We start from the raw sequence: 129,634 nt of genomic DNA on the forward strand, positions 1-129,634 counted from the left end.
CTATTAACTCTGGTAGATGGCAGCCAACTCTGGGATCTTTGTCCAACTTATTCCTTCCTTTATACCCGTGATGACATATCAATACTTCTTACAACAGGATTGGTCCTATATTGTCAAAACCATCAGACTTAAATTGAACAGATTTTTGGTAACTAAGTACCTTGTTTGAATCGATTGCCTAAATTCAAAAGCCTGCTGTCTTGGTAAAAACTACTGCTTGGCCTTTTGATATAAATGTTTCAGTTCAGGCTCTTTGTGTACTTGCAAACTTTAAACTACTGCTCATATACATCCATTTTAAATCTCTAAGCATAGAGAAAGCACATGATCTTTTAAAAGGACCATGCAATGCTTTCCCCCTTTTAAAAACACCAAATTCTAACTTCCTGCCTCCCAATCTTCAAGTACTCTACTCAACTTTGCAACATTTCTGCCACTTCCTGTCTAGAATACAACTGCAGCCTCTTCAGTGTTTGTTTAGAATCATAGTGATGTACAGCAGGGAAACAGACCCTTCAGTCCAACCCATCCAGGTCGACCAGATATCCTAAACTAATCTAGTCCCATTTTCCAGCACTTGGCCCAAATCCCTCTAAACGCTTCCCATTCATTTACTCATCCACATGTTTTTTTAAATGTTGTAATTGTACTAACCTCCACCACTTCCCCAGGCAGCTCATTCCACACACGTACCACCCTCTGCACGAAAAAGTTGCTCCTTAGGTCTTTTTTATATCTTTCTCCTCTTAACCCTAAACCTATGCCCTCCAGTTCTGCCCTGACCCCAGGGAAAAGACTTTGTCTATTTATCCTATCCCATGCCCCTTGTGATATTATAAACCTCAGCCTCTGAAACTCCAGGGGAAACAGCCCCAGCCTATTCAACCTCCTATAGCTCAAGCTCTCCAAACCTGGCAACATCCTTGTAATTCTTTTCTGAACCCTTTCAAATTTCACAACATCCTTCCAAGAGGAGGGGAATCAGAATTGCACACAATGTTCTAAAGGTGTCCTGTACAGCCGCAACATGACCTCCCAACTCCTATACTCAATGCTCTGACCAAAGAAAAGCACGCCAAATGTCTTCTTCACTATCCTATCTACCCAGCACTCCACTTTCAAGGAGCTATGAACCTACACTCCAAGATCTCTTTGTTCAGCGACACTCCCCCGTCTACAATATAAAAACTGAAAGTTACTTCCTTCCATCGTCGCTTGCTTCTTAAGTTTTCAGTTAATGGTCCATTTGAGGGAGAACACAGCTTTGATACAAAACTAGAACATATCCCTCAGGACGACTCTGAACTGTTCGTTTGGCCTCAAGGAATTTTACCAAAGGATTGAGCCAACTTGACAAAATGACTGGGACATGAACTCAATGGACAATTTGTCTCTCATGCAACAGAGTTAAAGTTGTAACGTGAAGGAGAGTAGCACTAAGCTGTCCAGATTAATTTGTGCTAATATATCAGAGACAAATAGGTTGCATTTAAGTCCAGACCTTGTGTAGCAACTAGAGGTAAACACTCTTTCATGGGATTTGGGCATCACTAGCAGGGCCAGCGCCTTGCCCCAGTTATCCTCAAACTGAATAGCTTGCTCTGCCCTTTCAGAGGGCAGTAAGAGTCCTATTGCAGCGGGTCTGGATCATATGTAGGCCAGACCAGGTAAAGACAACAGATTTCCTTCCCTAACAGAGATCAGAGAACCAGATGGCTTTTCCTGGACAATCAAAACCATAAGAAACAAGAACAGGAATTTGGCCTCTCGAGCCTGCGTCGACATTCAATGAGATCACGGCTAATCCGGTATTCCTCACATCACGTTCCTGCCTTTTCCCCACAACTGACCAAGAACTTACCTCAGCCTTAAGTATACACAACGGCTCAGCCCCCACAGTTTTCAAGGAGTTCCAAAGACTCTCAAACCTCTCAGAGAAGAAAATATCCTTCATCTCAGTCTTAAATTGGCATCTCTTCATTATGAGACTATGCCTTCTGGTCGTAGACTCTTCCATGAGTGGAAACATCCTCTCAGCATTTACCCTGTCAAGTCCCTTCAGAATCTGAAATGTTTCAATGAGATCGCCTCGCGTTCTTCCAAACTCCAGTGAGCAGAGTTCCAACCTGTTTAATTTTTGCTCATAAGATCATTTAGTGCACAGTCGCTTCATGGTCTTGAGACTAGCTTTCAGTTCCAGTATTTTTATTCATTTCAACATAAATCCAATGTCAGTCACGGCAGGATTCGAACCCATGTTCCGAGAGCACTCATGGTGACCACTATCACAGTGATATTGCCACCATCAGGCTTCAGGTCAGAAGACATCCCTTCGTTTATGCAACCCACTGGCTGATTAATATTAATAATTATTTAAAAACATGAATAACCATATGATGGGTTCAGATGACACACCTTCAGCAAAACCTGGATCATTAGATACAATGTTTTGTCACAAATCTTTACAATTGAAAAATTAACTTGCCAGAAAATCAAATCAGATTTACAGATTACGCAACAAGGTTAGACACAAAGATAAATAACAGGTATCATTATATGTGCATCTAATGTGAGAGAAAGAGTCAAACATTTTCATCATTCAAAAAAAATATTCCTTCATTCCAAGTAAGTTGAACAAAACTGATCGGTTTGAATTGCGGGGAGGTTGCTCCCTGATTGACAGCGAGGTTAGAAGTTTTCGTAGTGGTGGTTAAATTGGATCTTATGTCGCTTGTTCATGGCCTTGCAAGCTTTTTCTACGTTTGTGGTCATACCAGGAGGTCCACAACTGAAGACCCCAATCTTCATAACCTGGTCAAATGAACAAGAGATTGTTTGAGTCAACAAGTGTGGTGCTGGAAAAGCACAGCCGGTCAGGCAGCATCTGAGGAGCAGGAGAGTCGACGTTTCCTCAGGAATGTGGGGGATCCCCAAGGAGCCTGCAGTCCTCACTTTCTCCAAAGAGATTATTTAACTCCAGTTCAGATTTCATACCTCTTTCACTAAACCTGAACAATTACAGAAAGATTGACATTCTTTGTCTCAATGGATTTTTTTTTGTGACATTTTGTCCCTGTTTTATGCACAGGATCGAGTATTCGTCTGAACCTTCCCTGTTTTGATTCCACAAGCTCCAAAATATACTATGCCAGAGCATTTCTGAGGAACCAAGCTTTTCATCTTGTACTCATCAGGACAGATGCAAGAATACCAAACTTCAAAGGCAGCAACAATTTATACTGCATGAGAAAAAGGTGCTGAGTTGTTGGCAAGTGAGCTCTGATTGGCCCAGGTGTTGCTTTGGAGAATGCAATAAGAAATATTGTTTTCATTCTAAATAACTGTGCAACATAAATTGTAGTCGAGAGTGTGATGCTGGAAAAGTACAGCAAGTCAGGCAGCATCCGAGGAGCAGGAGCTTATGCCCAAAACATCGATTCTCCTGCTCCTCAGTTGCTGCCTGACCTGCTGTGCTTTTCCAGCACCACACTCTTGACTCAGATCTCCAGCATCTGCTGTCCTCACTTTCTCCCAACATAAATTGTTACTTCCTTTGAAACTTGGTATTCTTGCATTGGTCCTGGTGTGTGCAAGACCAAAAGCTTTGATGGGTTTACTTCCTTATGGTCAGGTAACTATTTATATACCTCACAAATTTCTGCTTCCTGCTGCATTTTCATTTCCATAGGGAGGCAAACATAGAAATGCTCAGGGAGAATAACTCATGTTGCTAGTGTGTTGGGTTCTTAGTATTATCCTGGCCCCTGAAGCTGGGATGGAGAAAGCAGACACATAATTTTATTGTTTCCTGATGCTAATTGAGAGATAAATGTTGGCCAGGATATATGTATTGGAAAAAATGCACCTGGATGTTTAACATCCACCTGGGCAGACCCACGGTGCCTCAGTTAATACCTCGTTAGAAAGATACCACCAATAGTGCAGTACTCCCTCAGTAAAACACAGGAGTCAGATATTACGAGGGGGCATAGCTTTAAATTAAGGGGTGGTAGATATAGGACAGACGTTAGGGGTAGATTCTTTAGTCAGCTGGTCGTGAGTTCATGGAATGCCCTGCCAGTAGCAGTGGTGGACTCTCCCTCTTTATGGGCATTTAAACGGGCATTGGATAGGCACATGGAGGATAGTGGGCTAGTGTAGGTTAGGTAGGCTTCGGTTGGCACAACATCGAGGGCTGAAGGGCCTGTACTGCGCTGTATTTTTCTATGTTCTATGTTCTATGAATAGCAGCCTTGACTTTGATGCTCCAGTCTTGAAATGAGATTCAACCCTCAGCGTCCTGACCCAGACACAAGAGTTTGACCTCTTGAGTCACAGCTGACACTCTCAATGACGTGCAAGGCCACAAAAAAAGAGGTGTCAATTCCTGAGGCATATCTTCTCAATTTGTGAGCGTATCTAAGACTGGGACAAACTGATAAGGCCAGATAAGAACGTCCTTCTCAAGACTGTCACCGTCGCCCCAGCCATCAATTGTCAAAGGCATAAAGTTCCTCACAGTGAAGATCTAATGGTGTGAAATACAGTGGGTTCTGATATATCGTGTGGTCTCAAATTAGAAGAAAGTCATGCCATTTAAGCATTAGGTAGTAAAATGTGCATTTTGTAAAAAGCAGTCTAAAGTCTTCAATCACATTAAAGCCAATTTGCCTTGCAGAAACACGTGTGACAACAGAACCGACTGTACAATGTCAAACCCTTACACCAGTACTCACGTCTGGGTACACCTGCATCAGCGAATGGAAGAAAGGGACAAATTGGGGACGTCCAAAATGGGTGATGGAGCGAAGTCCAGTGAACAAGCTGCGGTTTGACACCTTCTGGAAGTGACGTTCACAGATGTACTAAAGCAAGAAACACAGGACAGTTCATTTGCTGAGGTCAGGAAGACAGCCCAATGGCCTCGATATTCCAATCAGTCGGGTGCCACTGTTCATGAACGTCTGATCCAATAATAACAACATTACACATCTCTCCAGGGATCCTCTGATCCCAACTGATGCAACATCTCCTGAGCAAGTCCAGTGAGTGGAGTCGAGTCAGGGGAAGGAGTCGACATTTCTCCCACTGCCTTTATGACAGTAGCTGCTTTATTCAGGAATGTTTTAAAAGGTCCCAGACATTGAATGAATGAGTGTGGCTGAGTAGGTTATCTCAGACGACAAAGGCATCTTGATCAATTGGGCCAATGGTGTGGCAGATGGACATAAATTCCGATAAATGTGAGGTGTTGCATTTTGGTAAGGACAGAGCTTACACACTTAATGGTAGGGTCCTGGGGAGTGTTGTCGAACAGAGACCTAGGGGTACACAGGTATCATAGGTAGACAGGGTGGTAAAGAAGGTGTTTAGCATGCTTTTCTTCATGAGTCAGACCATTAAGTATAGGAGTTGGGATGTCATGTTGCAGTTGTACAGGAGATTGGTGAGGCCACTTCTGGAGTACTATGTACAGTTCTAGTTGCCCTCCTACAGAGTGCAGGAAAGATTTAACAGGATGTTACTGGGACTGGAGGCCTTGAGCCTTGAGGCTGAATAGGCTGGGACCTTTCTCATTGGAGTGTGGGAGGCTTAAGGGTGACCAAATAGAAGTTTACAAAATCATGTGGGGTATGATAAGGTGACTATCAAAGGTCTTTACCCTAGGGTTGACAAGTTCAAAACTGGAGGGCATAATTTTAACCTTTTTCACAGAGAAGGTGTGGAATGAATTACCAGAGGAAGTGGTAGATGCAGGTACAGTTACAACATTGAAAAGATATTTGGACAGGTACATGAATAAGAAAGGTTTAGAGGGAGATGGGCCAAACGGAAGCAAATGGGACTAGTTTAGTTTGGGAAATTTGGTTGGCATGGACTGATTGGACTGAAGGATCTGTTTCCATGCTGGATGACTCAGTGAATCTATGTGTGAATGTGTGAGTGGATGAGTGGGTGGATCAGTGAACAGGTAGATGCTGGTTTGGCTGCTCAATAGGTGAGTGGGTAGTCAGGTAACTGGGTGGGAGGGAAGTGACAATGGCTTTAGTTGGGGGTTAGCTGGAGGGGTGGGAAGTCAGAATGGCTCGGGTGTAATCAGGTAGAAGGTGAATGGGTTGGAAGGATACTCGGGTCTGGTTGGAGGTGGTCAGGGAGGGGTGTTGTTAGGTGAACGGGTGAGGGGCTGTGTCAGTTCTGGGGTTACCATAAACCTATGAACATTTCCAGGATAAATCACATGTCTCTGGTCTGTCCCTCCGCCCTGAGTTCAAGGTCAGTGTCACTTTTGCAGGGTAACAATCCAGCCTGTCAGAAGTTTAAATATCCCATGGCGTTCCCTGGTATGTCAAAGCACCAGGACAACCAGAGAGTTCTGATCGGGGCCAGGGATAGAGATGACAGACGCCTGTGCTGTTCCTGGAACAGACCTCCAAAGACCACAGACCTGCACGCCAACCCAGCAGCCCCCACCCTGGACCAGGTCCTAGGTGACCTACTTCTTAGGCCCAGAATTGTCCCACACCCTGGTCTCATCCCTCACGGTTTGGAGATAGGAGAACAAGAGCCAGTAAGTCACTGGTTAACTCAGTGCTGACTAGGCCTTGTACAAACCAGGGCTCCAGTTTATGCTCACCAGCATGGTGGTCCTCAGGTCGAATTTCTCCGCCAGCTGAGTGATGTAGATGTGGACGGTCACCAGGGAATTTTTATCAGCCTCTTCAACTTCACGGATGATATCCTCCAGCCACTCGAACTGTTTCTGTGTCCGAGTCACCCAGATGAAGTAAATCTGTCAACGTGGAGTTTTAGAGAGGAATTAGAGCAAAGCAAAACATGGAAACGTGGGAAATAGGCCCCTCAGCCCCTTGAGCCTTCGCCGTGCAACATGATCATGGCTGATCATCTAACCCGGTCCCCTGTTCCCATTTTCTCCCCACACCCTTTGACCCCTTTAGCGCTAAGAACTACATCTAAATCCTATACCTAATTGTCCCCATTAGTAGCAATTCATTCTTCCAGGCTGATCATTATCCACTCCTTTGTCTGTCGAACTGTTCTAGGAGTCATTGAGTCATAGAGAGGTACAGCACGGAAACAGATCCTTCAGTCCAACTCGTCCATGCCGACCAGATATCCCAACCCAATCTAGTCCCACCTGCCAGCACCCGGCCCACATCCCTCCAAACCCTTCCTATTCATATACTCATCCAGATACCTTTTAAATGTTGTAATTGTACCAGCCTCCACCACTTCCTCTGGAGGCCCATTCCATACACGCACCATCCTCTGTATAAAAAGTTGCCCCTCAGGTCTCTTTTACACCTTTCCCCTCTCACCCTAAACCTATGCCCTCAAGTTCTGGACTCCCTGGTCCAGGGAAAAGACCTTGTCTATTTATCCTATCCATGCCCCTCATGATGTTATAAACCTTGATGAGGTCACCCCTCAGCCTCCGACGCTCCAGGGAAAACAGCCCCAGCCTATTCAGCCTCTCCCTATTGCTCAAATCCTCCACCCCTGGCAACATCCTTGTAAATCTTTTCTGAACACTTTCAGATTTCACAACACTTTTCCGATAGGAAGGAGACCAGAATTGCACACAATATTCCAACTCCTTTGTATGTCTGACTGGTCTTCTCTCTCTTTAGACTCTTTCCCCACCTATTGTTTGCCTCTTACCTCTCCACCCACCAAACCTTCTGCATAAAAAAGAGGTTTCCTAGCTACCATCAGTTCTGACAAAGGGTCACTGGACCCGAAATGTGATTTCTCTCCACAGATGCTGCCAGACCTGCTGAGCTTTTCCAGCAGTTTCTGCTTGTGGTTCCGATTTCCAACAACACAGTTCTTTAGGGTTTTTGCATCTAATTCCTTCTTGAAAACATTCAAAGCTTTGGCCTCGATCACTTTCTGTGGCAGGGAATACCCCAGGCTCACCACTCTCTGGGTGAAGAAACACTTCGTAATTTCTCCTGACGGGGATCCATGCAATGTATAAATGTGGAAAACACGGTATTAGCAAGTGAAGGGAAGCTTATTCAGGATCTTAAAGTCCTGGATATTTAATATTTAATGCAATTATATGCTCCATACCAGGTTCTGAGCTTCTGGTAGCTACCAGGACGTCTCTCCTGCTAACAGGAAATTACATGGAGTTATTCACGGGCAGTGATCGAGCTTTCTCTGGGGGAGACGGATATATATTTGAAAAGAAGGAATTATAAGGCTGTGAGAAAGAGGTAGCTGGGATTCAGACAGAGGGGAGTTTCAACCCTTTGCTTTGCAGAAGTGGAATCTTTGGCCACCCCGTGGGACACAAGATGAAGAAAGATAAATGTCCTGGTATGTGCAGGTTAGGTGGGTTAGGCAGGCTAAGTTGCCCCATAGTATCCCAGTTATGTAATTTGGTCAGGCTAAATTGTCCCATAGTGTCCCGGGATTTGCTGGTTAGTTGGATTGGACAGACTGAATTGTCCTGAAGTGTCCCTGGATTTGCAGGTTATGTAGATTGGACATGCTAAATGCGCTGTAGTGTCTAGGGATGTGCAAATTATGTAGATTGGACAGGCTAAATTGCCCCATAGTGTTCTGGGATTTGCAGGTTATGTAGATTGGGCAGGTTAACTTGCCCTTAATGTCATGAGATGGTGTAGGTTAGGTGGATTGGCCATTGTAAATGTGTGATTACGGGGATAGTGTAGTGGGCTGGATCTGAGTGAGATGCTCTTCAGAGGATCAGTGCAGACTCAATGGGCTGAACGGCTTCTTTCTGCCTTGTAGAATTCTATGATCCTAAGCGCAGAAATCAAAACCAATAATAGATCTTGTATAAAGCCTCCTCAGGTTATTAAATGAGAAAGCAGTGTAAAGATCGCAGTTTTGTACCATGTTCCAGGAAAGGAGTTCCCTTTTATTATCACCATGTGATTACAGCCTGGCAGATTGGAATGCACTGTAAATTTTTAGATTAAGAAAAGTGACATTGAATGGTGGGTAAGATTAATGCTGTGCAGATATCATACCATCAAGTGCCTGAGGAACTATTTGCATGAATCTTTTAATTAAAACTAAAATTAGTCACTGCTCTTCAAAAAACTTTCCAGATAAATAATGGGATAGAACATTCAGTCATATATCACGGAAGTAGTGAAATATTGCAAACAATATGAAGAAATTATAAAATGTATTCCTTCCTTGTTTTCTGAAAGCACACATAAAATGATACATGCATGAGGAATAAGTGAACCAAATCAGATTAACTCTGGGTTTCAAAAAAAAACAAAGACAGCATTGTGATTTGGTGTCCCTCACGATTATAAAAACACTATCCTTGTCTTTTGTTCTTTGGCTGAGTGTACTGTTGGTGTGGGACTGAGACAAAGGTCAGAACACCAATTCATGACCTGTGATAATGTTAGCTGATCTCTTCATTTCGTTTCCTCTTTCTCCAGCCAACCACTAATTGTCCCAAGTTTGCTGATGACACCACCATTGTCGGTTGAATCTTAGATGGCGATGAAACAGATTACAGACAGGAGGTGGAAGACCTGGAAAAATGGTGCACTGAGAACAATCTAGCTCCAATGCCGGCAAAACCAAGGAATTCATTCTTGACTTCCGGCGGGATGTTACTCACGCCCCCTTACACATTAACAGCACAGACGTAGAATGAATGGAGAGCGTCAAGCTCCCGGGAATGGTTATCCACAACAAGCATTCTTGGACTCTTCATGTGGATGCACTGGTTACAAATAATGTCTCTTCTTCCTCAGGCAGCTGAGGAAATTGGGCATGACAGCGAATAGCCTTGCTAACCTTTATAGGTGCGTCATCGCGAGCATTCCGTGTGGATGTATCATTACCTGGTATGGCAACTGTGCCATTCAAAATCGGGGACAGTTACAGAGAGTGGTGAACTCTGCCTGGAAAATCACAAAGGCTATCCTCCTATCTATAGAATCCATCTACCAGGCCCACTGTCAAAGAAAGGCCGCCAGCATTCTCAAAGATCTATCCCACCCTGGCAATGTTTTTCTACAACCTCTACCATCGGGGAGAAGGTACAGAAGCCTGAACCCGCACCAGCTGACTTTGAAACAGTTTCTACCCTACTGTTGTTAGAATACTGAATGGACTCTCAAACTCTCAACATTCACCTGTACCTGTGTTTTTGTTTTTGCCGCTGTTTACCTATTATTTACATACCCATGCTACTTAACTCTGTGATCTGCCTGTATTGCTCGCAAGACAAAACTTTTCACTGTGCCTCGGTAAACGTGACAATAAATTCAATTCAATTCAGTAATAAGCCACATTCTTAAACACAACTGCATGGGCTTCTGAGTGGTTGGCTGTATTAGTATGGGCCTGGAGTCACATGTAGGTCAGCTAAGGCACAGATGGCAGAGTTCCCTCCCTAAAGGGCATTGGTGAATTTGGCGTTATGTCACAACAGTTCAGAAGTTTCCTGATCGCCATTCCTCCCTTTATATAACTGAGAATTTAAATTTCCATGGTAGGGTAGTTTGTGCCTCTGGATTGCTATTCTGGCAACATAACTACAATGTCATTCGACTACAAAAACTGACCTCAACGCATTCGGAATGAAGGAAGGCAAAGGAGCAAGCATTTCACCATTTAACCTGCTCCTGAGAGCTGTCCGTGTTTCTAACCTTGGGTGTCTTGTATAAATGTGCAATAGGCTGTGATTGTTATGGCCTTTCTGGTCACTTAGTGGTTGGCACACTCTCTCTGATCAGGCACACACATGATTACTAATTGCCAGTCGAATGGCTCAGTGGATCAATACGAGGTAGTGAAGGAGAGGAATCTGGTATAGGGATGCCCACTGCTCTTATTCAAAGGCTGCGTCATGTTTAAAAATGGATCAGGACACATTTAGGCCAGTTTACCTTCTTACATAATATTTTGCTGTTGGTTGTTGACTTGAAGACAAGGTCTTTGAGGATAGATGCAAACGGAGTTACACCAATCCCTCCTCCTACCAGAACAGACACCTCGAACCTGTTCCATTCTTGGTGACCCTCACCAAAAGGCCCATCCAGATAAATCTAAGGGGAGTAAAAGTCTTTGTCAGGTTGGGTCTTAGATACAACGTTATAGTTAAACACACACTATGAATGCCCTTGGTATGACCAAAAATTTGGATGTTTGTATTAATGTCTGTTTATGTGGCTCAATTCAAATTTTGCTCTTTACTGTGTCTGTGAAATATTTAATTTTGCCACATTAAAGGTGCCATATAAATGTGCTGCAGAAAATAATTTGCAATGAATTGGAATTTGTGTTTTCCTTCTTTACATCAAGGGCAAAACTCTTGCCATTTTCCAGAAGAAATACAATCATAATAGCTGCAGTGAGATAACCAGTTACATCATGATACATCTCTCTTTGCTGATATTCCCCACTTACCCTTGGTATAGAATTGTGAACTGCTGGGTTTTCAGGAATGCATTTGTAACGCCGCAATGTATAGCGAACACGAGAACTCTTTCCCCATCCCTCTCCTGCACCATGGCAAAGCCAAGCACTCCTGAAACCATCCAGAGCTGCTGTCACTTAAATCCCATTGTTAATACAAATGATTAAATTGTCTGCCCTATATTCAGGTTATCACACCCTTTCCATTACACATGGCAACTTAATTCACACGGTGCTAGCACAGAACCTTCTTTTAGGTATTTCTAAGGCAACCCACTCAGAGTTAGGGGAACGGGGGGAGCAGGTGTCACTTGAACCTGGGCCTCTTAGTCCAGAGGTAGGGACACTACCACTGCACCACAAGAGCCCCCAGAACTTTCTATTAGATATTTTCTAATCAGAGATGTTATTAGACATCTCTGGAGCAGGTGGGACTTGAACACAGGCCTCTTAGCCTCGAGGTAGGAATGCTACCACAAAAGGCCCCAGAACTTTCTTTTGTTCCTCCACAGAAATGGGTGTTACCTGCAAGGTCCCCATTCATTGCCTACTCATAACAGCCCTGGAGAAGGTAAAGGTGAGTGATCTTCTTGATCGTTTGCGGTTTATTTGGGAGAGGTATTTGCAGAGTACCATCACAGATCACGGAGGGATTTCTGGGATTTTGACCCAGTGATAATAAAGGAATGGCGATATTGTTCCAAGGCAGAACAGAGTGTGGTTTCAAAGGAAACTTCCAGGGGGATGATGTTTCCTTGTTTCTGCTTCCCTTGCCCCTCTACGTGGTCGAGATCGTGGGTTTGGAGGGTGCTGCTGAAGCAGACTTGCTGAGTTCCTGCAATACACCTGGTAGATTGTACACCCTGCTGTGACATCATGCAGACAATGAATGTTTGAGGAGGTGGATGGGGTGCTGTTCCAATTTGCTATTTTGTCCTAGATGATGTCAAAGTCCTTGAGTGATGTTGATGTTTTAGACAAGCAAGTGAATAATATTCCATCACATTCTTTTGTGATTTTGATTGAGGTATCGATATTGGTGATGACAATTGGAGAGATCACTCCTGCTATTCTTTGAAAAGATGCCATGAGATCCTCCACATTTATCTAAGAAGGTAGATGGAGTCTCTGCTCAACAGACCTTCTGAGAAACAGCATCTCTGACTCTGCAGCACCCCCTCAGAGTAACAGCCTTGATTTTTACATCAAGCCCTGAGCTTGAATGGAACATAGAATCTTGTCACTCAGAGGTTACTAACTGAGATACAGCTGATAGCTGAGAGCACCAACAATGACAAGACCACAACTGTGTTATTAGCTGGATCATAATGAATAGCTTCCACACTACTTTTAGATATAACCTGTTTGATTTAATAAAGATGAGAAACAAAACATTTTTTTATTTTGTCTTGGAAGGTCTCTATCCCATTGAAAATATCTCATTCATGACACCATGGGTAACTGCGGATGACCCATCAGCTTATTCACATTTAAGAGTTGTCTGTAAACATATGGTGAAACTTCCATCACTCGTTAATCGTGGGTGATTAATGTGCCAAGTTGGAGGACAAAAGGTTGTACTAGGATTTCGTGACTGCTGGAGCTGAAAATAAACTTAGTTATGCGTGAAATGACTGATGTTCCACAAAGTTGTCAGAGAGATGCTGAATGAGATTTTTTAAATATTCACTCATGACTTGGTGATACTGGTTGGAGCAGTATTTATGGCCTACCCCTAGTTGCCCTTGAGAAGATGCTTGAACTGCTGCAGTCCATATGCTGTAGGTATACCCACAATGCCTCAAGGGAGGGAATTCCAGGATCTTGACCCAGTGATAATCAAGGAATACATACCTTTCCAAGTCAGGCTGGTGAGTGACTTAGAAGGGAACTTGCAGGTGGTGGCGCTCTGAATTTATCCTTCTCGGTGGGAACGGTAGTGGGTTTGGAAGGTAATATCAGAGGGTCTTTGGTGAGTTTCTGCAGTAGGTAGTACTCACTGCTGTTACTGTGCGTCGGTGGTGGAGGGAGTGAATGTTTGTGGATGCAATGCCAATAAAGCCAGCTGCTTTGTCCTGGATGATATCAAACCTCTAAGTGTTGCTGGTACTGAACCCAGCCAGGCAAATGGGGGAGTATTCCGTCTTACTCCTGACCTGAGTCTTGTAAATCATGGGCAGGCTTTGGAACATCAGGAGTTGAGTTGCTCTGACCTGCTTTTGTAGCCCTTATGGTGTTGTAAATGGATCAAATCTACTTGTAAGTGGAACCAGTTTAGATTAGATTCCCTACAGTGTGGAAACAGGCCAATAGGTCTACACCGACCCTTCGAAAAGTAACCCAACCAAATCCATTTCCCTACCCTATATTTACCACTGACTAATGCACTTAGCACTATGGGTAATTTAGCATAGCCAATTCACCTGACCTACACAGCTTTGGATCGTGGGAGGAAACGCACGCAGACATGGGGAGAGGGTGCAAACTCCACACAGACAGTCGCCCATGGATGGAATTGAACCCAGGTCCCTGGTGCTGAGAGGCAGCAGTGCTAACCTCTGAGTCACCGTGCTGCCCCTAGAGCCACTGCTTATATATGACTGCTGCTTCAAGTTATGTCACTAGACTTGATAATCCACTAAGTAATAATTGTATCATTATATAATTACAAGATAAAACAATATTGGATGGAGTATAGAGAAAAAAGTAAGGAAGTGAGAGTCAAAGAGCCAGTACGTGCATCTTGGGTCGAGTAACCTCCTCCTGTGCTGTATAGGAGGGAAGGAGCATCTAACAAACATGGGTGGCTCAGTGGCTAGCACTGCTGCCTCGCAGTGCTAGGGACATGGGTCCAATTCCAACATTGGGCACCTGTCTGTGTGGAGTTCGCACATTGTCCCCATGTCTGTGTTGGTTTCCTCCGGGTGCTCTGATTTCCTCCCACAGTCCTAAGATGTGCAGGTCAGGTGGATTGGCCATGCTAAATTGATCATAGTCTCCAGGGATTGTGTCACTTCATTATGAGCCAATGGCTAACAGGCAGCCAGTGTAGAGAGGGTACTTTCAAAGTGGCAACAACTCTTTATAGAGAGAGAGATAATGTGATTCTCAGAGTGGTGTTGCCTGGCAGTCTAGGTAGCAAGATTTGTAGTGGAGATACTCAGGGCCTAGTCCTGCTATAAATGTACTAAGACGGACAAAGGACGGTCAAAGAACGAACTTGTTTTGGACATTGCCTGCTTTTGTAGCCCCTATGGTGTTGTAAATGGATCAAATCTACTTGTAAGTGGAACCAGTTTAGATTAGATTCCCTACAGTGTGGAGACAGGCCATTTGGCCCAATAGGTCTACACCGACCCTCCGAAGAGTAACCCAACCAAATCCATTTCCCTACCCTATATTTACCACTGACTAATGCACCTAGCACTATGTACCCTCTCTACACTGGCTGCCTGTTAGCCATTGGCTCATAATGAAGTGACACAATCCCTGGAGACTATGATCAATTTAGCATGGCCAATCCACCTGACCTGCACATCTTAGGACTGTGGGAGGAAATCAGAGCACCCGGAGGAAACCCACGCAGACATGGGGACAATGTGCGAACTCCACACAGACAGGTGCCCAATGTTGGAATTGGACCCATGTCCCTAGCACTGTGAGGCAGCAGTGCTAGCCACTGAGCCACTGAGTCACCCATGTTTGTTAGATGCTCCTTCCCTCCTATACATGACATGACAGCACAGGAGGAGGTTACTTGGCCCAAGATGCGTGGACATTGGACATTGCCCATCATGTCCTCAGGATGTTGTAAAGCATTTGGCAGCAGATTAATTAGCAACATTCTGGGGACACTTGGAACATGGAGAAAGTGAAAGCAAATGGCTTCAGTTTCAGAATGAGATCCACAAGAAGAAGCCTGAGGGTAAGCTGGATGAAGAAAGGCTGAACAAAGTTCTGAAATAATATTGAAAGGTGACAGTGCAGGAGGGTTGGATTAAAAGAGATAGAGTGAAGGAATACATGAATGGGGGTAGACCTTTCACCATCTCAAACCTGTTCCTTCATTCAGTGAGATCATGACTGATCTGTGACCTAATTCCATATACCTGCCATATCCCTGAATAACTTTGCTTAACAAAAATCTACCTATCTCAGATTTATCTTCTAATCCAATACGTGCTGCAGTTTGTGGAATAGAGTTGCAAGCATTTATCATCCTTTGTGTGTAGAAGTGTTTCCCTAAGGAAGTGACATCAAAGACAACAAGAAGTCATCCATTGTTGCAGTGATGCCACTCAACTTGGCACACAGAAACAATGACAATTACATGCCAAATAAAATTACATTTATTGCTGATAGAAATCTCTACACTCTCCCTACCTTGGGATATCTACCGAGAAGCGATGTATTTTCTGGAGAGTAGGTTTCCCGTAATCGGATTGTCCACGGTCCTACTGCCCTGATGTGAAGGCTGAGAGTGTCTTCGTGCGGAGCTGAAGTCAGTGTGAAAGGATGGTACTCATTCGTTCCCAAAGCAAGGCTCGCTATACGTACCCACTGACCGGATTTATATTCAAAATCTCTCGGGCGTTTAAATTCAAGATTAGTAACCCCTACAAAGAAAAATGCAACAGGTTATTTGCCAGAGTCGTTTGGTAGGGCAAACCACAGCAGGACTGACACAGTTAATGGTAGGATCCTGCAGAGTGCTGTTGAACAGACCAACCTTGGGATACAAGTACATATTCCTTGAAAGTGATGTCACGTAGATAGGGTGATGCAGAAGGCATTTGGCATACTTGCTTCATCGGTCAGAGGATTGCGTACAGGATTTGGGGCATCATGTTATAGCTGTATTGATAAAGTCACATTTAGAGTACTGTACAATTCTGGTCACCCAGCTACATATTATTAAACTGGAAAAGATGTAAAAAAGATGTATAAGGATGTTACCAGACTGGACGGATTGAATTATAAGAAGAGGCTGGATAGGCTGGGACTTCTCTCTGTACAGTGTACAAGGCTGAGAGGTGATCTTATAGAGGTTTATAAAGTCATGAGGGACATAGATAAAGTGGATAAAGTCTTTTCCCCAGGGTAGGGGAGTCCAAACCTAGAGGGTACGGGTTGAGGTGAGAGGTAAAAGATTTAAAAGGGACCGGGGGCAACTTTTTCACACAGAAGGTGGTGCATATATGGAACGAGCTAGTAGAGGCAGGTAAATTTACAACATTTAAAAGACATTTGGACGTGTATATGGATAGGAAAGGTTCAGATGGATATGGACCAAATGCAGACTCATGGCACTAGTTCGGTGTAGGAAACCTGGTCAGCACAGATGAGTTGGGCTGAAGGGCCTTCTTCTCTGCTGTTTGACTCCATGAAAGGCCACATCGTTTTGGTATTGAGAGCAACAGGCTTTTGTGGTCAATGAAACACTTGGTGTAAATGGAATTCCGATGTCCCAGACCAGTGCCCGAACTGGCAAACCCACACTCACAGACTTCACAAGCTGGTGGGAATGGCTTACATGGGAAGTGCTGCTGTTTGGGGAATAGGAAGCATTATTGTTTGGGGAATGGGAAGCGTTGTTGTTTGGGGAATGGGAAGCGGTGATGTTTGGGGAATGGGAAGTGATGATGTTTTGGGAATGGGAAGTCCTCCTGTTTGGGGAATTTCTTTGAAGGTTGCTACAGGTCACAGGGAGTTTCAGTCCAGGTCCAACAGTGGCTCTGGCCCGAAACGTCGAATTTCCTGTTCCTTGGATGCTGCCTAACCTGCTGTGCCTTAACCAGCAACACATTTTCAGCCCCAACAGTGTCTCTGCTGGACCACATTGCCTTTGAGTCATTAGGGCTGGGTTTCGGCCAGCCCCATTTGTGGTCTTGTGCTCAAACTCGCTGAGAGTGAGAACACTTGGCAATAATCCGAGAACTGGCTGCCTCAAGTTTGCTGAACAATGACGGGCCGGTCTCAACCCTAACGCCTCCTCTAGCTCTGACCCTCCAGCTGCCTCAAATACATGTAAATATGGTCTGGTTCAAGTAAGAGATGACTTTTGGATAGAGTCAAACTCCAATGTTTGCTTGTTTCCTTGATATGCCTCTGTAAGGAACCAAGTAGCATTTGTTACTATCTATGTCTGTAATGGATGTGAATTAAGTGTACTTTGACATTAATAAAAATGCTTCCTCTAGCTCTGAAACCTTGGCAGCCCCACCAGACAGCATGGGGGTCTCAAAATGGAGGTTGACTCAGAGAAAACTAGTTACTGGTTCACATCTTGGCAGAACTAAACAGTCATCGGCCTGAAGTGCCAAGTCTGTTTCTTTTTCCACAGATGCTGCAGTTCCTGTTCTTTTTTCCTCTTTAGAATTCATTCACAGGCGAGGGTATTGCTGGTCAGTGCCAGCATTTATTACCCATCCCTAAAGGCCCAGAGGGCAGTCAAGAGTCAACTAAAAGCAACCCCAAAGAATTGAAGATCAGCAACAAGAACAGAAAATGCTGGGAAAACTCAGACGGTCTGGCAGCATCTGTGGAAGCAAATCAGAGCTAACATTTCGGGTCCAGTGACCGGTCCTCAGAACTGATTATAGATAGGTCTGAGAGTCAAGCACATTGCAGTGAGGCTGAAGTCACATGTAGGCCAGACCAGGTAAGGTGGGCCTATTCATGGAGTTTTTTCCATAGATTTCCTACAGTGTGGAAACAGGCCCCATGACCCAATACATCCACATCTGAAGAGGACTCCACCCAGTTCCATTCCCCTACATTACGCACCTAACCAACACATCCTCAAACATTATGGACAATTTAGCATGACCAATCCATCTAACCTGCACATCCTTGGAATCAAACCTAGGTCCCTGGCGCTGGGAGGCAGCAATGCTAACCACCGGGCCACCATTTCCCTCCCTGAAGGACCCGATTGTGGCATTCCCGAAGTCACTACCCCGCATGGATCTCTGAGGGTTGTACAACTGGAAAGAAAATCAAAGGGGACGCTACTTATAAGCCGCCGGCAACTTGGGATTACCTGGCACGCTGCCTGCAGGACTTAGCATTGCCAGGTACAAAAGAGGAAATACTGGGCCTAGGGTTTGAACCCGCAGTCTTCCGACTCAAGCTGAGCTGTGATGACACGTGCAATCGATTCCTCTAACTCTGAGGTCTTGGCAGCACCACCAGACAGCGTGGGGCCTCAGAGACTGGAGGCATCACACGGAGGTAAAGAAAGCCTGTAATATGTGACAGGTGGGATTGCTTCATAATATCGCATTCAAACGGAAGCCCTACCTGACGGCAGAAGCTCGGCTTTGACGACTGGAATCTCGATCTTCTTCCTGCTGTAGCTTATGAACTTGTCTCCAACAAAGAAGAGGGTGGGGATGATAAAATACACGTGGAACCTTTGCGGCTGAAGGAGAGCAGCACTGCCGTGTAAAAGGATCTGTTTCAAAAAAAGATGCAGATGTGTCTGTTTCTAGAGTTAATTTTACTCCGTTGATCCTACATATGTTTTCACATTTCTGGCCAGCACTCTATTTCATCTCTTCCCTCCAATGTCACTTTCTCTTTCACTCATTGTCTTCACACAATCACATACTTTCTATCCTGAGATTGGTGGAGCAATGAAGATCTGAGTTTTGACGTATCGTTTATCGTAAGCTTTATGTACTTCATCTTCCCCCTTCTCGCACTGTGGTTGAGAAATATTAAACATTCTTTCCCCCAACCTCGAACCTTTGAAATGCCTTATTGTGTTCCTCTTGCAACCAACAGACTGTAAAGAGCCCAAGCTCAGTATCACCAATGCATTACTTCTTGATTTACCACTCATTGCTCCTAATCTTTCCAAACTTGACTATGTGAAGTAGCAGAAGGTATAATTTATGAAGACTAAAAGACTTCTGCAACAATATGGCTGCCAATTTGATTGGAGTCAATTATGGCTGATGACATATTTTAACAGGAGATTACTATCCAATCTAGATAAATTCCCCCAACAATGTCTTTGCTGCATTCTCTGGTTAGATCATCAAACAAATTCTAATGTCCTTCTTGAAGCCGGCTCCATAAACATTCAGGTAAAACCTCAGTAAAATCAACTAAGATGAACTTGACACTGTGACGGACGGATAGAAAGTGTCTACCCCACTATGTTCTGCTTTCCCAACTCTCAAATGGTCAGGGTTTCAGGGCAGGTCAAGGAATTTGTTGCAAAGTCACTCTGAAGATCTCCTTGAAGTCTGGCAACATTTATATTATTGACTGAGGGTTCCAATTGCCTGTAGGACAACAATTGTCTTTGAGGCTACTGGTGCGATGGGTAGGGGCCCTGCTTCTGTGTCCTGGGTTTGAGTTCCACACGAGAATTTGATGGCTAGGAAAACCAGATTCATAACAAAGCCAAAAGGTGTTGAATGTCAATTCCTGCACAACCTTTTGCTGGAAAGGAAGTTGAAGCCTCTACTGTCATTATCCACAGCTCCAGACCACGTAAAATTGTACATTACCACAGCAACTCTGGCTCCATGGATGAACTCCAACACTTTAACCGTGCTTCTGTGACGTGCGAATATGCTCTGGGGTGTCTCAACCACATTATGGACAGAAAAATTATCTCTGTAAATGTTACGGGCAGCCAACTCTTAAAATACCTGCTCGCCATTCTGTGAAAAATACTACACACACTTTCCACTGTGTAATATATTTCTCATGCTCACATTCATTTTCATTTGGCACTGTTAATGTCCTACACACCTGTTGTTTAGATTATTCTGCAATTATGGACTGATTCCTTAGATATTGCAAACAAGATGATGTAATTAAATGTCAGAGGGGTCCTGTTCTTAGTGATCCTCAGTGCCAGGGCAGCTATAAATAAACCATTAGACCATGAACTTTTGACTGCAGCTTCACTAAGTACTTGGACTGTTGCCTGCAATTCTGGTCGACTGAGTTACCCCTTTTGTTTGTTTCCAGCTCACAAACCATGGCTTGAAAATGAATACCAGTCACAATGAAATATGAGTAATTTAATTGCCACTAATTAATACCAATACAATAGATGACACCTATTAGTAGGAGCTGAGAAGGTGAACGGGAAGCAAATTTCCAAACTCTATGGATTTTTGTCACATGCATGCACATTAACTATTGTCTGGTAAAGAACAAACTTAGCCACATGACTGGAAGAGGACGGGCAGATGATACTGGTTGGTAAATTCTTAGAAGGGGAGTTAGCTTCCTGTTACAAGAAGGGTCTCAGGGCAATTTCTACAGAATGGTAAAACAAGGCTCCTCAAGAGACCTGGGAGGTGTTTAAAGACATATTTTATTGATTCTAAAAATATAGGAAAGTTGTAGGTTTAATCAGAAGTCTACATTAATTATTCATGTTTGAAGCAATGCAGTGGGTGTCAATAGCCATGGGTCTGGAGAACATTGCTCAGAGTTCCTCTCCTTGCAAAAAGAATCACTGCTTACAGTCATAGAGTCATAGAGATGTACAGCATGGAAACAGACCCTTCAGTCCAACCCGTCCATGCCGACCAGATATCGCAACCGATCTAGTCCCACCTGCCAGCACCCGGCCCATATCCCTTCAAACCCTTCCTATTCAAGTACCCATCCAAATGCCTTTTAAATGTACCAGCCTCCACCACTTCCTCTGGCAGCTCATTCCATCCTCTGTGTGAAAAAGCTGCCCCGTAGGTCTCTTTTATATCTTTCCCCTCTCACCCTAAAACTACGTCCTCTAGTCCTAGACTCCCCCAACCCCAGGGAAAAGACTTTGTCTATTTATCCTATCCATGCCCCTCATAATTTTGTCAACCTCTATAAGGTCACCCCTCAGCCTCCGACGCTCCAGGGAAAACAGCCCCAGCCTGTTCAGCCTCTCCCCCTAGCTCAAATCCTCCAACCCTGGTAACATCCTTGTAAATTTTTTCTGAACACTTTCAGTTTCACAACATCTTTCCGATAGTAAGGAGACCAGAATTGCATGCAATATTCCAACAATGGTCTAACCAATGTCCTGTACAGCCGCAACATGACCTCCCAACTCCTGTACTCAATACTCTGACCAATAAAGGAAAGCATACCAAACACTTTCTTCACTATCCTATCTACCTGCGACTTCACTTTCAAGGAGCTATGAACCTGCACTCCAAGGCCTCTTTGTTCAGTAACACTCCCTAGGACCTTACCATTAAGTGTATAAGTACTGCTAAGATTTGCTTTCCCAACATGCAGCACCTCACATTTACCTGAGTTAAACTCCATCGTCACTTCTCAGCCCATTGGCCCATCTCGTCAAGATCCTGTTGTAATCTGAGGTAACCCTGTTCGCTGTCCACTGCACCTCCAATTTTGGTGTCATCTGCAAACTTACTAACTGTACCTCTTATGCTCGCATCCAAATCATTTGTGTAAATGACAAAAGTAGAGGACCCAGTACCAATCCTTGTGGCACTCCACTGGTCACAGGCCTCCAGTCTGAAAAACAACCCTCCACCACCACCCTCTCTTCTACCTTTGAGCCAGTTCTGTATCCAAATGGTTGTTCTTCCTTTATTCCATGAAATCTAACCTTGCTAATCAGTCTCCCATGGGGAACCTTGTTGAACACCTTACTGAAGTCTATATAGTTCACATCTGCCGCTTTGCCCTCATCAATCCTCTTTGTTACTTCTTCAAAAAACTCAAATTTATGAGATATGATTTCCCACGCACAGAGCCATGTTGACTATTCCTAATCAGTCCTTGCCTTTCCAAGTACATATACATCCTGTCCCTCAGGATTCCCTCCAATAACTTGCCCAAGACAAACTTGTAAGGTGATCTCAGCTATCTGTAAGAAAAATAGGGTGGTAATGGTAGGGGATTTTAAATTTCCAAACATAGACTGGGACTGCTATCGTGTTAAGGGTTTAGATGGAGAGGAATTTGTTAAGTGTGTACAAGACAATTTTCTGATTCAGTTTGTGGATGTACCTACTAGAGAAGGTGCAAAACTTAACCTACTCTTGGGAAATAAGGCAGGGCAGGTGACTGAGGTGTCATTGGGGAAGCACTTTGGGGCCAACGACCATAATTCAATTCATTTTAAAATAGTGATGGACAAGGATAGACCAGATTAAAAAAATTAAAGCTCTAAGTTGGAGAAAGGCCAATTTTGACGGTATCAGGCAAGAACTTTCAAAAGTTGATTGGAGGCAGATATTCGCAGGTTAAGGGACAGCTGGAAAATGGGAAGCCTTCAGAAATGAGATAACAAGAATCCAGAGAAAGTATATTCCTGTCAGGGTGAAAGGGAAGGCTGGTAGGTATAGGGAATGTTGGATGACTAAAGAAATTGAGGGTTTGGTTAAGAAAAAGAAGGAAGCATATCTAAGGTATAGATAGAATAGATCGAGTGAATCCTTAGAAGAGTATAAAGGCAGTAGGAGTATACCTAAGAGGGAAATCAGGAGAGCAAAAAGGGAATATGAGATAGCTTTGGCAAATAGAATTAAGGAGAATCCAAAGGGTTTTTACAAATACATTCAGGACAAAAGGGTAACTGGGGAGAGAATAGGGCCCCTCAAAGATCAGCAAGGCCGCCTTTGTGTGGAGCCACAGAAAATGGGGAAGATACTAAATGAGTATTTTACATCAGTATTTACTGTGGAAAAGGATATGGAAGATATAGAAAGTAACGAAACAGATGGTGAAACCTTGCAAAATGTCCACATTACAGAGGAGGAAGTGCTGGATGTCTTGAAATGCATAAAGGTGAATAAATCCCCAGGACCTGATCAGATGTACCCTAGAACTCTGTGGGAAGCTAGAGGAGTGATTGCTGGGCCTCTTGCTGAGATATTTGTATCATCGATAGTTACAGGTGAGGTGCCAGAAGACTGGAGGATGGTTAACATGATGCCACTGTTTAAGAAGGGTGGTAAAGACAAGCCAGGGAACTATAGACCAGTGAGCCTTGTTGGCATGGGTTCTTTAAAGCCTAAAATAGTGGATTAGGACGTCTATCTCTCTGCCCTCGAAGAGCTTTGTCGAGCAAACAATATGCAGTTTATTGTATAACTGCAACCATTTACAGTTGGCATGAATATGACCTTCATTATTTCAGAGATTGTTCGCAGCACACTAGCTCTGGTCTGTTTCCTACAAACTCCTTCTTTACTCTGACTGAGTCCCTCAGGGAGTGCTGCTTACTGTACTCAATCAAGTAGAGTGATTTACGAACATCTGACTTGGGGGGGGGCAATTTATGAACATCTGACTTACAAATGCCTGTACTTGTGAATGTGATCCCATAAAAAGGGTATAATTTCAAAGAAAGATGTGCAGGTCAGGTGAATTGGCCATGCTAAATTGCCCGTAGTCTTAGGTAAAAGGGGTAAATGTAGGGGTATGGGTGGGTTGTGCTTCGGCGGGTCAGTGTGGACTTGTTGGGCTGAAGGGCCTGTTTCCACACTGTAAGTAATCTAATCTAACTTGTCATATGAACATTTCTTTTACTTACATAATCCTGCACTGTGTTCCAACTTGCATACAAATGAACTAGCAATCAAACTCCGCAATGGAACCCAGGGACTACCTGTATTAAGCCTTTTTGACCCATACACAATGCTGCTTGGGCAGATGTCAGTTAAGAATAAAAGGTTGAATGCTTCCCATCCATCATCACTGCAAATAGCTGACTATTATTTGCCTGAAGGGCCCACACATCAAAACTAGCCACTGTGCTGAGGAACAAGGTAACGTCCATAGGTGGAACCATATCTGAGAAGGGAAAGGAGAATAGAAAGTAGGCAGGAAAAGAAAAAAAACATAAAGTTGCAGAGGAGAGCTGCTTAAAATAAATAGATATTGAATCAAATTCAATGACAGTACATTTTAAAGATTGGAAAATAGGGATAGGCTTTCCCACTGACGGTGGGCAAATTTATACACTCATGATGTGAATCAAAAATGTAAGCATTGTTCCTATAATTTTGAAATTGTTTTGGTTAGCCATTATCAAAATGCAGAAGACACAATTAAGGTCATATTTTTATTGATCCTTAAAAGCCCTGAGGCAGTGGGTGCTTGGCAGCCTTTCTTGCGATTGTTTTGTTAACCAATTGGCGTGCCAGACCACTTTAGAGGAAATTCAAGGTTCATAGTGTTGTATGGCTCGAGAATGAACCACAGGCTAGTTTGAGCAGAGGTAGCAGATCTGCTTCCCTGAGGATATGAATGAATCAGTTGGTTTCTATTACTCACACTTTGGATGCTTGCATGATCTACTTTTGATACCAAGTTGCAAACGAAAAATATTTATGAACTTGCCCCAGCCTCAGGGTGGCTCACTCAGTACCACAGTCATTCCATTACCAAGCCACATTCGTAAATGGGCATTCAACAAATCTCACGTTCAAACTAACCTAACCTTTTTCACCAGGACCTGTAGACACCCTTGTGAAGTTGTAAAGATGTCTCCTTACCAAGATATATATCGCTATGTAGAGATGGTGGGACACCCAGAACGCTCTGAAGCTAATGCGCCGAAAATGATGCAGGGCAAAGACGTGCAGAATTGAAAAGAAAAAGAGGAGAAGCACTCCAGTCATCCCTGAAAAACAATATAAATATCATGACCGCCTATTAGGGTTCTGACTGATGGATTACTCCTCAATAATGCATGACTCAGCACTTCTGACAGAGATTATTAATTTCTTGTACGTCTACCCTATTCCAGGAGAAACATTGGCAAACATTAGGTTGAGCAAAGGGCTGGGAGCTGAATATTAACCCAACCTAACAGCTCAGATTTCCTTTCCTTTTCCCATGGTCACAAATTCAATGACTTTCAGGCAGTTACAACTTAAATTTCCAGATGGTGGAGTCTGCAGTTCCAGGCAACCCATTACAATGCTTGTCGTTGTTAAGTTAGCAGCTGCTCTCAGAGGAGATATGGGGTTGACGGTAATGAGGATTGGAGTTGTTACCGCCATGCAGGAGGTTCTGTGGCGCAGCAGGTGAGAATCAGTGTCGCTGAGTCAGATGCTTTGTATTTGAGTCCCACTCAAGGGCTTGGGGATCAAGGAAGGTGGATTCATAATGCAGCCAAACAGGCTGCAAATCCTTCCAACACACGCCAATGGCAAGACATTCTGGTCAGCCATATAATTAAAATAAGATTGGAATTGCTGCCATCATTATCCATAATTCCCAACTATTAATGAGCAAGGAACCATAGCAACTCAGACACCTTGAGAGATCAACAGCATACTATAAATCTAAGTGCTGTGCTGAGCTTTAGCTGATTTCTTTTTTATTCTTTCATGGGATGTGGGCATTACTGATTGGGCTAGCATTTATTGTCCATTCTTAATTGCCATTGAATGAGTTAAATCAGCCATAGTTGCACTGAATGACAGAGCAAGCTCGTAGCACAGAATGGTCTATCCTTAGTTCATTCTTCATACAAGTGGCCTTTTCAGAGGGGATTTAAGAACCAACCACATTGGCTTGGACCTGGAGCCTGATGTAGGCCAGACCATGTAAGGAGGTGCCAGTGTTGGATTGGGAAGGACAAAGTTAAAAATCACATCACAGCAGGTTATATTCCAACAGGTTTATTTGGAAGCACTAGCATTAGCACCTGATGAAGGAGCAGCGCTCTGAAAGATTATGCTTTCAAATAAACCTGTTGGACCATAACCTGGCATGGTGTGATTTTTAACTTTACCTGAGGTAATTAAAGTCCACATAGCACCCTGGAAAAGGAGTGGAGGTGCCAGTGTTGGACTGGGGTGGACAAGGTCAGAAATCACATGGCGCCAGATTATAGTCCAATAGGTTTATTTGAAATCACAAGCTTTCATAGTGCTGCTCCTTCATCAGGTTCAGCTGATGGAGTAATAGTGCTCTGAGAGTTTTTAATTTCAAATAAACCTGTTGGATCAAAACCTAGTGACGTGTGACCCCTGAACTTGGGAGAGGAAGAAAATCACCCTGGGTTTGCAGATCAGATTAAGTCTATATTTGTGGACAAGGAATGGCACACTTGATTCTAATGATCTCACAGTCAACACTTTTTATCTAAGGAAGATCACTTGGATGATAACCAGTTAACACAACAGTAGACATCACATGGTATGTTTGTGCACAAATTTTCCTTTAGAGAAGTAATTCACCCCCCGTGGTGAAGGGGTGCAAGTACCTGTAATATTTTGAAAGAACCACCAGTAAAACTTCAAGGGAACTTCAGACCTGCAGGAGAAAAGAGACATCATCAGTTAGGAATGCAGTAAGGTGTTGGAGGGGGTGCAGAGGAGGCTCTCTAGAGTGACTCCGGAGTTGAAAGGGTTGGCTTATGAGGAGAAATTGAGTAGATTGGGACTGTACTCCTTGGAATTTAGAAGAATGGGAGGGAGCATCTTATAGAAACATATACAATTATGAAGGGAAAAGATAAGACAGAAGCAGGGAGGTTGTTTCCACTGGCAGGGGGCATAGCCTCAAAATAAGGGGGGGAGCAGATTAAGGACTGAGTTGAGGAGGCACTTCTTCACCCAAAGGGTTGTGAATTCCCCGCCCAGTGAAGCAGTTGAGGTTACCTCATTGATGTTTTTAAAGCAAAGATAGATGGATTTTTGAAGTGAAGGAATTAAGGGTTATAGTGAGCGGGCGGGTAAGTGGAGCTGAGTCCGGGGAAAGATTGGCCAAGATATTATTGAATGGCGGAGCATGCTCAAGAGGCCAGATGGCCTACTCCTGCTCCCAGCTCTTAAACACCTGGCCTTTTAGGCATTCAGGTTTTTAACTACAGGTTTCACTTTGTTTCTCTGACAGCTATGGACCGGGACTTTACCAGATGAAACAATTTGATGGATCCAGAAAGATCGAGTATATTCAATGCTCATCTACTTCAAAAGTAGAGATCTCACCTTGACTTGAATCAATCAATCACATGAATGACTGATTTTTTTGATTGGATACCAAAAACAGAATTTAAATGGCAACAAAAGGGTAATATGAATAAGGATCAATGTCGAGCTACTATAGGGAAACCTGGTAGTGTTGTGGGTGTTGGAATATAGAGCACTTTGGGATAGAGAACACTTCGGGATATAGAGAACTTCGAGATATAGAGAACTTCAAATACTATTGATCTTGTTAATGTTGATCTTGCTTCTTGCCCCCTCTAGTGTAGCCATAACCTTGTATACCTTGCTCTGTCTAAGCACCTCATGATCTATAAGCCCTTGTTCGCTATGATCTGCTTGCGCTGCTCACAAAACAAAGCTTTTCTCTGTACTTAGGTACATGTGCTTACAATAAATCAAATCAAATTAGCATGCATCAGGGAATTAAAGGTGATGAGCGAGTAAGCAGGGAAGTGAGGTTGAAACCGAAATCTGATTGGCCATGCTCTTGATGAGTGGTGCAACAGGCTTGATTTCCAATGTTCGAAATTCTTTCTTATGAAGAATTTAGCTTACCCATCATCGTAGAGTGCCTCAGGAAACAGGCAGGCGAGTACGCTGAGTGGGTTGGCTGAGAAAGTGTAGATGTTGACTGCGTGAGCTGCACTGTGGAGCACTACAAATAAAAAAAAAGCCAACTAAATATGTTGTGTAATTAACTGCGAGCAATATCCCAGTTCTACAATGGGTAATCAATACTGCAGAGTGTGCAGTGGGTTAGAGATCTACCTCTTGTTATATTCAAATATAACACAAGTGGATGGGACTGAAGCTATTGTTGAGCATGGAACTCATCAATTTACCAGGACTGCATATATTACAGAAACTATTATTGACTCCTGATTGTAACTCACTCAAAATATAATTACGAGGTCAATGCTAAAATTGGCCCTGCCACAGCTCAAAGTTATAAAACAATTCGACATCACAGTCAATGATGTGCTTTTTGACATGTGATGTAGAAAACATGGCAGCAACTTTGTGCAGAGCTCACAGAAATAGCTCATCTGTTTCCTCTTAGGGTATTATCCAAAACACCAGGGATAAATTCACCTGTGCCAATGGATCATTTACATGGGAGGTCCAGAGAGCCTCAGTTTAATTTTTGTTTGGAAAGAGAGCATCTCCCTCCAATCATGCAGTACTGCAGAGGAGGGGCTTTTTGAGATCTGGAGGATTTGATCCCAGAACCTTGTGACTCAGAGGTGAGAGCACTGCCCTCCTCTCCACCCCCACACTGAGCCATGATTGACGTGGTTCCTTGAAAGCTCAAGGTCAGAGTCAGTGGAATCTCCGTTCACCACTACGCACGCGTATTGTCATACTCAGTACCTGAGAAAAAGGCAGCAGCCATCGCAACCCAACGATGGAAATCCACGGCTGAGTCAAAGGGAATGTAGTGATTCAGGAAGGTTTCACGTAGGACGGTGATGAGGTTCCGGCACATGGTGAGAAGGATGTACGAGTACATGAAGGAGACTGCGGCTGCCGACCCACGGGCAATTATGAGACCAACTCTTGTGGTCTGGGGCACTCCCGAATGTTCTCTCAGCACCGCATAGTCTGAAGAGAAAGGGAGTATTCGTCAACATGTCACAAACATATCTTCTTGAACCATTGCCACTCTGGGGTAAGGTAGTATACCCGCAGTGCTGTTAGGAAGAGAGTTTCAGGATTGGAGCCTGGCAGCATTGCAGGAGTGGAGACATAGTTACAAGTCAGGATGGATATGACTTTGAAGTACAACTTTTCACACCTATCTTATCAACAGTTCAATACATTGAAAATATTCTGCCTGTTCACACAACTGTGAATGTGACTACTCGATTTAAGTGATATCCTTAGCAACTTGGTAAAGTCTGACCAGACTGTGGGGCTGCTCTGTCATCTGAGAGGCAACTGGTAATGGTTTAACTTAAGACCGCCACGTCTCAGGCGAGGGGAGAGTTTGAAAAGGTGAAAGCCTCACGTTAACTGAAGCTGGCGTGGGAATTGAACCTGCACTGATGGTATCACTGTTCATTAACAAACCAGCTGTCCAGCTCCGAGCAACCACTCCATTTGTGAATCACTATCTCATTTAAATTTGCAACGAGGAGAGGCAACCTTATTGAAACATATAAGATTCTTAAGGGATTTGACAGGGTCGATGTTTCCCCATGTCACTGAGTCTAGGACCAGAGTTTCACAATAAGGGGTTGCAGAGTTGAGTCGAAATTTCTTCTGTCAGAGAAGAAGTGAATTTGTGGAGCTCTTTGCCACAGAGGTTTGGTCAATAATTATATTCATGGTTGAGATAGGTTTTTAATCAATAAGGGAATTAATGGCTATGGGGAAATGGCAGAAAACTGGAGCTGGTGATTACCAGATCAGTCATGATCTCCTTGAGTGACAGAGCAGATTTGATGGGCTAAATGAGCCATTTCTGCTCTTGTGTCTTACAGTCATTGAGCACAGAAACAGACCCTTCGGTCCAACTCATCCATGCCGACCAGGTCTGAAATTAATCTGGTCCCATTTGCCAGCACTTGGCCCATATCCCTCTAAACCCTTCCTATTCATATACCCATCCAGATGCCTTTTAAATGTTGCAATTGTACCAGCCTCCACCACTTCCTCTGGCAGCTCATTCCATACACACACCCCCTCTGCGTGCAAAAGTTGCCCCTTAGGTCCCTTTTAAATCTTTCCTCTCTCACCTTAAACCTATGCCCTCTAGTTCTGGACTCCCCCAACCCCAGGGAAAAGACTTTGTCTATTCAGATCAGAGTGGAGCTGGAAAAGCACAGCAGGTCAGGCAGCAACCGAGGAGCAGGAAAATCAACGTTTCAGGCAAAAGCCCTTCATCAGGCTTCTGCCCGAAACGTCGATTTTCCTGCTCCTCGGATGCTGCCTGACCTGCTGTGCTTTTCCAGCACCATTCTGATCTAAACTCTGGTTTCCAGCATCTGCAGTCCTCACTTTTGCCACTTTGCCTAAGCACCCTATCCATGCTTCTGACAATTTTATAAACCTCTATAAGGTCACCCCTCAGCCTCCGATGCTCCAGGGAACAGAGCCCCAGCCTATTTAGCCTCTCCCTATACACAAACCCTCCAAATGTGGTGACAAAGTGTCTATGAACCCTTTAAAGTTTCACAACGTCCTTCCTATAGGAGGGAGACCAGAATTACGGTATTCAAAAGTAGCCTAACCAATGTCCTGTACAAAGTTGTACCTCAAAGTCATATCCATCCTGACTTGTAACTATATCTCCACTCCTGCAATGCTGCCAGGCTCCAATCCTGAAACTCTCTTCCTAACAGCACTGCGGGTATACTACCTTACCCCGGAGTGGCAATGGTTCAAGAAGGCAGCTCTTCACCAACTTTGAGGGCAGTTAAGGAAGGGCAGAAATAGCAATCAACACCCACATCTCAGGAACGAATATACAAACACAGTTAAAAGCTGAATTGTGTGTTAGATTTCCTCCTGAGGCTATAGCAAACTTTGATCAGGTCATGTGGGGAATACCACATTCAGTTCCAGCTATCACAACTCAGAAAATAAGTATTTGTCTTGGAGAAGATGTAGCATTGATACATCAGAGTGATACCCAAGATTTTGCCTCTCAGGCAATAGAATATTAGAGAGTGATTTTTGTTTCTTCATTCAAGGGATGTGAGCATCACTGGCAATGCCAGCATTCATTGTCCAATCTAATTGTGCAGATGACAGTTAGGAATGAACCACATTGCTATCTGGAGTCACATGTAGGCCAGACCAAGTAAGGATGGGAAATTTCCTTCCCTAAAGGACATTAGTGAGCCAGATTGTTTTTCCAATGGTTTTGTGGTCATCATTAGAGCCTTATTTTCAGATTATTGAATTCAAAGGTCTACCATCTGCAATGACAGGATTCAAACCCAGGTCCCCAGATCATTAACTGGCTTGCTGGATTAACAGTGGAGCAGTAACACCACTTGGAGATCACCACCCCAATTTAACTGAGGATTTAAAACTATCAAATCATTTGATAAGCATAGTTACTCCTCATTTGGTAGTTAACCACTTCATCTCACAGAAGTATACAAAACAAAAGGGATGTAAGTTTAAAATTAGAATTGGGTCATTCAGGGTTAAAACAAGGAATCATTTATTCACCTAAGGGGTGTGGAAGTCTTAAATTTTCTACTGGAAAAGGTTAATGAGGCTGCAGTCAGGGTGAGAGGGTCAAGTAGAAATCGCAAAATTGAGATTTTGTCTGTAACCCAGGTGGCAAATATATGAAGCTACGTCACAGATAAGTCATAATCTAACAAAGCAGTTAAAAAAGGCCCAAAAAAAGCCTCCCCTTGCTCCCATGGTAACATGGTCTGTTAATTGTAAATGGTTGGTTATGCAAATATAACATGGTACTTACAATAGGCACGTTCAACGAAGACACCCGCAGTAATTCCAAAGAAGATGATTACACAAAAAATTTGACGTTGATGATTTTGAATATATTGTCTATATTCATGGTATTTCTGGTAAAATTTATTTTTGGTATACTTTTCCCGTTTTGGTTCGGTAAAGACTTTACTCATGGCTTGAGAAGATCTTGAAACACAAACAGAATAGAATAGAAAGAATTACATTTATAAAGCACCTTTCATGCTGTTGGTATGCCTCAGGGACTTTAAAGACAATGATGCACATTTGGAATGTCTTCGCTATCCAATGCAGGAAAAGCAGTTGCCAATTTGTGCACAGCAAGTTCCCATAAACAGGAGTGAGATCATGGCAAAATAATCCGAGTTTTAGCAATTTTTGTGAAGGAATAAATATTGGCCAGGGCAGAGATGAACAATGCTAATCTTTTTCAAAATTGCACCAAAAGCCAGGAGGCCTTAGTTTAACGTCCTCTGAAAAGCAGCATTTATTGTATCTTATCCCAGTGCAAGACAACGTCTTCCATCAAGAAAAAAACAACCTCTAAAATCAACATCTCTAAAGGAAGTTTTCTTTTCTAAAGCTGTGTTGACAACAAATGAAAACAATTCCTTGATTTTTTATGTGCTATCCCTACTGATAGCTCAAATATATGATTTTATTTGTTACTGAGGTAAATCAAAAGATGCTCCAAATTTCACAGAGAAATAGTCAAAAAGAGAATTGTATTTCCATTTTGTTAGAAAAGCAGGAAGGTTATCCAATAGCGTTTGGAGCGCTGAATGTTTCTTTGACTTTAAAGTGAGATGCAACGGGACCTGGATGTCATGGTGGAACAGTCACCGAAGGTTGGCATGCAGATGCAGCAGGCAATGAGGAAAGCTAATGGTGTGCTCTCCTTTGTACGGTGTGGACTCGAGCATCGGAGTAAAGGCTGTCCTGCTGCAGTTATACAGGGCCTTGGTGAGGCCACACCTTGAGTATTGTGTGCAGTTTTGGTCACCTTTTCTGAGGAAGGATATCCTTGTTATTGATGGAGTCCAGTGAAAAATCACCTGACTGACTCCCAGAATGGCAGGACTGATATATGAGGAAAGATTGGATTGACAGGGCTTGTATAGACTGGAATATAGAAGAATGGGGGTGGAGATCTCATAGAAACATATAAAATCCTGATGGGACCGGACAGGCTAGATGTGGGAAGAATGTTCCTGATGTTGGGGAAATCCAGAACTAGGGGTTGCAGTGTAAGAATAAGGGGTAGGCCATTCAGATGAGATGAGGAAGAATTTCTTCATTCAGACAGTTTGTAATATACTCTCCCACAGGAAGCTGTTGGGGCCAGTTTGTTCGATATATTCAAGAGGGGAGCTGGACACGGCCCTAAAGAGATCAAGGGGTATGGGGAGAGGGCAGGAGTGAGATACTGAGATCTACCATGATCTTATTGAATGCAAGCTCGAAGGGCCGAATGGCCTGTACTTATCTTCTATGTTTCTATGTTTGTTCTTCACCCCCACCCCAATTGAAATTTAGCAAAGATTTGCTGCTGATATAAAAGCAACTTGTGACTTAAACTGATTGAATAATCCTGCGGCTGTGATACTTAGCTAATATCGTATTTCATTTCTTACTTCTTGCCAAATCGTTTCCGTAAATCCAGGACAAAATTATCCGGGCTCAAGGTTTCAGCTGGACTGGTTTCTTGTTGGTTTTCTGTGCCCTTTGACCCTCTGAAAAATGTCAAAATGTATAGCTTGTGAGGCTTGAAAGAAAATTTACTTAAGTCCCGTGTGAAAGCAACTTCCCCAGCTGTTGTCTCATTGAGGTTTACCAGGTTTACACAAGGAAATACTGACATGAATCACAAACACCTTTAAGAAACAGGAACAACAACTGCCGGTTTATTATAGCAACAACCACCTTTGCAAAACATCCCAAAACACTTCCTATCTAATCAATTAAGTATAATTGCTGTGACACAGGAATACAGGCATGCTGAATTGTGCTAAGCAAGATCCCATAAAATGCATTAGTTGTGTCAAACAATTAGCTCATGTCGTGTGCTGTGTTTGTTGAAATCAGTGGTGGGCAGTACACACGCAGACTCCCTTCTGTGCTTTGAATAGTATTATTGGATCTTTTACCCCTGCTTGAATTGCCAAATGAGGCTGCACCGATGTGTTATCTCTAACCCAGCACCTCTAACAGTGCAGCACTCCCTCAGTATTGCACTGATGGGTCAGCCTGTTCAACTCACAACCTATTGCTTCCAAAGCGAGGAGGCTACTAATTCTTGATGAGACATGTTCTGATTTACTAAAGTACTGTTGTCTCGTGAACGCCTCTCTGACACAGGAATCATATGACACCTTCCTACCATATGTAACACATTTTGGAAAATAACATAACAATATTATAAATAACAACAAATTTGGGGTCAGCACAGTGGTTAGCACTGCTGCCTCATAGCTCCAGCAACCTGGCTTCGATTCCGGCCTCGGGCAACTCTTTGTGTGGAGTTTGCACGTTCTCCCTGTGTCTGCGTGGGTTTCCTCCTCCAGTCCAAAGCTATGCAGATCAGGTGGATTGGCTGTGCAAAATTGCCCCATAGAGTTAGGTGCATTAGTCAGGAGGAAATGGGTCTGGTTGGGTAACTCTTTGGAGAGTTGGTGTGGACTTGTTGGGCTGAAGGGCCTGTTTCCACACTGTAGGGAATCTAATTAAAACATTGTGGAGACAATCAATGATATTTAAATAATTATCTTTTAATCCTGAGGCTCAGCTAGATGAGGAACACCTGCGGCTTTATTTTACTGATATTCCTCTCTTTCACAAACTCATGCTCACAAGTAGATTGGATACCCAACACATTTGATGTGAACTGATTTATTATTGTCACATGTATTGAAAAGTTCTGTTTCGTGTGCAGTACAGGCAGACCAGACCATACAAAGTGCATAGGGTAACAGAACAGAGTGAAGAACACAATGTCTGGCTGCAGAGGAGGTGCACAAACAGCAAGATCAACACTAAATTTAAAATCTGAGATACGGCATGCTCAGAGTGAAATATAGAACACATCAAATCACAGAGCCTCATGGCAAGGATTAAACCTGGAACATCTGAATCTGACAAATACCTGTATATATTTTAGCAATTTAACCAACATAGTTAAACTGATAAACTTAGTTGGATGCCATGATGAAGTTAAAAGAATGTTTAGCTTGGCAAAGCTTCATGACATTCTTTTAAAGTCTAGGTGTGGGAGTACAAACAAAACATTTTTTTTGTTGAAGATTTCTGTCCTCCTATTCTGAAAGGCTTCTTAATTCTGCATGACTTCCTTCAGCAAGGAAGATGGATGTATCCTGGGAGAAACCAGTTTTCTGATAGTGTCTACTGACAGTGAACAGGAGGTGTGGCAATAGTTAAGCGGAATGAATGCCAAGTGAGATGAAGCACATTGCCCGTCTCTTGACACATTGAGGTACGGCACGGTGGCGCAGTGGTTAGCACTGCTACCTCACAAACGCCAGAGACCCGGGTACAATTCCCGACTCAGGCGACTGACTGTGTGGAGTTTGCACATTCTCCCCGTGTCTGAGTGGGTTTCCTCCGGGTGCTCCGGTTTCCTCCCACAGTCCAAAGATGTGCAGGTCAGGTGAATTGACCATGCTAAATTGCCCGTAGTGTTAGGCTAAGGGGTAAAAGTAGGGGGATGGGTGGGTTGCGGGTCGGTGTGGACTTGTTGGGCCAAAGGGCCTGTTTCCACACTGTAAGTAATCTAATCTACGCCATATAATGTTAATGGTTGAAGAATTAAGCAACAAGCCTTACAAATCCTGAAGTCGCACAGAGAAGAGATCACAAATTTAAAAAAAGTTCTTTTTCTTTAAACTGATCAGTTATGATGAATAAAATCCACGTATCTAACCAAATGTTCAGGTCTTTGCAGTTCAAAACTTTCCTCTGATCAGAGGCAGATTGCCAGATAACGCGAAGTGGAAAATGGGCTCTGGACATGTTTTGTCACGAGTTCTTTTGTTTACATGAGTGATAGCTTTTCCATCGGGCTCGGGAAAACTCAATTAAGCTGTCTCCTCCCTCAGCCATGAGAAGGTAACAAATGTGCTGGGCACATCTCAGGTTAACTTAAGAAATGTGAGACGATACTCGTTTCAGCAGGGACTCAGTGGAAGGCTGAGCTATGGCGTGAGTCCTCCTGTGATCATAAGGCCTGTACCACTTGAGATAAACAGTCTGTGGGAAATAATTACTTTAGGGAAGTGGAGGCTGTTCCATTGGGAAAACATGGAAAGGGAAGCTTCATATTGGTTGGGATTTGGGGCGGCATGGTGGCTCAGTGGTTAGTACTGCTGCCTCATAGTCCCAGGTTCGATTCCAGTCTTGGGTGACCGTCTGTGTGGAGTCTGCACATTCTCCCCGTGTCTGCTTAGGTTTCCTCCCACAGTCCAAAGATGTGCAGGTCAGGTAAATTGCCCATAGTGTTAGGTGCATTAGTCAGAGGGAAATGGGTCTGGGTGGGTTAGTCTTTGGAGGGTCGGTGTGGACTGATCGGGCTGAAGGGCCTGTTTCCACACTGTAGGGGATCTAATCTTTCTGTGCCTGTTTTCCATTATCAGAATGGTGTGACCACCACCACCCCCCCATCCCCTCCCCCACCGCTCCCAGTCTGATTTAGTTCTGGTAGTTCATTCCAGCAGCCAATCCTCCAGATAAGAACACATTTAATTTAAAAGGATTTAAAATTTGTGTGGTATTGGGAAATTAAAAAGGCTCCTTATCATGGACAATGGTCAGACAATTGTCATGTCTTGCATGAAACTTTGGAACAGGACTTAAAACATAAATCATGAAACCCAGACCTAGTAAAGTGACCTCTTGAATATATTAGCATGCAGCTACTCATTTAACTGATTGTATCACTTTTAGATTAGATTACTTCCAATGTGGAAACAGGCCCTTCGGCCCAGCAAGTCCACACCCAGACCCATTCCCCTGCCCCTAGCACTGCGGGCAATTTAGCATGGTCAATTCACCTAGCCTGCACATTTTTGGACTGTGGGAGGAAACCGGAGCGCCCGGAGGAAACCCACGCAGACACGGGGAGAACGTGCAAACTCCACACAGTCAGTTGCCTGAGGCAGGAATTGAACTCGGGTCTCTGGCGCTGTGAGGCAGCAGTGCTAACCACTGAGATAAATTCACAATCAGCAGTTAAATGGTGTTTTTCAGTTTGGCCAAGCTGCATGTCTGTGAACACACAGCTAATGAGTCATGCTATCTGGAATAACAAAACCAAAGAACTCTGACTGCTGGAAATCTGAAACAAAAACAGCAATAGCTGAGAAAGTCAGCACTGTCTATAGAAACACACTCAACATTTTGGATCTCGGGACTTTTCTTTAGAATGGTTTGAAGCAAAATCAGTGGACTCAAGATGCTGACTGTTCCTGTCTCCACAGATGCTGCCAGACCTGCTGAGTTTCTCTGGCTATTGCTGCTTCATACTTGGTTGTGTTGGAAAAAACGCCTGCATTCCATGGAGTTGCTAATCCCAGAATGGATTTCATTAAAGTGAAATTCACTTTCCAACCTGATGATGCTGTTCAGCCAGAATCTCTCTCATTGTAACGCCTTCATATGTTACTGCAGAATTCATGAACACAGGATGTAGGATTATTGCAACAGTGAAGCATAGACAGTCAAAAGTGGAGGGGATTGGGGTAATTCATTGGCAAGGGTGTGATTTGTGTTTAACAAGAAGGATAGGACCATGCAAAGTAATGAGAAGCAGGATTGCCTATCTGCACACACAGACACCCATTGTGACCTTTTGGAGGTTTACAAAATTATGAGGGGCATGGATTGGGTAAATAGGCAAAGTCTTTTCCCTGGGGTCAGGGAGTACAGAACTAGAGGGTGTAGGTTTAGGGTGAGAGAGGAAAGATATAAAAGAGACCTAAGGGGCAACTTTTTCACACAGAGGGTGGTACGTATATGGAATAGGCTGCCAGAGGAAGTGGTGGAGGCTGGTACAATTTCAACATTTAAGAGGCTTTTGGATGGGTATATGAATAGGAAGGGTTTGGAGGGATATCGGCCAGGTGCTGGCAGGTGGGACTAGATTGGGTTGGGATATCTGGTCGGTGTGGACGGGTTGGACCGAAGGATTTGTTTCCATGCTGTACATCTCTATGACTCTATGACTGTAAGCAGTGACCCTTTTTACAAGGGGAGGAACTCTGAGCAATGTTCTCCAGACCCATGGCTATTGACACCCACTGCATTGCTTCAAACATGAATAATTAATGTAGACTTCTGATTAAACCTATAGCTTTCCTATATTTTATGAATCAATAACATATATCTTTAAGCACCTCCCAGGTCTCTTGAGGAGCCTTCTTGGGCTGAATGGCCTACATTTGCCTCTCGTTTTTTGGTTATATAGGATACTGACATTTTAGGTTATTGGTAGTATGATAATTTGTTAAAATAATAGAAGCATATTGATTTGTGAGCACTGACCATACCTTCACACAAATGGGCCCAGGTCAGACCTTAAGGTTAAGAGTATTCACTTGTGAGATGTGGGTGTTGCTAGCTGGCAAGTAATCTTTTGTCCATCCCTTGTTGCCCTTGAGAAGGTGGCAGTAAGCGTCCTTCTTGAACTGCTGCAGTCCACATGCTGTAGGTACAAGATGCACTGCAGGAACTCACCAAAGAGCCTTAGATAGAACCTTCCACTGCTATCTAGAAGGACAGGGGCAGCAGATGCATGGGAACATTACCCCCTGCGAGTTCTGCTCCAAGCAACACTCCATCCTGACATGGAAATATATCGCTGCTCCTTCGCTGTCGCTGGGTCAAATCCTTTGGAAAGCAATTCCAGGATTTATGTTGTGTCGACCTACAGCAGTTCGAGAAGGCAGCTCAAGGGAAGGGCAATAAATGCTGGCCGGCCTGTGACCCCTACATCCCACAAGGGAATAGAAAATGAAAGATAGTTCCACAACATCCCTAGGGAAGGAATTCCAGGATTTTGATTCAGTGACAGTGACGGCGCAGGCTCAGTGGTTAGCACAGCTGACTCACAGCGCCAAGGAACCCGGGTTCAATTCCTGCCTTGGGCGACTGTCTGTGTGGTGTTTACACATTCTCCCCATGTCTGCGTGGGTTTCCTTCAAGTGCTCTGGTTTCCTCCCACAGTTGAAAAATGTGGTGCTGGAAAAACACAGCAGGCCAGGCAGCATCCGAGGAGCAGGAGAATCGACGTTTTGGCCATAAGCCCTTCTTCAGGAATGAGCCCACAGTCCAAAAATGTGCAGGTTAGGTGAATTGGCCATGCTAAATTGTCCCATAGTTTTCAGGGATGTGTTAGTTAGGGGTAAATGTAGAGTAATAGGGTAGGGGAATGGGTTTGGATGGGATATCCTCCAGTGGGTCAGTGTGGGCTTGTTGAGCCGAAGGGTAAGGATTCTATAATTTGATTTAAAAATTCTACATTTCCAAGTGAGGTAGTATGAAAGAGATGTTGTGATTTCATCTACTTGTGCCACTGATACACCCTAAAGAAGTACCAACTGTGTAAATGAGTCCATTTCCAAATTTATTAAGGGTATTTTTACTGGTGGTGTAGCCCATCATTCATTAAGGTGCATTTTTTGATATAAAGAATATTCAGCACAGAATCATAGAGTCTTAGAGATGTACAGCATGGAAACAGACCCTTCTGTCCAACCTGTCCATGCCGACCAATCTAGTCCCATCTGCCAGCACCCAGCCCATATCCCTCCAAACTCTTCCTATTCATATACCCATCCAAATGCCTCTTAAATGTTGCAATTGTGCCAGCCTCCACCACATCCTCTGGCAGCTCATTCCATACACATACCACCCTCTGCGTGAAAAAGTTGCCCCTGAGGTCTCTTTTATATCTTTCTCCTCTCACCTTAAACCTATGCCCTCCAGTTCTGGACTCCCCGATCCCAGGGAAAAGACTTTATTATATCCTATCCATGCCCCTCGGAATTTTGTAAATCTCTATAAAGTCACCCCTCAGCCTCCGACGCTCCAGGGAAATCAGCCCCAGCCTGTTCAGCCTCTCCCTATAGCTCAGATCCTCCAACCCTGGCAATATCCTTGTAAATCTTTTCTGAACCCTTTCAAGTTTCACAACATCTTTCCAATAGGAAGGAGACCAGAATTGCATGCAATATTCCAACAGTGGCCTAACCAATGTCCTGTACAGCCGCAACATGATCTCCCAACTCCTGTACTCAGTACTCTGACCAATAAAGGAAAGTATACCAAACGCTGCCTTCACTATCCTATCTACCTGCGACTCCACTTTCAAGGAGCTATGAACCTGCACTCCAAAACCTCTTTGTTCAGCAACACTCCCTAGGACCTTACCATGAAGTGTATAAGTCCTGCTAAGATTTGCTTTCCCAAAATGCTGCACCTCGCATTTACCTGAATTAAACTTCATCAGCCACTTCTCAGCCCTTTGGCCCATCTGGTCCAGACCTCTTGTAATCTGAGATATCCCTCTTCGCTGTCCACTACACCTCCAATTTTGGTGTCATCTGCAAACTTACTAACTGTACCTCTTATGCTCGCATCCAAATTATTTATGCAAATGACAAAAAGTAGAGGGCCCAGCACCGATCCTTGTGGCACTCCACTGGTCACAGGCCTCCAGTCTGAAAAACAACACTCCACCAGCACCCTCTGTCTTCTACCTTTGAGCCAGTTCTGTATCCATGAAAGACACACTTAAAAATAGCAATCCCATTTCCTTCCTGTCTTTTTAAAAACATTTTGTAAAAATTATATTGCTCACTCCCATCCACCTGCTTATGTTAACTGTAGTAATGGCAGTGGCATGCCACAAGAAAGGTCAATTGAGTTTTTAACAATTGACACTTAATTATTTACTTACATATGATGAATAGGATGATCATTTTGACAATCGCCAGCTAAGTTCTGGCAATTCCATCCAAAAGGATTATGTTGGTCCACATTACCTCCATGGACCTCCTCCACCTATACTTACTTTAACCCAGATAGCAATATCTTTCTCTCTCGTGCACCTATCGAACTTCCCCTTGAAGGCATTTGTGCTATTTACCTTTATCACTTTTTTGCGATAGTAAGCTCGTCAATCTTCTAAATTGGGTATTGAATTCATTAAGAAAAAGTGAGGACTGCAGATGCAGGAGATTAGAGTCTGAATTTATTACTGACCTTATTAGTCTCACAATTACAATGATGGTCTGTGAAATGGTCCCTGTACAAGTGTAACATTTTCCCTCTGTATCCCAGCGCCCACATAATTTTGAATTCCCCTATTGGATCACGTTAATTGGTTGTGGTTTACTTACTCATTCTTTGTCTTCATTACAAAGGAAACCCGGTTTGCTTTGTCATGTTTCTTTCCTTCAGGTCCTGAAGTGATAAATTCACAACAATTAACATCAGATGTAAAAGTAGCAAGCTACAAGTTAGTAAAAGTACCATTGATAACATCTTCTCAGTTTTACTTCTACTTGTGGTTGGGTTAAATTGTTTTGTGGGACGAGGATGCCAATGATGAAGCCAATAATTGTTGTCCATCCCTAACTGCTCTTGAGGAGTGGTGGTTACTTATATCCACAATGCTGTCAGGACTTGGACCAAGCAATGCTAATGGAATGACCACATATTTCCAAGTTAGGATGATCTGTGACTTTAAGAGGAACTCATGGCTGGTAGGGACCTTCACATCTGCTGACATGTTTGAGATTGTGGTATCTATCAAAAGTTTGTGAATTGCCACAGTGCATCATCTAGATGGTACATACTGTCATCATTGTGCATTCGTAGTGGAGTGAGTGAACGTTGAAGGTGGTGGATGGGATGCCTATCAAGTGGACTTCTTTAACCTGGTCGGTGTCGAGTTCCTTGAGTGATCTTGGAGCTGCACTCATCCAGGCAAGGAGGGAGTACTCTTCACACTCTTAACTTGTGTCTGAGAGATGGTGGTCAGACTTTGGGAAATCCTTTGCTACAAAATACTAAGCTTCTGACCTCCACACATTGTCACTTTCTTCACTGTCATTCAGCCAATATCCTGTAATCCCCTCCCTAACAGCATTGTTGAGTGTACCCATGCCACAAGGTCTGCAATGGCTCAAAAAGATGTCTCATCACCAGCCTTTCAAAGGAAATTAGGGATGGACAATGAATTGTGCCCTTAGACCTCACAATTTTCTTTTTAAACCTGGCATTATTAGTGAAAAGAAAAATATTAACATTTCTGATGAACAGGTGTGATGCATTAACTTGAAACAGTAACCATTTGCTCCTTGTTTCATAGATGCTGCCATAAACTAACTACTGTACCTATTTCGAAAAAAGACAGAAAGATTTTATCAGGAGGAAAAATCAGGAAAGATCTTAGCCAACATGGTGAAGGTATTTGAAAGTAAAGGTATCAGTCAGTGATTTGGTGAGTGCAGCAATATATCCAATCCTTACATAAACGAACCTGCACATTATATTGCCTCCAAATATAGACCCAGATAATCATGGCTATAAAATACCAATTTGCCTTTACTATTTGGAAACATAGGATTCACCGGTCTTTAATACTCTAAAAGGTTTGATGACCTTTCAGAGCAGGCTGAGAAAGCTCCATCTCTTGGTAATGGTCACGGAACAGGCAATGGAAATCCTCCCACATTATCTCCTCTTTATCTTCAAATCCTGCATCTTTGAACATTGACGCCATCACATTCTCTATCTCTCCCTTTGGCAAGCTGTTGTTTGAGATCTCGATGAAAGACCTAAAACATTAAAAGGAAAACAGCCCTGCCTTTAAGCAAATGGAACAAAAAATTATGATACTCACATGAGTTTTAACTTTCCACTCAATACAAAGACGCTACTAACGTTTCTCATCAAATCAGAAAAGTATCTTTAGAGTAGTACTCTGTTTAATTTAGTTTCATAGCGAGATAATGGCCAATTGCTGTTTGTTTGAAGAAAATAGACAAGGAGCAAGAGTAGACTATATGACTCTACACGTCTCTGCTCCAGTACGATGTGGCTATTATTGATCTTGTGCCTCAAATCCACTTTCTTGCCTAATTGGGCTTATGGCTGGAACATCAATTCTCCTGCTCCTTGGATGCTGCCTGACTTGCTGTGCTTTTCCAACACCACACTCTGGTCTCCTGCATCTGTATACCTCACTTTCTCCTAATCCCCAACATCCCTGGTTTTCAATGAGATCAAAAGTCTACATCAGTAAAGGTAATCAGTGACGGAATATCCATAATGCTCTAGGGGCAAGAGGTCTAAAGAACAATAAGATACTCCAGGCAGATTTCAATGGCTCTCTGTGTCAAGACTAACCACATAAAGGTGGTTAGTACAAATGCTACAGGACGATCCTAAAAAAGGGCATTCCAAATTTTTGGAATTCAGGCCTTCTCTATTGGGAAAGCAATGTAGCTGACTGGCCCAAGTGGAGGCAAACATCAGAATCTGGTTTGGTCTGTGTCATGGAACATCTATGCCAAAGTCACAATACTCACCTCTCCCAGAGGAAGGCCGGATACTGCACAACTGCAGAAGCTTCTGGGTGAGCATGAGTTGAGGATGAGGGTGAGGGTTAGGGGTTCAACATGAGCTGCCAGACCCATGCCAATCTCATGTTGGACCCCTCAATAATAAGAGGACCAAGATGATGATGAAATTGTTTGGCTATACTCAAATAATATATTTGATTTTATTACCACGTACCAATCTACATGATTTCTGTAACAGCACTTCCAGAGCTTTTGAGAAAATGTCCCCTTTTTTTTATCTATTTGTTTGGTTACTCTAAACAGGACACTGAATCACAGAGGTGCAACAGCAGAGATGCAGCGCAAAACAAAGCCTTTGTGTTGTGCCAGCTACCTTCATGAACAATTCACCTATTGCCACAGCCTTCTTGTTATAGACCGACATGAACTTCACTTTCAGATAATAACCCAATGCCGATTCGATTGCCTCGGTTGACCTGTCACCACCACACCCTCAGGCCTCCAGATCCCAACCACCAACTGCATGAAAATATTTCTCGCTGTGTCTCCTAATATTTCTTTTACTATTCACTTTCAATCTGGTGATTTATCCTTCTTGATCCTTTCGCCATTGGGAAGGGCTTTGCCCGGATACAAAATTTTGTATCAATTTTATTCTCAGCCTTCTTCTCTCCAAGAAAAGCAACAATTGAGGTAACTAATTCCTGGAACCATTCTTGTGAATTCTGCATTCTCACTAACGTCTTCAGATTCTTTCTGAAATTGTACCTCCCAGAATTTGACACATCAGAGAAAATCCTCAATCAAACTTTTATAATATCACAACATGTACTTTAGTGTTCAATGGTTCTATCGACGAGAGTTTGATGATGTTATTTCTGGGAACTGATACTTACTAACTCTACTTGATTGCTTAAGCCTATTGGTGAGGCTAGAGAGTTAAGTAATGAAAACCACAGGGACAATGTTTCTGGATTGTGGGTTGAGACTATGTGCGTTAAAACCCTGGAAGTTCAAAGATATTTCAAAGTACTATAACAAAACCTGTTTGGATTTAGAACAAGTGCCATCTCTGGAATGTTTTGAGCTAAAGCAGACAGTATAAGATTCCTGAGATGCTGCCTGGCCTGCTGTGCTTTGACCAGCAACACATTTTCAGTATAAGATTGTAGCAAGCCTGTGAATGCACAATAGGTACCGTCCAGAGAAACAATTATATGCGCACGGAATAAAGAACAATATTAAATGTGAATAATGTTTATTTCATTTACCTCAGCAGTTGTGAGAACTCTTCCTTTGACATGGAACCACTCCCATCGACATCATACATTGCAAACATTAGCTTTGATTTCTCCTCAGGAGTACCTAGACAAATCAAATAGTTAAATATTAAATTGTGGAAATGAAAAATTGAATGTTTTCCATGACAGGAGACCAAACCTTCAACAACAACAACAGAAATTGCTGGAAAAGCTCAGCAGGTCTCACAGCATCTGACGAAATCAGAGCATCTCACGAAGTCAGAGTTAACGTTTCAAGTCCAATCTCCCTTCCTGAACCTACAATGTGGGTTTAATATCTAGGATTGAGGAAGTGTGGATTGAAACATTTTAACAAGTATTAGTTAAAATTTCTAAGAAAAACAGTAAAATATCACAGACGGGGGTGTGCCTAATCCATTTACTTATTCCAAACTTGACGTTTTGGTCTGATGTATTAACATTTCTAACTTGCTCTGTAATTTTGTGATATGGCAGAATATGTGCAAGTAACACAACAGATTTTAGCTTCTGCACAACACAGAGTTGGAACTTCACAGAAACAGTGTCAAACAAAGCTGTCAGTCATTGTTTTGGAGACAGGCTGACGAGCCTGGCATTTCAAAGAATGTTCCCTCCTTCTTAAACTACAATGAAAATCAGACTAGGATCTGCAAAGCAGAAATTTATCTTTACATTTCCAATCAAAGCCACAAAGTTTTCACTTTCATTGATTGTAGCTGCAAACTTTCCAGGTAAATGATCCAAATCTTCTGCAACATGCACATATTTTCTTATGACTGTGGGACTGAAAAGCAAGTTGTTTCCATGATGAGCACCTCACTAACTTTAGCTAGTTTAATTAGCCATGAAACTGACTTCCACTGAGTTCTCAAAGGAATTTGAGGGTGACACGGTGGCTCAGTGGTTAGCACTGCTGCCTCACAATGCTGGGAACCCAGGTTGAATTCCAGCCTCAGGTGTGTGGAGTTTGCACCTGCTCCCCATGTCTGTGTGGGTTTCCTCCAGGTACTCCGGTTTCCTCCCACAGTCACAAAAATGTGCAGGTTAGGCGAATCATGCTAAATTTCCCATCATGTTCAGGGATAAATATAGGGTGGGGGGGGGATGTAGGGGGAATGGGTCCGGGTGGGTTACTCTTCAAAGGGTCGGTGTGCACTTGTTGGGCTGAAGCACCTCTTTCCACTCTGCAGGGATTCAATGATTCACAGCTTTACCTCAGTTAGTGCTCTTTTCTCTGAATCATAAGGTTCTGTGTTCAAGTCACACACCAGTGCACAAAAATATAGGCTAACTCCAGGGCAGCAACGAAGCGGTGCGGTTCTCTTTGGATGAGATGTTCAGCTGATGCTGCATCTGCCTGCTTGGGTAAATGTGAGAGATCCCATGGCACTAAATGTACAGAGCAGGGAATTCTTCCCAATGTCTTTGCCAACAGCTATCCATCAACAAAAAATCATTGCCCTGTTTGTGGGAGTTTGTCTCTGTGCAAATTCGCTGTTAAGTCTCTCACACATTTGAGGATTCTGAGACAACACTTGATGGAGTTTAGAAGAATGAGGGGAGATCTGATTGAAACGTCCAGAATACTGAACGGCCTGAACCAAGTGGATGTTGAGAATACGTTTCCAATTTTAGGACAGACAAGGTCCTGAGGGCACTGCCTTGGAGGGAAGGGAAGACCCTTTAGAACAGAAATAGGGAGAAACAGCTTCAGCCAGAGAGTGGGGAATCTGTGGAATTCATTGCCACAGAAGGCTGTGGAGGCCCGGTCATTGAGTATATTTAAAATAGAGATAGATAGGTTCTTGATTGCCAAGGGGATCAGGGGTTACAAGGAGAATGAGGGAAAATGAGGTTGAAAAACCTATCAGCCTTGACTGAATGGTGGAGCTGACTCGATGGGCCAAATGGCCTAATTTCTGCTCCTATGTCTTATGCCCTTAAGATCTTATGACAACAGCTATTACATTTCAAAATTACTTCACCTGCTGTAAAGTGCTTTGAGATAGCTGGTTGTTTTGAAAGGTACGATGTAAATACAAGGCTACTTTCTTTATGTTAACTCTAACAGGCAGAGCTGAGTGAGGAACATCAATGCTTTGGTCATTTCTTTATACATATCAGGGTAGTAGGACACTTGATTAATCAAAGTAAATGTAAAAAAAAGTTCAACTAACAAACAAGAAGTTAAACTCAGAGAGTCATAGAAATCTACAGGATAGAAAAAAAGACCTTTCAGCTTATTGCATTCACACTAGTCAAAAACAACCACCTAACTATTCAAATCCCATTTTTCTGCACCTGGCCCATGGCCTTGTATACCCTGGCATCACAAGTGCACATCTAAACACTTCTCAGTATTGAGGATTTCTGCCTTTACCATCCTTACAGATAGTGAGCTCCAGATTCCCACCACTCTCTGGGTAAAAAAGGATTTTTCTCACATCTCCTCTAAACCTTCTCCCCCTTACCTTAAACCTCCATATAATCTCAACAAGATTTCTGTTTTGAGAGAAGTTTTGACAATGCAGGAACAAATGTGTTCAGGATACACATGAATGTGCAGAGGTCATAGCACAGGACTTCTTCTTCATTTGTCCAGGCTTTGTGACTGGCACCTCTATCGGTCAATCGTCAATGCCTTCAAGACAAAGCAAACATCCAAATGACATTTCAAATAGGCATCATGACCTCAGCTCTGGATTACCTTTCATCAAGATGACAAAGATGTCCAGAAACTCCCGGAAAGATAGGTAGCCATTTCCATCCTTGTCAGCTAAAGCAAACATCTGCTCCACAAACATAGAGTTCTCCTTTAGTCCCAATGCATCTGCAAACTCTGTTGTAGTCAGTTCACACTTCAGCGACTCTTTAGCTTTCTTTGAACTTTCAATATCAAAGTCACCAGCATCTGAACCATCAATCTCCAGAACCTAAATATGGCAACAAGATAGTATAGAATAATCCATTTTCTACTCTTCATTGCATAAAAGTAGATAAAACATGACCCTGATTACTACTGCTGACAATATTATCAGATGAACACTCGCATAGCCTTTTTTTTAACTGAATTTGTTAAATTATTTACAATTAAAATTTTAATGTATACATTGAAGTAATAAGCACAACACCATAAAAATCCGTAACAGTAATTTACATGCCTCAATGCTCTTGATTCAACTAGTTCTGCAAATTGGTCTAGTGATCAGTCTTCAGAAACCTCCCATACATGTGGGTGAATACAATATGGGGCAGTGTACATGGTGTGCGTGTGGTGCGCAACTTGTACTTGTGTCGTGTGTGCATGTGTGGGGTGTATATAGTTGGTGAACATGCAGTGTGTGATGCATGTGTCTGGTGTATGTGCTAGTGCTGCTGAATAGGCACTTTATCAAACAATACATGATACTGAGCCATACAAGAAGGAATTAGGTCAGATGACCAAAAATAATTTTTTAGTTTTAAGGAGTGTCTTGATGAAGGAAAGTGAAGCGGAGGGACAAAGAAATTTAGGAAGAGTATTCCAACTCTTTGGCCTGAAGGTATGCATACCAATAATAGCCTGAGTGTAACTGAGAATACACAAGTGGCCAGAATTAGAGAAGCATTGATACCTCAGAGGGTTGTGGAGCTAAAGGGAATGCAAGAGGTGAATGTTAAGATGTTGCTTGACTGGAAACCAATATAGATCTGTGAGTAAAAGAAGGAGGGCAAAGACTTGAGTTAAGATTTAAACTGCACTTTTGGATGATTTCACGTTTACAGAATGGTGAATGTGAGAGATCAGCCAGGAGTGAGCTGGAACAATGCACCAATTTTGTTAAACTACCAATAAATAGGTTAAACCAGGCATCATCCTGTTACAATGAAGTTTTATTCATTTCAAAACAAAAATAATTTCCTGACTTTGTTAATGAGGACAAACACTTTGAACGAGAATGATCACAGCTTTCCATGACTTAAAATTCCTGATGATATCTGGAGAAACTGTACATCTATTTCATTGCAGTACCAAGTGGGAACAAATAGAAACCTACGCATGACCGAGAGGATTAGTTAAACGGTGCAACTCATGTAACTGGAATGGTACCTCAGCAAATACACGACGGAAGAAAGTATCTAAGACTTTAATCCGCTTCTGCTTTGTCACTGCTTCTTTCAAAAGCGTCTGTTCTTTCACTTCATGTATCAGTGGAGTTACGCTATGCGTTTGGAGATATGCTGTCAATTCTTCCATAAAATTAGCACGATCTTCTTCCCCAGTAAACATCAATACCTGTGTGCAAGATGTAGCATTCAGATTAGATTCATGAGATGCCGCATAAAGACCATGCATATTCCTTAGATTACTTACAGTGTGGAAACAGGCCCTTCGGCCCAACAAGTCCACACCGACCCGCCAAAGCGCAACCCACCCATACCCCTTACCTAACACTACGGGCAATTTAGCATGGCCAATTCACCTGACCTGCACATCTTTTGACTGGGGGAGGAAACTGGAGCACCCGGAGGAAACCCACGCAGACACGGGGAAAACGGGCAAACTCCACACAGTCTGTCACCTGAGTCGGGAATTGAACCCTGGGTCTCAGGCGCTGTGAGGCAGCAGTGCTAACCACTGTGCCACCGTGCCGCCCACCATCTTATGAAGGTGATGGCATCAAGATGAAGCCTACATCTGTCAATTAAGATACAAATAGTAAATAAAAGATGGGGAGGGTAATACATGTCACAATAAAAGCATTGATGGAATTTCATTGGAAAATGTGCATGCAATGTTGAGACACAAACAGACATTTCTTTCATGACTGTCCAGACTTAATATGTCATAAACGGTTGAAATGATTGTTGTTAAGCTCCAGAGTAGAAATCAAAATTGTGCATTGTGATATCGAAACCATGATTATAGGAATGTTAAATTAAAACCAAAAGAATTGCAGATGCTGTCAAACAGAAGCAAAAACAGAAATTGCTGGAAAAGCTCAGCAGGTCTGGCAGCATCTGTGGAGCGAAATCAGGGTTAACATTTTGGATCGATTGACCTTTCCTCAGAACTTCTTCACTTCGGAGGAAGGGTCACTCAACCTGGAACTTTAACTGATTTCTCTCACGGATGCTGCCAGACCTGCTGAGCGTTTCCAGCAAATCCTGCTTTTGTATATTACAAGAATGTTGCTCAAGGTTTTAACATCTGAAAGTAAAAGTCTAAAACATGCAATAATATAAACCTTACAGAATCACTGGAAGATTTCGGATGACAGTATTCGTATAATGACACATTGAGTTGTTTGAATTGCTGTTAATGGTGAAAATTTCTGCCACCATTCTATTTGAGTACAGAAAACTGCAGGTCTAGTGTGGGGGAGGAAAACCACTTCTTGGTCTAACTAAAAGAGTTTCTCATAGTTAAAAAGATATGGTTCATGCATGTTAGCATTGAATTACAGGCTACATAAACGTGATAGGTTTTGTTACAGAACCTTTCAGGAGAGTCAGAGATTTGGTGCCATTCCTTTGAGATTCTAAGTTGCTCTGCCCACAAGTCCTAATGACATGGTCATAGACGATGTCGAAAAGTGTGGTACTGGAAAAACACAGCAGGTCAGGCAGCATCCAAGGAGCAAGAGACTCGATGGTTCGGGCATAGGCCCTTCATCAGAAATGTCCCGAAATTCTTGATGAAGGGCTTATACCCAAAATGTGGAGTCTCCTGCTCCTTCGATGCTGCCTAACCTGCTGGGCTTCTCGTGTGCCACACTTTTCGGCTCTGACTTTCCTGCATCTGCAGTCCTCACTCTCTCCTGGTCACAGTTGATGGTGTTTATGGCACTCTCCTCAGTATTAACCCTTCCAGACCCACATATAATATTTCAGCCTATTGTTGAAACACTGTGTATGGAGTTGTTCAGGTGCTACCACTGGAGGCACAGCAGACAAACACAACAACTGAAATAGACATTGAAAGGGAAGCAGGGTAGATTAAAAGCTGTTGTATCCTTTGTCATTAGTTGCCGAGCTCCTTTCAACAGCTGTTAAACTGGTTCAGTGACCTAGAAATCAGTAGTGAGGGAGCCATTAAGAGGGAAAAGAATACTTGATGTTGTTCTCAACAGCTGCACTATCAACCGCACATTCCTTGTGAAGATGAAGTCCCATCTTTACATTGAGGATACTCTTCAACATGCTGTGTGGCATCACTACTGTGCTAAATGGGATAGATTTCAAATGGATCTAGCAACTCCAACTTGGACAACTATGAGGTGGTGTGGACCATCCACAGCAACGGAATTGCACTCAACCACTACCAACCACTTCATAGTCTGTTATTTCTGTTGAGCTATCAATACCTTTGATCAGGGGACCAACCCTGGTTCAGTGAAGAATACAGAAGACGGCATGCCACGAGTATTACTAGGCACAATGACGTGTCAACCTATGAAGCTCCAGCACAGGACTACTTGCATGCTAAATAGCAATGCAGTGTACAACAGTGTAGATCTCGGTGCTAAGAGATCTCATTGCCAACAGATCGGATCTAAGCTTTGCTTCCTACTACATCTGGCCATTAAGGGTGATAGACAACTAAATAATTAACATGGCAATGAGGCTTCACAATTATTTTCAATCCTCAATGATGGGAATCCAGTATATTACCGCAACAGACAAGGCTGAAGCATCCATACCATCTTCAATCATAGGTGCCAAAAGGATGATCTATCAATGCCTGCACCTGAAGGCTCCAGCATCAAAAATGGCAGTCTTCAGCCTATACAGTCCACTTCATATATAACAAGAATATTCAATCACAGGATATGGGCATTACCGTTTGGATCAGTATTTATTGTCCATCCCCAGTTGCCCTGGTGGTGGTGAGCCGCCTTTTTGAACTGCTGCAATCCAAGTGCTGGAGGTAGATGCACAATGGTGTTCAGGAGGGAGTTACGGGATTTTGACCCAGTGACACTGAAGAATCAGTGATATATTTCCAAGTCAGGATGGTGAGTGACTGGAAGGGAACTAGAGGGTGTGTGGTTTTCCCCATACATCTGTTTCCATTTTGTTCAAGATGGTAATGGGCCATTGATTCATAAAGATCTCCAGCACAGAAAAAAGGCCTTTTGATTCATTGCACCTGCACTGGTCTGTATCCATAACAACATCCAGATTTGGGCCTATAAGTGGCAAGTAACATTCATGCCACCAACTTCCAGGCAATGACCATCTATAAATAGAGGGAATCTAACCAGTTCCGCTTGACATTCAAGAGCATCATTATCACGGAATCACACACAAAAGTCCTGGGGTTAATGCTGATCAAAAACTAAGCTGGGGCCAGCAAGACATATACTGTGGCTCAAGAGCAGGTCAGAGGCTAGTACTTTTATAGTGAGTAACTTGTTTCCTTCTTCCAAACTACAAGGCACAAGTTAAACGTATACTGGAATAACTTTTCAATATGAAGAGGCTCAAAACCACCCAAAGCATCCCAGTTGATTGGCACCTCAACCATCATCCTCAACAAACACTCCCTTCACCATCAGCACATGCTGGTAACATATGAATCATCTGCAAGATGCACTTCAGTAGCACCTTCCAAACCCACGATAGCTACCATTTATAAGAGCAATGTCAGCAGGTGCATGGGAACACCATCACCTGTGTGGTACTATTCTAACTTTAAACTATGTTATAATTTCTTCAGTGTTGTTGGTTCAAAATCCTGGAATTTCCTTCCTAACAGCGCTCTGGGTATCCATATAAATTAAGGATCGCAGTCATTCTGTAATGAAGCATACCATCACTTTCTCAAGTGGAAGTAAGAATAGGAAATAAGTGCTGGCCTAGGCATAGTTCATGAATAAATAACAAGATGGGCCAAGGCATTCGTTGTCCATTCCTAATTGCTCTGAAGAAGAAGCTGGTGAAACCCCATCCTGAAACACAGTAGCCTGCTTGACTATAACAAAGGTCAATCAAGACATGATAAAAGTTGCTAAAATACTGAGGGGTATAGATAAGATTAATGGTAGTTGTCTTTTCCCTAGGATGGGGGATTCAAGACTAGGGGACACATCTTTAAGCTGAGGGGAGAGAAATTTTAAAAAGGCATGCAGGACTTTTTTCGACATAGAGGGTGACTCTATGACTACGAGTTTGCTACCTTAGTTAAGTGCCTCTCTCAACCTTCTGAATAAGTGGCAAAATAAGGACTGCAGATGCTGGAAACCAGAGTTGAGATCGGAGTGGTGCTGGAAAAGTACAGCAGGTCAGGCAGCACCTGGAGAGCAGGAAAATTGATGTTTCGGGCAAAAGCCCTTCATCAGCCCTTCTCAATAAGTCTCCTGCTTCAATACACCAAATCATTTCCAGCGGCCTTACTGGTTTAGTCTTTTTGAACGCTAAATTAAAACTCACAACCGTGCTAACATAACCTTGCAAATCTGTGACATCTACTACTTAAAAGGAACGAGGGCAGCACAGGCACATCAGCAGCTGCACATCCCTCTCCTTATCGGACAGGGCCATGAACTGGAAGTATATCACCAGTCCTCCATCAAAACCGTGGAATTTGTGATTTAACAACACGCTGGGGTTGCTCAGCTCAAGGAAGTGTCTCAACAACATCTCCCCAAGAGCAAATCGGAATGGCCCATAAATGCTTGTTTTGCAGAAACACTTAAATCCCATTAATAAACTTTTTCATTCTGGAAAAAAGGACTTGAAAGAAACTGATCCTTCAAACTGTTAATCTCAATGTCATTGTATCATTTTCTAAATTGGCTAATGAATTAAAATCAGAAAATTAATTGTCAGCTTTGACATTAGCTACATGACTAACAACCACAGAACTGGGCCAAAACCAGTCAGGCAACTCCCTTGTAAATTGATGAATCTGTGCTTTATATTGACACATCAGTTTATAAGGTGGGGCAGCTTTGACATTTTGCAAGTTAAATAGCAGAATAATATTTCATTTTCGAGAGCATTAACCTGACAGTTCAGTATAAAAGCAAAACCATATGACTATATAGCACACCAGATTAAAAAAGCAAATAAACTGTTATCGACTATTTCATGAAGCCCAACAAAACATTTAAATAGAACAGTGTCATGTTTCACAGGAAGGACAGAATTGTTCCTAATGAAACAATGGGCAGATTCGGCTGTCAGTATTAATGAAGAACTTCATTGTACTCTGTCCTGGAGCATCTGGCAAACATTTGGAGCTTTTGTGGGATTTTAAACCATATATTCTAGAAAATGCTTTTCTCCCTCAGCTTACCACCCACTTTCCTGAAGAAAAGGTCCCTTTCTGAAGGAAAGATAAAATAGCTTGAGTCCTATTGGACTATAGAGCTGCTCGGCCATTAGCGAGAGATCAGGATTAGACTGGTGCTGGAAATGCACAGCAGGACAGGTAGCATCCGAGGAGCAGGAAAATTGACGTTTCGGGCAGGAGCTCTTCATCTGGAAACATTCCTGATAAAGGGTTCCTGCTCGAAACGTCAATTTTCCTTGGTGCCTATGGTTCTGTACTTCAGAAAGGGCAGGAGTTCACTCAGTTCAGTTGGCTGGATGACCGGCATTGCAGAGTAACACCAACAGCAAGGGTTCAATTCCTGCACTGGCTGAGGTTATTGTGAAGGACATTCCTTCTCAACCTCACCTGAGCATGGTGACCCTCAGGTTAAAACATCGCTAATCATCTCTCGCTGATGTGAAAGTGAGGACTGTAGATGCAGGAGATGCAGAGTCAAGGTTAGAGTTGTGCTGCAAGTGCCCAGCAGGTCAGATAGCATCAGAGCTGAAAATATGTTGCTGGAAAAGCGCAGCAGGTCAGGCAGCATCAAAGGAACAGGAGAATCGACGTTTTGGGCATAAGCCCTTCTTCAGGAATCATTCCTGAAGAAGGGCTTATGCCTGAAACGTTGATTCTCCTGTTCCTTGGATGCTGCCTGACTTGCTGCGCTTTTCCAGCAACAAATTTTCAGCATAGGCTTCTTCACTGTCCACTTTATTACCAATTTTGGCATCATGTGCAAACTTACTAAGCATGCTTCCTAAATTCTCATCCAAAAACAAATGACAAACAACAGTGGACCCAGCATTGATCCATGCAGAACACTGTCAGTCACAAGGCTCCAGTCTGTTTATGCTGTTGCTGCTCTCAAACATATTGCAATTCCTGACAAATATAAAACCGTTAGCCTCGGTCTGACATCGTAGGCTTGTGGTGCATAGGGGGAGAGGGCTCTGTCCGTTCAACTCTGGGATCAAATCAGTGTCTCTTTTCATCTCACTGCTGGCTCTAATGTTTTCAAGTAGCTCACACAATTCTCAAACCAATTTAGCAAAGAGGTGGAACAAGTGGAGAGTGTCAAGCTCCCGGGAGTGGTCATCCACACCAAGCTTCCTTGGACTCTTCATGTGGATGCACTGGTTACAAAGGCCCAACAGTGTCTCTTCTTCCTCAGGCAGCTAAGTAAATTGGGCATGACAGCATATACTCTTGTCAACTTTTATAGGTGCGCCATCGAGAACATTCTGTCTGGATGTATCAATAACTGGTATGGCAACTGTACCATTCAAGATTGGAGATGGTTACAGAGAGTGGCGAACTCAGCCTGGATAACCACAAAGGCCAACCTCCCACCTATAGAATCCATCTGCCAGGCCCAATGTCAAGGAAAGGCCGCCTGCATTCTCAAAGATCCATCCCACCCTGGCAATGCTTTTCTACAACCTCTACCATCGGGGAGAAGGTACAGAATCCTGAACACATGCAGCAGCCGGTTTCAAAACAGTTTCTACCCTACTGTTGTTAGAATACTGAATGGACTCACAAACTCTTAACATTCACCTATACCTGTGTTTTTCATTTTTGTTGCGGTTACCTATTATTTATTTCTCTATGCTACATAACTCTGTGATCTGTCTGTATTGCTCGCAAGACAAAGTCTTTCACTATGCCTCGGTACGCGTGACAATAAATTCAATTCAATTCAATTCAAATCAATTCAATTCAATTCAATTCAGTTAAATTCAGAGTGTTTGACCACATACCTTCAATAATTGACAGAATGCCAATCAGCTTGAAAAATAGAAAATATTCGAAACAATGCCTTGGTAAAGAAAGCAACAATTGTTCTTATGATTCAGACAGCCAGAGGGATTGAATTGGAGCCAATATTTACTCAGCTTTACATTTCACGACAGACTTAAATATTACAAGTATATACTTCTTGACACAACCACAAAATCGACAATTGTTTAAACAACTCGGTTTCAAGAACCCCTCCCCAGCATATGTCTGGTAAATGTCCAAGCCAAACAAGGTGAACGAGCTTAAAGTTAGACTCACCAACCAAAGGGAATTGAGACTTTGCTGTGTGCTCTGTTTTACAGAGACATGGCTTACTCCTGCTACACCTGACTGTGCCTTACAACCTGAGGGTTTCTCAATCCACCGGATGGACCGCACAGCATCCTCGGGCAAAGCAAAGAGAGGCAGGGTCTGTCTCCTGATCAACGCAACTCTTGTTGCTTGGACATGATGACTGGCAAGATACTGCTTCCTGGGCCTGGAATATCTAATAGTGAAGTGCCATCCCAACTACCTTCCACAGCAGTTAGCTTCTGCTAACCTGGCAGCAGTTTATATCCCACCCCATGTAGAAGTCAAGAGCATACTTGATGAAATATACACCACCACAAATAGCCTTATGACGGAATACCCCAAGGCCTTGTTCATCACAGCTGGTGACTTCAAGAGGGCTAACCTCAAGAGTGTGCGGCCAAGATATCATCAACATGTCTCCTGTCCCACCAATCACCCTGGACCATTGCTGAACAACCAGCAATGACACCTACCATTCTATTCCACTCCCGCATTTTGGTAACTCAGTCAATAAGATTGTGCTCCTTCTCCCAGCTCACAGGCAGAAACTGAAGCTTGAGGATCTGGTACAGAAAGGTGTACCCCGCTGGACTGAGGTAATGAATGAGCTCCTAAGTGATTGCTTGGAATCGATGGACTGATCCATCATCAACAACTCAACGGTCAATCTAAACGAGTATTCCACTACCATCACAGACTTCATCAGTAAGAGTGTAGAGGACTGTGGTGCTAAATGAGTTAATCTGAGTGTTCCCCAACCAGAAACCATGAATGAATCAGGAGATCCACTCCCTACTGAAGTCCAGGTCTGAGGTGGTCAAGTCGGGTGACCCTGACCCATACAGGAAATCTAGATACAATCTTCACAAAGTCATCAGGGACACTGAGAGACAATACCAAACTAAACTAGAGTCCCAGACTAACCACACAAACATAGATCGATTGTGACAAGGCTAATATGATATAATGGATTACAAAGCTAAGCTGAATAGAATCGCTGACAACAGTGTATCCCTCCCTGATGGGCTCAATGCATTCTATGCTGGTTTTGAACAGAAGGTTAGTGAAATGGTGTCACCTGCCCCTGACAGCCTCGGGTGTACCTATACCCACACTCACTGCCATAGGGGTCAGATCAGCCTTCTGGAGGGTAAACCCACAGAAAGCAACAGGCCCGGATGTAGCCCTTGACTGTGCACTTAGATCCTGTGCAGACCAGCTGGTGAGAGTATTTTCAGACATCTTTAAACTCCCCGTACTACAATGTGAGGTTCCCACCTGCTTCAAGATGACCACCATCATCCCAGTGTCAAAGAAAAATCAGGCAACATGCCTTAATGCCTACCATCTGGTGGCTCTGACCTTCATCATTATGAAGTGCTTCGAGAAGTTAGTCTTGGCACATATCAACTCCAGCCTCCCAGACTGCTTTGATCCCCTACAATTCACCAACTGTCACAATAGGTCCACAGCAGACGCCATCTCCCTGGCCCTACCTTCATCCCTGGAACATGTGGATAACACAGACATCTGCATCAGAGTTCTATTTATTGACTTTGGTTCTCTTCCAACAATATAATTCCAACAAAATCCATCTCCAAACTCCAAGATCTATGACTCTGTTCCTCCCTCTGCAACTGAATCCTTGACTTCCTGACCCTCAGACCGCAATCAGTAAGGAAAGGCAACAACACCTCCTCCATAATCCTCAACACTGGTATCTGCAAGGCTGCATACTCCGCTCTTTACTATACTCCTTATACATTCACAACTATGTGGACAAATACAGCTCTAACTTCATTTACAAGTTTGTTGATGACACCACTAGTGGGTTGGATCTCAAACAACGATGAGAAGGAGATAGACAACACAGTGACATGATGTAAACACAACAATCTGTCCCACAATGTCAGCAAAACAAAGGGGCAAGTCATCAACTTCAGGAAGTGGAGTGGAGGACATACCCTTTGTCTGTATCAGAGTGTATGAGGTGGAGGTGGTTGAGAGTTTCAAGTCCCGAGGGTAAGTGTCACCAGCAATCTGTCCTGGTCCATCCCTGTCAATGCTATGGTCATAAAAGGAGCCCAATGCCTCAATGTCCTCAGAAGGCGAAGGAAATTCGCGTGTCCACAATGACTCATATTAATTTTATAGCTGCACCTTACACGGTATCCAATCCAGATGCATCATGGCTTGGTACAGCAACTGCTCTGCCCAAGACCAGTTATACTCTCTTCCACTGGGCAGAAAATACAGAAGTCTGAAAACACGTACCAACAGATTCAAGAGCAGCTTCTTCCCCACTGTTATCAGACTTATGAACAGACCACTCATATATGAAAATTGATCTTTCTCCGCACCTTCTCTGTAGCTGTAATGCTATATTCTGCATTCTGTTCTATTATCCTGATGGACTTATGTAAGGTATGATCTGACTGGTTAGCTTGGAATATAATAGTTTTCACTGTATCCCGATACATGTGAAAATAATAATTCAAATCAAATCAACCAATACATGCTCAAGCAAAACTCTAATTAATACCTACCACCTACATACAAATACAAGGAGAAAATGAGGTCTGTAGATGCTGGAGATCAGAGTCAAGAGTGTGTTGCTGAAAAGCAGAGCCTCATTCCTGATGAAGGACTCCGGCCCGAAACGTTGATTCTCCTGCTCCTCGGATGCTGTCTGACCTGCTGTGCTTTCCCAGCAACACGCTCTCAACTACATACAAATATCAGAGTGCTGAAATTTACGTTTGATGTTAAGCCTGAATCTAAATGATAGACGAGAACTATTATACATGTAGAATGCATTAATGAAGGGTCTCTGTGAAAATCAAAAACAACATTCAGAAATAAGGTCATCTCAAGGCTGGGTTTTTGCTTACCAGATCATATTCCTTCGGAACCTTCAACAGCAAAGTTTTCTCTCCATTGTTGGTGGATTGAATAATATCTGCGGAGCCCCCACTGCAGAAATTGATGAATCGGACCAGAGCACCTTTGTTGTCTGTGACCTTAATGCATTTGCTGGCTTCAAAATTGATGTTTATCGGTCGGTTTGATACTTTTGGACCTTGCCATTCAAAGACTAAGTAAAAAGCAAATGTGTACATAACGTCAGGGACATTGATAACCAAAGATCCTCTTAACACGTTGCGGCTCATGTCTTTGACTAAACAAAACAACATTGGAAACGTAGCCCAAGATAGTGAGGGCAGACTTCCTTGTTGATGAACTTGGCCCCAGTGAATAATGCAGAGCTCAATGAATGGAGGAAGAGCACACAGGGAAAAATAAGCTCCAGTGAAAAAGCCAGAAGATGCTCTGTCCATTTAAATGCCTGGGCAGTCAGAAAAGCTTCGCTCAAACAGAGGAACCTCAGAATGGGCTAGGGTCACACATACCTCTGCATTATCCCATTTTTCTGTGCTGACATGCAGGACCCTCCCCTGCCAAGACCACAATAGTAGAAAAAGATGTCCTGATTTTAACACAGCTGTGCAGAGTGATGAGGAACATGTACATTTACAGTGCTGGAGAAACCAAACAGGTGATCTCCAGGATGTATTGATCCTAATATCATCAAGTTAGTGGGCACAAATGTTTCTTCAGCACTTGAACTTTGCACAAAGTGGAAAAAAAAGATATTTATCTTCATTCTTTATTCTTATTGCCAATTTCATATTGAAAAGCAATTAATAATGTGTTTTTTGGGGAAGAGGCCATAGAGTTGGAATCTTGAAATGATCATAATATTAACGAAAATGCTTCCATTAAATGGAGTGAAATTGTTCATTAGTAAATGATAACAAGAAGATACAGTGAGTGATTACAAGTTCCAACTCTCTCACTCAAAACATTTTACACTGTAACATAGAAACGGGTAAAGTTGGATAAATCCCCAGGACCTGATCAGGTGTACCTGAGAATGCTGTGGGAAATTAGAGAAGTGATCGCTGGGCCTCTTGCTAAGATATTTGTATCATTGATAGTCACAGGTGAGCTGCGGAAGACTGGAGGTTGGTAAACGTGGTGCCACTGTTTAAGGAGAGCGGTAAAGCCAAGCCAGGGAACTATAGACCGGTGAGCCTGACCTCGATGGTGGGCAAGTTGTTGGAGGGAATCCTGAGGAACAGGCTGTACATGTATTTGGAAAGGCAAGGGCTGATTTGGGATAGTCAACATAGCTTAGTGCATGGGAAATCATGTCTCACAAACTTGATTGAGTTTTTTGAAGAAGTAACAAAGAAGATTGATGAGGGCAGAGTGATAGATGTGATCTATACAGACTTCAGTAAGGCGTTCGACAAGGTTCTCCATGGGAGACTGATTAGCAAGGTTAGATTTCATGGAGTATAGGGAGAACTAGCCATTTGGATACAGAACTGGCTCAAAGGTAAAAGACAGAGGGTGCTGGTGGAGAGTTGTTTTTCAGACTAGAGGCCTGTGACCAGTGAAGTGCCACAAGGATCGGTGCTGGGTCCTCTACCTTTTGTCATTTACATAAATGATTTGGATGCGAGCATAAGAGGTACAGTTAGTAAGTTTGCAGATGACACCAAAATTGGAGGTGTAGTGGACAGCGAAGAGAGATACCTCAGATTACAACAGGATCTAGACTAGATGGGCCAATGGGCTGAGAAGTGGCAGATGGAGTTGAATTCAGATAAATGTGAGGTGTTGCATTTTGGGAAAGCAAATCTTAGCAGTACTTATACACTTAATGGTAAGGTCCTAGGGAGTGTTGCTGAACAAAGAGACCTTGGAGTGCAGGTTCAAAGCTCCTTGAAAGTGGAGTCACAGGTAGATAAGATAGTGAAGAAGGCGTTTGGTATGCTTTCTTTTATTGGTCAGAGTTTTGAGTACAGGAGTTGGGAGGTCATGTTGCGGCTGTACAGGATATTGGTTAGGCCACTGTTGGAATATTGCATGCAATTCTGGTCTCCTTCCTATTGGAAAGATGTTGTGAAACTTGAAAGAGTTCAGAAAAGATTTACAATGATGTTGCCAAGGTTGGAGTATTTGAGCTATAGGGAGAAGCTGAACAGGCTGGGGCTGTTTTCCCTGGAGCGTCGGAGGCTGAGGGGTGACCTTATAGAAGTTTACACAATTATGAGGGGCAAATAGGCAAAGTCTTTTTCCTAGGGTCGGGGAGGGCATAGGTTTAAGATGAGAGGGGAAAGACATAAAAGAGACCTAAGGGCAACTTTTTCACGCAGACGGTTTTACTTGTAAGGAATGAGCTGCCAGAGGAAGTGGTGGAGGCTGATACAATTTCAACATTTAAAAGGCATTTGAATGGGTAAATGAATAGGAAGGATTTGGAGGGATATGGGCCGGGTGCTGGCAGGTGGGACTAGATTGGGTTGTGATATCTGGTCAGCATGGACGGGTTGGACTGAAGGGTCTGTTTCCATGCTGTACATCTCTATGACTCTATAACATTTAGAACTAATACCTTTGATATTCACAGCTGAATTAGGCGACTTCTTCATGGAAGGCTTTTTTTTCTGTAATTTTTTCTTTTCTTTCTTTCGAATGCCAGCTACCATGAAAGCCAATAGCAACGCCGCTGTTAATCATAAAATGGAGAAAATTTAATAAATTATATTATAATACAGATCAATGCCAAATGCACAATAATGAAGTATTTGAATGTGTTCAAATGGAGGACTTGAATTGGAGAATCACTTGTGTTTCTTTATACGGCAGGTTACAAAATATGTGCTTGGTGAGCTTGAAGGCACATTTGTAATACGTATGCAGAAAATTAAAGTTGATAACATGTGTAAATACTAGCCCCAGCTCCATCATTCATTGTATCATTCACTGCCTAGTTTTCTGGAGTAGAATAATGAATTGCAAAGTTGTTTCCAAATCAAACATGATCTGATTTGGACAGTTCTGCATCTAGTTAGACTCATTTGTTAGGTATGAACTTGCAAATTAAGTGATTGTGTAGATTGTACGACAGATGAAATATTTGTAATATTCAAGTGCCATTAAAGTGAATTCCTGGGTCAAAGTCTTGGAATTCCCTCCTTAACGGCACCAAGTGTGTCTGACTATAATGCACCGACAGCAGCAGTTCCAGAAGGCAACTCACCACCACCTTCTCGAGGACGTTCAGAGATGAGCAGCACATGCTAGCCAAACAGCAACACACGGTCTGACAAGTGCATTTAAAAAAATGTCTGCTGGAACTAAATGTCAACAAAGGGAAAATCCAAATAAATATGCACAAAAATAGGATTTAGAAGTTGAGGATAAAATACCAATTTAGCATGATGTTTTGAGAATCTAAAAATATTCAAGGTACTGCAGAATCCGCAGTGAGCCAAGATAAAGGTACAAGACTCAGCGAATATGTTAGATCTTGTCTTCCATCTCTGAAAGAGAGCAGTTAAAGCCAGCCAGAATAAAGGTAACGAGAGGCATAGATAGAGTCAATAGCCAGAGATGTTTCCCCAGAGCAGGATTGACTGGCACAAGGGGGTCATAGTTTTAAGATATCAGGAGAAAGGTAAAGAGGAGATGTCAGAGGTAGGTTATTTATGCAGAGAGTTGTGAATGCATGGAATGCGTTGCCAGCTGTGGTGGTGGAAGCAGAGTTACTAGGGAGATTTATGCGACTGCTGAACAGCAGTGAATTATGGGGTGTGTAGGTTAGGTTATTTTGTTTTACAATAGGATTAATCAACATCGTGGGCTGAAGGGCCTGTTCTGTGCTGTACTTTTCTATGTTCTAAAGGGATGATAGTCCCCTGCATCTGCTGGCTGTGATTCCCAGTATCAAACTTTGGCATTTTCCTAACCTTATTTTAGTTCCTATAATGACATGCAGCCACCAAACTAGTGCCATTGATAGTGCCATTTGACACGGCTAAGGAGAACTTGCTTGGGAAGTGACTCATGCCACTGTAATACAAGAGGGGCTCCTCCAAGACTGGAGCTGGGACACATTGTTGGGACGGAATAATTAACTCCAATAAAAGTAAAATATTGTGGGTGCTAGGGATCAGAGGGAGAAACAGAATCAACATCGAATCTGATATGGCTCATCATTGTTACTCTGGAAAACAAAACTATTGGATCTGTAATATTAACTGTTTCTCTCTCCACAGATGCTGCCAGACCTACTGAGCTTCTCCAGCACTTTCTCTTGGCATTTTTGAAAGAACTGCAACTGTGCCCCAGCTGGTTGGAACCACTTGACACTTAACACTGGGTGACTGAAATGGCAAGTGTCCCACTCTCCAGCACTGACATTGCATATCTTGATAAGAAAACTAGATTCTGTTAATAATAGAAGCAATATTAGGTCAAGGATGATTGACTAATTATAGAGTCTATGTATAATTTGGTTTCATCATCACGGATAGGGCTGTGTGTTCTGGAAAATAAGAGAATCAATATCAACTGGAATAAACAGATTTCAAGTTATATGCAATGATTTGGAGGTGTTGGGCTGGGGTGGACAAAATCAGAGGTCACGTGACACCATGTTATAGTCCAATAGGTTTATTTAAAATCACGAGTTTTCGGCGCACTGCTCTTTCGTCAGGTGACAAACCCATCGATTTGCAACCCATCTATCACCCTCTGAGAAAAAGAACAGGAAATGACATCACCAACACAGGAGATGACATCACCACAGGCAATGGCGATTCCTGTGGTCAACTCAAGGAAACTAAACACATAAACAGAAAGCAGGCCATAACACGAGTGCTTCACCGGAGGCTCACTGATGATGTTACCTAGTATGGTGACGAAACGTCTGAAAATGAACCTTCCAGCTCAGGGAGCAAACTTACATCCAGAACCTCAACCTCAGTTACAAATCTTCTCCAAACTCACTAATGTTTGTTCATTTTAGTATAAACGTTAAAATTATGTATGGAATCAAAGAAAGTGAAGGACGTGGTATAAATTGGAGTTCAAGTTTCTGTTCTGATTTTGCTTCAATTAACAATAGCTTACTCTTATACTGCCCTTAACATATTAAAATATCCTAAGGACAATTACAGGTGCAAACATTAAAGAAAACATGACACCAAGTCACAAAAGGATATGTTATAGCAGGTAAACAAAAGTTCAGTTAAAAAGCGTTTGTGAGAATTGCCTTCAGGAGGAAAGGGAGGAAAAGAAGCTAATAGGTTTGAGGAAAGAATTCCAGGTCTCTGGGTCTCAGGAGCTGAAACCACAGTCAGCAACAGGGTAGTGACTAAAATCCATGATCTACCATGGTGCAGAATCAGAAGTGCCTTGATAACTAGGAAATGTTTACAACTAACGGCACGGTGGCACAGTGGTTAGCACTGCTGCCTCACAGCGCCTGTAGACCCGGGTTCAATTCCCGACTCAGGCGACTGACTGTGTGGAGTTTGCACGTTCTCCCCGTGTCTGCGTGGGTTTCCTCCGGGTGCTCCGGTTTCCTCCCACAGTCCAAAGATGTGCGGGTCAGGTGAATTGGCCAAGCTAAATTGCCCGTAGTGTTAGGTAAGGGGTAAATGTAGGGGTATGGGTGGGTTGCGCTTCGGCGGGTCGGTGTGGACTTGTTGGGCCGAAGGGCCTGTTTCCACACTGTAAGTCTAATCTAATCTAAAGGAGATTGCAGGGATAAGGAGGAGTGAGATATAGAAGAATTTGAATGCAATGGTGCAAATGCTTGACCAAGGAACTAATGTAGGTCAGCGAGCACAGCAGTGAGGAGGAATGGGACTTGGTACAAGTGGGACCACGGCCAGTCGAGGTTTGGACAATCTCAGGTAATGGAGGACAGAAGCCTGAAGACATGTTAATCATGTGTTTGAGCAGTCAGGTCTCAGGTGAGGGCTTCAGCAGAAGACAAACCAATCCAAGTCAGAGTTGGACCATGTTACAGAGATGGGAGAATGGGAGTGTTAATGAAGGTGTAGAATCTTGGCTCAGTGTCAAATGCAATGCCAAGATTGTGAATAGTCTGGTTTAGCTTCAGATAGTTGTAAGGAAGAGGGATGGCGTTGGTGGCTCGGGAACAAAGATTATGCAAGGTCTGAAGACAATGGTTTCAGAATTCCAGGTATATTTTTGAAAGAAATTTCTCTTACTTGGTTCTAAATATTTACTACATACAATGGACATAAGTGGTATTTCAAATTTCTTTCCTTTAGATATAAGGATATCATATACAAACCCAGAGGGAAACAGCAAAGTGCCACAACAAGTATCCCAAAGCCTGCTCCACTGCCATCAAAATAATACGTAGTGCTGACTTTTACACATGGCTCCAGGTCACTCTCTGTCAGCTGCCTTGGTTGAGCACATGGGTCACCTGCAGAAAAGCAGAATACAAATCAGTAAAGAGATTGTGATGGAACACTTCTTAAACATTTGGAATCACAGAAAGCCTACAGTGCAGAGGAAGGACATTTGGTCTACCGTTTCTGCTTCAGCTCTCCAACCTAACATCTTACCGAGTGACATTTTCCCACCTTCTTCCCATAACCCTACACATTCTTCCTCTTCAAATCACCACACAATTTCCTTTGAATGTTGCAAATAAATGCGCCTCTTGTATTACCCCCAGACAGAATAGTTTAACCTGCTTTTAGAACATTCATGCCACCAATTACAAGATTCCCTTCTGTAAATGTTCCCTTTTAACAACATCAAAAGAATGCTGGACAATGATACTGCTCCTTTAACAAGGTTGTGCTGTCCTTAGTTTTGTTTTTTTCAGAGAGACACAGACTCCGAAAAGTCTAAGTTGAAGGGGTTTTGTGCCAAACAGCATCCGAAGAGCAGGAGAATCGACGTTTCGGGCATAAGCCCCTCTTCAGGATTCCTGAAGAAGGGTTTATGCCTGAAACATCGATTCTCCTGCTCCTCAGATGCTGCCTGACCTGCTGTGTTTTTCCAGCACCACATTTTTCAACTCTGGTCTCCAGCATCTGCAGTCCTCACTTTCTCTGGGTTTTTGGGCCAGTTTGATTATAGCTAACAGACACTGCTTCTGGCAACAGGCTTTCAAGTCTTTGAAAAAGAATACTTGTACAATGAAAGGGGAGTGGCCAGTTCTCCCAGATCAGCTTTTCTCTAGTTTAGTTTGGTTTTTAGCAGGAGTGTTTGGAAGCTGCTGGACCCAAGAAGCAGATCCATACTGGTGCTTTCTCTCTCTCTGACCTCTATCCTATAAGACCCTGTGTTTGATTTTACCTTTTGTGCCAAGGGGTGTTTGTGGGGATTGTTGCAAGTATTGGGAACAGCATCATTAAGTTGGGATAATCTGTTGGTTTACACATAGATTAAGTTATTCTGTATTCTGTTCTCTTTTGATTCATTCGGTAATCTTGTAAATAAATTCTGTTTTGCTTAAACCTAAGTGATTTAACCAGCTGCACCCCTCCTGGAATATCTGTGTTACACCTGCTTTACATAACCAGCAAAGTTAGGATCTGGGTCACTTTCTTGAAATGTTTTGAGGGGGGGGCTGGCCTGGTCCATAACAATACAACAAGTTGGTTGCTGAACGTCTCAATAGGTGAATCCTGTGTCACGATGGAACAGTGGTTATCACTGCTGCCTCACAGCGCCAGAGACCCGGGTTCAATTCCCGCCTCAGGCAATTGTCTCTGTGGAATTTGCACATTGCGTGGGTTTCCTCCCACAGTCCAAAAATGTGCAGGTTAGGTGAATTGGCTATGCTAAATTGCCTACAGCGTTTGGTGAAGGAGAATGGGTGTGGGTGGGTTGCTCTTCAGAGGGTCGGTATGGACTTGTTAGGCCAAAGGGCCTGTTTCCAAACTGTAAGTAATCTAATCTAATATGCACAGTCCTGGTTATCCATTGATTCTCTACCCTAGATCTGTGCAATTGCGAGGTCAGACTAACATGCCAACTTTTTCTCATGGACACATCCTCATGCACACAACAAGGATTTGGTGTGACCATTTCTGGGAGCATTCTAAACCTAAACCCTGTAGTAAGTCTTAGATCTGCCTTTCTTTCTGCTTCCAAGACTGCACAGTCCATTTTACCACAAAGAATTAATAGTAAATTTATAACTGAACAACTTGCTGTCTGTTAGCTTATTGCTGAAGGCTCAGGCAACCATGGCATTATGTTGCTTACCATCTTTCCAGAAGAAAACATCATTCTGAGTCGCTGTAATTCCTATTGCTTCCAACACGTCAGCATATGTGGTCATCTTAATTTTCTGAAGTTCTCCGGCTGTAAACATTCTAGAAGATAATGTTATGGGGCTTGCCAAACAGCATTCATTTTAATTGCCCCTGACACAATACAACACTCATGCCTTTCCAGTCCCCTGTTTGAGGCCCTCTTCTCCAGTTGATCTGAACGATTTGTATAGATGTGCAATGTTAAGAACTTTTCATGATTACATCTCATATGTATCTGCACAAACATTCAAGCTGTGTTTGTAGATAACTATTACAGTTCCTGCAAAAGCTTCTTAACTCAAACACAGTTCCCATACTAGCTCTCCTTTCTGAAAGAAACATTCTTTCATGGGGTGTGTACATCAGTGGCTCGACCAACCCATCCCCAATTGCCTTTGAGAATGTGGTGGTGAGACACCATCTCAAACTTCTGCAGTTCATGCTGTGTAGGTGCACCCACAGTGCTCTCTGGAAGTGAGTTCCAGGATTTTGACCCTGTAACAGTGCAGCTACAGCAACATATTGTTGGAGGGGAACTTGCAAGTGGTGTTGTTTCCATGTATCTGTTGCCCTTGTCCTCCAAGATGGTAGACGTGAAGGGTTTAGAAATTGCTGTTGTCCTACTTATAAAATGTTTCTCTTTCAAGGTAGAGTCACAGGTATAACAGGAAATAAATTCAATGAAAAGCTGCAAAGAAGATGTCCAATAGTCTTTAGGGAAAGAATTATACTCAGGCCCTTGTCAAAATATCATTTCGACATTTTACAATGAAAGATTTTTACACAGTGATTCTTCTATAACACAATGATTGTGTTCTTGTGAAACCCCGTGTTATAGAAAAATCGCACTTTAGAAACAGAACTTAAAGTGCCAACACATATTTTAAAAGTACACGCTGTAGAAACAGTGATAACAGAATGACCCATATTCCTTAAAGGATTGAATACTTCAGAAGTTTTACAGATTAAAAAAGAGAGACTAACAGCTCATTTCTATTGGAATGAAAGAATGCCCAAATAATCGCTCCATTTCATTATAAAGCAGCCCATCTCCTGGGCTTCACATCTGAAGGACCATCAGCAGTTAGCCGAGACTGCTACAGTGAGTTCAAATGACACTATGTGGGTCATCAGAAGGTAATTCAGTACTTCTCAACAGCCCTCAGACTGATCTTCAAATGGAAAAAAAAACAAATGACTTTTGCTCACCCATTCTTGGTGTTTTCAAACCAGAATCGATCACCGTCTCGGATGCGTTCAAACTGTTCTTTTATAAGCTTGGGAAAGAGTCGGTCAGAGACCCCATTACTTTCCAGAAAGATTCCAACCAGCAACTCCAGTTTAGAAATGTCATTATTGTACATGGCTGCTAACTCGTCAAAAAGCTAGATTATGGGAGAGACAATATACCAATTAGAATCAAGTTCCTACTGTGCAGGACAGACAACATTCGAGTTCGCACCAACCCTCTCCCACTAAAGAGCATCCCACCCAAACTCTGCTTCGCCATGGCTAACCCACCGAGCTTGCACATCCCTAGACACTATGGGGTGATTTGACACGGCCAATCCACCTAACCTGCACATCTTTGGACTGTGGGAGGAAACTGGAGCACCCGGAGGAAACCCACGCCGACACGGGGAGAATGTGGCAAACTCCACAAGGAAAGTCGCCCAAGGCTGAAATCGAAAGGCCAATTGGCTGCCAGGTTCTGATGAGACAGAATCCATTATCAAAGTCTGCAATTCGCTGTGACATTCACTGGGGTCAGCTTTAACAAGCCAATTGGCTTGCGATCCATTGAGCCTTCTCAGTGGTGCAGGCGTGGAGTCAGTCAGCACTGAACTAACTCGCTCCCACATTTGGGCTGCAAGTTGGGGAGCCATGACCATTGACTTCATATTGTTGGTTAAATGATCCCACCTTTGGGGACCTGGGCACTGGTGGTCAGCCACTTCAGTTTCAGGAACCCAGGTGAAGAGACCCAGTTTTCATTGTGCAGTGTGAGTGAACGAGTCACCATAGTCTTACCAAACCATAGGGCTGCTCCCTCATTAGAAGGAGGCTGGTGGTGATTTAACCTGAAGGCCACCATACCTCAGGCGAGGGGAGAGGTTGAGAAGGAGAGTCCTTCGTGGTAACCTCAGGCAGTGATGGGGATTGAACCCACACTGTTGGCATCACACTGCGTCGCAAACCAACCATCCAGCCCTCTGTGAGCTAAACTGACCCCATTATCACTGTCAGTGCAGAAAGTGGGAGTTAGCCAAAACAGGGGTAAATCAAAATGTCTGGAGCTCAGTTGGCTGGACAGCTGGTTTGTGATGCAGACTGACACCAACTGCGCAGGTTCGCCTCCCACGCTGGGTGAGGTCACCAGGAAGGTCCAACATTCTCAACCTCATTCCTTGCCTGAGGCGTCGTGATCATCAGGTTCAACTCACCACCTGGTGCACCTCTGACAGCACAGCCCACTGGACTACGGTGACTCGATCTCAATCCAACTTCAGTTCTGCAAGTTTGTGAAGTATAGGAACAAGGAAGCTCAAGAAAATCTTTGTCAATTACTGTCTTGGCCTTAGGATGGAGCCCATTGTGGGTTCTAAACTGTAGTGGTGGGTAGAAAGATTTGTCAGAAGGTACTAGTGATATGAAAATTGTACTAGTTGGGGAGTAAGGAAAGAAGGAGACTTCTCATTAAAGCAGTTTAAACAGTCACTCTAATAGATGTGTTCAAAATTCTGAGCAGTTTTGATGGAGTAAAATTGGGAGAAATTATTTCCACAGTTTGGTTTGTTGGAAACAAGATACAAAATTGACACAAAAGAACCAGACGGGAGATAAAAGTATTTCATACTGTGGGTGTGATGATTGGAGATATGTTGTCTCAAAAGGCAGTGGAGGCAGTTTCAAGAAGGCTTCCTTGAAAACTAACAAAACAGATATGGGGCTAGGATAAAAGAGAAAGGGAGTGCAATTAATTTGTTACTCTTTCAAAGGACTGGCAGAGACAGGATTGTTTGATTGGCCATTCCTGATGAAACATTTCAAGATAGTGGACGGATGGCAAGGAAAGATGTTTTCAGGTCATCGCAATGACTGATTTGGCCCATACTTTTCAAATTGATCTTTTAATGCCAGGATATTGTTAACAATTGGCAGGTTGAAAGATAGTTACAGCATTCTTATTTTCTCACTGCCTAACTTGTGGCAACATCTTGTTTCATTCCTCTTTTCAAAGCAGCAACTAGCAGTGGCCAAACCTGTGGCTTCTCACTGTGGAGTTGAGGGTTGATGCTTGACCAGTTAGTAACTGGCTGAAGATCAAATATTCTTCGTGCTTGATTGTAACTTGGAAGGCCGCTGTCTCTCCCTCGTTGGATATCAAGAGCCACCAAGTCTGATCTTGTGAACCTCAGTGGCCCATACATGAAGTCTGCAAAATATAAAGGCTATAGTCAAGGGAATGGTATGCTACTTAAACCAGCCAATTGACAGTTGTAGAACAGCAGGAGTTAATGTTGTTCCTATACTGGTATCTTACAGCATCAAAAAATAGGAAGGATAAATATTAGACTGCATCAGATGTCTATTAGGAGTAAGAGGTTGATAGGAAAAGGGTAAGTGTGATCTTGGATAAAAAAAAAGCAATTTATGTGTACAGCCAGAGGAAATGAGTGAGGTCCTTAATGAGTACTTTACATCGATATTCACCAAGGAGAAGGACATGGATGATAATACATTTAGGGAGGAGTAATTGACATTCTAGGGCATGTCAATATTAATAAGGCGGTGGAGTTGGACATCTTGAAAAACATTAAGGTAGATAAATCCTCAAAGTCTGATGGAATCTATCCCAAGAGACCGAGTAAAACAAGGGAAGAGATGGCTGGGGCTTTGGCCCAGATCTTTGCATTCTTTTTATCCATAGACGAGGTCCGAGGAGACATGAAAAAAGCCACTGTTGTTCCTTCGATTGGAGGGCAGCGGACATAATCCAGAAAATTATGGGTCAGTGAGCCTTCCATCAGTGGCAGAGAAATTATTGGAGAAAATTCTTAGGGACATGATTTACTCACATTTGGAAAAGAATGGACTTATAACGGATAGTCAGCATGGCTTTGTGCAGGGGAGGTATTGCCTCATAAATTTAAGCGATTTATTTTGAGTAAGTGACAACATGGTTGTTGAAGGTAGGACAGTGGGTATTGTTTACATGGACTTTACAAAAGCATTTAACAAGTTCCTTCATGGCAGGTTGATCTAGGTTAAGACACATGGGATCTACAGTGAATTGGTAAGTTGGATACAAAATTGGCTTGGTCATAGAAAAAAAAGGTAGTTGTGGAAGGAAGTTCTTCTGACTGGAGGTCTCGGACCAGTGGTCATAGAGTCATAGAGATGTACAGCACGGAAACAGACCCTTCGGTCCAACTCGTCCATACCGACAAGATATCCCAACCCAATGTAGTCACACCTGTCAGTACCTGGTCCATATCCCTCCAAACTGTTCCTATTCATATACCCGTCCAGACATCTTTTACATATTGCGTACTCCACCACTTCCTCTGGCACGTACCACCCTCTGCTTGAAAAGGTTGCCCCTTAGGTCTCTTTTATATCTTTCCCCTCTCACCCTAAACCTATGCCCCGAAGTTTTGGAGTCCCCCCACCCCAGGGAAAAGACTTTGTCTATTTATCCTATCCATGCCCCTCATGATTTTATAAACCTCTATAAGGTCACCCCTCAGCCTCCAATGCTCCAGGGAAAACAGCCCCAGCATATTCAAACTCTCCTTATAGCTCAAGTCCTCCAACCCTGGCAACATCCTTGTAAATCTTTTCTGAACCCTTTCATGTTTCACAACATCTCTCCAATAGGAAGGAGACCAGAATTGCACACAATATTCCAAGTGGCGTAACCAATGTCCTGTACAGCTGCAACATGACCTCCCAACTCCTGTACTCAATACTCTGACCAATAAAGGACAGCATACCAAATGCCTTCTTCACTATCCTATCTACTTACTTCTCCACTTTCAAGGAGTGATTATCCTGCACTCTGAGGTCTCTTTGGTCAACAACACTCCCCAGAAACTGACTATTAAGTGTATAAGTCCTGCTAAGATTTGCTTTCCCAAAATGCAGTATCTCACATTTATCTAACTTAGTGGACAGCGAAGAGGGTTACCTCAGATTACAACAGGATCTGGACCAGATGGGCCAATGGGCTGAGAAGTGGCAGATGGAGTTTAATTCAGATAAATGCGAGGTGCTGCATTTTGGGAAACCAAATACTCTATGACTCTAAATTAAACTCCATCTGCCACTTCTCAGCCCATTGGCCTATCTGATCAAGATCCCGTTGTAATCAGAGATAACCTGTTTCACTGTCCACTACACCTGCAAATTTTGATGTCTTCTGCAAACTTACTAACTGTACGTCTTATGCTCACACCCAGATCATTTATATAAATGATAAAAAGTAGTGGACCCAGCACCGATCCTTGTGGCACTCCATTGGTCACAAGCCTCCAGTCTGAAAAACATCTCTCCACCACTACCGAGCCAGTTCTGTATCCAAATAGGTAGTTCTCTCTATATTCCATGAGATCTAACCTTGCCAACCAGTCTCCCATGGAGAACCTTGTCAAATGCCTGACTGAAGTCCATATAGATCACACCTATCACTCTGTCCTCATCAATCCTCATTGTTACTTCTTCAAAAAAGCTCAATCATGTGTGTGAGACAGGATTTCCCACGTACAAAGCCATGTTGACTATCCCTAATCAGTCTTTGCCTTTCCAAATACATGTACATCCTATCCCTCAGGATTCCCTCCAACAAGTGGTGTTAGGCAAGGATCAGTGTTGGAAGCTCTACTGTTTATAATACGTATAAATGATTTGGATGAAAATATGGGGTGTCCGAAGAGTAAGTTTGCAGACAATATGAAAATTGGTGGAGTTGTGAATAGTGAAGAAGGTTGTCAAAGGATATAACGGGATATAGATCAGTGGGAAAATTGGGTGGAGAAATAGCAGAGTTTAATCTGGTCAAGTGTGAGGTGATGGATTTTGGAAGATCAAATGCAAGAACAAAATATATAGTAAATGGCAGGACCTTAGGAAAATTGATATACAGACTGGTCATGGGGTGCAAGTCCATATCTCTGAAAGTGACAACACAAATGAATAAGACTGTAAAGGCAGTGTCAGCATGCTTGCCTTTATTGGTTAGGACATTAAGTATAAAAGTTGGCAAATCATGCTGCATCTGCATAAAACTTCAGTTAGATCACATTTGAAATATTGTGTGCCGTTCTGGTCACCACTCTATTGGAAAGATATGGAGGCTTTGGAAAGAGTGCAAAAGAGATTTATCAGGATACTTCCTGGATTGGAGTGTATTGGTTACCAGGAGAGGTTGAACAAACCAAGGTTGTTTTTACTGGAGCATCAAGAGGCTGAGGTGGCAACATAATAGAAATATATAAAATTATCAGAGGCACAGATGTGGGCATCTTCAGGGTAGCTGGGATGGAAATATCAAAAGCTAGGAGGTATAATATTAAAGTGAGAGAGGGAAAGCTTAATGCTTTAAGGTGAAAGAGCAGAAGTTTGAAGGAGATGTGTGCAGCAAGTTTTTTTTAATGTGAGGGTGGTAGGTGTCTGGAAGGCATTCCAGGAGGAGATGGTAGAAGCAGGTACACTAAGAATATTTAAGAGCTATTTAAATAGGCATGTGAATCAGCAGGGAATAGAGCAACACAGACTATATGAAGGCAGACGGGATTGACTTAGAATGGAATCATGGTTGGCACAGACATGGTGGGCCGAAGGGCCTGTCCTTGTGCTTACTGTACCATGAATTAACGTTAACATGGAATGTTCAACTTCCCAAATATATGACCCAAAGTGAATGCATAAAGGGAAGGAAAGTTTTGAAGTGAACTTAAGTTGTGTGCCATTGGCATCAGATATGGTTAAATAATCAGATTTTTAAATAAACACAGAAAGTGTCACTGCTTATTGCTCCAATGTCATGCCCATTGCTTTAAGAAGTTATTGTGACTGATTTGAGCAGACAACAGTTTCAATCATTACACCCACTGATTACTACTTGATGATTCTGGGGTAGGAGTATAAGGGAATGATGAAGTTATAATATTTTCATTTCCTTGAGAAGCATTTTAAACTAATGTTTAACCTTTTCCATTCCCATTCAAAGTGAAATGATTTAACATGTTTCATTTGAAAACATCATAGGGTGTCCTGGTGAATCTCTTTAATGTGCCTTGTCCCAAGAAGGCAAGCACAGCTCCTCAATGTAGCAGCTAATAGTCCAATATTCAGTTGCTGTTGCAATCAATACACATTCTGTTTATTAATGCAAAAAAAATGCCCGATCAGGTTGCATGACCCAAAAGATTCTAGTGCAAATCTTCCACTTGTTTCAAATTCTTAATGGATCTAGATTAATTTAGTCAGGTTTTTTTTTAATGGCAGTTTCAGAAATTTCACCACAGTCAGCTTTTTTAAAATACTTTCTCAAAGACTGTGTCTTTTTTTTACCTCTTAGATCTGACACCACAATATTGTCTTCTCGTTCTGCTATTTGCGAAGCCATGCCCAGAATCAACTCATCTACCTTCTGTGGTTTTTCGAAATGTAGAATCTAGCAACAGGTAAACAACAAAACTTGCAAATAAATGTGCGAATAAATCAACCAACAAAGATCAAATAAACATCCTTAAAAGTAGGTGAACAGTTGTGAAAATATGTAAGTAGTATACTTTGGGTTGCATGTTGGTAGAAACAGATAGTGGAAGATTTTTTTCTGCTCTAATCCCGACCCACCCCTAACATTAGCACAAAACAAATGGGTTGCTTTTGTTCACTAATTATCCTGTTCAGTAATTATTTGCAGACTGTGGGAATTGCTCGTAAGGCAATTCCATAAAGCCAACTCCCTATTGCCATTAGGGTCATTGGTGACAACAGAGTTTGCTTGGCCAATTCAGATGGTTTTTTTAGAGTCAACATCATTACTGTGGATGTGAAGGGTAATAAGGGTACCAGGTTTCCCATCCCAAAAGGCATCAGAGAGTCAGTTGATTAATACAGAAGTGTTGTGATTGGTATTAGATTAGATTCCCTACTGTGTGGAAACAGGCCCTACAGCCCAACAAGTCCACAACAACCCTCCGAAGAGCAACCCACCCTTCTCTAACTAATGCACCTAACACTACGGGTAATTTAGCATAGCCAATTCACCTGACCTGCACATCTTTGGACTGTCGGAGGAAACCCACACTGACATGGGAAGAACGTGCAAACTCCACATAGTCAGTCGCCCAAGGCTGGAATCAAACCTTGGACCCTGGTGCTGTGAGGCAGCATTGCTGACCACTGCAACACCGTGCTGCCCAAAGCAAGTCGAGGTTCCTCCGAGATTTACTGGTATTGATCTTTATTCCAGATTTAACTAAGTTAATTTAAGTTTTGTATTTGCCATATTGGAATGTGAGTTCATGGCCCAACATTATTACTCCATTTCTCAGGATCCTAAGTTCAGTAACATAACTACTGTGCTGTTGTACACACACAATAATGGCTTGCTTAAGACCATCAAGATCTCATTGAGATTGTAGGCAACATCTTAGAACTTTGCAGTGGACAAGAATGAAAAATGAGCTCTGAAGTCACGATCAGAAATGACAGTATTCTCACAAGAGAAGGCCTGGATTTCAAAGTGTCAAAGCCCACCCTTCCAAATGTATCCCAAACAATGTTTAAAATAATGTAATTATACAAGATTATAGTTTATGGGTAGGCATAATGTCACTGGACTCTTTATCCAGAGGCCCACACAAATAATTTGGAGTCATGATGTTAGGGCTGCCCATGGCTAAAGCAGCATAAAGCAGCTGAAAGTAGTTCTCAGTTGATATAAAATGGCTGGGGAAGATATTTAGCTGAAATAGCAGCTTGCAACTACCTGCAGTTTCAAATCAAAGTATAAGTTCGAGTATTCAAGGTAATGAGCTACAGATAACACAAAGGGTCCTCTGAAATATACAATGAAATTTGTTACACAAAACAGATGTAGACGCTTGTGCAGAGAACTATGGCGGAGCTACTCATAGTAACATATTGTATGGCATAGCAAAGCATAGTCATGTCAAGCCATGTACTGGATACAGTAATATAACAAAGAATAGCCACCTATCAAATATCAAACTGGAGTTTTAAATGTACAGCCATTATGGGATATAACTGTGAAAGTTCAGTTGAAGGCAGGTTGAGAGATACCTTCTTATCAGCAAGGGAGTGCTGTTTGGAATGTTGTTGAACAAGACATTGTGAAAGCCCCAGGATAACTGAGAAGGGAGTCCTTTAAACAATATAGATCATGGGATGACCGAAAGCTGTCCAAAGACTGATCGTGCAGTCACATGATTAACCTGATTGGATGTGCAGGTAATCAGTTGATAATAACATTCATTTTTGTAACAGCCAAAGGCAGGCTAAAAGTTGATTTAAAGAAAGTGTATGTTTTTTTCCAATGGAGACGTCCCTGGACTGCCAGAAGGGTTCTCCCCACCGGCATAAAACAACAAACCTCTTTGACAGCAAAGTGCGCCTGAGTGTCAAGTGATTCATCCAGTCAATCCATCCCCAAACACGTGCTCAAATTCCACTTTGGCAATTGCTAGAATGTAGATCCAATTAATGAATTTAATTCATAAAACTCTGAAGCTGAACGCAGGACTCAGTCAAAAATAGTAGCTTTGAGTTGAAAAGTGCGGTGCTGGAAAAACACAGCCAGTCAGGCAGCATCTCAGGAGCAGGAGAGTCGACATTTCGGGCATAAGCCCTTCATCAGGAATCGGGCTTATGCCCAAAATGTCAACCCTCCTGCTCCTCGGATGCTGCCTGACCTCCTGTGCTTTTCCAGCGCCACACGTTTTGACTCTGACTCTCCAGTGTCTGCAGTTCTCTTTTTTTTTCTAACAGTAGCTTTGAAACTATTACTGGTGACCATAAAAACCAATTGAATTTGTTTGTTTAGGGAAGGCAATATGTTGTCCTTAACTGGTCTGACCTACATTTATATGACCACTAGGCATCCACAAAGTGCGTTATAAACAATGAAATACTTGTATAGCGTAGTCATTGTGGTGATGCAGGAAATGGGTAGATTTTCTGAGCAGAGCAAGCTCCCACGAACATTAAGGAGGTAGTGACTGGATAAATCTGTTTTCATTGAAACTATTGACTGAGTGATAAATATTGGCTTGGAGACTTTGAAAACACCTGTTTTGCTGCAGAATGCTTGAAACAATCTTCTGTTTCGCTACAAAATATTTGTTAATATGCTTTTGGCATTTGCTGGACGAGGCAGACTGTGCCTGAGTTTAATCTCTCACTCAGCAATTCCAACAGATTGGTATTCGACCAGTACTGTACACTGCAGTTGTCAGCCTTTGTGGATTATTTCACACAGCAGTGCTTTGGAGGTTCAATGTTGGATTGTGATAGACAAGGTCAGAAGTCACACGATGCCAGGTTATAGTGCAACAAGTACCTGACGAAGCGCTCCGAAAGTTTGCAATTTCAAATAAACCTGTTGGACTATAAACTGGTGTCGTGTGACTTCTGACTTTGTTCACATATCAACACATTGTATTCCATCTGTTTCACGGTAATTTTACAGTGTCGCTCCTCAGATGTGCAGACTTACAAAATTCAAGTTCACAATTTGTCAGGGTTGAATTTAATGTTACACCATTCTGTGACTGCTCTGTTACCATACCTCTCTATTCCAGAAGTTATTGCACACTCGAAGGGCTGGCATTTCTCCAACATTAGTTGAAAAACTTTGAAACTGGCAGTCTTTGTTCCTGGAAAAGTCAAATAAAAGCTGGTATTTGGCGTCACAGTAAATTTCAGAGCTGTTTATGCAACTCGCTTACATATGACATGAAAAGAACTGGAATTTAGGAATTCTGTATGATGAAATTAAACTAAAATTTTTTTTTTGCCATTCTGGGAGTATATGGTACAGTGAAAATGCATTTAACGACTAAACATGGTTAAAGGCAAAGGTGCTGTAGTCCTACCCGCTCATTATAGAGAGACAGCTGGTGATGGTTTAATCTGAAGGTCACCATGCCTCAGGTAAGGGGAGAGGCTGAGAAGGACAGTCCTTCAGGATAAGCTCAGCCACTGCCTGATGCTGGAGTTTAACCTAAACTGTTAGCATTACACTGCTCTACAAACCAGCCATTCCAGCCAACTGAACTAATCAACCCCTAAACTAAACATAGTAATTCATCTCTGTCAACAGTTTTACAACAGAGATAGGCATGAAGAACGTCCAAAACTGTTTCACAGATAATCAATTATTTTTGAGGTTTCATTTCTGTTCTTTGGTTAGATTAAATTCCCTACAGTGTGGAAACAGGCCATTTGGCCCAACACCGACCCTCCAAACTGACCACCCAGACCCATTTCCCTCTGACTAATGCACCTACCACTCTGTGCAATCTAGCATGGCCTATTCACCTAACCTGCTCATCTTTGGACAGTGGGAGGAAACCCATGCAGACACAGGGAAAATGTGCAAACTCCATACAGACAGTAACCAAAGCTGGAATCGAACCTGGGACCCTGGTGCTGTGAGGCAGCAGTGAGCCACCATGCTACCCTTTACAGAAATGTAGACACAATGTTGCTACCACACCAAAATTACTGAAATTTGTTTTGGTGAAGTTGCCTGAGGAACCCGCAATGACTAAGACTCTAAAAGAACTCCAAAACACATCAAAGGATCTTTTACAACCACAAACTGAGAGAAAACAGATTCCTGGCTTAAGATCTCATTGGTGCATTCTATTTTCTTTTGTACTGCAATGAAATGGCATCTTACGTTTAGGTGATTAAGTATGAGACCACTTAAGAAGCATAATCAACTCAATTGGACTATTGTCAGAGATCACAGACTTTTATACCATCAAACTAATACTTGACCTTAAATAATTTCTATATTATTTACGCAAATTAAATTTAAGGTTTTGTCATAGTGGATGAAATGCACTGGGCCGCCTGTAAAAATACAGAGAAATATTAAATTTTCTTCTTTATCACCTCATGTAGACACCTGGTGGAACCAAGGAGTTGATTATTCGGATAGCAGCTGACTGAAATTCGGGTGAGATACCAGGATCGACCTGCTTCTTATAGCCTGAAACACAGGTGGAAAAAGTAAAGGTGTTAGTCATTACTTCCTAAAAATGTATGGGATTTTAAAAAAAAACTAATTGCCCCATGGAGTTACCATGCAACCATAAACCATACTGACCATCATATTTGCTTCCATTCTGTCCAATGAAGGCTGGCAGCCACTCATAAAATACAATATTCTGCACAAGATAAGGAAACAGTGTCAACCAGGTGGTCTTCAATGTAACAGCACATCCTCAGCACGATCTGTTTGTTGTGAGATAAGCCTGTACTACAAAAATGGATTTTCACCTTACTCGCTGGCTTTGCATTAGAGTTTGAAGAAATTAAATACCATGCAATTCCATCTGTTCCAAAAAATGCCACACAATCGCATCTTACCTTTCAGACTAAAATGAGATTTGCTGACATGATTTTTAGTTGAATAGAGATAGATCACACTCAAATCAAACTGCCCTGAAGATAATCTAATCACCGCAGTCTAACAGTCTGAGAATTGGTTCCAATGAGAGCATGATGTGGATCTGCCATAGGAAATTCAAATGTTCATTCAGGCCAAGAAAGTGCTGCTGAATTTTATCAGTTATGTTATCTTGTAGCATCAGTCTTGCATCTCAAATAGATTAGCCTCAATGCTATCACTTCCTCAGTATTATTTGTCTAAAACCAAAACTATTCCTACAGTCTCAAGGACCCTTCCTGAAGGCACATTTGGAGCTGAGGAAGCTGGACGGTGGGTGGGACGCCTGATTTAATTAGGGGAGGAAGGCACAAGGACATGTTTGCTGTCCCACAAATGCAAATGATGCCTTTAAATGGGAAATTAATGCCAGTCATGTTCACTAATGGGCTCCAAATTGGCAGGCATCCTTAAAAAGCATTTAGTGTCTCATCAAGGGATCCATGTCTGAGAGGGGTCCATTGAGAACCAACATTCTGCACTTGGCCATTATTTCCCCATTCTGCTTGTGACCACTCACCTGTGACCACTCACCTGTGACCTGCTCAATCACTGATATAACAGCTGCCATTAGTGATGCCTTGTGCAATGGGTGATATGTTATTGCCCAGCAACTATCGATGGGTGGCATGTCCACTCTGGGGCTGGTCCTTGATTGCTGGCTAGGCCGGCTGTTGGCTACTTAAATTGCTTCTCTCATAAGGTGATGAATCTGTGAAATTCACTAGCCCAGAGTGTGGTGAATCCCAGGACCTTGAGTAAATTTAAAGATGATGTGGAGATGGCGATGTTGGACCGGGGTGGACAAAGTTAAAAATCACACAACATCAGGTTATAGTCCAGCAGGGTTACTTGGAAGCACTAGCTTTCGGAGTGCTGCTCCTTCATCAGGACAGCTACCTGATAAAGGAGCAGCATTCCGAAAGCTAGTACTTCCAAATAAACCTGTTAGACTATAACCTTGTGTTGTGTATGTGATTTTTAAACTAAATTTAAAGAGATAGACAAATTTTTCAAGTTTAAGGGGCTATAGAAAGCAGGCAGAAAGTGAAGGTGAGGTTGAGATGAGATCAGCCACGATCATATTGAATGGTCTATCTCAAGAGGCTGACCTGCCTGCTCCAGCTCCTAGTTCTGATCTGATGTTCTTAAATACTTGGCTGGGACTTAACATAGAAGGCCTTCCCTCAATGAGGCAATGCAGGTTCTTAACAGTTCTCCACCTAGCAAACAAGACCCCAGTTGCCTGGACTCATACAATTAATTTATAATCCCATGGGGAGATTGGGCTAGACAGAGTTCCACTGAAATATATCCCTGTAACAATAGATTACATATCCCTTTAACTCGGGAACCAAGGCAAATTAATTGTTTTCAGAACGCCAGCCCATTTTGGTTGCTATTCTATTGTTCATTAGGGGATTGAAATTTCACATACACAAGATGTAAGACAGAGATTGTTGTGGTATCGTCCTGATTGCTGATACCCGCATCTCACAGTTTCTGTTACCTGGGTTTCAGAGCGAAGAGATTTGTGCCACCTATTCTCCTTTGTCAATTCTTTGTCCAGGGTCTACCCGTGGTAGGATAGACTCTGTTGGACTACAGAGTCTTCAGAGAAGAGACATTGTTCTTCAGTAACAGGGTGGTTTATTGCAATACATACAACTGACAATTAAGTTAGCCATTATTACTTGGACTCTCAGGAACTATACAAAACACAACTTCATCCTATGAAGGTTAGGATAAAACCTCCTGTCTCTGCCCATAAACTGTGAATGACATCCACAAAATAAGTGGAGCTCGATGTAACATGAACATGAACTATTTCGGAACCATTATCTTGTACAACAAAACTGAATGCAAATTAATGTTGCATGTAAGCTAACAGACACTGACAGTTTGGTTAATATCTCACTCCAGTATGAAGCAAAGTTGCTTTTAAAACTGAACAAAACAATACATTTTAAATCCAATCTTATTCAAAGAAGTCCAAATCATTCAGTACCAAGCTGAACTAATATGCGTTATAATCACAATGAAGGTGTCTATTTTCTTTACATCAAATGATGGTTTTTAAAAGTTTCTTTTCTCACAAAACAAAACTTCTATAGGTAAGTGCTGCTCTAACAACAACACTCAAGATGCTTGACACCATCCAAGACAAAGCAGCCCACTTGATTGGCACTACATCCACAAATATCTGCTCCCTCCACCACCAATGCTCAGTAACAGCAGTGTACATTATCCACAAGATACACTGCAGAAATTCACCAAGTCAGCAGCATCTTCCAAACCCACGATATTTCCATCCGGAAGGACAATGGCTGCAGTTATGGGAACATCACAATGGGCAAATTATCCTCCAAGTCACTGACGATCCTGACTTGGAAATATATTACTGTTCCAGGGTTGAAATTATGGAATTCTCTCCATAATGGCATTGTGGGTCTACTTACACCCTATGGACTGCAGCAGTGCAAGAAGTCAGATCATTATCACCTTTTCAAGGACAGCCAGGCCCGGTCAATGATGACAACATCCTGTGAATTAATTTTAAACTTCAATATGAAGCCCAGCAAGGAATCCTGGCCTTGAAGTGAAGGCCAGTGAGGACTCCTGGCTTCAGGTGGAGCCTAGTGAAGACTCCTGGGATCAAGGTGAAGCCTAGAGAGGAGTCCTGGCCTTGAAATGAAGGCTAGCACAGACTCCTGGCCTTGAGGTGAAGACTAGTGTGGACTCCTGGCATTGAGGTGAAGCCAAATGCAGACAACTGGCCTTGAGGGGAAGCCTAGCATGGACTCCTGGCCTTAAGGTGAAGCCTAGCATGGACTCCTGGCCTTGAGATGAAGCCTAGCATGGACTCCTGGCCTTGAGGTGAAGGCCAGCATGGACTCCTGGCTCCAAGGTGAAGCCTAGGGCAGATTCCTGGCCTTGAATCATAGAATCCCTACAGTGTAGAAACAGGCCGTTCAGCCCAACAAGTCCACAATGACCCTCCAAAGAGTAACACATCCAGACCCATTCCCCTATCCTACATTTACCCTTGACTAGTGCACCTAACCTACACATCCCTGAATGCTATGGGCAGTTTAGCATGGCCACTTATCCTGCACATCTTTGGATTGTGGGAGGAAACCAGAGCAGAACGCGCCAACCCCACACAGACAGTTGCCCGAGGCTGGAATTGAAGCCAGGTCACTGATGCTGTGAGGCAGCAGTGCTAACCACTGAGCCACGATGCCGCCTGAGGTGGATCTTCATCTGTTCTATCTGCTTTTTTTCCCTCTTTCTCTGCTTTAGAAGGACTGTAATGCTTTATTTCTTTATTTTTAAAATTTATACTGAAGATTTTGTACCTCGGCACCTCTGCACCTAAGACACGGTGACTTTGTACACCTTTCACTGCAACCTTGTGATTGAGTATGTGTGATAATAAAACCTAATTCGCATTGGAAATGAGCCACAAGAATACAAATGAGCAGCACCTCTGTAGTTGTAAGTTACCTGGAAAACGGCAATGACTTGCTTTCGAGCTCTCTGGAATAACTCTTCATCGGAGTAATTGGGATTCATATCTTTAAACGAGCGAGCCAAATAATTGTGATATCGCAGCCAGACGATGCTTTCCGCCTGGAGAAAGGGACTTTCATTTGCTCGTGCGTTTCCAAAATCTTTCAGAAAGTAACACAAAAAGACATGTTGTGAAGAATAGGCAAAACTTTATCACTAATTTCTTTCCCATCATCGAGTCTTTCGTCTTAGATTTTATTAAACCTTATCCAGATGTTGTAAAGTCATGGAGGTGAACAGCATGGAAACAGACCCTTCGATCCAACTAGTCCATGCCAATCAGATATCCTAAATTAATCTAGCGCCATTTGCCAGCACTTAGCCCATATCCCTCTAAATGCCTCCTATTCACATATCCATCTAGATGCCTTTTAAATGTTGTAACTGCACCAGCCTCCACCACTCCCGATGGCAACTCATTCCATACACTTGCGGCACGATGGCACAGTGGTTAGCACTGCCGCCTCACAGCGCCAGGGACCTAGGTTCAATTCCCACCTGAGGCAACTGACTGTGTGGAGTTTGCACGTTCTCCCCGTGTCTGCGTGGGTTTCCTCCGGGTGCTCCGGTTTCCTCCCACAGTCCAAAGATGTGTGGGTCAGGTGAATTGGCCATGCTAAATTGCCCGTAGTGTTAGGTAAGGGGTATATGTAGGGGTATGGGTGGGTTGCGCTTCGGCGGGTCGGTGTGGACTTGTTGGGCCGAAGGGCCTGTTTCCACACTGTAAGTAATCTCATCTCACTTAACATCCGCTATATGGAAAAGTTGCCCCTTAGGTTCCTTTTATATCTTTCCCCTCTCACCCTAAACCTATGCCTTTTAGATGTGGGCTCCCCTACCATGGAGCAAAGACCTTGTCTGTTCACCTGATCTATGTGCCTCATGATTTTATCAACCGCCATGAGGTCATCCCTCAGCCTCCTACGTTCCATGGAAAGAGGTCCCAGCCTACCCTGCTTCGCCTTACAATTCACACCTTCCAGTCTTGGCAACATCCTTGTAAATGTTTTTTGCACTCTGTCCAGTTTAAAAGTCACCCAGACTTCATATGCTCATATATTCTGCAACTGGATCCCAATGGTGAAGAAGCACTTGAGTGGCTGTTTATTTAAAACATTTATTTCCAGGAAATGGATGTCACTGGCTCAGTCGGTATTGTTTATCCCCAAATTGCTCAGAGAGCAGTTATGAATCAATTGCATTGCTGTGGGAGTCACATGTTAGAGGCAAAAAAAACTGCAGATGCTGGAATCCAAGGTAGATAAACAGGAGGCTGGAAGAACACAGCAAGCCAGGCAGCATCAGGAGGTGGAGAAGTCGACATTTTGCGTGTAACCTTTCTTCAGCACTGACGGTGGGTGTGGGGGGAGCTGCATGTAAAGCGGGTGTTTGGCGAACCTCTCCCTAAATTTACGTTTAGTCTCCCCGAGTGTAAAGAAGACCGCATTGGGAGCACCTGATGCAGTAAGCTAGGTTGGAGGATAGTCGGGCGAACCTCTGTCTCACCTGGAAGGACTGGGTGGAGGTGAGGGGGATGGTGTACCAGCAGGTTTTGCATCTTTTCCGGTTGCAGGGGAAGTTACATGGGAATTCAGGAGAGTTGGCGGGGAGGGTGGTGCAAACCAAGGACTGTGGAAGGGAACAGTCCTCGCAGAAGGCAGAGAGAGGTGGGGAGGAGAAGATGTTCTTGATGATGGGGTCTACTTGGAGTTGGCAGAAGTGTTTAAAGATGATGTGTTGGATGCAGAGACTATTGGGGTGGAAGATGAGGACAATGGGGACACTGTCTTTATTGTTGTGTTGAACAGTCCCTCTTCAGTACCTACACAAGGACTGTGTCCCAACTATTCAGTTGGTGTATCATTGCAGCGTCCTACACCCAGGCTGAACTGGAGCAGTTCATCAACTTTGCCCACAACTTCCACCCTGCCCTCAAATTCACTTGGTTCATCTTGGACACTTCCCTCCCCTATCTTGACCTCTCCATTTCCATCTCCAGTGACAGTCACCAGACGGGCGTTTACTATAAACCCACAGACTCTCACAATGACCTGGACTACACCGCCTTCAATCCAGTATCCTGCAAGAACTCCACCCCGTTCTCCCAATTCCTCCGCCGCACCTGCTTGGACGAGGAGACTTTCCACTCTCAAGCATTCCAGATGTCCACCTATGTTGAACAATATGCTTTTCCTCCCTCCATCACCCAGACAGTCCTCCACTGTTCCACTGCTCTAAATCAACCCCCCCCAACGTAATAAAGACAGAGTTCCCCCTTATCCTCACCTACCACCCCAATAGTCTCCACATCCAATGTATCATCCTTAAACACTTCCGCCAACTCCAACTAGGCCCACCACCAAGAATATCTTCTTCTCCCCATCTCTCTCTGCCTTCTACGAGGACCGTTCCCTTCCACAGTCCTTGGTTTGCACCACCCTCCCCGCCAACCCTCCAGAACTCCCAGGTACCTTTCCCTGCAACCGGAAAAGATGCAAAACCTGCTGGCACACCATTCCCCTCACCTCCACCCAGGTCCCCAAACAGTCCTTCCAGAGATTCACCTGCCTCTCTTCCAACCTATTTTACTGTATCAGGTGCTCCCGATGTGATCTTCTTTACATCAGGGACACCAAACGTAGAGAATGGTTCGCCGAGCATCTCAGCCAGGCCTGCGGGGGCTGGTCAGACCTCCCAGCCACCGTTCATTTCAATTCCCCTTCCCACTCCCTTTCTGACATGACCATTCTTGGCCTCCTCCATTGCCACAATTAACCGCACTGAAAATTGGAGGAACAATACTTAATTTTCCACATGGGCAGCCCACAGCCTGGAAGACCCAACATTGAGTTCTCCAATTTCAAATAACCTCCCTTCACTTCACCCTACTCCCTGCCCAGCCCCTCCCCTCCCTTCCACTCCTCTCTCTGCCACCAACCAGATTCATACCTCCCATTGACCAACAAGGTCGAACCCTCTACCTGTCTTCACCTGTCCCCACTTCACCACCCTGCCCCCGTCAGCCCCCATAGGTTCAACAAATTTATTTAGAAAAGAAATGAGAATGAAAGTGAATTTAAGAACCCAGATGACTCACCTAGTGGTCTTTGGCAACCCTACCTGGTGGCCCTATGCAGTCAGCTGTCTAAGTGGCTTTTTATTGCTGTGTGGGTGATGCTGAATGGGTGAAATTCATCTGGGACATGGTGCATCACTGATTTTGACCATTCCAATATTAATATACAAACATACAAATTAAGAGCAGGAGGAGGCCATTCAGCCCCTTGACCCATAGACCCACCCCCAGTCCTGGAGAAGGGTTATACACAAAACATCGACTTGCCCACCTCTTGATGCTGCCTGGCTTGCTGTGTTCTTCCAGCATCCTGCTTGTTTACCTTGGGAGTCACACACGTAGCCCAGACCAGGTTAAGACAGCAGTTTCCTGCCCTAAAGGGCATTAGTGAACTAAATGGATTTTTCCTGATAATTGTCAGAGGATCCATGGTCATCATTAGACGCTTAATTCCAGATATTTGTTGAATTCAAATTCCACCATCTGCCATGGCAGGAGTTGAACCCAGGTCCCACAGTCATTACTTGGGTCTCTAGGATTAATTGTCTAGCGATAATGTCACAAGGCCATCACCTTTCCCTTAACAGGGCTGGAATTTCTGTCTCCCACACCACCGACAATTCCACCCCTCCCCACCCCACATCACAGAATTATAGAATTGTTACTCTAAAGGGTGCTGATATTCGGTCTACTGTGTTGGCACCAGCTCATTAAATGAGCCAATCTCCTGCTTTTACCCATACCCTTGCACATTATTTTTATCCAAATGCTCTCTTGAATGTCTCAATGGAACCTGCCTCCACTATAATTCCAGTGCTTACCCTAACTACTCGCTCGTTGAAAAGGTTTCTCTTCATTTCACTCTTGCTTGTCTTGCAGATCCTGTTAAATCTACGCCCTCTTATTCTTGCTCATTTTACGAATTGAAACCGTTTTTCTCCCTGTTTACTCTATCTGGCCCATTCATGATTTTTGTCCACAGTCTCCTCCCACCTCTAATAATCTGCAAATTATTCCCATGCAACACCAGGTATCATTTCCTGTAATGAAAAATGGGAAATGCAAACAGATATTGGTTATGAACCCGAGTATTTTACTGAGGAATCGAACTAGTTACCGTAAAGTCCCTGAAGTCCAGTCTTTTTGGCGACAGGATCTGCCATTTTCCACAAACGTATCAACCCAGTACTTGGCCTCGGTAACAAACCGCCTGAGGAAGTGTCCAAAAGCCCATCAGAAAATGTACGCAGGGCGTCACTCCAAGAATGGGATGACCCATAGATGGAGCTTCCATCAATCCATGTAGTGACATGGTTTACCTGAAAAAATACCAGGGATGAGACGGATGTCAGTTAATGATAATATAACTAGTTAGAACAATATAGTGCCTTTATCATTCATACTTAAAGCTGCTTCACAGGAGCATTACGAATTAAAGTATCACATTGACCTACATGATGAGCTAGGCGAAAGTGGGTACTGCAGATTCGAGTCAAGATTAGAGTGGTGCTGGAAAAGCACAGCAGGTCAGGCAGCATCCGAGGAAAATTTCCTGCTTTCCCAGCTCCACTCTAATCTTGACTACATGTTGAGATGCTGGGACAGAAGACCAAAGGCTTGGTCAAAAAGTGTACACCTTTTAAGGTGTGCTTTTGAAGTGCAAGACAAGATGCAGAGGTGGAGGGAGTACATTCCTGAGCTCGGAGCACAGGCAACTGAAGGTACACCATCAATAGTAGGGTGCTTTATAATTGTGGACACTCAAGAGGAGGGCAGAAATATCAGAAGGTTGTCGGGCTGGAGGGTTTTATAGATATAGAGAGTATTAAGGCCTGAGAGGGATTTGAAATCAAGAAAGAAAATTTTAGAATCAAGCTGGCTTTGCATTCTTATCTCCATATGAACCCGATATCCCTGACCTAGAGGAAAAAGTGCTACCAATTGAGACATAGCTGAATTATGTATAATCTGGTCAAAAGGAATTAGAGCTAATCCCAGTAAGGCTGCATTTGTAGATTATGTCAACTTTTGGTCACTAATCCAAACGCAAGAGAGACATTAATGCACTGAAAGGTAATGATAGTAATGAGCATGGTGTACAGAAACAGACCCTTCGGCCCAACTCATTCGTGCCAACCAGGTTTCCCAAATTAAACGAGTCCCATTTTCCTGCGTTTGGCCCTTATCCCTCTAAACCCTTCCTATTCAACCACCTGTCCAAATGTCTTTTAAATGTTGTAATTGTACCCACTTCTACCACTTCCTCTGGCAACTTGTTCCATGTACAAACTACCTTCTGCGTGAAAAAGTTGCTACTCAGCTCCCTTTTAAGTCTTTCCGCTCTCACCTTAAACCTATGCCCTCTAGTTTTGGACTTGCCTCTCCGAGGGAAAAGCTATTCACCTTATCTGTGCCCCTCATGATTTTATAAATCACTATACAGGTTAGTGTAAGACTGCAGAGTTATAACTGAAAACTAATGAAACCTGGTCCCTTTAGCATTGAAAGGGGATAACTACACCAAGATCTTACAGACTGGCAAATAGGACAGCACATCGCATACAAAGGCTGAGTTAAAAGATGACTTCCAAGTAAACTACAACAGAAGGAGATGTGGGTCGAAATCCTGGCACCTGTTTCCTAACAGCCTATCGGTGGACCTACAGCATGTAGAATGCAGAGACTCAACAAGGTGACTTCACCAGGACCTTCTCAAGGGCAAGTCAGATAGGCAATAAATGCTGGTCAAGTGAGCAACACCCACATCCTACGACAAAATAAATTTAATCTAAAATTCAAACAGCAAAAATATCAAGACAGAATGAGAATGGTTGTAGGATGTGTGAGGGCAGTAAAAATTATATTAATTATTTAGGGTGTAATGGATGTGATTATTTTTCTTAAATTGATATATATGGAATGATGAGCCTTCCTCATCCCCGATTAATGTGCTTTGAGCAAACTTTGCACTTTATTTATTTTGTATTTTTCCTCCATTACATTTATATCTCATTCTTCAGTTGAAGTGTCTCACAGGCTCCTGCCAACTTCTGCTCCATGAACAGTCAGTATTTGTTGGGGACCACCAAAAGAATAAAGCTTTGGCTTTTTAATTAACATGTGTAGCTAAGAATTATTCCCCTCAATCATTGCCCTTACCCACTTCCCACTAAGGGAATGGATGAGTGATAAAGTCATAGAGTCCTAGAGCATGGAAGTAGATCCTTTGGTCCAACCAGCCTACACTGACCATGTCCCCAAACTAAACTAGTCCCACTTGTTTGTGTTTGGCCCATATCCCTCCAAACCTTTCCTATTCATGAACTTATCCAAACGCCTTATAAACTTTGTAACTGTCCATCCATCCACCACTTTCTCTGGCGGTTCATTCCACAAACCAGTCTCTGTGTAAAAAAGTTGCCCCTCATTTCCTTTTTTAAATCTTTATCACCTCACCTTAAAAATATGTCGCCCGTCCTATGGAAAAGATCTTTGCCATTCACCTTATCTATGCCCCTCATGATTTGTATAGACCTCAACAAGGTCACCCCTCAACTACCTACGCTTCAATGAAAGAAGTCACAGCTTTTCCAGTCTGTGTTGTGGTTCTGTTCGCCGAGCTGGGAGTTTTTCTTGCAAATGTTTCGTCCCCTTTGTAGGTGACATCTTCAGTGCTTGGGAGCCTCCTGTGAAGCGCTTCACAGGAGGCTCCCAAGCACTGAAGATGTCACCTACAAAGGGGACAAAACATTTGCAAGAAAAACTCCCAGCTCGGCAAACAGAACCACAACAACGAGCACCCGAGCTACAAATCTTCTCACAAACTTTTTCAGTCTATTTTTACACCTCAAACCCTCCATTCACAGCAACATCCTGGTAAATCTTTTCTGACCCTGCCAATTTAATAACATCTTTCCTATAACAGGGCGAGGAGGACTGCATGCAGTACTCAAGAAGTGGCCTCACCTACAACCTATCCAACTTTAACATGAGATTGGGACTCAACAAGTGGAGAAATGCATCTCACACAGTTAAATCTGTTTTCTATATATTTAAAAACAAGAAGTGTGTCTTACTTGTTGGTCCAATGAATATGTGGCTCTCTGTCTATAACATACCTGCAATCGTGGGTTGTTGGGACTTTGGCCTGAACTTGTTGTCCACCGACCACGTTGGAATGGGAGCTGCACATCTCCTGTACAGTTGGGATCAAAAACTGTGTCTCCACAAGGAATCTGAATGTTCAGGAATTCAGCGGGACAACCAGACCCAGTTGCTTCCAAAATTTCATCAATGACATGAAACCCTGAAACAAAGTCGAAGAAAAATCATTGCAAAGGCTTCAGTCTAAAGAAAAATTATATTTCTTCCATTAAGTACATACAAAAAAACTCAGTGGGGGTGGGGTAAGAATTTGTTTGGGTGCAATAGGGCAGTGTTACAAGTGTGAGTATGAAGATTTAATCTGTTCAGTATTTCTGATGAAGTCATCAACATAAATATTATTTCTGGTGTTTAAACATAGGAGCATTAGAACTGCTCAACAAAACAAAACCAAAATCCATAATTCACCTCCTGATAGTCTCACATAATAGTGATAGTAGAGTTATTGATGAACCATGGCAATAAACCTCCATCAACAGGTCTATAACATGATCAGATGTGAGCTGAGGAAAATCCTTAACCGTAGGAAACATAGGTCCAAACTCACATTTCTCCCATGCCTGCTAGAATGACCACATATTGCATCTCAAATTATTCACATAATATATTCAAAATCCTCATTTTCTGAAAGAAGTTGAAGTGAATTTTCATTTGAGTAAATCGATATTAGTTTCTCCCAGCATCTCCCTCGGCCTACCCTTCCATAGATTGGCCATTCTCTTGCTTATTTCTATTGCTGATCTTCAGCAATGCAAGGTGCAGATTTGTTATTGCACTCAGAAGTATTGGATTGTGTGCTGGGTGCATACTGGGGGAAATAAGGGTAACAAGGAAGATGACACACCCGAAAGAGCTTGCCTTGAGTTTCCCATACATTCACTACCCAGGCAATCCAAAATGTCCAGCTTCAGGAAATGGAAAACTGATCCAAACTTTTGAAAATCATTTAATAAAGGCAAAATGTTGTGGATGTTGAAAATCTGAAACTAACACAGAGAATGCTGGAGAAACTCAACAAGTCTGACATCATTTATGGAGAGAGAAACAGAATTAATGTCAAAAATAGTTGATGGCTTTTCAACCTTGCAGAAAAACAGAAGATAAAACATGCCTATATAAAAAAAAGATGTGCAATATATTTGATCTATACATGTTAATATAGAGTCACACAGCACAGAAACAGACCCTTTGGTCCAACTTGTCCAAGTCTTCCAAACCAAACTAGTCCCATTTGCCTGTATTTGGCCCCATATCCCTCTAAACCTTTCCTGTTCATGTACCTGCATCAATCACTTTGTCTGGCAGTTCATTCCACATATGTACCAGTCTCTGTGTGAACATTTTGCCACTCAGGTCCTTTAAAAATCATTTTCCTCTCACCTTAAAAATGGGGGGAGTCTTGAACTCCCCCCATCCTCGGGAAAAGATCTTGGCTATTCACCTTATCTATGCCCCTCATGATTTTGATCACCCCTCATCCTCCTACGTATACATTTGTCATATAGTAATTAATATGTGACATATATTTAAAATCCAGACTTACATAGGTTTGCACACCATTGTCACGGAAGAGTTTACCACAATATACTACAGAGCACTAGAATTCCAATCCCTATCTCTAATCAGATTTGTGGGCGGCACAGTGGCACAGTGGTTAGCACTGCTGCCTCACAGCGCCTGAGACCCGGGTTCAATTCCCGACTCAGGCGACTGACTGTGTGGAGTTTGCACCTTCTCCCCATGTCTGCGTGGGTTTCCTCCGGGTGCTCCGGTTTCCTCCCACAGTCCAAAGATGTGCGGGTCAGGTGAATTGGCCGTGCTAAATTGCCCGTAGTGTTAGGTAAGGGGTAAATGTAGGGGTATGGGTGGGTTGCGCTTTGGCGGGTCAGTGTGGACTTGTTGGGCCGAAGGGCCTGTTTCCACACTGTAAGTAATCTAATCTAATCTAAAGACTTAACCCATCACGATAGATCTCTTGGCCACACCATCATCGGGTTACTGTTGTTTCGTGATCGGAATGGGGTTAGGTATGTTTGGTGGCTCTCACACAGGAGCACTCTGATGTCAATGGACAAACTGCACTCAGGCAGAAACGGTCAGGAATAGATTTTCTGCCCTGAAGAACCACGAGCAGAGATGTCAGCCTTTGACAACGTTCTCACACAAAGGCTAAACCATGATCCTGTTAACAGATCGGTAATCGAGAGGGTGATGAGTGTAAACTCGGCTGTGGCATACCTCTGCATCAATTCAACAAATCCAGTAATTTATTTAGAAAATGAATTACAATTAAAGTAACATTAAAAGCCCAGATGATTAATCAATTTTAAAAGGGACGTAAGGGGTCATTTTTCCATGCAGACGGTGGTGCGTGTATGGAAAGAGCTGCCAGAGGAAGTGGTATAGACTGGTACAGCATTTAACAGGCATCTGGATGGATATATGAGTAGGAAGGATTTAGAGTGATATGGGCCAAATGCGAGCAAATGGGACTAGCTGGTCAGCATGGACGGGTTGGATTGAAGAGTCTGTTTCCATGCTGTACATCTCTATAGCTCTATGGCTTTAAATGCTGTTCAGTCAGTCAGCAGTCTGTGTGGCTCCTTATTACTGTGGGGACAGTGCTTAGGGTGAAATTCATCCAGGGTATAGTGCATCGCTGATTCTGATCACTCCAATATTAATATATAAAGATACAAATTAAGAGTAGGAGAAGGCCATTCTGCCCCATGACCCTGCTCTGCCAGTCAGTAAAATCAAATATGTGATTGTGATCTCAACTCCATATTTCGGTCTATGTCAGACAACCATGGATTCCTTTGCTCGTCAAGAATCTGTCAACCACTGCCTATGTTGGGGTCGTGTGTGAATCAGTTCTTCTGATTTCTTAGCTGCTATCTTTTTCCTCTTTACCTTCTTATTCATTGGAAAATTGACTGTGTGTATAATTTACAGCTGAGTTGCTGATTCATGTGCCCAATCTTATCAGGAATCCATAGCATGCGTGGAGACCAAATTCAGCCTTTATTCCAGTCTGTGCATACCCTTTCATCTCTGTAAACCTCACCCCCTTGAACGTGTCTGCATTTTACAACACTTCAAATGCTTCGGCTGTGAAGTGCTTTTGCAATTACTTAGCACCTTTCAATTAGTAATATGTCTCAGTATGCTTTATAGCAGCAATTATTCAAAAAGCCCTAGTCCTCAATGACCCTCTCTTTCACTGTTTTATGGGAAGAGACCGCCAAAGATTCACACCCTTTGTGAGAGAAAAAAAATCCTTGTCATCTCCATCCTAAGTGTGACGTCCCTTCATTTCAAACTTTGTCCCCTAGTTCTAGTCTCTCCCACCCAGTGGACGAAAGCCTATTGTTGTGTGCTTTGGACTGCCTAAGCTCTAAGCTCTGGAATGCACTCCCTACAATACAAGAGCAAGGAAGTCTTGTTGCATCCTTATAAAACAGTGTTTTGGACACTGATGGAATACTATGTGCAGTTCTGGTCACAACACTATCGGAAGGATACAATTGCAGTGCAGAAGGTGCAGAGGAGATTCATCATGATGTTACCTTGGGTGAAAAGTCTCAGTTATAGAGTCATAGAGTCATAGAGATGAACAGCATGGAAACAGACCCTTCAGTCCAACCCATCCATGCCGACCAGATATCCCAACCCAATCTAGTCCCACCTGCCAGCACCCAGCCCATATCCCTCCAAACCCTTCCTATTCATATACCCATCTAAATGCCTCTTAAATGTTGCAATTGTACCAGCCTCCACCACTTCCTCTGGCAGCTTATTTCATACTCGTACCACCCTCTGTGTGAAAACGTTGCCACTTAAGTCTCTTTTATATCTTTCCCCTCTCACCCTAAACCTATGCCCTCTAGTTCTGGAATCCCCAACCCCAGGGAAAAGACTTTGCCTATTCACTCTATCCATGCCCCTCATAACTTTGTAAACCTCTATAAGGTCACCCTTCAACCTCCAACGCTCCAAGGAAAACAGTCCCGTCCTGTTCAGCCTCTCCCTGTAGCTCAAATCCTCCAACCCTGGCAACATCCTTGTAAATCTTTTCTGAACCCTTTCATGTTTCACAACATATTTCTGATAGGAAGGAGACCAGAATTGCACACAATATTCCAACAGTGGCCTAACCAATGTCCTGTACTGTCACAGCATGACCTCCCAACTCCTGTACTCAATACTCTGACCAATAAAAGAAAGCATACCAAATGCTTTCTTCATTATCCTATCTACCTGCGACTCCACTTTCAAGGAGCTATGAACCTGCACTCCAAGGTCTCTTTGTTCAGCAACACTCCCTAGGGCGTTACTATTAAGTGTATAAGTCCTGCTAAGATTTGCTTTCCCAACATGCAGCACCTCGCATTTATCTGAATTAATCTCCATTTGCCACTTCTCAGCCCATTGGCCCATCTGATCAAGATCACGTTGTAATCTGAGTAACCCTCTTCGCTATCCACTACACCTCCAATTTTGGTGTCATCTGCAAACTTACTAATTGTACCTCTTAAGCTCGCATCCAAATCATTTATATAAATGACAAAAAGTAGAGGACCCAGCACTGATACTTGTGGCACTCCACTGGTCACAGGCCTCCAGTTTGAAAAACAACCCTCCACCACCACCCTTTGTCTCCTACCTTTGGATAGGCTGGGTTTGTTTTCCCTGGAGCAGAGGAGAGTGAGGCAGGGAATCTGATTGAGGTATGCAACGCAGATAGCGAGAATATTTTCTGCATTACATACTTGCCTAAGATCAAAGGGTATAAATTTAGGATGAGGAGTAAGTGGTTCAGAGGAGATCTGAAAAATAAATTTCACCCAGAAGGTAGCAGGAATATGAAATGTGCTGCCTGAGAGGGTGGTGGAGGCTGGTTCTCTTCCCACATTTAAGATGCATCTGGATGAGCATTTCAAAGGCCAGGGCATAGTATGGATCAAATACCGAGAAATTGAACTCGTGTAATTTGGTATTTGTCGGTGGGCAGAGACATGGTGGGTTAACGGCCTGTATCCATGCTGTATGACTCAATGAACCGTTCCACGTCTCTATCTCTCAGTCCTCCAAGAATATGCTCCTTCAAGCCTCCTTCTTTGATTAACACATTTGGCCATCTGTCTTCAGCAATTAGAATCACCAGAATTGTCACGATCAGCAGGTTGTCAGGTTTTTTTTTGGATAATTACAGCTATAAAGCACACTGGGACGTTTTACTACTGGAAAGGTGCTAAATAAATACAAAAGCACTTCACACCAAATAAGGTACATTTGAATTGTTGTGAGATGGGAAAGACATTCGATGGGATGAGGTGTGCAGAGTTGAGAGGGGTGTTGTGGAGGGAATGCAGAGATATGGATAGAGTATGTAAGGTCTCTTTGCGTGCTATGAATTCTTTATAAGATTAAACTATGTCCAAATTTATTTCCAGGTGAAGTCACAAAATATTTTGAAGTGATCTTACTGAAGAACAGCTTCAAGCATTTCACATGACACAAAGTCCTTTCAAAGGTAAAGACACTTGCTAATGGGCAAATACAGACGTAAATTATATACATAATGAGTTTCCAATAAAGAAGAAGGTAAACATGTAAAAAATGCCAGCCAAGAAACCAGGAGAACTGGTTCTCATATCAGCCACAATAAAAAGAACATGCACAGAACACAGATGTTAAAGATCTGAAATAGGACTGGGTTCAAGTCCCACCTCGCCAGATATCTCAACAGGTTGATTAGAAAAAACAACAATTTAGCATTAGAAAATGCTGAAAGCACTCTGAATTCTCCAAAGAAAGCAAGATCCTTTCCGTTCAAAGAGTTCTCATGTGTAAAAGCTTTATTCCATTATTCAGATGCTCAACATTTTAGCACTGAGCCCAAATGCATACTAGGACTAATGACTTTACTCAAGAAAATACTCAATCATTGCACATTCAGTGAAAATTGAGGTAGTCCTCAAATAACATGGCAGCTACAATCCTGAAACTCAGCACATTAAACAAGACCATGTTACCGGCCTGATTTGCCAAGGGTGCCTGACAAACATTCATACTTATAAACAGGATCGCATAAGGGGAGGTGATGGCTTAGTGATATTATCACCAGCCCATTAATCCAGTCACCCAGATAATTTCTGGAGACTCAGGTTCAAATCATGCCACTGCAGATAGACTGGTCCACATATGACTCCAGACCCACAGCAATGTGGTTGACTCTTAACAATTAAGGATGGCCAACAAATGCTAGTCCAGTCAATGACACCCTCGTCCATTAAATCAATTTAAAAAAACAAGGCTGTAATTTTAAAGATCTGACATACAATTGTTTCCTATATTTGAAAACCTCTCCTTTATGTTATCCCACATTGTGTTCTGACCTACATTAAAAATCCATCATGCATTCTTTTCGCAATGCGGAGGCTGACTGATTAGAAACATACATTCCCAAAGAAACCTATATAAAAGTTTGGGATACATTCCCAGAAGTCATCCAGACTAATCTGGCAACTTTCTAATGGAGTACCTGTTCCCGCACTATTTGGCGTCTCCTATACTCACTGTCCCTGGTTCACAAACAGGTTCATGAACTAACTGCACAGAGGCCAGTATCCCATCACCAAGTCACCCTTTATTTTCCTTTGCAAAGTGCATTGGCTGTGGCCTTAAGTTTTGACCTCTGGATGGGACTGCATTTGTTGTATGAGCATTCGTAAATTGAGGACACCCTCTATATTGAATAATGCCAACTCCATTCTCCCTACTAGGGGATCTTTGTCATTTATGGGTAACTTTTGTTGACATCTTTTATTGAACATTTGAAACAAGGTCCATTGACATGTAGGATTTGACATTGATTATTAAACACACGAAGAGAAAAAAAGATAGTGAAGGTGGAAACAGCTGAGTACAGAGACTTAGAAAAGAAACACTGCCCTCTGTGAGATAGGATGCCAATTATCCATTAAAAGTCACTCTAGCATTGTTAACATATCAGTGATCAATAAAATTCACACTATTGCAAATTAGGCATGTGTTATTGGAATAATAGAGAGCAAAATAAAATCCATATTAGGGTGAAACTGCATTATTTAAAACTGCATTAATTGCAGACTTTCTGGACGTATACCATTAGAATAATGGAAAGTAAAATAACATCCGTGTTATGACAAAACCATGCCATTTAAAAGGGCACTAATTGAAGACTACCTGCATCTTTAACTGACAACTTTCACATCCTGAGGAATTGCCATACCTTTTCACAGATTGTGAAGTAATTTTCAAATATAGACATTCAAGAATACAGCAGCCACTTCCACATGACTAGTTCCATTAACAGGAATGAGATAAATTACGAGATTTATTTTAATAATATTAGTTGAGGGATAAATATTGGATGCAGTGGCTGCAGTGGAGTTTGGAACTGGGGCTGAAAACAATGGCTTTAATCATTTCAATCTTTAATAAAGAAATTAAACAGCACTTACTGATATGATTTTCCTTGCGATATTAGTCTTGTTAGGTACAAATTTGTAATTTTTGTACATTGTTCTTTTATTCCTGCTATCATTATACTCCATGAGAAGAAATGTGAGTGTTCATAGCATCAACAAAACATTGCAATTTAACCTAGAAATAATCTTGGCTTCAACCTAGAGGGAGGGTCAAACTTGAAGGTAATACACCATAGAACATAGAACATAGAACATAGAAGGATACAGCGCAGTACAGGCCCTTCGGCCCTCGATGTTGCGCCGACCGAATCCTACCTAACCTATACTAGCCCAATAACTTCCAAATGCCTATCCAATGCCCGCTTAAATGACCATAAAGAAGGAGAGTTCACCACTGATACGGGCAGGGCATTCCATGAACTCACAACCCGCTGTGTGAAGAATCTACCCCTAACATCTGTCCTATACCTACCACCCCTTAATTTAAAGCTATGTCCCCTAGTAACACCTGACTCCATTAGCGGTAAAAGGTTCTTAGTATCTACCCTATCTAAACCCCTAATCATCTTATACACTTCTATCAGATCTCCCCTAAACCTTCTCTTCTCCAATGAGAACAGCCCCAAGTGCCTCAGCCTTTCCTCATAAGATTTTCCTACCATTCCAGGCAACATCCTGGTAAACCTCCTCTGCACTCATTCTAAAGCTTCCACATCCTTCCTATAGTATGGCGACCAAAACTGCACACAATACTCCAGATGAGGCCTCACCAGAGTCTTCTACAACTGCAACATGACCTCAGGACTCCGGAACTCAATTCCTCAATGGGTCTAGATTAATATAGAATATCTGGTCAGCATGGACGAGTTGGACTTAAGGGTCTGTTTCTGTGCCGTACATCTCTAAGACATCTCTAAGACAATCTAGACCAACAATGCATTGCATTTATATTGCACCTTTGAACACAGCCTGAGTTGCTTCACAGAAGTATAATCCAACAAGACTTGACATCAGGCCAAAGGAGGGGAGATTAGAACACATGACCCCCGCAAAAAGCCAAGGTATAGTGAGAGTGTGTCACCAATATAGTGACAGATAATCCTCCCCCACACTCCCCCAGGAGTGTGCAAACTTGTACGTCACTCCTGCCCCACAGCAATATGCCCCTGAAACAGACGAGCAAGCAATTCACTTTAAGGGCAAAGAGGAATGGGCAATAAGTTTTGGTCTTGCTCATGATGTCCATGTTTCAGGAATGAACACGGAAAAAGATCAAGTAGAGGTTTGTGGTCCAGAATTATGGCTGCATTAAAGATTCTTTGCTGAATATCTCTTGTTTCTAAGGTTGGTTTCAGTGCAAAGTAGATTTACTCTCTGCCTGTGACCATATGTTAGTAACCTAAGTTTACAAGAATGATACCTGAACTTCAGGGCTTAAGTTATGAGGAGAGATTATACAAATGAGGTCTGTTTTCTCTAGAATTTAGAAGGTTAAGGGGTGATTGGAGCAAAGATATCAATAGGCAAAGACAGGGTAGATAAAGATAGACTATTTCCATTGGTCAGGAATTCTACAGCTTGGAGGCATAGTCTGAGTGTTAGGACCACATGATTTAGGAGAGATGTTAGAAAGCACTTTGACACATAAATGGTGATAGATGTTTGGTACTCTTCCAGAAATGACAGTTGCTCATTTTAAATCTGAGACAGATAGATTTTTGTTCGGTAAATGTATTAAAAGACATGTGCCAAAGGCAGGTAAATGAAGTTAGGCCAAAGGTCAGCCATGGTCTCCTGGAATGGAAGTATAAGCTAGAGAGGAAGAATGCCCTACTCCTGTTCCTACATTCCTAACAAACACGGTTTTACTTGACTAATCATGACTTTGAGTTTATTTTGCAATGCTCTAACAGTCTTAGAGATGTACGGCACAGAAACAGACCCTTAATTCCAACTCGTCCATGCTGACCAGATATTCTATATTAATCTAGACCCATTTGCCAACATTTGGCCCATATTCCTCTAAAATCTTCCGATTCATATACCCATCCAAATACCTTTTAAATATTATTATTATAACAGCCTCCACCACTTCCTCTAACAGCTCATTCCATAGACATCTGCATGAAAAAGTTGTCCCATAGGTCCCTTCTAAATCTTTCCCCTCTCACTTAAAACCTATGCCCTCTAGTTTTGAACTCCCCTACCCTGGGGAAAAGACATTGAGTATTTACCCTATCCACCACACCCCTCACTTCTGATGCTCCAGGGAAAAATGTCTCAGCCTATTCAGCCTCTCCCTTTAGCTCAAATCGTCCATCCCTGGCAACATCACTGTAAGTCTTCTCTGAACCCTTTCAAGTTTCACAACATCTTTCCGATAGCAGGGAGGCCAGAATGGATTCTGGTCTCCAAAGGTGGCCTAAACAATGTCATGTACAGCTGCAATCTGACATCCCAGCTCCTATACGCAATGCACTGACCAATAAAGGCATGCATACCCCCAAATGCCTTCTTCACTATCCTATCTACCTGTGACTCTGTTTTCAAGGAACAATGAAACAACACTCCAAGATCTGACTCCAAGTCCTGTCCTGATTTGCTTTTCCAAAATGCAGCACCTCACGTTTTCTGTGAAAATGTAGGAATTCTATAGACATCTCCAAATTTTCAGCTCGCTTACCAAAGTAGACAAATAGCACAGTTCTGTTTTTGTCACATGGTATTCCCGACATTCCCTGCATTGCTACGTTGCTGATGTTCCGAGGATTTGGTAACTCTGGTTCTTGTATAGCTTCGAGAACTCCATCAGCATAATTGGCAGGCAGTAATCGTACGAAAGGCACATCTGCATAGAAAGCAGCAACATAATATTTTTGGTGAATGACTTCAAAGCAGACCTCACAAACCTTTGACAAACATGATGATATAATGTACAGGCTATAATTTGCAGGCAGGACTGAATAGGTTGGGTTCTTTACTCTAATAAAGAAATAGACATTGGGTGACCTTACAGAACCACATTAAAATTAGGAAAGCCTTCGATAGGGCACAGAAGATGTTTCCTCTTTAAGGAAGACCAAAATTTGGAGATATAAACGTAGGACGAATCAAATAAAGTCCAGAAGGGGCTCGTTAGGATGGAAGCTGATTAGAGAATCTGAAAAATGAGGGTACAGTTTACCAGGTGAACTAGATTGATGAGAAATTTCTTCACTCAAAGGGCTGTTAATCTTTGAAATTCTCTACCATAGAAGGTTGTGAATGTGTTTCTTTGAATATATTAATGGCTGGGATAGATCACTGGAGATCAAAGGTCATGGGGAGTGAGTGGGAAAGCAGAGTTGTTTGACCCCAAAGTCAACCATGACCATAATGAATGGGAGACCATACTTGATACACAGATTGTCTATTCCTGCTCCTCATTCTGATCTTGTGTCTTTGATATTCTTTCACTTATCTCTACCATAAACCTACATTTCTCCCATTATTGTTTCCGATGGTTGGGTCATGGACTTCCATTGACATGGTCCACATTTATGGGCTAAGTACAGCAATGGTTTGGGCAATGTCTCCTCAAGATGGCTGATCCAATGGTTAGAGACTGACAATCAATCTGTTGGATCACATGACAAGTGTATCTCCCATGGCCAACAAGTCAGGCACAACAGTCAAAACTAGAGCTTCTGGAATGGACACTACTCACCACACCACCTGCTCCAATTTCTTGAAAATTGCTAATAAATCTAACTGGGAACTGAGTGAAAATATCTTGACCCAGGAAGCCACTACAGTTGGGAACTCTGTCATATGGTGCAGTTGAGGCAGTTGGCTGGATGGCTGCTTTGCCATGCAGAGTAACGCCAACAGAGTGGGTTCAATTCCTGCTTCAGCTGAGATTACCTTGAAGGATTCTCTTTCTCAACCTTGCTCCTCACCTGAGGCATGGTGACCCTAAGGTCAAACCATCACCTCTAATGAGAGAGCAACTCCTATGGTCTGGTTAGATTCTGGTGACTTTACCTTTAATTGTCAAAGGGGGAAGCTAGAAAAGAACCTGGGTAGAACATAAAGAATATGCTAGTGTGTTAAGATGAAGTAGGGTTAGAGGAAGTTCATGCGGAGCACGGATCAGATGGGCTGAACGGCCTGCTTCTGTGCTGTAAAATTCTACATAATCAATCCTATTATTAATAAGTGACATTCTAAACCCTTATTTTACAAACTTACTTCCTGCCCACCTTTCTTTCCAAGCTCATTTATTCAAATGATGTGCTATTTTAAGAACTGCACATTCTGTTTTATGTCTGAAGCAGGCAAGTCCAAATCAAAACTCCAAAAATGTTCTTCCTTTTGTTTCCTTCTTCCCTGAAGGTATTGACTATTTCACTTACGCAATGTCCCGAACACCCCAGTAATACCTTGCATTCTCAGCAAAGCTTGTGCCAAAAATTCAGGCATGAGTCATGAAAAGTCATTGAGTTCAGGCAACCTGTCCAGCTGCGGCTGACTTTGCAGCCAAGTCTAATGTTGTCCTCAACCTAGCAGCCGATGGGTATCGCTAGAGAAATGTTAAGGTTCCATATTGACTATTGTTTGCTGCTGCTGAATTACACTCCCTTTCTTCATGTGTCTCTACTGATGCCAGGACTTCGGCCTATTCTCTGTGGTTATTTCAATCTGAGCTGTTTCCTTGGCAGATCTTTTTATCAGTGATAGCTCACCATTGCATTCTCAGGGGCCGGAATGCAGGAATCAAACCCATACTGTTGGTGTCAATCTGAACCATGAGAGAACCAACTTGAGCTAATCCGTCCTTCTCAGAAGATTCTGGGGCCAATACTGTGGTGAAACGGGTTCCCAGTGAATTGGCTACCTGTTTTACGTCACACCCAATCTTCCTTCCAGAGAATTCAAAGGTATAATAAGCTCACATTCTTTTTTGAAGATTTATTTCCTAGTTTTGCTGTCACTTTTATTTGTACTTCAGGTGGAAAAACAAACCTTGCCAATGTTTTCCAAGGCAGGGGGAAGTCAAAACTGGCAAGGTGAAAATAGGCTGCGGACTCACGATGAGTTTGCTTTGATTTCTGGGACTATTTTCACTCCCTCTGTTCTAGTGAAAGTGCTCTCTGTTAATATCAGCAAATTCAGCAGAAATAACAGGGTGTGAAGTTGGAACTCTTCCTCATTTATGTGGTTTAGTGGCTTAGGAACATGACCAAACTGAATGTACTGTCAGCTCCATTTTGCTGTTTGCCCCTCCATAACTCTGAACGCCCTTGTCTATTCAAAAAAAAATCTACCACCTGCTTATCCCCAAGGCATGGGAATGGCTGTGTTATTGAGTGATGAAGCACAGAACACCATTCAGCCCATTGTACCTCCGTCAGCAATTCTATTCACCAGTCAATACCAAACCATTCAAGGGTTTCATAAACATTGGCAGTGACAGACTAAAAATGTTGCGGCTCAGGTTGTTTCACAATAGATCAGAAAATCCCTTAGTGTGAAAGCAGGCCAATCAGCCCGTCAAATCCACACTAGCCCTCCAAAGAGCATCCCACCAAGACCCATCCCTTATCTCATCACCTTACATTTCCTATGGCTAATTCACCTCGCCTTCACATCGCTAGACACTATGGGCAATTTAGTATTGCCAGTCCATCGAACCTTCACATCTTTGGACTGTGGGAGGAAACCGGAGCATCCGGAGAAAACCCATGCAGACCCGGGGAGAATGTGCAAACTCCACAGAGACAGTCCCCTAGGATGGAATTAAACCTGGGTTTCTGGCGCTGTGAGGCAGCAGCACTAACCATTGAGCCACCATGCTTCATATTTTTACTTTGATGAAATAAATAAATACACAGACATTCACAAAGATAATAACTATTTAGAGAGACTGGATATACTCAGCGTTTCTGTCAGGTTAATTTGGAGTAAAAGAAATATCCCTTACCAACAGTCCCCCTGCTGTGATGTGCTAGATTATTGTACCATCCATCGTAGCGTTGAACTTCCCAGTTCAATTCCGCACCTAAAGTGGAACAGAAATTGTATGATCAATGCTGAAAAGGTCTTATTTAAGAATATATTGCTTAGATTATAATTAATCATAGAATCCATCTACATCCTCATTAAAAACTTTCAGTGATCTACCTCCACAACTCCAGACAATCAGACATTCACTGCCCATTGCGAGGAGAAATTAAAGCCCCCTCATTCTGTAACCGTGTCTCCTAGCCCGAGACTCACCCACTAGTAAAGACATCTTTTCTACATCTACTCAGTCAAACCCCTTAAAACCTTTCATGGTTCATCCCCCTTTCTTCAAAACTATAATGAACAAAGGCCTAACCTGCTTAGCCATTCTTGGTAAGTCAACCTCTTCAATCTGGGAATCAGCCGCATCAGACTCTCTTGAACTGCTCCAATATCTGTTAATATTATTTTAAACACAGGCACTGAAACTGTACACTCTAGGTATGACCTCACCTACACACTGTACAGTTGTAACAAGACTTTCCTGATTTTAAACACCAGTGCCTTAGCAAAAGGCAAAATTTAATTTGCCTTCATAATTACTCATTATACCTGCTGCTGACTTTTGAAGTCGCCACACAAGAACACCCAGGTCTCTTGCTGATGCACTATTTTTGGAGGCTCTCTCTATTTTAATAATAGACTGCTTTTTGATTTTTCTAACCAAAGCGCATGACTTCATACTTTCCTACATTAAACTTCAACTGCCAAATTTTGTCTACTCCCTCAATTTATCCATGTCCCTTACAGATTCCTTATGTCCTTATCACAACATGTTCTCACACCTATTTTTATATCACAGCTAATTTAGATACATTACACTTTGCACCCTCTCCAAATCATTAATATAGTTAGAAAATATTTGAAGTCCCAGGTCTGATTTTTGTGGCACTCCACTTGTTATGCCTTTCCAACCTAAAAAAAGACCCACTAATCCCAACTCTCTATTTTCTGTGAACCAACCAATCCTCAATCCTTGCTGATACATTACCAGCAATATCATGAGCTCCCATCTTGTGCAGTAACCTTTTATGTAGCACCTTATCAAATGCCTTCTGGAAATCCAAATATACTCTGTTTGCTGGTTTCCCTTTATCAATGCTACCTGCTATATACTCAAAAAACGCTAGCTAATTTATCAAACATGATTTCCCTTTCAGAAAATCATTTTGATGATGTTTGAATAATTAAACTTTTCTAAATGTTCTGCTCATACTTAATCCTTAATAATGGACTCTACCATTTTCCCAGTGTTTGGCTAACTGTCCAATAGTTTCCTGATTTCTATCTCCTTCTTTCTTCAACAGTGACATTAGATTAATGGATTTCCAATCCACTGGAACCCTTCCAGAATTCAGTGAGCTCTTTTGATCAATGCTTGCACTATCTCTCCACTTCTCAGATAGACTTTGTCTTCACCACATGAGCTGCAGCCCACTGAAAATCAATGAAATGCAGATCAGGTCACAGAATCATAGAATCCTTACGGTGTAGAAACAGGCCACTTGGCCCAACAAGTCCATACCGACCCTCAGCAGAGTATATCACTCAGACCTGTTCTCCTAGTCCATTACTTTACATTACCCCTGGCATAATGCACCTAACTTACTCATCCCTGGACACTATGGGCAATTTAGCGTGGCCAATTCACCTAACCTGCACATCTTTGGACAGTGGGAGGAAACCGGAGCACTCAGAAGAAACCCACGCAGACACGGGGAGAATGTGCAAACTCCACACAGACAGAGGCTGGAATCGAACCCGGGTCCCTGGTGCAGTGAGGCAGCAGTGCTAACTGTTGAGCCACCATCCTAGAACATCAACCGATCTGACCCACCAGATTAAAACCAAACAATAACAATGAAAGCCAAGACCAATGAATCTAAAAATTGATTTCATTCTCTCTTTGATGGTAGCCAGGTGCCAAATTTATAATCTAGGAACAAAGCAGAATGTTACACTTGATCCATTCCCCTATATTTATTAGAAATCATCAAATGATGAGTTTGAATTTGGAGTTCAATGTCTGATGTCACGTAGACAACAGCTACAGGTACTTTGCACCATGTCACATCAGGTTAATCTGGAAGACCATGTACAGTATTGGGTCTGTTCCTCCTCCTTCTAATTTGTATGTTCAATTATTTCTAATTCATATTTCACAAACATCAAGATGTCCCTCTCTACGGCTTACGATTCTCAGCTCAATCCTATGTTGTGGCAATGCATATTCAAAGCCATGTTCCTCCCTTTTTGGAAGCAAATTCATCATACCTCACGACTGCACTTGCTCGAATTCTCTTCCTAAACCTGACCTCTCATAAAGCCTATCCTTTACGTTACATGTTTGCATCCTAGCTCAAACCTTCTATTCCATCTCGGTGCCCACCCTTGTCGGTATGACAGTTCAGGCAAAACGTCTCTCCCCAGAAACATTAACTTGGCATTTTGGCTTCCAGCTTACTGATGGAGATGTTTTAGATTATCCAGCACTTCTCATTCCATTTTTGAATATAAGTAGTTCAAGCAAACACTGGCCACACAATTGGGATTCCTCACTGGCTTTGGTATAGTCTTCGGCTGTCGGTGGAAGTTAAAATAACTTCACACAGGCTGGTATCCTATGACCAAGTCACTCTTTATTCATGTGTGCACAGTATTTGACACTGATCCGCTTTTTCACAGGCAGCTCAGAGTGAACAGAAGCCCCTGATACTCCTGTTTACATCTGTCATCCAGGGCTCCCTGGCTGGACCAGGTTAACATCAGGGAACTGCCTGGCTGATCTCATTACATTCATTACAGAGCTTGTGGCAATCTACAAAAGAAAAACTGGTTAAGTCGGTAACACGTGAAGTAACATGATCATTTGTCACTCCAATCCAGTGCTAATTACTTTCAAACCATTCTTAACTAATTACTTTCCAGCAGCAAAATGCTGCTTTTCATTTCTAGAAACACTCGCAAAAAATCTGGTTGGTCTGGTTGTGATGCACGGGGACAGCTTGATTGTAAAACCCCTCTGAATAGCCTGTGAACTGAAGAGTGACTCATAGCCAGCAGAATATACAAAGCAACTTTTTTTTGGAACAGTGTCCATGGTGACAGAATTGCTTGAGCAACTCTGTACTTTCCTGAGCTGTTCCTACTGAAGGAATATTAACAACGCCATTCCCCGAGTTTCCTAACCCATAATTAACAAGGCCTGGCAACAGGCATACATCAAACAGAATCAATACCACGAATAATATATTTAAATTAAAATGATATAATTTGATTGGATTTCTTATCTCATAGAATTTTTAACTCTGTTTTTGCTGTGTTGCTCCTGTGAGCACTTGAGGCATGTATAGGAGAAGAGTTACTTTTCTAGCTCTGGGTAAAAGGCGATATCATCATAGCCTCAGAGGGCTGTCTTATCAGACAGGGTTGTGGTTTATCCTGGATGTCACCACATCTCTGGAGAGGGAAAGAGGTTGAGAAGGTGGGATCTTCATAGTAACCACAGCTGAAATGGGGTTAAACCTGTGCAACTGGCATTACTCTGCATCGCAAACCAGCCAACTGAGCTGTCTCTGAGAGAAATATCCCGAACACCAGCCTCGTTTGATCAAACAGGTCCGTAACTCACGGGCCAGACCTGAGACACTCAGTACGCTCCACAGCTGGCAAACAGAGACTGAAATGAACACAAATAACATTTCAAACAAGGTAGGAAGATCCCACTGATATAGATCTACAGGACAATACCTGCATTTTCATCGCCTTTCACAGATTCAGAACATCCTAAACCCTAGTCAGCACCATTTCAAAGAGTAATCACTTTGTAACGTAGGAAATACAGTTGTCAATTTGCACACAGCATGTCCCCACAAGCAACAATGTTCTAATGACCAGATAATCCCTTTGAGTGACTTTGGTTGAATTGTTGATTGAATTATTGGTTGAATTATTGAATCACTGAATTCCCCAGAGTGCAGAAAGAGGCCATTTGGCCCATTAAGTCTACAGCAACCCTCTGAAGAGCATCCCATCCAGACTCAGTCCCCACCCTAACCTTGCATTTACCACGACTAACCCATCTAGCCTGCATATCCCTGGACACTATGGGGCAATTTAGCACGGCCAACCCACCCTAATCTGCATAGCTTTGGACTGTGGGAGGAAACCAAAGCAGAAACCCACACAGAGGGAGAGTGCACACAGTCCAAACAAACAGTCACTCAAGCCTGGAATCGCCACCCAGGTGTCTGGTGCTGTGAGGCAACATGCTAACGACTGAGCCACTGTGCCACCAAACACTGACCGGAATACTGAGGAGCTTGTTGCCAGTTCCTTGAAACCCAAAATGGTGGAGATGGACTACAATACTCATCATTCTGGTCTAACTAGAGCAGTCTTGTCGTGTAAAGTTTATTGTATTATAGTGACAATTTACACGAATATGACCTACATTATTACAGAAACTAAAAGGAGGACACAACCTTCCTTGGCTTATCTCCTAAAATTTCCTTCTTTAGTTTACTACATTACACTACTACTTTCCTCCACTTAATCAAGTGTTAACCTTTCAGACCTGTATGCTTGATTGTGCTCACCTCCACTAAGTCTTTTTCCCTCATAATTATCACAGCATCACACATTTGTTTCCAAGTTTACAGCTACCATGTTTGAAACGCCTATCAAGTCTTTGACTTTATAAAGTCAGTCGTACAATCTGGAAGTTACACTATTCTTCCTGAATATGTTATCTTCGGACTTGAAATAAAATTATTTATTCAGCAGCAAGCAGTTGAGTTCGACTCTCTTCCGGATGGTCTGAGGTCTGTCGTTCTCTCTAGAACTGGAAGGTCTTAAACCACTTGTGGGAAAAAGTGAGGTCTGCAGATGCTGGAGATCAGAGCTGAAAATGTGTTGCTGGAAAAGCGCAGCAGGTCAGGCAGCATCCAAGGAACAGGAGATTCGACGTTTCGGGCATAAGCCCTTCTTCAGGATTCCTCTGTGTACTTCAGCACAGATCTACAGGCAGAATGAGAACCAAATTCCACTGACACAGCGTGACGTTGTTTTGGACTTTCAGTGATAAACTATTGGTCAAACCTGCTTCTTCATGTCCCAATGCAGTGACTGGAACCAAGACCAGGTGAATCTCATTGACTGTGAGATCCTTAAGTGGGGTTGTTAACTTGGCCAACGAGGGAGCCCCGGCTGACAGATATAAACAGGAGATTTCACGCAGCATTGCCCTTTGATGTGAAGGGCACTGCTTGTCACTGGCCACTTGGGTGTTTCCTTTCTTCCTGGTGGTGGAAACTGAATAAAGATTTGTGCACCTTGTGTCTCTCACTGTGTCTCACTACTGCACACACACAATATGGGTGCTGGGGACAAAATAAGCACTGCTGCAATTAGGCGCTAGTGTGGGGTAAAATAAGATAAAAAAAAGAATAAAAAGAAAAAAAATAAGCAAGAGTATCAGAGGTTCTGTTCTGTCCAAGAAAAAGAAAATAAATAGGAGATTTCACGCAGCATTGCACTTTGATGTGAAGGGCACTGCTTGTCACTGGTCACTTGGGTGTTTCTTTTCTTCCTGGTGGTGGAAATTGAATAAAGATTTGTACGCCTTGTGTCTTTCACTGTGTCTCACACCATCTCACACACACAACATTGGGTGTTGAGGAAAATAAGCACTACTGCAGTTAGGTGGTAGTGTGGGGGTAAGAAAGAAAGGATAAACAGGAGATTCGCATGCAGCACTGCCCTTTAGCAAGAAGGACCCTGCTTGTCACTGGCCACTCGGGTGTTTCCCTTTCTTCCTGGTGGTGGAATATAAAATCTTACACACCTTGTTGTTCTTCACTGTATCCGACACCTGCACACACATGACATTGGTGCTGAGGAAAAATAAGCACTACCGTAGTTAGGCAGTAGTGCAGAGGAAAGTCTTAAAAGAAAAAAAAAGTAAAAGAATAAACAGGGGATTCAAAAGGTCTCCTCATTCTCGGGATTGGCTCTGAGCTGGCGATCAGAGCCCATAAACGGTGCACATATAAGTAAGGGTTACTCGGTGACTGGATACCAGCGTCTGTTCAGCTATTTCACTCAGTTTAGGTTACTTGAAGAGATATTCTTGTTAAATGTGATTTTTGTTTGTTGGGAAGGCAGATACTCTTCTTGATCTTTGTCCCTTCCTATGTGACATGACCTTTTTACACTAACCTGAAAGAGGACAGATAGTTCCTTTGTTTAAGGTCTCACCCCCTCCCTCACTGCAATATTCTTTCAGTACTCCACCAGAATGTCAGCCTGGATTTCAAGTCGCAGGTCTTGGGAGTGGGTTTCTATCCACAGCTTTGTGGTTCAGAGACAGGACTGCTTCCAAGAGTCAAGATGGCTGATGCATTTCTTTTTATTTTGATACTACATTCCATCATTCAGATGTTAAAGATCCAAGAGACATTCACCGGCACCTTACAGTGGCCGTGCAGGGTTGCTAACAAATTATGTTTATTTAGATGTGATTACAGAAAGATTCAGTCAGCTGTTTTAGGATAGTTTCTGAAGTTTTTTTTTTCTCTTTTGCTTTAATCTCTGCTGGCACGGTGGCTCAGTAGTTAGCACTGCTGCCTCACAGCACCAGGGTCCAAGATTTGATTCCAGCCTCGGGCGACTGACTGTGTGGAGTTTACACATTCTCCCCGTGTCTGTATGGATTTCCTACGGGTGCTCCGGTTTCCTCCCACAGTCCAAAGATGTGCAGGTCAGGTGAATTGGCCATGCTAAATTGCCTGTAGTGTTAGGTGCATTAGTCAGAGGGAAACGGGTCTGGGTGGGTTACTCTTCGGAGGGTCGGTGTGGACTAGTTGGGCCAAAGGGCCTGTTTTCAGGTAGTCTAATCCAATATGCATTAGTTCCCTTTCCTACTCATGGTAATGTCACTATAATCCTACAGGACAATAGGGCTGCTTCCTCATCAGAAAGAGATGACAGGTGGTGGTTTAATCTGAGGGTCACTGCACACCTCAGGTGAGGGGAGAGGTTGAAGAGGAAGTTCCTCCATTGTAATCTTGGCTTTTCCTATTAAGCAAACATTAATGGCACCAATTGATTGTGCAAAGTATTTAAAAGCTACTTTCAGCAAAGATAACCATGACAATAAGCATTAATTTTTCTGAAAACAGTTGATTCAATAATATCCTTGAGGGAAGGAAATCCTTATTTGGTCTGGCCTACATGTGACTCCAGACCCACAGCAATAGCTGACTCTGAACAACCCTCTGAAATGGCTGAGCAGGCCATTTATTTCAAGGGCAATTAGGGATGGTCAACAAATGCCAGCCTTGAGGGTAATGCCTACATTCCACGGAAGAGTTAAGAAAGATAGCTACAGAATAATCACACGAACGTCGAGGATGTCAGATCACAAGGGATTAAGACCTGGGGGAAGACAGCTCTGGTGAACTCCTCCTCTGCCATGTTTCTCTTCAAAGTTGAATAGTTAATAAAAGTTGAAACAGAAGCAGAAATTGTTGGACATTCTGAAAAAGGGTCACTGGACCCTAAATAGTAATGCTGTTCCCTCACCACGCATGCTGACCTGCTGGGTCACTCTCACAATTTCTGTTCTTGTTTCAGGTTTCCAGCAGCCACAATTCTTTATTTACTTTTAGTTAATGGAAGTCCTTGGTTTGCACTAGTGTGGCGTCCAGTCCTTGTCATTAACAGCTCCCTGAAACTGATTCTGACAGTTCTACAGGATTTCCAATGGAAATTTCCCAACATGATAACTTCTCAAAGACAGACCGATGGAGGAATGGCAGTCAGGTCTGATTGCACTATGTGTGTCCTATACAGATATAACACCTTCCTCTTTGAACAAAGGTGTGCATCCTTTAATAAATATGTTTAAAAAAAACAGCACTGTGCAAACAGATATCAATGAAATGCATGTAAGTTGCTATTCATCTTATTAAAATTTTATACATTTATATTTTTCTATCTTGATTCCCTCAAGTAATTCTCTCACTGAAATGTGTCTGATTTGGAAGTTCAAGCTTCAGGTTGAGATTCTAAATTTCCACGACTGCAAGCCAAACATTTGCAAAACACTGTATGAAAACCTGCATACATTTTTGTATAACTATTCCATGTTTAATTGGTTTCCTTTAAATTTAGCTTGTGCACAACTATCTGCTCCGTGTTCTTGGCTACTTCCTGGCAAATACACAAAAGTGAAACAGGACTGCATGACTTTGTAAAATAGCTTTCTGCTTGTGTTAGCTCTGGTTCTGGATATTTAGGTCAGAAATATGGTGGTAAAAGCAGCCTTCCAAGATATAATTGCTGATGTATTATTCAGTCACATATCTGGTACAATTATCTTATTCTTTGTCACTCCTTTATTTAAAAGCATGACAGCACTAAGGGCTACCAATCTTTACTGTAACGAGTTCCATCTCTAGATTACAATGTGCATTATTAACTTACTGGTAAATGAAAGGCAACACAGTAGTAGGGGCCAGGGAATGGCCAGAGGTATTACTTTACTCATTGTAGTCTTCATCTTTCAATTGTTTAAACCTGTGCGATTTGGAGGCTCCTCCTTGTTCTGTCAACTACAGGAAAAACAAATGAATGGAAGAAGAGATATTAATAAATGTGTAGGATATGCTTATATGCATGAAACCTGACACAAGTGCAATTCAATTTGTGCATTTACCTGCACAGGCAGGTGAAGTCTGAACGGTATTATATGAAGTATATTGAGGCATTGGAAAAGGTGCAAAGAAGATACATAAGGATGATACCAGCACTGACAGCGAATAACTACTTTATTAGCAGATGTGTCAGTTAGCTGGATGGCTAGCAGCATGAGTTCAATTTCTGCATTGATTGAGGTCACTTTGAAGAATTTTCCTCCTTATCTTCTCTCCCTGTATAAGGTGCGGTGACCCGCAGGTTAAACCACCACCAGTTGTCTGTCTCGAGTGAGAGCCGTGATGTGGAAGTGCCGGTGTTGGACTGGGCTGGACAAGGTCAGAAGCTGCACGACATCAGGTTATAATGCAACAGGTTTATTTGAAATCACAAGCTTTCGGAGCTCTGTCCCTTCGTCAGGGCCTCACCTCCAAAAGCTTGTGATTTCAAACAAATCTGTTGGACTATAACCTGGTGTTGTGTGACTTTGGATCTAGTGAGAGAGTGGCCTTGTGGTCTGGTAGGGTTATGCCAACTTTCCTTATTAGGACAGACTGGGCCTCTCTTTTGTTGGAAATCAAGTAAATTTGAGGCACAATCTGAAGGAATTTTTAAAATTATGGTAGATTTTCATAGAGTTGAAGTGGAAAAGAGGTTTTCACTTGTACGGGTATCCAAAACTAGCCAGTGTAAACAGGAACCAGTCACTAATAAACCTGACAGGGAATTTAGGAAGAACCACTTTGCTGGGAGAATGGTTAGAATGTGGAACGTAGTAGTCAAAGGGCAGTGACGTTTGATACGTCAGGGTAGGATAAACAGGGGATGGATGAGGAGGTCGAAGACAGTTGGGCGATTTGGCCTCTTGAGAGTATCAGTTTTTGTCACTTATGGCAAAACAAGATCTCCGCAAAGTCCTGATCAGGATTAAACAAGATGTGGAGGTGCTGGTGTTGGACCAGGGTGGACAAAGTTAAAAATCACATGACACTGGGTTATCGTCCAACAGGTTTATCAGAATGAGATTAAACGAGATGCGCCCTCTTCCAAGAAATCTTGAAGAACACGAATTCCAATCTTATGAGGTGTAAATTGGGGATCAGACAGCATTGATTAAGCATTCAAAATTGCCAGCAGAGTTACAGAAGTTTCAGATTCAATTCATCATTATCAATGCTCTGTTAGCCTCCCCCTACCTCCACGATCTAACACATTTGTGTAGCTTTCCATTTCCTTCACCATTAAATAGTGACCTAGTTTCCATTTTAAGGCATTTCCTTCAATAACTCCATTTTGTATAAACTTCTACTTTCTAATTGCTCTGGGGAAATGAGGGATATACTCATTTCTCCTTTGAGTATATTGTTGACTGATTTATATTTGTAAGTCCCTTGATGTGGGCTCCCCTTAACAAGTAGTTCCTGTTTACACTGGCTAGTTTTGGATACCTGTACAAGTGAAAACCTCTTTTCCACTTCAACTCCATGAAAATCTATCATAATTTTAAGAATTCCTTCAGATTTGTGCCTCAAATTTACTTGATTTCCAACAAAAGAGAGGCCCAGTCTGTCCTAATAAGGAAAGTAGTTCCAGTCTATAAACTTCAGAATTTTAAAAGCCTCAATTAGATCACTCCACTGCTTTTTCTAGAGAGAAATGTTGATGACTATCCAGTGTTTCCGAATAGTTATTATCACTTCTGGTGTCACCCTGAAAAGATCTTTGAGATGTACTATGGTAGTGAAAGACACTATATAAATGCAAGCTCTTTCTATCTGAACATTATCACCTGCGGAAGGAAAGCAGTTTCTCCAGAATGCAACACAATGACAATTACTTGAACATCATTCAAGCTTAAAGGCTAACAGAAAAGAGAAATTTGCACTACCCTTTACAAATTGAGCTTTAGATTCTATCTTTGGCTCCTTCCTGCTACTATCCATGCCTGTATTCCTTATGTGAACTCAAATATGGAGTCTACCGTAAGGTCCATTTAGTCAGACCCATTCAGAATTAATATCTTCCATTCCTCAGAATACCCATAATAGATGTTCTTGAGCCATTACTATCCTTGGCAGGTGATGAGGTTGTCACTGGCAGTTGAATTATATTAGAGTTAGCTAATGTCACCATTTCCAAAAGTGGTTCCTGTCAAAATGAGCTGTGAGATGTATATCGTTTACAGTACGTCTCACTGTTGTTCACAGTTGTAGTTTGTCTAATTGGGTTCACAAAAACAATGCAATATTTAAAATGCCCACTAGCTGTATTGCCATTTATTTAATGCTGTGCTTGCATCAGAGCCTATTTGTGGTACCCATGATCATCAGAGACAACACTTCCATGCTTTATTAATCGCCTCTGGACGCTCCCCCCACCCTGTTAATGCCTAGGGCAAATAAAAGAACCAACTCCTCTAAGGTCTACTTCACCAAAGTGTCCTCCAGCTGAGGCATGAATATGTAACGTCAACTTCCTAAAGGTCTTGATGTTGGAAATAGTTGTTAAAGGTTAGAGATACTCCTAAACACTCAGTTAAGAAAGAATGTATATTTATATTGAATTCTCTCCTACCACAGAACATCCTAAAGATTTTTTAAGTCTTTAAGCACCAAGGACAGGTGAGTGGGGCTAGTTTAATTTGGGAACTGATTGATGTAAACTAGTTGGACCAAAGAATCTATTTTCTCACTGTAAGACTCTGTGAAAGAGTTAAATACCATAGGTAATACAAAAAGCAAAATCTTGTGAACCAGCAACAAGCAAATCAACTTTTTGAGTGACATTGCTTGAAAGATAAGGTCAAGAACATATCTGTTTTTCTTCAAATGCTCACGAGGGGACTTTGACTTGACAGCTCACTTGAGAGATGGTAGATCTGACAATGCAACACTCCCTCAGACCTGCACAGAAATGAGCTCAAGTCGTTCCAAGGCTTAGAGGCAAGAGTGCTGCCACTGAACTAAAACTGACATTAGATTGTAATTTCTAACTTAACATCTGAATACAAAACCGAATTTTGACTGTCCGTAATGGGAAGTGCCTGATTTTCATCGGAATCAAATTCAACAAAAAAAGTGGCTCCTGAAATGGCAGGATTACAACAACAGCTCTACATCAAGGGAGTGAGTTGATGTTTGTCAGTTCCGGGAAAATATCCCACCACTCATTAGCTCCATGAAAATGACAGAACTAAGTGAGACAGAGAAAGGGAAGAACTAAGACAAAAAGGAAGGGAAAGATGAAGAAAATTAAGGGCAGCAAAAGAGTAGCCAAACAGAAATAGTGAAATGCAGAAGCATAATATCAGGGAGAGATAATAGGAAATGGAACAGAATACTAGGACTCAAGTTGCACAGAATATAGGAAGATAGAGAGATAGCAATTGAAGAAGGTGTCAAGGGAGAAACGTGTAAAAGACAGAAACAATACTTAAACATTTCACTGGCTCATCCAAAGCAATGTTATATCATATGGGCATAAATAATGACAGTTTGTGAATGAAAATGCAGATTTTCATTCACAATAAAGTAACTATATTTACATAAATTACTTCTACGTTATGCAGAAAATGCTTTTCAGTAAAATGATAATTCCATACCATAGATAAAATTAATATAAGCATTAAGTGTGACTTTTGCCTTGCATTATAATTTCAAACTTCAGTAGAATTGACTTTTTGTTTACGTCATGAAAAGCTTAAAAACCAGGGATTAAAAATAATGGCGTTAAAATTATTGCAAAGCATTCTGTAACGAAGACAACCCACCTTGTGGAAACTTGCTTGCTCTCTCTTACTCATGTAGTGCTTCACCATCAGAGAGCTAGATGACTTGTGCTGAGTTGTTAAATAAAGCTTTGGGCCAGTAAAGAGAGACTTGTTCTGTGCTGATTTATATTCCGTCTACAAAAGTACAGGAGGAACTACTTGATTACATAAAATCTGTGACGACTGCATCTTGATGGTAAAAGGAACACTCCTTAAAGGTGGCACTAAGCCACATTGTTAAAATGATTCCTGCATGACACACCCCTAACTGACTTAACAAAAGTATGCATCAATTATTTTAATTCATGTTTTTTGTGAATCGTACCCCATATCCACCCCACACCAAGTATTGACTATTTCGAGAGTTAGCAGCCTTCTGCCCACGAAACAATCTAGAAAAAGAATAGGAACTATTTCTACTTGTGCAAAGGTAAATTTTCTGCTTATTTGAAATGGCACCGTAACCCACCTCACCCCAACAATCTGGGCTGAAATTCAAATAAGGGTCATGGTTCTCCTGGTGTCCAGATCGTAGCTAGTCCTCTGAAGCATGACACACAGATTAACTGGTTTAACGTCCCATTGTTGTTTATGGGAATCTGCCAGCACCCAATGGCAGCTATTTCTGCCCATTGAGGAATGCCTGAATTCCATGTAATCCATTGTCTAGAGTTCTTTGGAAACAAATGGGTTCTCGTGTGTCTCAGTTCATCGCACTCTTGCCACAGAGTCAGAAGTTTGTGTTCAAGGAATATTCAGAACACAACATCTTGAATCACTTAATTGCTAGGGGATTGTTGAGGTGCCAATCGTGGAATCCCTACAGTGGCCATTCGGCCTATCAAATCTACATTGAACCTCTGAAGGGCATTGCACCAAGAACCACACCCATAATCCCACATTTCCCATGGCTATCTCACTTAGCCTGCACGCCTCTGAACAATTTAACATGGCCAACACACCTAACCTGCACATCTTTGGACTTTGGAAGGAAACCGGAGCACCCGGAGGAAACCCAGACAGACATAGGGACAGTGTGCAAATTCCACACATTCTGTCACCCGAGGCTAGAATTGAACCCAGGTCCCTAGAGCTGTGAGGAAACGGTGCAAACCACTGAACCACTGTACCCCTGCAAGCAAACTGAGTGGTAAACATCAGGTACACTGTTACTGTTGTGAAATAAATTTTCTCGGTGTACTGGCCAAAATTAAGCCCCCAAAAAGATATTACTAAGGCAAAACCAAATCAGATTGCTGTTCATGGAAAGTTTGATGTATGCAAAATGAATTATTTCTTACACGCTAGCAGTGACATCACTTTAAAACTGCCTGTAAAGATCTCTGCGAACATCCTTTCATGTTTTTGAAAGATGTTGTATAAATCTCAGTCTGAATTTCGAGACTCCATCACTGGACACCCAGTGGTGATAAATAAGATTCTCCACATTCCTATTATGAAGAGCAAAGGTTGGGAGCCATGGCAACATTCCACAACTAGCCACACTCCTAGTCACATTGTTCTCATACATACACAACCTTCGCATCTAGCAAACAGTGAGAAAAATTGCCCTGTCCATAAAACATAGGTCAAATCCATTCTGGCCAACATTTTTTGTTGAATCAGTCTGTTGTACAAGGTAATGTTTCTGAAAGTGGTCATTTTACATCAGCTCCACCAATTTTACCACTGTCTCTCAGAGTCTGTTACCTTGCTTTCAGATGGAGCAGATATGACTGCTAACTCCCTAAGGTCCTATAATTATGTCTGACAATATGTAGCTACTGCCATCATGCAATAAATCATCTTGTTGTTTAAGAATGGTGCCTCTTCTGAAGATACAATATTGTGCTGTATCGTCGATCAATAATCACTGGGTTAGCCCAAGGTAAAGCAAAGGAGGATTGTTGGCAGCAAAGGACATAATGGGAGAGGTGGCAAATACCACAAAATGACAGCACTGGTCATTTTGGAAAATATCACATGGTCTATCTCGATCATGACCAAAGTAATGGAAAGGGATTTCAAGGAGTGCTTAGCATGTAATGAAATGTTCATTGATCCCCACATCGGGTTCTGTTACAAACCTCAGTGATCCATATCTGGGCACCAGAGCTGAATTTCAGAAGTGAAGAACATATCTGTCCTCGAAATCAGGGCAGAATGTGACTAAGTGTGCAATTAAAATTAATTGCAATAGCATTTAGGGGAAACAATGCAATAGCTGAAATATACAAAAGGTGATGGTACGGCTGTTGAAGGCCAATCATCTCAGCTCCAGAATATGGTCACAGGAGGTACTTGAGCGCAACTATCTTCATTAACTTTACCAATGACTTTCATCCAACATTAGAACTGAGAATATTACATGGTGTTCATTTGTAACTCCTCAGACCATGAAGCAGTCCATGACTGCACACAGCAAGAGTGGGGCAAATTCCAGCTAAAGAAATCTTGGACAACTGGCCGTCTAAATATGCTTTTTTTTTCCTTAAATAATTTGAAGGATTACTCAGATCCTCCAATTATTTCTGCTGATATTTTTGGCTTATGTCATACTGTGGCCTCACTGTTTTGGTACTGCCCAGAATGAGAGTTACAGAGTCATAGAGACGCACAGCACTGAAACAAACCTTTGAGTTGTACTCGGCCATGCCGACCAGATATCCCAACCCAATCTAGTCCCACCTGCCAGCACCTGGCCCATATCCCTCCAAACCCTTCCTATTCATATACCCATCCAAATGCCCTTTATCTATTATAATTGTACCAGCCTCCACCACTTCCTCTGGCAGCTCATTCCATACACGCACCATCCTCTGCGTGAAAAAGTTGCCCTTAGGTCCCTTTCAGATCTTTTCCCTCACACTTTAAACCTATACTCTCTAGTTTCGGACTACCCTACCCTGGGGAAAGGACTTTGGCTCTTCACTCTATGTATGCCCCTCATGATTTTATAAACCTCTCAACCTCCTACACTCCAGTGAAAGAAGTCCCAGCCTCTCTTTGTTACTCAAACCTTTGATTCCCGGCCACATCCTGGTAAACCTCTTCCTCAGAAACAAAAGGTTTATTTGTCTACTTCTGACAGAGGAGCAGAAAGAAGACAGATGGTGTGGAGGGTTGCTAATGATAGTGAAAGAGAAAAAGTGGTGCAAAATTAAGATCTGAAAGACTCTCTCAAAGCACCAGACAGTGTGTGCGTGTATGCATTGGGGGCAGATAAATTTAGGAAAAATAGGGTACAAAACATAAATATGAAATACATTAAGGAAGAAAAATATCATTCCTCAAATAAGAGGTTGAAAAATATAGATTACAAGGTTGTCTGTCCCTCTTGATTATAAAACTCTCAAATAGTTTTTAAGAATTTAATTAGGTCAATTCAATAAGCAACTGACCCATGACTTTAATACAAAATGTAGAGTGCACAAAATCTTCCACTTTCATTTTATAAATTAAGGAGACTGACATATTGCAATTATTTATACACTGAGAAGGTAAATTCCTTATTGCACAGCTCTTTTTATTTTCTGTTTGTTGTGAATGATGATTACTCTTTTAATTTTTATCATCACAACAATTTGACAGCTGCCATTTTCACTTTTTAATAAACCAATTAGCTGTCTTAGACACTTAAGGACAATGTGAGGCTGTGAAAGATGCAACAAAACTCAAGTTATTACTTTAAACAGTGACCCTTGTTGATTAGTGAATGAGTGCCAATGTTGAATTTGTGTTCTCATTCAATCTTTTTGAATGACCAGCTGAATGATTTTGGAGGGCCTTGTATCAGGATGTCCCTAACACTAGGCCAGAAGGCCTGACTTCAAATCCCACTTGCCCCAAACACGTCTGTAATAATAAACAAAGAACTAGGATTGCTGGAGATCTGAAACAAAAACGGAAATTGCTGGAGAAACTCAGCAGGTTTGGTAGTATCTGTGGAGACCAAGAAGAGTTATTATTTCAAAGTCAGTAATCCTTCTTCAGAACTGATAGCAACTAGAAAAAGGTGATGTAAATGCTGACGTGATGTAGGTAGGGAGTAGTGAGAGGCGAAATAGGGAGAGCCCAAAGAGACAGAACAACAGACAGACAGAGGAAGGGCTGAATGATGGTAAGCCAGTCAGAAAGAAAAGCTGGTGATAGGGACCATAAATCAGTGAAGATGAGTTGGATGTACCTGTAATATGTCTAAATAGGTAGATTAAATATCTTTAACATTGCTTGCACTTGTGTGACTGCTCCACAAACTTCGGGGGAGCTTATAAACAACATGAAAATGCAGGACTTTTTTCTCAGTGATCTGGATGGAGGAGAAGGGCTGAAGAAGGGCTTATGCCCGAAACGTCGATTCTCCTGCTCCTTTGATGCTGTCTGACCTGCTGCGTTTTTTCCAGCAACACATTTTGAAGCTCCGAATGGAGGAGAAAGTTTGCCAACACATGAAAGTTAAGGGCCACTCTCAACACTGAAGTCGGGTAGTAAGATTTCCGAATGGGAGATTGATCAGTGATTTTCCTGAGAATGTGTCTGATGTGGTGAGCTACACTGTGATGGGAAACCCGATGCCACAGATTATGCTTTATGCTATGGCTGGAATTCTAAACAATAGTCTTATGAAGTCCTCGAGTCATACAGCACAGAGACACCCCTTCGGTCAAACCAGTCTATGCCGAACATAATCTCAAACTAAACTAATCCCACCTGCCTGCTCCTGGCCCATATCCCTCCAAACCTTTCCCATTCATGTATCTTTCCAAATGTCTTTTAAACGTTGTAATTGTACCCAGATCCACCACTTCATCAGGAAGTTAATTCCACACTTGAACTACCCTCCGTGAAAAATAATTTGCCTCATCACTTTTTAAAATCTCTCTCCTCTCACCTTAAAAATGTGCCCTCTAGTCTTGAAATTCCCCATCTGAGAGATAAGACAGCTATCATCAACTCTATCTATACCTCTCCTTACTTTATAAACACCTTTCAGGTCACTTCTCAACCTCCTACGGTCCAGTAAGAAAAGTCCCAGCCTACCCAGCCTTTCTTTATTACTCCAACCTTGCACACCTGGCGACATCCTGGTAAATCTCTTCTGAACCATCTCTACCTTAATAATATCCTTCCTGTAACTGGGCAACCAGAACTGGACACTGTATTCCAAAAGAGGCCTCACCAACATCCTGTACAACCTCAACATAATGTCCCAACTCTCATAATCAAAGGACTGAGCAATGAAGGCAAGCGTGTCAAATATCTTTTTAACCACTCTGTCTATATGTGGTACAAACTTTAGAGAATTATGTACCTGCACCCCTAGGTTCCTCTGTTCTAATGCACGACCTAAGGCCCAACCATGAACTGTATAAGCCTTACCCTTGGTTGTTATACCAAAAGAGAAGAAAGTGAGGTTTGCAGATGCTGGAGATCAGAGCTGAAAATGTATTGCTGGAAAAGCGCAGCAGGTCAGGCAGCATCCAAGGAACAGGAGATTCGACGTTTCGGGCATAAGCCCTTCTTCCTGAAGAAGGGCTTATGCCCGAAACGTCGAATCTCCTGCTCCTTGGATGCTGCCTGACCTGCTGCGCTTTTCCAGCAACACATTTTCAGCTCAGTTGTTATACCAAAATCCAATACCTTGCATTTATCCATCTTTCAGCTTGCTGACCCACTTGATCGAGATCCTTTTGTAATCTTAGTAACCTTCTTTACTGTATATTATGCCACTAATGTTGGTGCCATCCACAAACTTACTAATGATGCCTTCTATATCCTCATCCAAATCACTTATACAAATGAAAAACAGAAGAGGATCCAGAACCAAACCCTGTGGAACACTGCTGGTCACAGGCCTCCATTCGGAAAAGCAACGCGCCACCAGTACTCTCTGTCTCCTGCCATTAAGCCAATTATGTATCCAATTGGCAAGCTCGTCCTGAATCCCATGTGACCTAACTTTACCAATTAGTCTACCATGCAGAACCTTGTCAAAGACTTTATGAAAATCCAAACTCTGCCATCATCAATCTTTTTGGTAACTTCCTCAAAAAACTGAATCAAGCTTGTGAGACACGAATTTCCTGGCACAAAACCATGCTGACTATTCCTAATTGATTTTTGCCTTGCTAAATGTCCATAAATCCTATCTTTTATTATCACCTCCAACAATTTACTGATAACCGAAGTCAGACTCGCAGGTCAAAAGTTCTCTGGTTTCTCCTTACAAACTTTTTTAAACAAAGATATAACATTAATCACCCTCCAGTCATCAGGCACCTCACTCCTAGTTACAGAAGATGCAAATATTTCTACAAAGGGTCTCATAATTTCTTCCCTTACTTCCCAAAGCATTCTGTCATACATTAGATCAGGTCCCAGAGATTTATTCTTTAGACCTTCCAAACTTCTTTTTTTCTGTAATGTGAACTGTTTTTAAAACATTAAAGTTTATTTATCGCCCAAAACATATTTTTTTTGGCAACCTTGCACATTCTGTTCATGCTCAGCAAGCACGCAGTGTGAGCAGATTTGAGTATGTGCAGCATTACCCATTCGTGCCAGATGCTGCGTTCCACACAGCAAGTTCCATGGAAGAAGAGACATGACTTAAATTGTAAGAATGGAATCTTTATTACAAGCAGGAGATTAAAATCACACTCAACAAAATGACAGAGTCGAGAAAGGAAATGTGCATTTTCATCAGGAATAAGCAAGGCTTTGTGATTCTTTTGTTATGCATAGCACAAGTCAGTGTCACAAAACTTTATTAATGGTGAGCCAACATTTTCCAGTGAGCAAGCAAACCTACAAAACCGAGCAGCAGCAACAACGATTTGAGGAATTCCATTGAAACATGGGGCAGCACAGTGGTTAGCACTGCTGCCTCACAGCTCCAGGGACTCAGGCTCAATTCCAGCCTCGGGCAACTGTCTGTGTGGAGTTTGCACTTTCTCCCTGTGTCTGTGTGGGTTTCCTCCGGTTTCCTCCCACAGTCCAAAGATGTGCAGGTCAGGTGAATTGGCCATGCTAAATTGTCCATAGTGCTAGGTGCATTAGTCAGAGGGAAATGGGTCTGCATAGGTTACTCTTCGGAGGGTCGGTGTGGACTGGTTGGGCCAAAGGGCCTGTTTCCACACTGTAGGGAATCTAATCTAAATACGGTTTGCTTTTGTAGCTGTGCTCCTGTCATAAATATAAACAGCAAAATAAATTTTCAAATATGCTGTGAAGGGCTCCTTATTTATTACATTTGATGTTGTCGCCATTGTATACAAAAAGTGAGGTACAACTAGAATAAGCCAAAAACGGCAGCATTGTCAACGAGAGGATCAAATAGAAAAGCAAGTCATTTGTTTATAAATAGAATTCAAAAGCAGCCAAGCTTTCAGCTGAGTAAAACGATGTGGGAGAAGGTGGATTTTGCATAAGAGTAGTATCCCACTTCTTCGTGTATCTGCACCACTGCAGGTCGAAGGGTGAAAGACACAGTCTCATAATACAGATGTACAGCACAGAAACAGACCTCATGATTCACCTCATCCACGCCGGCCAGTTATCCTAAATTAAACTACTCCCATTTGCCAGCATTTGGCCCATATTCCTCCAAATCCTTCCTATTCATATACCCACTCTTTTAAATGTTGGAATTGTACACCCCTCTACTACTTTCCCTGGCAGTTCATTCCATACATACAACACCTTCTGCATGAAGGAGTTTCCCAATCACTTTAAACCTACACCCTCTAGTTTTGGACTCCACTACTACTGTGGAAAATATCTTGGCTATCATCCTATCCATGCCTCTCATGACTTTATAAACCTCTGTAAAGGTCACCCTTCAATCTCCGACACTTCAGGGAAAATAGCCCTAGCCTATTTGGCCTCTCCTTATAGCTCAAATCCTCCAACCCTGGCAACATCCTTCTAAATCTTTTCTGAACTCTTTCAAGTTTCACAACATCTGTCCTATAGCAGGGAGACCAGCTGGTATTAAAGAGGGACAATGTGAGTTCCAGATGCTGCTGTGAGGAGACAGTGGGGTGAAATATAGTCAGCTGGATGTTGTGATGGACAGCTACTGGTTCCAAAAGAGAAATAGGCCATTCAGCCCATCGAATGCCCATTCAAAATCATGCTAAGTCATTGATCTCCATGCTATTCAACCTTGATCTTGAAATCTATCAGTCTCCACCTTGAACACACTAGTGATTGCTTCCACCACTTTATCAGGTACAGAATTCCAAAGCTTCACCTCCCTCAGGAAAGAAGTCCCACCTCATGCTCAACGGCCTGCAGTTTATTTGAAGATTTTATCTCCTTGGTTTTGGAACCCCAGCCTTGTGTCATCTACTCTGTTTAAATTTTCAAGAATTTTTGAAGTTTCTGAGACTGTCTCATCCTCAGAAACTCGTGAGAACCTCTCCAACTAAGATAGTGCTGCTATCCCGAGAATCTCCGCTGTGCTCCCTCCAGATATATACAAGGGCAGCCTTCCTTAGATAAGGGGAGTAGGACTACACACAACACTGCAGGTACATTCTCTCCAGATGGTAGCTGCAGGGGCCCTGATTAACATAGGTCTCACGGAATGAAAACTCACACTTACGAACACAATCTCTTATAGGGGTGCAATTTTAAAGATCTGACCACATGGGCATTTCCTGTACCTGTGAACGGCTGCTTTACGTTGTCCTACACTATTTTGTGACTTACATACAAATCGACTTGCAAACAGATTCAAGAGTGGAACTCGTTCTAAATATGCAGACGGCCTGTAGCGCCCATTCACAGGAGGACCTGCCACAGGAGGACCTGTCACAGGAGGACCTGCCACAGGAGGACCTGCCACAGGAGGACCTGCCACAGGAGGACCTGTCACAGGAGGATCTGCCACAGGAGGACCTGCCACAGGAGGACCTGCCACAGGAGGACCTGCCACAGGAGGACCTGTCACAGGAGGACCTGTCACAGGAGGACCTGCCACAGGATTACACCCGAGAAGGGCAGCATAGCCCACAGCAGCCTGGCCTACTTTGTCTCTGCACCTACTGGTGCTGCAAGGAGGAAGTCAGGGATCAGTTCCAGTATACATGGAAAGCAAAGCAACAATAAACTGGCAATGGTCACCAGCCACTGAGCCCATCAACTGGGAGGGAACTGGTGGATCATAGATATCTTAGATGATTGTCAGCCATCCTGTTATAATTTTAAATCATAAAATCATAGAAATCCCTACAGTGTGGAAACAAGCCCTATGGCCCAACAAGTCCACACTGACCCTCCAAACAGTAATCCACCCAGACCCATTCCCCTATCCTATTACTCTACATGTACCCCTGACAAATGCACCTAACCTACATATCCCTGAACACTACGGGCAATTTAGCATGGCCAATCCACCTAACCCGCCCATCTCTGGACTGTGGGGGGAAGCCAGAGCACTGGAGGAAACACACGCAGACACAGGGAGAATGTGCAAACTCCACACAGACAATTGGCCAAGGGTGGAATCGAACCCGGGTCCCTGGCACTGTGATGTAGCAGTGCTAACCACCGAGACAGCGTACCACCCCTGAGTAAAGCTGATAACCTCCCAGTGGGACAGATGTCTACCCCATTGTATTGGAGACCAGGACACATGTTCTGCTGGTCACTTATCTTTGTCAGATCACTCAGACTGCCTGTAGTGCTTTCATGGTGTGGAAATATAGTACAGAAGGAGGTCATTCAGCCCATCAATTGCATGTCAGGCATCCTCCATTCTGTAATGGTGAGCTCAACAGCTCAGCTCTGCGCCCATAGCCCATCATATTTCGTTCACTCCACTGCTCATCCGATATTCTTTTGAAAAGGTTGATTGCATCAGCTTCCACTGCTCTCGTGTCCCTGTTCTGGTAAAAGAGTAATGGGCACATCTCACACTAAGACAGGAGAAGCTGAGGTCTGGGTAGGCTGCTGGTGGAAGGAGCAGGAAATCTGAGCATAATCAAGTGCCCCTCATCCCACATCTTCGCAGTGCCGTACAGAGAGAAGAGCTGATATGATGCTTGCTACCCCCCACCCAAAACTTAGCCTTCAACTGGCTATAACCCTCATCCCTGATTACCACATTCTCTAACCCCACCCACCATTCTTCCTTCTCCTGTTCCCTGATCAGTGCCTGTCCCTGGCCTCTTACCTGCTCTCGGATTGCTGTAGACCCTGCTGAAAGAGAGGGTACTATATTTCAACACACTCCCCACACAGTACCATCTTCATTAATTATCTTGCATATTAAGGGGCACGGCATTCCGGACTGAGATGAGGAAGAATTTCTTCACTCAGAGAGTTGTGAATCTGTGAAATTCTCTCCCACAGCAAGTTGTTAGGGGCCAGTTCATTCGCTATATTCAAGAGGGAGTTGGACCAAGCCCTTCTGGCTAAAGGGATCAAGAGGTAGGGAGAGCAAGCAGGAGTGGATTACTAAGATTGCACGATCAGATGATCAAAATGAATGGTGGTGCAGATTCAAAGGGCTGAATGGCCTACTCCTCTACCTCTTTTCTATGTTTCTATAGCCACCAATGCATTCCATGTGCAATAGCATAAGACTAACCACCCCAAGCAATATAAGAACTCGTGGTACATCAATATCTGTCCTCTCCCTGCCCCAACCTACAATCACAAAAATGTTCACAAATCTCCCTCCCATCTGCTTCATGTCTAAGTGAGTCCAGTCTGGGATTTTGTGCATGTATTTGACACCTTCTCAGGTCAACCTGACTTCAAACATTGCAGTGGCCACTGCCCTGGAACCATCCTTTGCTCTCTTCAATACAGAAACATGGTCATCAGAATTTTGAAATTTGCTTAAAAAGTTTTATTTTTTTAAAAAAATTAATAACCGTATAAATTTAAGGTATTTTGTAAAGGTCGCAATTTCTCACCTCTCTCAATGCCCCCTTTGAGTTGGGTTATGGAATCAGTTTTCAGCATTTTATAATAACTATAAGAACTAGGAGCAGGAGTAGACAAGACAATTCAGCCCCAAGTCTGCTTCACTATTTGATACAATTCTGGCTAATCTCACCTCTGCCTCAACTCTTCTTTCCTGCTCACTCTTCATAATCCTTCAAGCCAGTGCTAATTACCTATCTCTTCCCTAATATCCGAGCAAGCAAATTTCACAGCTTCATGACACATTGAGAGAATTAATTTCTCCTTAAATCTGTTTTAAATCCGCTACCCCTCATCATAAAACTTTGGCCTCTCGTTCTCGATTGCCCCACATGAAGAAACATCCTTCCTACATCAGTGAAACAAAGAACTGTGGATGCTGGAAATCAAACAAAAACATAACTTTCTGGAGAAACTCAGCAGTTCTGGCAGCATTGCTGATAAGAAAGTACAGTAATCATTGACTGTTCTTCTGCTTTCTCCCCACAGGTGTTGCCAGATCTCTGGCCTGCCTACATCTGATTTGTCAATCTCCCCGTACCTGGACAGGGAGACGGACTGCTAGACGCATCATGCATCAGGTTACAATTTTAGCATCCTAGTAATTTGCGGCTAAGGTTGAAAGTCCAATTAATGTCAATCACCACAGGCTGCACCTCTCCAGTACTTTCTGATGCTGTGATATCTTACTTTTGTGGCATTTTGGCATTTCAGCACTCCTTTGATATTGCACAGTACTTACTGAATGGAAATTTAAATTAACACCATCCACCATTACTGCAGTGGTTTCAGATTCAGTACCTGTCAGCCATGAATGAAGCAAGGCCTGTTTGACAACTTGTCTTTGTTTGTCCAAAGCTGGTACACATTTGTTTTTCCTCACATGGAGCAGTTGAATAGAAGGACTAAATTCCATCGTAGCTACATTTCCTCATTCTTTCATATTTTCTGCAACCGTTGACTTACTTCCTCATTCACAATCGCACAGAACTGTTCAAAGGAAAGGTTTAACTTCAGTGTGTTTTGGTTAATTACAGACGGTTCTCTCCCTTGGCAAAATATTTATTTCCCAATAAAGTGGACTCTTGTGCTCCCATTCCCTAGCTTCGGCACTTTTTGCCCCTGCTCTCTCAAGCGGACGGGTTGGCTTGACAATGATACGTGACCCTTGGGAGGACAGTTCAGCAACTTACTTACCCACAGCAGCAGACACTTTCAGGTTCAGAATTTGAAAAGCCTGTCTTCCAACACAGCAAGGTCCCAGCATTTGCGTTCAGCGTTCATGATCACTGACTCACTCAAATCATTCCGTGCACCATATTGCACAGTGTGGTGTCAACGCCAGTCCCTCTGGGGTTTCCAGATCACACACATGGACAACATGGGAAAGGGATTTGAAAACTTGCATTTGAAACTGGAGCTGCACACACAAAGCAAAAATGACAAAAATACAGCTCTTAAAACCATAGTATTGTCACGTCAGCTGCATGGTTCACAGTTATTTTATAGCTACTGAGGCAATTTGTTCCAACTTTTATGAAAGGAATTGATGGAAGATGCTCAGGCAAGAGAGTGGAGAAGCCCTGATCCTGGCTAAAAGCGAGGAATGAAAGGCAGATGTGACAAGGTTTGCCAGTGGGCTGGAATATGGGCCGTTGATGAAGTAATGGTTTGATTCAACATCGAAAATGTGCAGACTTGCTGAGGCTGTGAACAGCCAATAAAAGGGATCATTGATTAGAGCAACTAAGCACATCAGGCTTTTGTTTCTTCAACAAGATGATTAGTTGTTCCACTGGGAAATTTTCACAGCAGATAAAAAATGCTATTTTTCAAATATCCCTTTGGTTCCTATTCTAAAACTTGGTGACATTCCTCTGCTCGGCATTCCATGTGAACAC

At 42.6% G+C, this 129,634-nt stretch overlaps 1 protein-coding gene across 1 annotated transcript; it reads right to left on the reverse strand.

Annotated features, from left to right (window-relative positions):
* Positions 1-2,188: 2,188 nt before the first annotated feature.
* On the reverse strand, positions 2,189-116,947 carry LOC132834849 (dual oxidase 2-like). The gene is made up of 34 exons (XM_060853926.1): positions 116,796-116,947; positions 112,817-112,944; positions 104,247-104,324; positions 100,968-101,132; positions 90,764-90,951; positions 87,763-87,964; positions 83,504-83,670; positions 79,655-79,715; positions 79,441-79,537; positions 78,107-78,194; positions 74,863-74,965; positions 70,551-70,723; positions 68,497-68,672; positions 67,238-67,347; positions 65,301-65,438; positions 61,584-61,697; positions 59,011-59,213; positions 48,812-48,997; positions 47,429-47,654; positions 44,710-44,803; positions 42,516-42,691; positions 41,249-41,312; positions 33,473-33,571; positions 31,828-32,006; positions 28,758-28,988; positions 27,942-28,041; positions 26,660-26,709; positions 24,939-25,066; positions 18,745-18,898; positions 15,826-16,058; positions 10,914-11,072; positions 6,635-6,790; positions 4,737-4,865; positions 2,189-2,811 (listed from the first exon to the last, which is right to left on the reverse strand). The coding sequence occupies exons 2-34, from the start codon at positions 112,890-112,892 to the stop codon at positions 2,689-2,691; spliced, it is 4,626 nt and encodes a 1,541-aa protein (XP_060709909.1). The 5' UTR covers positions 112,893-112,944; positions 116,796-116,947; the 3' UTR covers positions 2,189-2,688.
* Between the last annotated feature and the right edge of the window lie 12,687 nt (positions 116,948-129,634).

The sequence above is a fragment of the Hemiscyllium ocellatum genome, chromosome 42 (assembly GCF_020745735.1).
Source record: "Hemiscyllium ocellatum isolate sHemOce1 chromosome 42, sHemOce1.pat.X.cur, whole genome shotgun sequence".
NCBI classification, from domain to species: domain Eukaryota; kingdom Metazoa; phylum Chordata; class Chondrichthyes; order Orectolobiformes; family Hemiscylliidae; genus Hemiscyllium; species Hemiscyllium ocellatum.

Bases quoted from the DNA above. Each gene is read 5' to 3' on its own strand.
- LOC132834849 (XM_060853926.1), bottom strand. From the start codon at position 112,892: ATGAAGACTACAATGAGTAAAGTAATACCTCTGGCCATTCCCTGGCCC. The intron at 67,348-68,496 runs GTGAGCAAAAGT...ATTATCTTCTAG, and splicing joins TTTGAAAACACCAAGAATGG to AATGTTTACAGCCGGAGAAC. The intron at 61,698-65,300 runs GTTTGTATATGA...TATGATTAACAG, and splicing joins ACTTTGCTGTTTCCCTCTGG to CGGCGTTGCTATTGGCTTTC.